The sequence below is a fragment of the Polyodon spathula genome, chromosome 6 (genome assembly GCF_017654505.1).
Source record: "Polyodon spathula isolate WHYD16114869_AA chromosome 6, ASM1765450v1, whole genome shotgun sequence".
NCBI lineage: Eukaryota > Metazoa > Chordata > Actinopteri > Acipenseriformes > Polyodontidae > Polyodon > Polyodon spathula.
The window spans coordinates 40,918,506-41,062,684 of NC_054539.1; the positions used below are offsets into that span (position 1 = coordinate 40,918,506).

Below are 144,179 nucleotides of genomic sequence, written 5' to 3' on the forward strand. Positions count from 1 at the left end.
GTTTTTTGTCAAGTCAGTCACCTCACACACAATTTACAACGAAGAGTAGTGGTTTGTTAAAAAAAAATTGAACAAAAAATGCTGCCAGAGTTGAAATTCAACAGACCTTAACTGTTTTTATTTAAACATAAAAGTAAGGAAGTAGGGGAATGCCAATAAAAAAAACTAACAAGAGTAGAAGACACAGAAAATCGACTGAAAAAACCCTGCCATTGTTGTACCTTCGTTGACATCAAGTGAGCCAAAGCCCAGAGAGGAGTCAAAGGAGACTGCTGAATTGGTGGGTAAGCCTACTATTGAGACTAACTCAACAATACCATGCTGTGTGGTCAAAAATGCAACTTGACAAGTTCAAAAGAAAAAAGAGTTGGCTGTTTGCTTCAGATGGAAAACTTGGGTGTACAATAAGTATGTCATGAACATTTCCGATTTGAAGATGCAGTCTGCAAGAGGTGTGAAGAAGAAATGAAGAAGCAGCATTTGAAACTGCCACTTGTGTATTCCGCACAGTTTACCAAAACAAACTGTCCACTCAGTGACCATGAGAGCCTCATTGACCTACAGCAAATCAATGGGACAGAAATGGGGCGATTAGTTAATGTTTTTGATTCCATTCCAACCTAACAAATCAACCATTCCAACTTTTTAAATCAAACTAAAATGGGCTAATTTTATTTTTTATTGTAGCTTTTAGTATTAATGTGATTCAAATGTGAAGTCATCAGTCCACATAATTTAACAGTCAGTGTTCTATGTTAATAAGGCGGCGACCGTGGGGGGATGGGGGGTTGGGGTCGGTCAGCAGTACCGGTAAGAAATTAAAGTTACTTTCACCACTACCTAGTGCCCTCTCAGGATGGAAGGGAGATTTGCAGCTCAGACTCATCCCTGTCGCAGTCTTGTTATTGGGAAAACGTTTTATTTCTCCTCAAATTTTGACTTTTACATTAACACGAATCCTTGGTGGCATTACATTTTGGTTGACAGAGGTCAATAGTTATTTAAAGCCGTGGGTATACACTTCATGGTGAAGTGAATGCATAGTTATTGAAAAATGTATGTAATTTTACTTTGTAGTTTACATGCCTTTTTATACTTCAGAATGTTCTGAATTATGTAAATAGTTACTGGAAAAAATGTTGTTGTTTTTTTTTATGGAGGTTACTACTGTATCTCTTGTATATTTCACTGTAGTTTATGTATTATGCATTGTTTCTCACTATCTTGTAAAGTGCTTTGTGATGGTGTTCCACTATGAAAGGTGCTATATAAAATAAAGTTTGATTGATTGATTGAAATAGGATAGTAGGAGCATAAAGTGTTATGGAGAAACTTTTTTTTTTAAATATCTGCCAGTTTTGTACTTTTTTTACATTTTACCATCTAAGATTTTAAATGATATATGGTTTTATGGTGATTAGATCAAATCTGTATGACACGACTCTTAAAAACAAGTGTGTACATTCCAGCATAGCACTCGCCCTTGAAGGAGTAAATAGATATGCAGGACACTCCTGTTTTTGACTCAAGACTAATTTACAAAATATGTTGCCTGCACATATGACCAACTATTTAGTTGATGAATCACACAAACCATAGTTACTGCACGCAAATGATTTGTATCGAAATTGATTATGAAATGATAACCCTATAATATGAAGTTGCTTTCAAATTTAAATATATTCTGGTACTGCTGTTTTGAATTCTTTTATTTCTCCTGACAGTGTATTTGGAAATGCAATTTAAAGCAGAAAAGAAACAATCTTTCACTTAACTTAATGTGAAACAGCCGAAGAAGTTTCTTATTTGTAGGTCAAAATAGGTATCTCTGCATTCTTGATATTCTTGAAGTTATAAGTTTAAGATTTATTTAAAAATCATATTGTTAATATCTGGGTGATTAATGCAGTTTGTTTTCACATTTGACCACATACAATATACTTGAAATAAAGAAGATATCTGAAGAAAATAACTATGTTGAGTCAAAAAAAAGATGAGAATAATCAATATTTTTACTAAATCCATTAGCAATTTCAACTTATTCGTAGGTGGTTTATAAATACATTATAATTCACATATGATAAATAAACCAATCACTGGTAATGATTTGTCAAAATTCCAGTACATCTTATCCTAAAGTACAATAAATAAATAAGTAAAATGCTTTATGTTTAATAGTTGTTGATGAGTTAAAATACTTTGGGGCTGAAAAAAAGGAAGTGCAAACAATTGCGTCTGCAAAATCCAAATTGCCTAGCGACCAGGCAATTATTTTGCACTGCGGCCTATGCAAGCTTAAAAGCAATGCAAATTACTCAGCACTCACAAATAATGAGCTGCAGTCATGATAATGAGGTTCTCAATGAGCGCTGCCTGTGCATCTGGCTGTTTAACGACTCTACCTACAGCCCAGAGATGAGGTGACTTAAGAGTACAGAGAGCAGTAGATGCTGTAAGAGGTTTGTGGAGCACGAATATCAAACCAAACAAAACAATATGGCAGAAGAACGGCAGCAAAGTCCTCTTGGCGCATGGAAAAGAAACATTTTCTGAAGAGGAGCTGAGAGTCCTTACAGCTGAGGTCACTCAGCATGAAATTAAGTTATTTGGAAAAGCCTCAGCCAACATCAGCTATGCTACCAAACAGGCCTGGCTTTTGGGGTAGGCGAAGTAGATGAACGCCTAATTTAAGAGGGTGGCAAATTGAAAGACAGCTCTTAGGTCTGTTTTAATCTTTTAAGAGAACCAGCAGATACTAGCTTGATTTATTCCCTATGTTGTCTGTTTTTAATATGCTAGATGTATAATAAAGGTGTTTAATACTAATCAAAACATATGTGTGTGTGTATTTTGTGCAATGTTTCAGTTTTTTGCATATATGCTGTGCATGTAATGACTTCCAGGTAACTTCCTTATTCAAAAGACCTCCATAAAATAAGTTTCATATTTGAAATGTTTTAAAATATTTATACATATGTGTGTCATAACTATACTCTGATTTTTATTTTTTAGGTATTTAAGATGACTGACTTGTTTCAACTGACTTAACGGAAACTAGATTAACTAGATTCATTGGCGGTTCAGCGGTTACAGTATAGGCAATTATAATAACTTCAGTTATATTAGTTGATTATCTCATTACAAACCATGTTTGATGGAAGATGGCGGCTATTAGGAGCTAAATATCAGAACAGAAAACCTGGGGAAAAAAGCTCTTGTATCAAGCCAAAAAGTGTCTCTTAAAATGTTGTGATAAAGAGAGAAAGAATGGAAACTGTAAATCTCCCTTCTGACAAGAAAGGGCACTGGGTAAGGCTGGTAGTACACTTCCCCATAGATGGGTCAACTCAACGGTGGGTATAAACAGGAAGTCGCCATCTTGGAGGAAGCACCTAGCTTTACGTACTCGAAACGATTCCCAGGCAATCAGCTGAGGGCCAGGCAGTGATTGCTTACTCTGTGGCGCTGGGCTGATTGCGGGGAGGAGTTAGTACAAAGGGAAAGCAGCTACGTGAATATGGCCCCTTGCACTGGAAATGTAACTGACGGCCAGAGCTTTGGCTGTTTGTTTTGTGTTTTGTGTTGTGTTGCAGAGGAAGAATACAGAGCCAGGACACACAACTTAGCATGTCCCTCGCCTCACAGCACTAGCACTCGCCACAGTCCTGGATTTTGAAAAGCACACTTTTTTGTACAGGAGGTGGATTGGGGAATATTGTTATAGGTTTTGTTTTGGGTTTGCAAGCCTGCCGTGTACACCTCCGACGCCATCGTTGGTAGAGGGGCGGCCCTTTTTGTTATACTTTTGTAAATAAAGCACGGATATTTTGGGAGAATTATTGTGTGGACATTGCTTCTGTTTCCACACCACACGCACCTGTCGACAAATGTATTAAAATCGACATGCAGGATTCATGTCAGTCAAATGTGGTGGACAGTATCATTGATGATAGGCAAACTGAAGAGAAAATGTACCAGCATAAACATGACCCTACCCAGTCAGACAATGAGATGATCGAACTTTCAACAGTGATTTCATGTTCCTCTTAAATGGATGCAAGTATGAAAATTAAAAATCTTGATGAAGTTAAAGAATGTAATGGTGGCGATGAGATAGGTCCAATACTAGAGCTAGAGTGGGCGGAATGGTGTGGTTACATTATCCCCCATGAGAAGGACAATATGTGCAAATCATGAATGTAGCAGTTTTGAAATAAATGTAAGATTGTCCCAGTAATATTTTAAGTAAGTGGATTGTATTGTGTATGTTTGTATGTTTGTTTTTAAGACAAGCAGCCATTAAATTTCCAGACTTAGCAGCAGGGCCATGTCTGTGGCACCTTAAATTTTGGTTGTGGTTTACCGATTTTCGACAACCACACAACTTCATTTTACTACATATACAAACTGCTTTAAAATACCCTTTTTGTAATCTGTTTTCACGTTATTTTGACAGGCCAGTCTACAAGGATCGCTGGTGCGCGGTGAGCTGAGGACACCCTGGCCGACCTAAACCCTCCCCACCCTGGGCGGTGCTCAGCCAATTGTGTGCTGCCCTCTGGGAAGTCCCGCTTGGACCTGAACCAGCATTCTCCAGGCTATATGGCGCATCCTGCACTCCATGTAGAGTGTCTTTTACTGGACGTGCCAATTGGGAGCCCCCAGATGTGTTTAACTTATTAAATATTGATAATAACCTATTTTGGGTTTTGTTTGTTGAAATTTAAAAATATGTTTGACCACTCTGCTGGAGCAGTACGGCACAGACAGTGCCAACTTCAATGCGTCAGTTTTAAAAGATCCTGCAAAGTTGTGTTTTTGGACCCCCCCCCCCCCCTATAAAATGTTTCAAATTGTACACTTTTTAAGAAACTTTATTCCGTTGTCATCCGAATACTTCATCATATGTAGTAATTTTTAAGTCTGTTATGTTAATATATTAAAATTTTTCATAGGATATTCATACTTAGTACAATTTGTTCAAATTATTCTAAAAGACTAAATTTTCTATCGAATTAAGATCAATTATTTTAGTTAATAATGTCTTATATAATATATATATATAAATATATATATATATATATATATATATATATATATATATATTTTAAAAAATATTTATATAAATTATAGAGAGAGTCAGTGTTTTAAATAATGTACATATTAATCTTCATTAATTGGTAGTTATATATATTTGATATACCAAGTGTCTGTGTCACATACTTACACGGTTCTCACTTCTATGAAGAAATATAATCTTTATTGTCATGTTTTATTTTTATTTTTTTAAATATACTTCACATTTTAACAAATATCTTTACAAAGCATTTTGTTTTTATTCAAGCAGAAGTTTTCAACGTGAACTGCACCCTATGTACCAAAAGCCACATTGTATCTACAATGGAATTAGCAGATTCAATTGACGTAGCAAAACAAATACAAATTCAATTTAAGTAGCTCTATCACAAAACATTAGGGTGCTTTACAATTAACTGGAATGAGTAGATACAATACAGACGGTCTTAAAGATAACCTAACCAACTAAGAAGAGGAGAGTTGAGGGACGATTTACACTTGGAAATGAAAGAAACAAACTAGTTTATGGCAGATAGTGTAATTACAATAATCAAGAGGTAATGACAATGAGAAGGGTAAAATATCATGATATTTACATGTTTAAATACAAAGTCATCAAAGGAATAAAACTGTCTAGCAGGACATAACTAATGGAAACTAAGCAGTCTGAAGATAATAACGACCAAATAAAAAGGGCAGATAAAACTTTCTGTAGATTAAAGTAATAAATCATCAGTAATATAATAGTATAATATATAATATAATATGTGGGGGTTGAATACTTATGCAAGCAAGATATTTCAGTTTTTTATTTTTCTTAAAAATATTTCCCAACATAAAACCAATGTCACCTTACAATAATTGATTCTGAGTTTCAGTGTTTTAAAATAAAATATCAAACAGAACGAAATTTCAATGTACCATTTGTAATTCAGTAATATGAGAGAATACTTTTGCAAGGCACTGTATATATATATTGTAGAGCTGAGCGTGCTGTGGGTTCCAAGTGAGAGGTTGGTTCAGCGGCTGTGAAATAATGAGGCAGACAAAGCTTGTTTATTGCTCTTTTATGAACCCTGAAAAACTCAACTCGAGCAGTGGCACTAATCATCTTATTATAGACCAGTGGTCCTCAAAGTGGTGCCCACGGGCTAATTCTTGCCCGCGGCCGCTGTTCTTAAATTATGGGTTTGAACACATTTCTGGCGTGTTGTAGTTTGAGAAAATAAATAAAGCTTTAAACACATTTTCCAACAAAAGCTTCACAGCAGTCTGCTGACAGTGCCGCTTGCTTATGCTGTTGATATGATTAGCCAATAGAATATCTGAATTGTCTCTGCGGTAACCCAATCATAAGTTAGGTGAGTGGGACAACTGTGTCTGTTTCAGTTGCAGGTACTCACAGTAAGTTTAACCAATAGGACAGTCAAAAATCTGCCAAGTTTTATGCAGCTGTCCAATCATAAGCAAGCAGAGGCCAATGGGAAAGTGAAAGATCTGACAGCTGTCCAATCATTCGTGAGCAGAGGCGGGGTGTTAATATGCTGGGTAAGCACTGAATTACTGTTAAGCACTGTTATTGAGAAAAATAATACATTGCAATATTTTGAATTTATTTTTCTCCATATAGATTTTTTATTTCACCAGACAAGGGAAACATCGTAGTAGATTTAGTTATGAATCCACTTTCTCTGAATAATTGTACTGGAGATGAGAGATCGTTAAAGCAGAATAGTGTTGACAAATTTGCCAAATTGAAACAAAGCGAGTCGCTATCTATCCTCTTTTATTTTAGTTTATTCATGGTTGTCTGAGTAAACATGCTATTTAAAAATATTTGCATTGAATATTTTATATGAATTATTTAAAGAATAAGCACAGCACGCACAATTACTGCAGAGACTTGGCCTTATCAGAGTAAGCCAAGAATAACTCCCACTAAAACTCTTAATATATACATATACTGCACATGTTGCATGAATGCAGTTTTTAAGATAAGAACCTATGCAATTGTCAGTGTGTCTGCAAACAGCCAAGTAAGATCAATTTATGCCCGTGCCCATATTACTTTGCGGACCACTGATATAGACCAACCGATCTCGGTCATTGGCCAACTAAGCATTCGCTCATATAAGCATGCTACTCCCCCAGTCCATATCTAAGTATACCCAGCTGTACACCGTCGTCATCCATGCACCAATCATACCTCATTAATACACTGCACAATACAAGGCATCTATGTGTTTATTCTTCGCTCCCCCCCAGTCCAAATCAGTCTTTGATAGCCATCCCACTGACACAATATATTGTAACAACCCTGGCAATGACATCGTGCTGGGCACTGTGTTTGTCTTATTTATTTGTCAAGTCTTGTTTAGTGTTATGTGGACCTTCCCCCAAGGATATAAATGAGGGAGGGGTGGACAAACCTAGGGGAGAACACATGCAGACTTCGATGGAAGTGGTTGCTGTGAGACTGTGAGGGACAGATAGAGAGGCTGAAAGTGAGGGCCTTAGCTGTGAAACAGTGAGAAGAACCCCAAAGTGTGTCTGCAGAGTGAAGGAGAGAAAGAACATGAGTAACTGGGAGAGAAGAGAGCAGAGTGAAGGAGAGAGAAAGGATGATTGGGATTAAAAGGGGACAGAAGATTATTTTAGCTTGAACCTGGCCCATACAGGGATTCATTGTATCACCAGTCGTTCAATAAAATTAAAATGGTTAAATTTGGAATCCCACCTGGTCTCCCCAATCTTGCTTCACTTAAAGCACGAAGATTGGTACTATATATATATATATATATATATATATATATATATATATATATATATATATATATATATATATATAGTGTGTGTGGAAATATAATGAGTTCTGGTTGGAAATCTCCCTCCTGACCTGTGAGGGCACAAAATAGAGAAAGGGAAAGTCCTGAAACGGGCTGGCCTGACAGTTAGTCAGCCTGGATGAAGGCAAGACTCCGTTGCAGGAACGTATTGACCTGGAGGGTAAATGAGGTAGCAGCTGCAAGCAATAAAAGTAGCTGCAAACGTTTACCAAGGGGTCATGCGTAATAACATAAAGAGGGCAGGAGAATCAGTAATCTTTTCCTTTGCTTTGGTTACGAAACCTAACCTGGAAGGACCCGTGCAGGACGCAAAATAAATAATCGTGAGTGTTTACTTTGTTTGTCTTGTCTATAATTGTCACTTGTGTTTTTTATAGATGGCTAACATGTTCCGGAGCTGTCGCTATAGGCCAGCAATAAACCCGGACAACACTTCACCACTGCAGCATGTATTTATATTGTACTTCATCACAAGCACTGAGAGGACTCACTTTGTGTGTGTCTAATTGTGGGTGTTAGTACTGTGCTTATTATGTGTGGGACTGCAACCCTTTTCACTATTGTGCAATACACATTGTTGTGTATTGCAAGCTCATTATTGTTTACTGACTGGTCATCAGACCATTGGATTATAAAACCATTAAAAGCAAACCATTTCACCCATACTTTGTTGTCTGTTTGTTTCTTGGGGTTACTGCACCAGTACCACACCTGCTATACACCTGCTTGACTAATTAACACTTTGCCACAGAGTGTTAATTCACTTACTTTTGCGTTCCACTATACTTTGTTCTTCGGGGAATTGCACCGTCAGGATGACCAAGGTATCTTGAATGGTCCTCTTTGAGCTATCTTTCCAGACCTAAAAAGCTGTCTAACAAGGATGAGCAATACTTGAAGATAATATAAGGCACAGGTGTTGCTGTCCATCCATCAACAGTCCAAAGCACCTTTGACCATTGTTCCATAGTCCAATTTCTGTTTTCTTGCACATATTTTAGCCTTTTAGTCTTGCTCCCCTTTCTTAACAGAGGTATTCTTACTGCAACACATCATTTGTGACCTTCGTACTGTTGATTTGATGGACAACGGCACTTGTTCCTTCTGCCAGTTCTGTTGTCAATTCAACGCTTCTCTTCTTTCTATTCCTTAATGATCTTATCTTCAAGTATTGCTCATCCTTGTTAGACAGCTTTTTGGATCTTTCAGTGATGGGTTTTGTCAATTACAGATGATGTTTCTCTGTACTTGTTGATTATGCTTTGAATACCACACCTTAGAAATTGAGTGATGCAAGCTTTTTCACTCAGTGTTTTTTGATCTTTATGCAAGTCAAGGTTGTTAGAATATTATAATACACTGCTGGAGGCTTTGAGTAAATTGTTGATTCTCATAATGCATCAGAATAGAAAAATGCAACATGTCTAAGACTTTTGTCAGAGCAGTATATCTATCCATCTATCTATCTATCTATCTATCTATCTATCTATCTATCTATCTATCTATATATCTATATATATATATATATATATATATATATATATATATATATATATATATATATATATATCTATCTCAGTGCCTTTGCAGTCAAAAAACGAGGAAAGTCCAGTTTTACGGAAAGTCCAGTTTACATAAATGCGAATACTGAACAGTTAAACAGAGGATAAACACTGTTTTACCAATAAGTAGCATATTATAGAAACTATAAGTAAATTAATTTAATCAGGAGCATTTGTGAGATTCTCATGTTATTAATGTTAATTCATGGTAATAGTGACAGATTGACAGCTGCAGGGTCTTTTCTGTGTTGCCCTTTTCCTCTGAAGGTAGGGACCACATATGTCTATGGCAGACAACACCACTGAAGATATATCTAAAAGGTTCAAATAAAAAAAGAACAAATAAGAACAGCTGAAGCTACTTGCTAGAATGTTAAAATGTTTACATAAATAAACTATATATTCAGCTTTGGATGTTGAAACCCTATTCAGACTACCTAAATAACGAGCAGTAATTGCTTATTAAAAAATGTGTTGTGAATGAAGTAATTAGCAATCACATAGTTGTGCTGATTGTGCATTATATGGGTAGTGTGGCTATGATATTAGGGTAACTAAGAATGTTAATGCCATATGTATTGCTGATGCAATACAAATTCAAGGTTGTCAAAAGGGAACACACGCACAGAAATGTACATTAGGGAAGCACAGTATTATGTGGAATAGAGAACCATATTGGTCATAGAAACCACATAAGCTCTGAGCTACTTTGGTGTTTGTCTTTCACAAAAGAAGAAGGCACACGCACAGTGAGGAAGTCAGTAAAAAGACACAGGTTGTGAATGATTTTTATATGAATGAGCTTTGGTAAGGTTCTGACCTCTATTCACTTCTTCCAAGAAAAAATAAGTAAAATGAGATTATGAGGTATTCTATGTGACTCAGCCTCTCAGCTGGAGGAAGTTTTTTTTTCAAATTCAAAAGGGGAAGTACATGCGGACTTTTCAGAAGATCGTGTACAAAAGGGGTGATGCATTTGAAAAAAAAAAAAATCTGTTGCTATCACAAAACTGCTATTGCCAGTGTCATAAAGGACTACAGACACTTTGTCATAGCTTAAATACCAGTAAATGTAATAGGTAAATATTATGTATATCTTCAATGGTTTTGATGCTGTACAGTAAAATAACAGACACTTTCTGGCAGTGATTATATTTTATATAACATATACTTTCAGCACGAAGAGCACTGATTTATGTACCAGAAGCTTTTAAATACTGTACTTTTGTTATATGTAAATATCCTTTTTTAAGAATCTCCCAGGGTGATTCTAGACCTCAACTCTTCTATTCCCAATCTGATAAACTGGGATTTTTGCTAGTAATAACCCAAAACACACTGAAAGAAAACCACTTAAATGGATATTGAAAGAAAAAGACACTGTCACATGTAACATATACTTTCACATTCATGACTGATTGATATATTAGGTATTTGGCAGGGGCGGAATGGAACATAAATTCAGCCCTGGCATTTTAGCAACAGCAGCCCACATCACCACGCCCGTGGCCCCCACCGCCCACCCCCCACGGGCTGCATACACATAGATGCGATAATGCTACTGACAAATAACATAGAAGGTACACTACAGTACAATGTTTCCCTGCTTGTACTTTATTTACCAATGAACGGTGAAACATGCTCCTCCTACTCCTACATATTTAAGAGAAATACAACAAGTAAAAAAAAACACTGTAGATACAACTCACCACTATAACTGTGCCTCTCTTGCCTCCATTGTGCTATCTTTGCTGTCACGTCATCTTTGCTGTCACCTCCAAACGATCGTTGGATAGGGTTCTCCTGAGTCAATTTTTTATGAATTTGAGAGTTGAGAAGCTCCTCTCACAGGGTACCTGGGTGACAGACAGGGTGAGTAGGAACTTATACCACAGGCATATAACATGGTAAGCATCTCTCAGTAAGTTTTACCGGCATAGAAGTTGATAACAACATACAGCACAGTTCTTACATGTTGAACAACTTGTATTCATCATCTCCACTTGTTCTTCATCATTTCCATCCACAGGTATCTCACTCACAATCCTGGTTGTGTACTTCTCCATTGCTGATGTTTTCAGTCTCTCCCAGTGACTGGCAAGACTAGTCAACTCACACTGCAAAGTGCCAACAGTTGCTTGGCTGTCAAACTTAAGCAAGACTTTGCGTAGTTCTGCAAGTGATGTCTGGGGCAGTCAATTATTTCTGATCTCTGAGAAGCTTCTGGGGTCCAGATAAGCAAAGTCTGCATACAACGTGCCGTGTGTCAGAAAGCACTGATGGATGCTTTCAATGACCGTATCCATGATGACATGGTGCACCTCAATTTTGTAAGCCCTCTGTGCATCCCTCTTAGTCTCATCCTGGGCCAACTCCCCATGCATGGTTTTCCTTTTCCTTGTCCTTTTCTGAGGCAGCCTGCACTTCCAGTTCGATGTCTTCATCCTGTTCTTGAAGCTTGTCAGTGGCCCACTGCACAAAGCTGTCTGCTGCCCTCTTCACAGCATCAAAGTCCCTCACATTCTTTTGCAGAGCCTCGTGTGTTCCCAATGCCATCCGATGTGCTGTCAGGATTGTCTGTATGTATTTGGAGAGAGGGGATGTTTTCTCAAATATTGACATGAATGTTTGGGCAGTGAGGATTGTCTCATACTTGAGCAGGGCCTCTGTTAAAGCTCTGGCCTTGACACGTACAAAGTATACTCAGCCTCAGACTGTCACCCCCTGTAGCTAAGCCCCTGCTTTCCTATCACCTTTACAACATCCAGAACACGTTCCATCACCTGACGTCTCTTACGAACTTGCTCTCTGTGTGCAGACATTTACCTGCCAAAAAGTAAATATTTCATGTTGGCTTTGCTGGCCTCAAGAAGTATGCTTCTGCACAATCTCTGTGGACAACACTTTTGTGATGCTCTTCAATTCTCTGATGGATATGACTCCAAACTTTCATTCCAACAATAAATGGATTGCCACTATCAGAGGGCTTGGCATATGCGAGACAACTGAACAATATAATGTGTTTGCTTTCTCACAGTATGTCAGCTACTTCAGATTTGTGCCATCGTGACACTGAAAGACTTTCTTCACAACAGCATTTGTGGATGTTTGCTTGGGATGGTAGGTGAAAAACAAGTCGTGATCTGTTAATTTAGGCCATGCAAACCAGTCCAAAGTGAACTTTTCTGGGGCATTTGCCTCTCTTGCTTGCTCTCTTTCCTCAACCAATGGGTTGTTCCCCCCGCCTATAAGATGGAGGGTATAAACCCACTCTGGAAATAATCCGGCCCTTAGCCTGGTGGCCTGGAATGGCCAAGGCCATTTACTGATATTGCACTAATTGCCTGCGTTGCGCGCAGGTTAATACAGGCAAGAAAATCCCGGCTCCACCGTCCCACGCCACCTCGTGGACCCTGGGAGAATGTGCAAATTGATTTTATAGGGCTTCTACCTTCAGCTGAAGGGAAGACCTATTGCTTAGTAATGATCGACACATTTTCCAAATGGATAGAGATCTTCCCCAGCAGAGACTGTAGTGCCCTCACTGTGGTCAAACTTTTGGTCCAGAGAGTACTGCTTCTTTGAGGTACAGGACTGGACTCAGTCCCCGATGGAATGGACCCTACATGGTGCTCATGACCACTCCAACCAGTGTATGCATCCAAAAACAAAACCAAGGGCAATGGGTGCACAAAACCCAGACAAAGCTCTACCAAAGGAGATTGACTCATGAGCCTTCTCCACTAAAAGTGGCATGCATAACAGACAAAGCGAGCGTACTCCAAGTGGTCAAATTGGCCTCTGCGGGGCACTTGCCTACTCTGGGCTCGCCGATGGCCGCTGGCCTCGACTTATACAGCACGTATGACTACCAGGTGCCTCCAGGAAGTCAAAGCCTTGTCTTGACGGATATACAAATAAAAGTACTCCTGGGTGCTATGCCAGGATTGCCCCTCGTTCCGGCTTAGCAGTTAAGCATGGCATATGCATAGGGGCCGGCGTAGTGGACGCCGACTATACCTGAAATGTAGATATCTTGGTCGAAAATACTGGAACCGGACTCTTTGAAATAGACAGAGTAGCGCAGATTGTATGTGAGTTCATTTGCTACCCACAGGTCAAGGAGGTCCCAGGACTCCCCTCAACGGGCAGAGGAACAAAAGGATATGGATCCTCTGGAATGAATGTATAACCATAAAATGTTTTGTCTCGGCTCATTAGATCACTCCCTGGGGACAACACATGTGACCAAAAGGGAACCCAGATCGTTCCCTGTATTTAGGGGCAGAACGCCCTTATCCCCTCGACCAAAACTGTAATGATGCCCCTATCCACCGTAATGAGACCTCTTCCCCCCATACCCTTCCATCCAATCATTCCATACATGTCATATACCGGGAGCCCCAATGTCAGGGAGACGGAGGCAACCACTATATATAGTCTCCCACACGTGTAGACCCCTACTGACCCATACGAAATATGGCAGCTAGGCATATACACCGTGTACAACTCCACTAATCAAACATACCTAGACCAAATCAGCAGAACCCACAGCTGGTGTAACATAAGGACAGCTACAGTCACGGGAAAGGGAACTTGGCATCGGTGGATCCATCGGATACCCCTTTGCCCCCATGTCCCCAGACCTTCGCCCCCTCACCACATGGGCTCATAGAAGTGGGGGAACCATTAGGGCTTATCGAGAATGTGGTCTGGCACTGAGTCACAGTGCATTGTGATTACTTGCTGAAACTGTTCCAGACCAACTGCTCCGGTTTCCCATCTCTAACTAAGATATTCCTAGATCAAATGAAGGATGCCCTCACGCGATACGTGCAATATAGCACCCCCCAATATAATGACGTCCCCAGGAGGCATAGGCGGGAAATCCTGTCTGAGCAGGGTGGTTTGGGGCAGCTCAGTCCACTATGAACAATGTGAATGCTGAATTCCAGAAACAGCAAAATGATGAGACAAACTGGTACAATGCGCAAAGTTCCATCAACTCAGCTACGGGGGTGCATCATAATACGGTAGCCGTCAAACTGGTAGTAAAATCTCTCAAAGATTTAATTACCACCATAATGTCAGATGTGAATATTACTCAGAATGAAGAAAGGTGTTACAGAATGGGAACCCTCATGATGGCACACGTTAATCGCAATATAACTGATCCGTTAAGCAACAGGATCCCTATTTCGCAACAGGGTATCTTTAAAGTAAAAAAGGCCGTCTCGGGATTGAATGAGCGGCGGACGTATGGGATGCTGTACTCACTCACCCAACCCGAGGCCCCAGACATACTTCCAATGTTACTTACCAAATAACGATCCCATCCGGGACACCTGTCCAACGCCAGGCGTTGAGATGGGTACAAGCATTGGGGATGCCAGAGGGGAACCATGTCTATACCCTTAATAATGTGGGATGGGTGGGTAATGAAAGCATGCTTAGTAATGAATGTTGTACTCAGATAAAAGCTATGGTTGTATGTACCTGTAATGCTCGCATGAACTTGACTAACCTATCACTAAGAGCTATAGTGTGCCCACTGTGGGGGTTTGAGCAAATAGTGCAACCACTGTGGGGGTTTGAGAGCTATAGTGTGCCCACTGTGGGGGTTTGAGCAAATAGTGCAACTTAACCAGACCCATTGGTGCGTGACGTCGGACCGGCGTCACCTATCGATGGGAACCCGTCAGTATGCAACTAATACCAGCTACTGTTTATATGTAAACCATACTGTCACTCTAGGCAGCCATGTCATCCATCCCTCACCCCCTTATCTGATCAAATACCAAGACCAACAAGCCCAAGAATTCCTATATACGATAGACCACAGGCCCTTCTACCAAACTATTAAAAAATCACTGCAGCTTCAACTAAAATCCAGCACTAAGCGGTGCTGGCCGAGGTCCACGCCAATATGGCTACAGACTTCGCCAAAATTAGTCTGTCCCGGACATCAGGTAAGGACTGGGAGTTCGGCAAGGGTGGACTCGATTGGTTTGGGTGGTGGAACATCTCAGGTAGAATTGCTTCCCTAGGGTCGTTCGTATGCCTGCTCATCATGCTCCTCTTGTTCTGAAGAATGAGGCAGAATATGCACACCATACGACAAAACACCTGCAAAATCAGTACACCCCCTGAGACCTACAGCACCTGCCTACAACGACGCCCTGAGCATCTAAAGAGCGGCGTCCCTGACAAGTGCTAGTAACCTCTGTCAGGGACTCAAGAGCCAGCTTCTATGGTCTATCTGACCGATGGTCATGGACCATAAAGGGGGACTGAAGGGACTGAAAAGGATATCAAAGCAACAAACACCCCCGCAGTTTGCAGCTTGTAACTTATCAGTGCGCAGCTAGTAAAAAGAGGAGGAAAGCATAGGAAGTTCCAGCACCCAAATAGGTTGGGCCAGATGTCCGGAGGCATAGGGGAGTTAAATAAGAATGTGCAATAAGTATTTATCACAAACCACTCCTTACACAATCATAAACTGGTATTAAACTAGTTTCTGAAATGAACATAACAAGAGCACAGGTAGGGGACATAAAAACCCCTGTCCCCACAGCCATTGGTCCTGATTAAGGAGTAAAGTATAATTTAGGAGGCAGCGCCCTAAAAACATTGTTTGCTGCGTGCTAGTTTCTGATAGGGGTAAGGGATTTTATGTAAAACTATATAACCCATGTACATGTAATACTCCGGCAGAATATACCAGTTACTGGTGCAGTGGCTGTTGTTCTCCAGAGCGCTCTGTTTGATGCCCACTGCAATAAACCTTTGAAGCAACAATCTGAAGTGATTGATTGTCTCTGATTGTCTCCGAGTTTCATCTAGAACCCTACAGTGATGACTCAAAACTTTATTTAGGCACTCCATGATTTGACTGGCGAAAGACAACATTGGTTTATTGGAGTTCACAATGACAACTCTTTTCAGCTTGGTACGGTAACCTTTTCACGTCCTTATTTGTTTACAGTAATTGAGGCTCTTTTTGCTGCATTACAGCCCTTCATTAATTACGTAAAGTTTTCAGGGCATTTTGTTAATGGCACATGTGCAAGACACAAACCTTACGTGTATTTTTATTTGCTGCTGCTCTTGTTCTACATGTAGTAGTACTAGAGGCGCAAAACAATTACATCTAAAGTAGACAAATCTAAATGTAAATCTAAATTGCCAAAATGGTTTAATAGATCAATTAAAAAAAATATTCAGCGGAAAACCACTTTACAGAGCATTAAAAAAGGACCAAAAAGAAAGTACGCAGAAAGAGTACACGGAACTGCAAACGCAAGTCAAAAAGGAAGTTAGAAAGGCCAAGAGAGAAATAGAAATGAACATTGCTAAGGGAGCTAAAACCAATTCCAAAATGTTTTTCCAATATTACAACAGCAAGAGAACATTCAAAGAGGAGATTAAATGTTTAAGAGATACAAATGGCAAAATCGTAGATGAAGAAAAAAAAATAGCAAATATATTAAATGATTACTTTTCACAAGTTTTTACAAAGGAAGATACTGACAACATGCCCCACATGTCATCCAGTTCCTATCCAGTTTGAAATAACTTTAGCATAACTGAGGCAGAAGTGTTAAAGGGACTAGGAGCTCTTAAAATAAACAAATCCCCTGGGCCGGATGAGATCCTCCCAGTAGTACTCAAAGAAATGAAAGAAGTAATTACAAACCGCTAACCAAGATCATGCAGCAGTCACAGGGGTGGTATCGACAGACTGGAAAATTGCAAACGTAATACCGATCCACAAAAAGGGAAACAAAACTGAACCAGGTAACTACAGACCAGTAAGCCTGACTTCTATTATATGCAAACTTATGGAAACTATAATAAGATCCAAAATGGAAAATTACCTATATGGTAATAGGGTCCTGGGAGATAGTCAACATGGTTTTAGGAAAGGGAGATCATGTCTAACTAACTTGCTTGATTTTTTTGAGGATGCAACATCGATAATGGATAATTGCAAAGCATATGACACAGTTTATTTAGATTTCCAGAAAGCTTTTGCCAAAGTCCCGCACAAAAGATTAATTCTCAAACTGAATGCAGTTGGGCTTCAAGGAAACACATGTACTTGGATTAGGGAGTGGTTAACATATAGAAAACAGAAAGTACTGATTAGAGGAAAAACCTCAGAATGGAGTGTGGTAACCAGTGGTGTACCACAGGGATCAATATTAGGTCCTCTGCTATTCCTAATCTACATTAATGATTTAGATTCTGGTATAGTAAGCAAACTTGTTAAATTTGCAGACGACACAAAAGTAGGAGGAGTGGCAAACACTGTTGCAGCAGCAAAGGCCATTCAAAATGATCTAGACAAGATTCAGAACTGGGCAGACACATGGCAAATGACATTTAATAGAGAAAAGTGTAAGGTACTGCACGCTGGAAATAAAATGTACATTAAAAATATCATATGGGAAATACTGAAATTGGAGAAGGAATCTATGAAAAAGACCTAGGAGTTTTTGTTGACTGAGAAATGTCTTCATCTAGACAATGTGGGGAAGCTATAAAAAAGGCTAACAAGATAACTGGATACATTGTGAAAAGTGTTGAATTTAAATCAAGGGAAGTAATGTTAAAACTGTACAATGCCCTAGTAAGACCTCATCTTGAATATTGTGCGCAGTTCTGGTCACCTCGCTACAAAAAAGATATTGCTGCTCTAGAAAGAGTGCAAAGAAGAGCGACCAGAATTATTCCGGTCTTAAAAGGTATGTCATATGCAGACAGGCTAAAAGAATTGAATCTGTTTAGTCTTGAACAAAGAAGACTATGCGGCGACCTAATTCAATCATTCAAAATTCTAAAAGGTATTGACAGTGTCGACCCAAGGGACTTTTTCAGCCTGAAAAATGAAACACGGACCAGGGGTCACAAATGGAGATTAGACAAAGGGGCATTCAGAACAGAAAATAGGAGGCACTTTTTTACACAGAGAATCATGAGGGTCTGGAATCAACTCCCCAGTAATGTTGTTGAAGCTGACACCCTGGGATCCTTCAAGAAGCTGCTTGATAAGATTCTGGGATCAATAAGCTACTAACAACCAAACGAGCAAGATGGGCCGAATGACCTCCTCTCGTTTGTAAACTTTCTTATGTTCTTATATTCTTACATTTCCTAAACAACTGTTCATTTGAATAACTTTTTTTACACAACAGTACCCACATATTTGGTCACCATCACAACTGTTGCAAGAAACTGGGGTTCATGTATTCTGCTGGTGTTAATATACCTGATGAAGACATGTTAGTGTCGAAACACATTTATTTTACAACTATGTCCTTTTAAAATCATATTCAAAATCAATATTCTTTGATGAAGAATATAAACGTGCAGGAGTCAACTATTTAAACCTCTGTGGTTAAGCCATTTAAATATAGTTTGGCAGAAAGAAATTTGAACTCTTGCTGTAGAGACTTTCATTGTTTGTGTGTTTGTATGAGTGTGTAAATATTAGACAAATGTCATCTCGCATCCGTAAATATTGACACTTGCTTTTAAAGAGAGATGCATCATTATTGTGCCTAACCCCTGAAAACGTTGCTTATTTATTACTGTTCTTGTATTTCTAACCATTTTAATCACAGTCTGGAGCTCTGCATTATAATTTCTCATTTCTCTGTGCTTCAGCGGAACAGATTGATATATGATGGTACGATTGACAGAGCATTGTGTTTTGAAGAATCATATCATCATAAAGAATTGTCGGCGCGTACCAGTGGCAAGCCTGTCACATACCAGTAAAGGTACGCGTACCACAGGTTTAAAAAAACCACTGGTTAGCCGGTCAAGTCGAGTGGCTCCACTACAACAGGTCATGTGGAAAACTGAGATGTTCGATTTTAGCAAAAACGCATTAGAAGAGGAATCGAATCCTGAAAATGGATTCGGGTAATATCGAGAACTGGGTAACCCGGATACCCTATGTCATATATATATATATATATATATATATATATATATATATATATATATATATATATATATATATGACTTCTTTTCATTTCTGACTGATAACATACCCCCCAATTTATCTATTTTCATTATTGCTTACTTAGATGGTTAACAAGAGACGTGTTTACGTTGGGTTAAAGGCAGCAGGAAGCGCTTCGCTATTTGTTTTTCTTTATTTGCTTATTCCAATCATCTCTCAATACCAGCAACAGCTACTCAACCAATTATATTTAGTTTTTTCATCCTCATTTGAGTTCTTTTTCATCTCCCTTTTCTCTTTTATGAACTTTTTTCTTATTTCAGAAACCGTTCTGTGCTCCTCCTCTAGAGCATTTACTGCATTTGTGATTATCTGCCAATTTTTTTCTTGTCTTTGTTAGTTAAACTTCCAGACTATTTGATAAATAGAACAAATGTGTTAGCCAACCATTTCTATAATTGTACTAATTTCTTCTTTGGAAAAATTGGTTTTCCTTTGCACTCTGCCATTGTGTATTTAACTAAGTCGGTCACTGAGCTTTTAAGTGGATTACTAAGTGTGACAGAGCGAATGAATCCTAATCAACAATCTCCCTCCCGACCTGTGAGGGCACTGTATAGCAGGAACAGTGTGCCCTGGACTGGATGGTTTGGTAGTTCATTCCAAGGTCAGTCAGAAGTCAGCCACCCAGAAAGGGGGTGGAGTCACAATACCAGATGTCATCGCCTTAATGCAGTAGGCGATGTGTCAGTCATGGGTGTGATTGCACTCGCTACTCACTATCAGGGGATGTGGCCAAGCAATCTGTTCCTTTGTTATGGTTATGGAAAGCCCTATAAAGGACTTACTACAGTAAAAAGAAATTATTAGTTTTTGTGTTTTGTTTCTCTATTAAACTGTCACGTTTGTCATTTATAGAAGGCTAAACTCTGGGAGCTGTAGCTAAAGAGGCAGCAAACCATCCCGAATTACACTTCACTGTGCACACTTAAACTTGTAATTCATCACTTACTTATAGCACTCACTCTGGACTTGTGACCATGTTTGTGTGTCTTGTTCGTGTGATTATTGTTGTTATTTTGGGACTGAACCCCATGGTTTTGGTTGGCTTTACACATCGCTGTGTATAGCCAGTATTATTATTTAAGCAAATAATAAAGCTTTGTTTCTCACCATTAAACTGTTGTTGAATTGTTATTACGGAGCACTGCATCACCTCTACACTTGTGCACTGCAAACCACTTTGCCACACTGAGTTAATGATTTTTTGAGTGAAGATCATCAGAGCAACGGCAAGCTTGTGCAGCAATATATTAAACTGCAAAATTTGTAATTGCAGACTTAATGTGCATTTACAATGTTATACACATGCAATTACAGACACAGAAACAGATCTTTAATTATATATATATATATATATATATATAATATATATAGATATATATATATATATATATATATATATATATACAGAATACAGAATATAAGCCAATGTACTTTTAGATTATTATTAAATTGGTAACATTACTTTAAACATAATTTGTTAGCATTGCAGCATTCTCAAGCATCATGCTCTTATTGTTTTGAAACATGAAGGTTATTTTCATCGAGAAACTGCTGAAAAAGCTGGGTGTTTCTAAGCAATTATGTTCCAAGAAACTACAGAACAGAAAGAGGACAGGAAGACCAAGAAAATTAACCAAGCAAGAATGACAAAAACTGTTAACCACAGAATTATTAGATATAAAGGCATCTAGGGCAGGATTTACTGCGCTTCTGTTGTAACGAAACGCTCAAATGTGTTTAAAGTGAAAGAGCTCTAATTAATAATGTTATAAACTGGTAAGACACTACTCTGAATAATCACTGAATTGCTAATTCTTGCTATAAGGTATTTTTTGCCTGTTTATACCATAAAAATAGTTTTATTCCTCTGAGAAAATTTGCCTTTTCATCTGCTTGAAAAATTGGGCTTCTAAAAGTATGTTTAAAACTAGTAGCAACCAGAATTGTAACACACAAACTGATTTTGTAAACTAATAATATTTTTTTTAAAAAGTTGCATAAGTTGTCTATGGCAATAGTGGTATAATAGTACATACTATCTATGCTCACCCCTCGAGTCAATTTATATCTCCTGGCTGATCTGGGGGCATTTTTTAAATGTACATGTTAAGGTTTACATTATATTTTCTGGAACCTGAGCAGTAATACCATATTTTACCCAACTTTTCAAGTGCTTTTTGGAAAACCCAATGGCACTAAAAAAATATTCAGTTTCATATTATTAGTTATTACATAGGTTGTGTAAAGTTATGAAGTGAAGTCCAACAGCACTAGTGTTATCCCTTACAAAGGTTAACCAAAAACACAGCAAAACATGGTAAACTATGCATAGGCATCTGATCATTGATGTTTAAAATTAGGTACCAGCCTAATAGGTGATTATACAACTACAGCTGTCCCTGTGCTGCTTTTAGTACAGCAAGACTGCATTGTAATGTCACTTCACTGCCTTAAATGTATTGCCTAAAAGGCATACATTTAAAATAAAAATTATGTAATTGCCCATGGACCTCACCATATTAAAAAATATTTTTAATGGAAACTAGCAGATGAACTGACAACCTGAGAAAATGATCCTAGCAAAGCAGTTCCATCTAGTGGTTGCTCATATATATCCACCGGTATTCATTTGTTTTGGTCGGCTGTACATGGTGGCAATGGTTCAACTTCAGGCGTAGGAAGGTTTTTTCATTGCAACTCATATCATCATATTTCAGAGAAACATTTTACTTACAAAATACAGTACATTATTAAAGGTTTTCCCTTTAAGTTCTCACCATGGCTTGCATAGCTCTGTCTTTGTCATATGGTTACCCATTGGCTGAGAGAGAGAGAGAGTACAACACTTCAGGTTTGCTATCTGCAACGGTTTTACCTGGGAAATGAAAATTATCCTAGTTTGAGAATCTGGCCCATTTTTTTTTTTTTTTTGTTAGCATTCATCCAGTATAGAAATTAACAATAACATGTTTAGTAAAGAAATGTATTTTGGAGAACACCCATTCAGGCTTGCAGATGAAAAGTTATATAGTATGTACAAAGTTAAGGGACATTATTTTGTCACTCTTCTCTGCAGATCAATTTCTCAGCACTTGAAGACGCTTCTTTTCACTTGCAACTTACTTTAGAGAACAAGCTGTCGGGTAGGGGGTGAAAAACAAATTCCCCACCACCCAATCTGTTCCACTAGAGGGGAGTGCAAAGGGTACAAAGTTAACTCTGCGTTAGAAACATCAACAGTTTATATTCTTCCTTATAGAAACACTGAGCAGAGGGGTATTGGGAAGCCTGTCCAATACACAGGGTTGAAGAGGAACAGAGAGAGAGGTTTTGTACCCTTCTTGTTTACATTCTTCATGTTGAGCTCTGAATAAATTAGTCTCTGTTGTCTGCAGCACTGCAGTTATCTGGGGAATAAATATAGGTTGAGATTTACACCGTGGATTATTGGCTGAATACAAGAAGGGTATTCAATTATTCATTTCGGGAGGTTGAGGTTGCCACGCAGGCACAGGCATCCAGGTTTTATTTGTTTTACAGAATCAACAGCAAAAATGCACCACCACAGAGCTACCAGCAATAGTATCACTCAGGGTGGTATTGCTCCCTCACAGGGTCGTAGTTCACAAAAGGTTTTACACAAATACAAAATAAACACTGTTAGAACAAAGCTATGTAACAAACCTCTTAGGATATCAGGGGGTGGTTGTCAGCTGGAACAACCTCTGTAGCGTGTTTGTTTGCTGCCACCACCTGTATAAACCCGGTAAGGTCCGGTTAACTGATCAACAGTGTCAATGGAGGCGATAGTTCAAAACAAGAACACCAGAGGTCAGGGACAAGCTTAAAACAGTAACTTTATATAAAAAATGATTAAGAGTATATCAAGCATGTGTTCACTGTGAAATAACAAGTCAGTTACACTATACAAATACAACTGTTGTTTAGTACTTTGAAAGATGCAGGTGTACATCCCACTTCTAACCTTAATTACCATTCCCTATAAATGGCTAAAAGGCCAACTGTAAAAGGCAATTGACTAATAAGAAGTGCCAATTAACTAATAATCAAAATCCACAATTACAAGTAAACAAAACAGAACTAAAAAATCTGGCACTTTCAAATGTCTAAAATTACCAAGATCTTGGAACACTTATTCAAGAATCACATTAAATACTCCCCCTTTAAATAGACAGCCCTAAATAGCCCAGATACTAAATAACATACAATTTAAAACATATTAATGTCCCATGCATCCGAACCGGTAACACCGCTTTTACTTCTGTCCTCCATCTGCTGCATTGTTTACAACAGTTAATGTCCTGGTGTGACGTCACGCACGGTCTTCCGGGTAGAGGTCTCACAGGTTTTTGAAAACGGTCTAACCGCAAATTTGCTTTTTTTTTAAATAACGAATGTGAATGAAACGTTCAAAACATGCATGGAAAGTTTAGCTGCACTCAACAATTACTTTTTTTTTTTTATTTTAATGTCATTGCACCCCACCTTTAAACATTATCTGCCTGTGAACAGCTGGCTTGTGTGGTGACGCCAGGCCAGGAAGGAGTTGCTCACACAGACAGCACTGAGGAAAATGAAAGCGTTGCTTGTGTGATTTTTATATATATATATATATATATATATATATATATATATATATATATATATATATATGCAACATAACACTGCACACAAAAGAAATCGTCATAATGGCCAAAACAGACAGACAAGTATCGCGTTGGTATAAACCCAGCATGAACAACAATTGTAATGATGTATTTTTAGTTTCTCTTTCACACATGTCATTCAGCCTCGGAACACACTAACCTCGATGAACCAGAGCTGCAGGTATATACCTGTGACTGTCTCCAAATTAGTAATAAATCAGTCAATCTGGAAACGGTTACATTCTGCATGAGTTTAGCATGAATGGGGAAGTTTAACCTCATCCATGCTGCAAAACAATCAATACAATAACGAGTTTTTATACACATAAACAACAGGTTTTAAATAATAATATAACAAATAATAATACACAGAGGGGCGGGAAGTACCCCGTCACACTGCCTTACATCCTTTCTTAAAAACATTAGTTTGTTTTCCTGTTGAAATTCCACAAAGATTCATTTGAAATTGATATGCTATCTTAATCAAACTGCAGCTGTGCAATCATTGTCTCCAATTAAAAAATAAAATAAATAAATACGTGCTGTAGTTGTTTGAACAAACCAGTTATGCATTTTTCTAGTAGGAAAACGGACTACTAGATTGTTATTACTTTTAAAAGTGCAAGTTTAGAAGATCCAATAGGCCACCAGGGGGCAGTCAAATCTCACAGAATAGAAATGATTACTATTCCTTATAAAAATGTACCCTGTTAAATTTGCTAAATCATTTAGCAGTTTACTATGCTTTTAACAGGCTTTGTGTGTGTGTGTGATTTACCATGGTTTCAACGTGCTTTCAATACAATTATATACCATATTAAACTCATAATAAATGCAGATGGCTGCTTAGTTCATTTTGACTATTTGAAGTTATATATTTTTTCATATACAATACAACCTTTAACTCATTTATGATTTATATATATTCTACAAACAGTAAGTAGTATTCAGAACTTACGGTGGCTCTCAAAATTATTCACCCCCCCCTTGGAGTTTTCCACATTTTATTGTGTTACCACATGGAATCAAAATGGATTTAATTAGGAGTTTTTGCCACTGATCAACACAAAAAAATCCATGTCAAAGTGAAAAATAAAATCTACAAATTGTTCTAAATTAATTACAAATACAAAACAGAAAATAATTGCTTGGATAAGTATTCACCCCCTTGAGTCAATCTGGACACTACAATTTTTGCCCATTCTTATTTGCAAAATTGCTCAAGCTCCGTCAAGTTCGATGGTGACCTTTGGTGAACAGCAATTCTCAATCTTTCCACATATTCTCAATTGGATTGAGGTCCGGGCTTTGACTGGGCCACTCCAGGACATTGACCTTTTTGTTTTTAAGCCACTCCAGTGTGGCTTTGGCTGTATGTTTGGGGTCATTGTCCTGCTACAAGATGAATCTTCTCCCAAGTCCCAGGTCTCTTGCTGACTTCAGCAGATTTTCCTCCAGGATTTCTCTGTACTTTGCTGCATCCATTTTGCCCTCTATCTTCATAAGCTTTCCAGCCCCTGACGCAGAGAAGCATCCCCATTGCTGCCACTACCATGCTTCATGGTAGGGATGGTGTTCTTAGGATTATGTGAGGTGTTAGACTTGTGCCAAACATAGCTCTTAGCGCTGAGACCAAAAAGCTCTATTTTGGTCTCATCAGACCATAGAATCATCTTCCACATGGTCTCAGAGTCTTCCACATGCCTTCTGGCAAACTCTAGCTGAGAACTGATGTATGTTTTTTCAACAATGGCTTTCTTTTTGCCACTCTCCCATAAAGGCCAGTTTTGTGAAGCACCCGGGCTATTGTTGCCGTATGTGCAGTGGCCTCCCTGACTACTGCCTTTCTCATCTGGTTTTTGAGGATGGCCTGTTCTAGACAGATTCACAGTTGTGCCATGTTCTCTTCATTCTTAATAATGGACTTTACTGTGCTCCAGGGGATATTCAATGCCTTGGAAATGTTCTTATATCCTACCCCTGATTGGTGCTTTTGAAGAACCTTATTCCGGATTGTTCTTGTGTTCCTTCATCTTCATGATGTAGTTTTTGTTAGGAAATGTACTAACCAACTGTGGGACCTCCCAGAGACAGGTGTATTTAACCTGTAATCATGTGAAACACCTTAATTGCACACAGGTGGACTCCAGTCAACTAATTATATGACTTCTAAAGACAATTGGTTGCACCAGAGCTTATTTAGGTGTGTCATAGCAAAGGGGATGAATACTTATGCAATCAATTATTTTCTGTTTTATATTTGTAATTCATTTAGAACAATTTGTAGATTTCATTTTTAACATTATGGACTTTTTTGTGTTGATCAGTGGCAAAAACTCCTAATTAAATCCATTTTGATTCCATGTTTTAACACAATAAAATGTGGAAAACTCCAAGGGGGGGGGTGAATACTTTTGAGAGCCACAGTTGCTAACCATTTAACCACAATTATCAGTGTATATCACTCAGATGGGAAACAAGGGTTCTTTATGGGACTGATTAATCTCTGTCTTGGCTGCCAAAACAACCAGAAACAAACAATACATAATCAAACTCAGAAACACAAATTGTAACATGCTATGTTTTATTTTATTTTTTTGCTAGAGCAACCATTCAATAGTCTGTCTGTTAAATGTTATATAAAAATAAACTTCAGACTTATAACTGATGAAGGCACTCGCCAAAACTTTAGTCCACTTGTACTTTTGTTATTAGTTTTACATTAGAATTTAAACTAATGTTTAATAAGAAATTTGTGAATAACACAACATATATTCACTTCTCCTGAAAAATATATAACTTATGCATCATTTAAAACTCTATTATTTATTCTTATTTATTCTTAAACTATAGACATTTGATGACAAATGCTTCGACTAAAATTGGAAGACATTCAGAAAGAATTATTGACGCAAGGTTTGCCACATAGTTTTATGAGTGTTTTTTAGCATTAGTACACAAGTAAAATGCATCTCTATCAACCTGGTCCTCTGACTGGACATTAGTTTGTACATCACAAAACCATAACACAATTCATGACACTATTGGCAGTGTCTGTTTGAGACAGACTTAGGACTATACGGCTAGGGAATTTTAGGTTAGGTTTGAGATGATCTATGAGGGAGTGCTCTTATGGTCATATTTTATGCTTTAATAAGCACTAAATCATAAACAAACTCCTAATAATCTGTGACAATTAATCTTATTCCCTTTTTGTGATTTATTTCTATCTACAGTCCTTCTCTTTATTTTGCTATTTCAAACAAATTGTAAAATATAGAAAACTGAATTAGTGAAGGGCCTCTAAACAGTACAATATAGTATTTATACAAATTTACAGTCAACATAGCCTAAGCATGAAATAACTAAATATAATTTTCCCTATCTCCCTGTCCATCACATCCCCACCACTGCTCCCTAGTCTCTGCAGAGCTTCCTTTTTAAAATCTGTTCAGTATCACATCTGTGCCCTGAAGCTGCTTTATGCTGTTGTGTTTTGATCATCGCCATGTGTTGGATTTCTGCCACATTAGCAAGTTTATTCACCATCGCCTTCATTTGCATATTAACTAATAAGATATTTTGCAATGACACACAACGTCTGCATGGTCTCTCTCTGCCATACGTATGTCAGTATGTGCAATGACAGTTACAGGGTCATTTTTTTTTTTTTTGCAGTGAACAGAAAATGTTACAGAACTGGAAAGTTGACAGTTGACAGTTTTAAATGACAGTTGTTTTTTTTCCAGTTTTGGTTAACACTTTATAATAAGTGTCTGTGTAGTGTATGAACAAGCATACAATTTATTATTAAATTCTAGTAAACAATAAATTCATGCACCAACATTAATTATTTATGAATAAGCAAACATGTTCAAATATCAGATATGTAAGTATTGTATAAATGCTAAATTGATGCTCAATTCATATGGACACAAAGAGAAATATGTTTATAAATAATTATATTTGCATTTTTCTAAATTTTTAAATATAGCTTTGTAACACTTTAAATATAAAAATGAGGTCATACAAAATATTTTATAAACAATGGGTGTCAGTATCTAACATTTGTTGCCAATTTTTACTCAGACACCTTGATTAAAATATACTTACTATACTTTTTTTTCAACAAAGAGGAGTTTCATACTGTGTCATTTATTGTATAGCTGATTGTGTCAATATACAGTTTAGCCTGTGGTTAATGATATATAACAAAAAGGTTTATAAAGTCATTAATTAGATGCTGAAATCAACGGAAAATGTCACAAGTGCGACAAGTTTGAGTATGTCATTAACACATTTTTAAAAAGTAATTTCCAGTCAGTTTCCAAGAGTGTTGATATTAAATTATCACCTTTCTAATTACCTTTCTTTCACATTTTTTAGCTTTGCTTTTAAATGCTGAATTAGTAATATTGAATCACTGAGGTATGAATTGTTTATTTGTAGCTTTCTTGTATTTCAGCCGAGTGCTGGTAAAGTCCTGCCGCGGCCTGTTGTCCCGCGGGAAGCCTGCGGCTCAAGTATTGTCCTTCCTGGAATCCTTAGCATTCAGTCGGCTGTGCAATCTGTCTACTCCACCGGAGTTTTAGATATATATATATAATATATATATATATAATATATATATCTATATAATTTCTTGTTGAACAAACGTGTTTGCTTGCTTTCCCGGTGTGTGTACATTACTATAACATCTTATATTATTATAATATCCGTAATAAAACTATTATATCTATACTGTTTGTTACGAGAGTGAAAAGCGGCTTACAGAGTAAGGATTGAAACGAAACCAAGCAGCTACTATGGGCTTGCCTACTTTAACAGCTTGATGCTGTATTATTGTAACTATCAGAACACTTTTACAAAGGCTTGATTACAAGCAGGCAGCTTCCAGTCTCGTGTCTGTACTGACTGGAAGGTTAGCAAGTGGTTGTTTTACAGGTGGCCTTCATTGTTAATACACCACTAACAGTACCTGCAACACTGTCCCTCCCGTGCCAAGAATCAATACCAGGACCAAGGTTACCATCCGTGAGTGTCGGTAGCGAGTGCAAAGGCTTGTTTACAAGCAGGCTGCTTCCAGTCTTGTGTCTGTATTGACTGGAAGGTTAGCCAGTCGCTGTTGTTACAGGGCACCCACTAACGGTAACTGTGACACTGTCACTCCTGCTCCTGGTATGTGGTGAGTGGTGTCTCGTTACAAGTGTTGGCACTGAGTGCGTTTCTTGCAAGGCCAAGTTGCCTCCAGAGGACATGTTAGTGCATTGTCTCCTGAGCATGCGCAGGAGGCTCTGATTGATCGCACTTCGTGTGACTTTTATGCGCTCTTCATCAAGCTTACACTGGATTGTCGGCTGGCACATCATTCCAGGTAATGCTCCGTCATGCCCGCTCAGTGCTCAGCATCGCCAGGCTCAGTCAGTGAGAATGAACCCTCTCCCCGTAGCTCTTTGTCAAGGGAGGATAGACAACACAGTCGAAGGAGTCCAGTTAAGAAGCCATGCTCCTCCCCTTCCTCCTCATCTTCCTCCCCCAATTCTCCCCCGCCTTCTCCCACTCCAAAACAGAGGAAGAAAGCTTGCAGTTCACATTCGGCAGATAGGATAAGATCTGGGAGGTCCTGTCACACCACCAGGTTATTCTTATTGATCTGCTACAAGAGCGCTCAACAGCACCAGGACCACAGGTCTCTTCCCCACTTGTCCCACCTGCCCCTGTGCAAGCAAGGGCATGTGATCTAGGGGGTGATGCACTATCTATTGTTGCCTCTGAGAAGGCTCATTAACAGGATATAGCATTCCCATCTGATGATGTGAACTCTAACAGCACCCAGCTTTCCTTAAAGGAGGAGCTTATGCACCTAATACAGCGGGCTACTGCAGTTTTGCAGCCTACAGCACAGAGGCACTCTAAGTCTTAGTTATACCAGAAACCAGTGCAGCAGGTAGCTTCCATTTTTTGTGGACCAGCCTGGAAACAGCCCGCACACATTTTTCATGGAGACAGGCTTGGGCAACAGACGCAGGCTGCACCTCAGGCGAAGCAGCACCACAGAACCCAACTGTCATGAACCCACAAGCCACTGCTCAGGTGGTTCAGGAGGTAGCAGCTCTGCAGCGAAAGTGGACCATTTACATAGTAGACCCCCCCAACAAGAACTGGAGGCTGTCTCCCAGGGGACACGTTCAATTAACTGAGCGCTGAACGGGGGGGGGCAGTGGGCTAGGTTGGCCAGGGTGTCCTTAGCTCGCCGTGCACCAGCGACCCCTGTGGTCTGGCCTGGCGCCTGCGGGCTTGCCTGTAAGCTGCCCAGGGCTGCGTTGTCCTCCGACGCTGTAGCTCTGGGTGGCTGCATGGTGAATTTGCAATTTGTAAAGAAGTGGGTGGCTGATGGCACACGCTTTGGAGGACAACATGTGTTTGTCTTCGCCCCTCCGAAGTTAGCGCAGGGGTGGTAGCGGTGGGCTGAGCCTAAAAATAATTGGACATTACTAAATTTGAGAGAAAACAATAAAAAATAATTGGTGACCACTAAATTAAAAAAAAAGCTAAAAAAAACTGGAGGCTCTATTCCAGGTTTTTTCTGGTGCCAAAAAGGGATGGTGGCCTCAGACTGATCCTCGATCTCAGACAGGTAAACCCTACAAAAGGCCAGAGCAGCCTCTACAGCTATAAGTGGGGCATGTTCCAGGCATGGTGCTTGTCTCGTTTAGGCTCCCCAGGAGCTAATTTCCTAGTGGTGCATTTTTTGAAAGGCAACCGGTGGCTTAGACCACCGGTGAAGGATATAGTTCCTTGCTGGAGGTTGAATGTAGTGCTTAAAGGGTACATGAGGACCTTTTTATTTGATAGAGTTACATGTTCCCGTGTGTTGTTACTACTGTTTACGTAAGGTGTGTGTATTGTTTTAATTTTATTTTTTACATTTTGACCACTTTTTAAAATTATTAAATTGCATTCCCTGCCTCAAGATGGCTTCACATGTACCTGCATGGACCTCTCAGAACTACATTTCCCATCATCCTCCTGGTAAATGAATCTCAGTTACATACTGTATGTGAGCAGGAGCATGATGGGAAATGTTAACCAGTCGGAGGAATTGGAGGCTTTCATTACAGTGGCTTGCAAAAGTATTGACCCCCCTTGGCATTTTTCCTATTTTGTTGCCTTACAACCTGGAATTAAAATTGATTTTTATATGGATTTCATGTAATGGACATACACATAATAGTCCAAATTGGTGAAGTGAAATGAAAAAATAACTTATTTCAAAAAATTCTAAAAAATAAAAAAGTGGTGCGTGCATGTGTATTCACCCCCTTTGCTATTAAGCCTCTAAATAAGATCTGGTGCAACCAATTACCTTCAGAAGTCACATAATTAGTTAAATAAAGTCCACCTGTGTGCAATCTAAGTGTCACATGATCTGTCACATGATCTCAGTATATATACACCTGTTCTGAAAGGCCCCAGAGTCTGCAACACCACTAAGCAAGGGGCACCATGAAGACCAAGGAGCTCTCCAAACAGGTCAGGGACAAAGTTGTGGAGAAGTACAGATCAGGGTTGGGTTATAAAAAAATATCTGAAACTTTGAACATCCCACGGAGCACCATTAAAGCCATTATTAAAAAATGGAAAGAATATGGCACCACAACAAACCTGGCAAGAGAGGGCTGCCCACCAAAACTCACGGACCAGGCAAGGAGGGCATTAATCAGAGAGGCAACAAAGAGACCAAAGATAACCCTGAAGGAGCTGCAAAGCTCCACAGCGGAGATTGGAGTATCTGTCCATAGGACCACTTTAAGCAGTACACTCAACAGAGCTGGGCTTTATGGAAGAGTGGCAGGAAAAAAGCCATTGCTTAAAGAAAAAAATAAGCAAACACATTTGGTGTTCGCCAAAAGGCATGTGGGAGACTCCCCAAACACATGGAAGAAGGTACTCTGGTCAGATAAGACTAAAATTGAGCTTTTTGGCCATCAAGGAAAACACTATGTCTGGCGCAAACCCAACACCTCTCATCACCCCGAGAACACCATCCCCACAGTGAAGCATGGTGGTGGCAGCATCATGCTGTGGGGATGTTTTTCATCGGCAGGGACTGGGAAACTGGTCAGAATTGAAGGAATGATGGATGGCGCTAAATACAGGGAAATTCTTGAGGGAAACCTGTTTCAGTCTTCCAGAGATTTGAGACTGGGACGGAGGTTCACCTTCCAGCAGGACAATGATCCTAAGCATACTGCTAAAGCAACACTCGAGTGGTTTAAGGGGAAACATTTAAACGTCTTGGAATGGCCTAGTCAAAGCCCAGACCTTAATCCAATTGAGAATCTGTGATATGACTTAAAGATTGCTGTACACCAGCGGAACCCATCCAACTTGAAGGAGCTGGAGCAGTTTTGCCTTGAAGAATGGGCAAAAATCCCAGTGGCTAGATGTGCCAAGCTTATAGATACATACCCCAAGAGGCTTGCAGCTGTAATTGCTGCAAAAGGTGGCTCTACAATGTATTGACTTTGGGGGGGGGGGGGGGGGGGGGGGGGGGTGAATACTTATGCACGCTCAAGTTTTCTGTTTTTTTGTCTTATTTCTTGTTTGTTTCACAATAAAAAATATTTTGCATCTTCAAAGTGGTAGGCATGTTATGTAAATCAAATGATACAAACCCCCAAAAAATCCATTATAATTCCAGGTTGTAAGGCAACAAAATAGGAAAAATGCCAAGGGGGGTCAATATTTTCGCAAGCCACTGTATTCCTCGTTTCCAATCTGACAGAGAGCATCAGCTCTATACACTTTGCCCAGTGCGGGCATTAGCGTATTATCTTGACAGGACTAAAAGCTGGAGGCAGTCAGAACAATTCTTTGTCTATTACGCGACTAAGTTCTAGGGATGGGCTCTGTCTAAGCAGTAGGTTCTACTGACTGAATGCCGTAGATCTGCAGAACCCTGGTTTAGGCATTAGAGTGCTGAGGGCGGCTTCCCAGTCCACCCTCACAACAGAGCATTAGGTGAGCTTTCATCCTATATTCTTCCAGCTATTGTTGGATACTGATTAACAAAAACAAGGCGGTTTCAGCTTAGCTTTGTAGCTCAGTGATATACTACCTTGTGACAGCTTGGGTATACAGTATGCACCCATTTTGTAATGGTTACTATTCCCTACTTGAAACAGTAATATTAACCATTAACTTGGGGTCGCGGCGTTCGTGGTCGCAATCCTCGAAAGAAAATTACATTGTTGTCAGTGTGCGCAACTCCTTTATGCTCTAGGGGCGAAGCAGCAGCCACATCACACTGCTCTGACAAGAAGTCTTTGGTATAAAGTTTTCAGGTTCGGGTGTCTTAAGGGGAAACACCCTTTAAGTGCCTTTTTGTGTGAACTTTCGTACAGTATTTTATACACAACACCGCTTTACATTAAAATAAAACTTAACTATACTGCAAATTATACTTTAGTATTAACTATACTCTGGGATGTAGGGTCAGAAATGGTGCTCATATAAATGTAATGGGGGGGGGGGCATTTAAGAGGGGCAACTACACTCAAGCTAAGACACCACCGCTACACTGTGCAGTAATCCGACTACGCCACTTCTATCAAAGAGCAACTGAAATTTTATGTTTCCCAATTTTCCCTAGTTTATCAGTACAGGTTCTTCTACTTGGAAAGAGCAACACACGAACCACAAGAAAAGTAGACGACAAGCATAATGGAGTTTTATTTATAATATAAATTATGCTTTTTGCATTTACAACAAGAGATTACATAAGATTGGTAATTTTCCAGGCCTTCGTAGCGACAGAGGCATAGCAATGATTTCCATTACATGAGAGTAGATGATGAACTTCATGCTAATTTGAATTCAGCTCTCGCCAAGATAAGCATCAACTAAGACATAGCTTTGCAGTAAACTAATGTGATCCATCTGCATCTCCATCCATTTGCGTTGTTTTCCATCTGATGATGTAGATATTCTTCTGTCTGGTGTTGATTGCGGAAGTGTAAGGCTGTCTGCAGGGATCAGCTCATTTTGCCTCCCCAGTGTATCAGCACACACAACGGCTGCAATGCTGGCTCTGGGGATCAACCCAGTGCGGTCTCCCCAGCGCATCAACATGACAAACATCTGGATTGAGCTAAGTAGGGTACATCTCTGTGGTCTTCAAGTGGGCACCTTCCATCCTCAGTGTTTCGTTGACTAGCCCACGACACCTCAAGAGGGCTCAACAGTGATTCTGGCATCCCAGCATCACCCACCTCCATCCCAGACTCAGCTCAGCCCAGCTTACTTAACACTAGCTACACAAATTGCAGACAGCGTCGTTCACAAGTCAGCATCACAGGCGGTAAAGCACTGAAGAGCACCTAAGCAGAATACAACATTCAGACTTAGTTACATTACGAATTGGAGATGTGGCTGTGGACTGTCAGCGGAAAGTATTCAAATCAAAGTAAATCAGAGCTCCAACTAAACAGGGATCAAAACATAGCAAATCCTCAATCTCACCTCCAATGGACTTCAGATATCGTGCATTGGGTATGTATTCTATTGGCTAAAGAATCCCAATCTCACAGTTTAACAAAGAAAGGAACTGGATTTTCAATTTACAGACTAAACAATCACATAGAAGACACTACAGTCAGACCCTTTTTTAACATAGTAATATATTAACCATCTCGACTTACTTTACTATAAAATACCTGTCTATTCCTTTGCCACCAGTTGAAAGGAAGTTACACCAGTGCTTTCACAGAGATGATGTACCAGTTCTGTGGCTGTCATACACAAAAACATGATGACATGTTTTACAAGCAACGAATCCAGTCATATGTTTATTATTTTCATTCTCTATGATTCTAAAATAATTCCACACTTCTGATTTACCTTGCAAACTATTATCCACTACATGATAGAAACCCTGAGCTATCTTTTGTTTCACCTCATTCATAAACATGTTTTTATATCACAAAGCAGACATGATGAAAGCATCTTGCAAAGTGTCAAACAAGCAGCAAAACAAACCGAGAACACCGCTTAGTCAGCTGACTCCTCCCTAATCGCCTCCTGCTTTGGTGCAGGAAATACATTTACCTTCTAATAAGTTATTTAGGAAATTGTTAAAGACGAGTATGCTGAAAGGACGAACAATGTTTTGGATGATTCAATTTCAGACCTGTACATGTCATTATCTGACATGAAATGATACAGGACTGTCACAAAGACGGCTGTAGTGGGTGACGTCAGACTAGAACCAGGAACCAACACAGAATAGACAGAGAGACGTGGATTGGTTGGTGAAGCTGAGTGCTTGCTTGCGCTCAGCATTTAATTATTCAACAAACAGAAAAATAAAAGGTTGTAAGACAAACAAAACACAGGACATGGCACTGGCAGCCAAAACAAAGAGACAAACACAGTGAGCTGCTGTTATTTTAATTACTGTTACCTACGTCTCCAATCCCGTTCTCCACTCACCGAACACACAACCCTGAGTGAGTGAAACCATGCTGCTTTTATGCAGCTGTACCGAGACTCAATTGCTAATCAATCATTCAATTGGAGTCTTGGTACAACTGCACATACATTAATAAAAGTGCAATTCTCCGTGCTCACATATTACATTTCATCTGCACATGAAGTGTTGTGCAATCCTCGTGCCTAAATACAAATATACATTTTAAACACTTGTGCTCGTAACCCATATTACATCCTGTGTACCAATGACTGTACACCGACATTAACACACAGCACGCAACATACAACACAAAAATACACACAGGGGCGGGGCAACATTGCTACAAAGACTCTAACAGATATATTGCTTCACAGGTGGAAAATATAATGATAACACCTCAGACTTCATTTTTCATCAATATTTTTGAGGCAAAATTCAGGCCTTATTGAAGGAATTCTGAGGGGGTCCTTGAAGAGGCATGGCTTGATTTCTCATTAAGTGCCTCTTGTGCCCCTGTTATACCCATAAACTCACAGTACAAAGATGTTTCCACCCTCATAAAATGGACATGATATTTCAGTGGTTTAAAAACGGTTTTAAAAAAGTTCGTTAGTGTGTGTACAAGCTCATAACAAGTGCAATAATGAAAAAAAACAACAACAAAAAAAAAAAACAATTCAAAATATTCAAGTGGTTTTCTGAAAACTTTCAAAATTGTAAACAGAAATTTAGGAAAATGTATTGTGAAATTACCTTGCAAGAAAAATATAAATTGTGGATACTTACATATACCTCAAGATAACTTCTTGAACCCCTGTCCAAGGCTGTCCTACATCCTATGTACAGTGTCATTTATAAAAGTTCACAGTAGTAAAAGTATAGCAAAGTGAAATAAAACATAGTTGTAAAGTATAGGTAGGGATAATAAAGCCCACAGAGGTATGGTAAAGCAAATTTAAAAACATGGTAAACTATGGTAAAACTTTAAAATCCCTGTGCACATTTACCCGGGTAAACTTTAATAAGAGGAATGGCAGATGTCCAGCCAGTGTATATTGGAGACCACCATAGTATACATTTCTCTGACAGTTACTAAGTGGCAGGGCTGGTACAGCTTTAACAAAAGACAAAGCAGTGCTCTTTGTGAAAGCGTAGGAAGTCAATAAAATCAGCATCTGATCTCCTTACCACTAAAACATTTTTATAATCAGACTTTATTGTTCATTCCCTTCTTGTATGAGATACTCACATATTCATTTTTTAAAAGGGCAAATCAACCATAATTCAGTTTATAAAACTGTGGAGCTGGTTGAGAATGCCTGGATGAATATTCATTAGGATCTCTTAATCTGCCATCCACCATGATTCATTAGGCATATGTAAATATCACTCACTTTAATTGCCCCTAAACTGACTCAACATAATGTTGTCATTAGCAAATTATTACTTATTTGTGTAACTAATGGTACATTATGGCATGCATGTTAAATCACCACATATATGATTACAATTATGATCCTTTTTTCCCCAATTGTTGTTTTATGCTCAGTGTTTATAATCCGTTGATGGATTATGGAGAAAACGGCTATGTAGACGAGCGAATAGCTGAAAACTGTTACCTTCATTGCCTCAATGCTAATATTTGGACAATTAAACAACCCAACAGACTGTCTTGGGTTAATTTTCTTCTAATCCCAAAGAGTAACTTTCAAACAACAATTTGTCCCATGACTTTTACTTCACCTAATTATGTGAATTGTAGTTAATTATTGGCGAAAGTAGCTTGGGTATGGAGGCTGACCTCTAACCAAGTAGACTAAGGGAATGCTCCCCTTGGAAGATCTAAAGAGAATGTGATAGTGTTTGGACGGGCAAGCAAAGTGATATTATTCCCATTCAGTGATAGTTTTGCCACCCTTGGAGTTGAGCAGTTTTACAGCTCCTCAAAACTCCCCAGGACAAAACCCTGTCAGCAGCTTGACTGAAGATGTAACAGCGCCTTAGCCAGACTTGACAAGCCATTGAAAAGGTTTTCTTTTAACAAGTGCCATTTTTCACCTTCTTGAAACGATTTAGCAACCTGTTCTAATATGATTTAGAAATAGTCAGGAACCCTTTTTACCAGCTCTTTCTTGACCAATAGAACATCACATTGATGTCACCACATAAACACATTTGCAGTTGCAAATTTAGCAAACCAGTTTACAGTAAACCAGAAAATCATACAATATATAGTACCACAAATATAAATCAACTAGCCATAGTTGAATAAAGTAGCAAACAAACATATGTAATATATAAAAGTAATATAATTCAACGTATAGTAAGCACTCTAACGTTGTTTGTGTTTCATTTTTTTTACATTACTGTTAAATTTTCATCCTTCAAAATGTAGTTAATTAATTGTCACACTATTATTCCTTTTTTTTTTTTTTTTTTTTTTTAACTACGTAAGTTAATATGTGCTTTGTTTTTTGGTTACTCAGCATTGCGACTATCAGAATCACTACACTGGAACATGAACTTCATAAAAAATACGTCTGGTAAAAGATGTAAGACTCTTAACTTAAATCAATAAATTTTTCAAAGAAAAGGTATAGCTACTATAATTATAAGAAAAGTATTTTGTATTAAAATATTTTTTAACAGCAGGATTTGATGCTCTTAAGGACCATAATCTACGGGTTTATTGATTGACCTAAACTGAGAACTAACCCCATTGCTGAGATTTTGATGATTTATCAGTCACAGTCTGGAGGCATGCAAATCAACTTGTATATTGAATTTATAATTTATATGTATAAAACATGAATAGTGTAAACAGATTCACATTCCTGAGAATGTACTTTTGATAATCGTGGGTAAGCTTTGTGCCCTGTGTCTGGTTGGCATTTTTAAAAAAAAAATTAATACAGAGTTACATTGACCCTTGCGTTATGTGTTTTGATGTTTTGCATACGGTGTGTACGCATTTCTTAACATGAGATTTACAACAGGATAACAGGAGATTAACTGTCTTAACTGTAGATTTTCCTGAAAGAAGTAGAGGGGATTATCATTTTGAAACTGCCAATAACCTCTCTGGGATTCTTTAGGAACCTTGTAGACTCCAGTATATGCTGTTTAGCGGTTCAAGATGGCACTAAACCATTGGGACCATGTTATGGCAGCTGTTGCTAACTTTCATACCTGTATACTGTATCAGGTTTTAAATGATTGCCCTTGGTGTAAAAACAAATAAACAAACACCAATTTGACCATAGAGCTTTCTGAATGCAGCTAGTGATAAAAGTAACAAACCAGGCAGCACAGAGCTGTACAGAGTGTGACTGTGTCTGTGCAATAACAAAAAAGTTTAACAGTCCAGGCATGCACCAAAAGGTCATTGCGACCAGGGCTTGAGGCCAATGGCACAATAGATTTTCCAACCCTCCATAATTGCAGAGGATTCAGCAGAATTTCAGCTGGGAATTCACATGCAGGGCGGATAGCTGACCTTTCCGTGGTTTATCTGGGCCCTGTATTATTGTTAGGGCCTTGTAACCACTGCCTCCCCAGTCGCCTAATGAAGCACCCACTCCCCTTCTCCACTCCAAGTGGCACAAATATGCAAATGTTTACAGCACAGCAATTAAACCTTTTGGAATTTTATGATGGTGGTTTGCGCTTTGCCCAAGAACCATGACAACAACAGGACAAAAAAAAAAAAAAGGGAGGGAGAGGTAAGAAGAAGGGAGCTAATAAAATAAAGTGATGGATGAGCCTTTTTTCCCCAAAGGGGACTAGGCCATGTAAATGGGCCCAGACAATGCATTATGGATAAGCTGGTTGAGATTATTGCTTGTTAATGTGTCCTTTGCGGGCCAAGTCGCCTCCTCCCACCTCCTGGTTCTGTGATGAGAATGACATGGTCACCTCATTGTTGGGACACAGGGGTCTTTAGGTACAGATGGGAAAGAGGGGGCTGGTGCAATCTGCTGTGTGTGTGAGAGTCCGTGCGGTGTGTGTGTGTGTGTGTGTGTGTGTGAGGAGCAAGCTGAAAGGGGGCTTGCAGTGAGACTGCCTGTCAGCAGGGGACAGAACCGCGGGCCATATGCCTCTCTTTTTCTTCCTTCTGTCACCGGCCAGGAACAGTCTTAACCCTTCTGTCAGGGGAGAGTTTAGGGATAGCAGGAGGCTTCTATTCACTTTTAAGGGACGGGTTGCGGGTTTCCACTTGTACAGTATACTTAGCAAACCAATTTGTGCCTCTTTACATTTCTTTACTTTACTTTGCAACTTAAACTCTTTATAATGAGCTGTAAAAGTTTCAGATGTACAGAATTGCCAGAAAAGGAAATATATAATTACCGGTAATGCTTTATGTTAACCAGGCAATGTTTCTTGTTTTGGAAATAACAAGATTATAAAAACTGTCTTTAATTCTTTCTATATCTAAAGTCAAATTTATTGCAGTTGTTTGTTTTGTTATAAAGACACTGTAAGGATAGTGGAACTGTAATTAAAATTGAATGAAAGGTTATGTCACTTTCAATCATTTCTGAATTTTTTTTTTAAAAAATGCATATACAGTATTTTTATAGGCATATACAAAATGAGTTAACTTTCCTGCCTTAGCGGTCTGCAATTTTGAGTAGCAATTCTGCACTGTTGTAGATGTTAATGAACATAAACTACGGCTAACTTTCCCGTTTAGAAACATATGCATCGTCTCCGAAAATACCAGCTGTCCAAAACCTGTATAACAACCGAGAGCCATTAGGTCTCATTTTCTCTGGATGCTGTGTTGTCAAGATGGCACAAGCAGTAATTCTAAGATGTGGCTTATGTTATCACATGTTGTTACTATGGACAACTGATGTAAAAAACCCAACCCAAGCAAATTCATCAACTTTTATGAGGGATACTCCTGCCAAAATCTGTATAAGCTTAAGTTTAAGATGTTTACTTTTTAAAAGTGTTTTAACCACATTTTGGGGGAGTAACATGAAGAATACATCTCCAACCTTAAAAATATATTAAATGGATAAAACTTCGGGTACTACTGTGCTGGTATGACAGACGGCTCATTGGAGGGTAGTCTGTATATACAGCATCTTATATTTAAATTTTGAATTCATGTGTTAATTAAGTGTACTGCATTGTACAGTAGGCTACAGTTGCATCATTTCATCATGTATCATATTTACTGCTTTAAATGTACTTGTTGGCTTTGTTTTCAAAAACGATATCTTTTTGCTAACCGGAATGTTATTTCATGTGCAATTTTATTGTAAAATCTATGTGATTAGATGGCAATTTGTTGACACTTCTTTTCCGTGTACACCGTCATAAAAGGATGAATTTGTGTTGGTGTTGTTTCTGTGGTTGCTATTGTAAAAGTGTGTGAAGTTATAGCAGTTACACCCCCCCCCCCCCCCCCCCCCCCAACAAATTTCACAACATAGACAAAAGACTATTCAAAAGGTACTCTTTGGCAATTGTACCCAAGATTTTGTTCCTCTTTAAATGCAGAATTTGAGAGAGCAAAATTATTTGATTAAAATGTCCAATTCTATTCCCTCACTACAGAAACTCCCCACAACAGCTCAGGAGAGCTGAGTGTCCTCTACCCCACTGCCAAGCCAATCATCTGTTAATACTCAAGTGCTTGACAGCTGTTGGTGAGCTACGGGCCCCTGGAAGACAAAACTCAGCCCTGCAGGTGTTCACTTGAGCTCACTGGGCGTCTGGCCAGTAAGGACCACTGTAGCTTCTCTAACCCACTGGAGTCTCAGAGCCAATGCATCACTTCCTGTGGATTCTGCAGTGACGATCATCCAGGATAAATGACCAAGGAAGGACTGCACCCCACAATGTCATTCCTTAAACTGGGGAGCCACTTGGAGACCCATAAGATGTATAAAATATATTTTTAAGATAAATCATCTTTCAATGTTTACCACTGATTCACATAAAATTTGACTTGAACAGGAATCACCATCTCACAAAGATGAATCTGCAAATAAATTCTACCGGATCACTTTAAAAAAGTATAGTGCTGCATATTGACTCTTGTTCCCAAATAAATCTGAGGACAGAAGGGGTTTTCATATTCCTTACCTATTACATAGCATAAGCATGAATAAATTAAACAGTTGTGGTCTGCATTTCCACCATCAAAATTAGGACAATTATTAGCAAATAATTAGAGAATTAATTTAGCCATAGTATTTTGCATAATAAAAAGTGTATTTAGTTTAAATATCGTTTAAACTAGCTCCTGACACTGCAGGATTGAAATGGGATCTTGCTAAATTAAAGGATTTCATGCACCATATGTTACCAAAGCTAGATTGCTTCAATTACCCATACAAGTTATTGATGTGTGTTTTAATGGCAACATTATTTTAACTTGTTTATCTAATGTGACTGTAAATATAATTTATAGCACAAATAAAAAATGCACCCTGTTCCACCACTGGATTAAACAAGCAGGATGATAGATATGCTAATGACAAGGCCTGCCCATCTTTTCAGCAATAAAACAATCTGCATTTGCTAGAACACAAAAACAAATGGTTTATTAGCACTTTAAATATGCTTGTAAAATGGAAGCGTTGGCATGTATTTTATCTGACTGTCATAGGAAATTTAGACCTGATAAAAGGACTTGTGTAGTCCGAAAAGCTTGTGTTATAATATTTTATTGCTGTCATTTCAATGAATCTATCATGTTTATTTGGAACTGCATTAGTTAACAAAAGAACCTGCAATTATATTTCTGTCCTTGGAAAGAATTACAGTTCATTTTCAATTCGAAGACAACAATACTTTTGAGATGTGCCTGCCACTGGCCAGGTGTTCACTGAGCATTTCTGGAGTTCACATGCAATACTTTATATTGGAATCAGAAATTCTGCTTCTGTGAACTGAGCTATAAACACTGCGCAACTATGCTTTGTTAAATCTTTCTTTCTTTCACCAGTCTGCACATTGCACTGTGTTGCACATTGCTTTCTAACCCTGCAAAATCTGCTGGTGTGTGTTTTTTTTCTCCTGCTATTGCAGCTAAAAAAATTAATTAAAAAAAAAAGAGGCATGATATGTTAATTGTTATTGCCAGTTGGCAAGTATTAAAAATTAGAGCCAACTGGCAGGTATAAATAGTCTGTAGCCAGTCTACTCAGGGCTGCTGAGTAGAAGTTTACTAATTGTGTACTATTGTGTACTAATTGTGTGTGTAAAACTTGTGTGTGTGTGTTTTAATCGGGAAAGGCTTAGTCATCGTATAGTATAGGAAAACTGTGTTCAATTTTAGTTTAATGCTCTAAAACGGAGCTAGGTTTTTGTTTGGTTTTTATTGTATTTTGTGTAAATAAAAACCACAACCACACATTCAAACCCAGTCCTGTGTGTGACAGTCAGCTTATGTGCTGCAAAAGAACTCGGAGACGCTCAGCTCCATTACTATATATATATATATATTATATATATATCTATATATATATATATATATATACACAGTGCCTTGCAAAAGTATTCAGACCCCTGACCAATTCTCTCATATTACTGAATTACAAATGGTACACTGAAATTTTGTTCTGTTCGATATTTTATTTTAAACCACTTAAACTCAAAATCAATTACTGTAAAGTGACATTGGTTTTATGGTGGGAAATATTTTTAAGAAAAATAAAAAACTGAAATATCTTGCTTGCATAAGTATTCAACCCCCACACATTAATATTTGCTAGAGCCACCTTTCAGTGCAATAACAGCTTTAAGTCTTTTGGGGTAAGTACGTACCAGCTTTGCACACAGTGTCGGAGTGATTTTGGCCCATTCTTCTTGGCAGATTTGCTTCAGGTTGTTCAGGTTGGTTGGATGACGCTTGTGGACCACAATTTTCAAATAGTGCCACAGATTCTCAATGGGATTGAGATAAAGACTTTGACTGGGGCACTGTAGGACATTCACCTTTTTGTTCTTGAGCCACTCCAATGTTGCTTTGACCTTGTGCTTGGATAATTGTCCTGCTGAAAGGTGAATTTCCTCCCAAGCTTCAGTTTTTTAGCAGACTGAAGCAGATTTTCTTGCAGCATTTTCCTGTATTTTGCTCCATCCATTCTTCCTTCAGTTGTAACAAGATGCCCAGTCCCTGCTGATGAGAAGCATCCCCACAACATGATGCTGCCACCACCATACTTCACTGTAGGGATGGTGTGTCTTGAGGCATGGGCAGTGTTAGGTTTGTGCCACACATAGCGCTTTGAGTTTTGGCCAAAAAGCTCTATCTTGGTCTTATCTGACCACAAAACCTTTTCCCACATCGCAGCTGGGTCACTCTCATGCTTTCTGGCAAACTCCAGACGTGCTTTCAGATGGTACTTTTTGAGTAACGGCTTCTTTCTTGCCACCCTCCCATACAGGCCAGTGTTATGCAGAGCTCCTGATATGGTTGACTGGTGCACCATTACTCCACTCCCAGCCACTGAACTCTGTAGCTCCTTCAAAGTGATTGTTGGCCTCTCTGTGGCTTCTCTCACAAGTCTCCTTCTTGTTTGAGCGTTGAGTTTTGAGGGACGGCCTTTTCTTGGCAGTGCCTGGGTGGTGTGATGCAGCTTCCACTTCCTGATTATTGATCCAACTGTGCTCACTGGGATATCCAAACACTTGGATATTATTTTGTACCCTTTCCCTAATCTATGCATTTGTATTACTTTATCTCTAACTTCTGTAGAATGCTCTTTGGTCTTCATTTTCCTTCAGATTCACAGCCTTACCAATGATCCTTCAACAGTGGGGTTTTTATCCAGAAAATGTGACAGCAACTTTAATGGTTCACAGGTGGAGGCCAATGGTAAGGTAATTGTGTCCTCGTTAGGGCAATTTCTTTCATCAGTGCAAACTGGGTGCTTCCACAGCACAGGGGTTGAATACTTATGCAAGCAAGATATTTCAGTTTTTTCTTTTTCTTAAAAACATTTCCCAACATAAAACCAATGTCACCTTACAATAACTGATTCTGAGTTTCAGTGTTTAAAAATAAAATATCAAACAGAACGAAATTTTAGTGTACCATTTGTAATTCGGTAATATAAGAGAATTGGTCAGGGGTTTGAATACTTTTGCGAGGCACTGTATCTATATATATATATATAAAATTAGACAGTGTGAGCTTCTTCCACGGGGGCCTGATGTACCTTACCCCACTGTTGAGTCTACTCTGCCGGCTGTCTCTGCCCACCCAACTATAGAATCAAACACCCTCGTTGCTCACCACCCTTGTGCTTTGCGCCCTGGGGCCTCAGAGCTTCGGTGCATGCAGTGTCCCCGGTGCTTCATTGCCCTCATGCCTCGCCGCTCCAGAATGAGACACCCTTAGTGCTAATCGCCCTTCGGTGCTTCGGCACCCTCAGGGCCTCAGAGCCTTGGTGCACACAGTGCCCTTTGTGCTTTGGTGCATCAGTGCTTCAATGGCAGACATTCCTCAGTGCTTTGGTGCCTTTGAAGCCTCAGCCTCAGTGCACTTGATGTCCTCCTTCCCTCAGAGCTTCTGCGCCTTGGTGCCTTAGAGCCTGCCTGCACTCAGTGACCTTGTTGCTTCTGCACCCTTTGTACCTGTGTGCTCCAGTGTTTACTCACCCTCGGTGCTTCTGTGCCTTGGTGCCTCAGAGCTCAGTAACCTTGTTGCTTCGGCGACATGATACCCCCAGTGTTCCACTGGTTAACGCTCTCCCTCGGGGCCTTAGAGACAGCAAGCATGTCTAAGTTCCTTGCTTGCATGTCCTGCAAAGCGAAGCTTCCTTCAGAGGACAAGCACCTCCTCTGCATCCGGTACCTGGGAATGCAGCACACCTCCTCTGCCTTAGGAGAAAAGACATTCTGCAAGATTTGTACAGCGTTCCAACCACGAGTTCTATACAGGAGACCCACCAAGTTTTCAGGTGCATCGTCCCCACCTAGCTCGGCTGAGCCATCCACGGTGCTGAGACCCCCCACCTCCCACCTCCTCAATCAGTCTCTGAGCCCCTCATGCCGTTCTCTGCACTCAGGCTCCGAGGCCTCAGTCTCGCACTCTCTCTCTGAGTCTCCTGCACGGTTGAGAGTATTTGGCCAGGCAGCAAGCTCAGCTGGGGGTGATCCACAGCTGTTAGGTGGTGATGACTGATGCATACAACTTAGGTTGGGATGCAGTCAGGGCCAGCAGTGGAGTCTGCAGGTCCTGGTTGGGCTGTTGGACATTCCTGCATATAAATGCGCTGGAATTGCGAGCGATCCACCTTGCTCTCCAGCATTTTCTCCCAGTGCTCCAAGGGAAACATGTCCTTGTCCAGATGGATAACATGTCGGTAGTGGTGTATGTCAACCGCCAGCAATGACTTCATATTACTGACTTGGGCACAACAGAACCTGTTATCCCTCCGGGCAGTTCATCTTCCCAGAGTGGCGAATCGGGTGGCGGACCTCCTCTCGAGGGAGGGTCCTCACCTGTCAGAATGGCGACCCCACCCTCAGGTTGGAGAGTGCATTTGGGACTGTTTCGGGAAGGCCCAAGTCAATCTCTTTGCCATGGCAGAGACGACTCACTGCCCCCTATGGTTCTCCCTCCACCTTTGTGGCGGCCCACTAGGCGTCGACTTCCTAGCCCACGAGTGGCCCAGGATGCTCTTATACGCATTCCCGCCAATACCGTTGCTCCTGGCCTTCTCAGAGAATGTCCAGAGAGAGAAGGTGACCCAGGAGAATCTGGTTTTTGACCTTTTGCCAGCTACTGCTAGGCTATGCCTGGATTTCCTCAGTCAGACGAGAGGCAATCTCTGGCACTCAGAACAGGGCAGACTCCAGCTATGGGTCTGTTCCCTGAGCGGAACCATCTGTCCTCCTTAGAACTCTCAGACGCGGTCGTTAGTATAGAACACTGAAGAACACTAGGGTCTCCTCCACAAGGTTGTTGTACGCCTATAAATTGAGTTATTTTCAATATTGGTGCATGTCCAGAAGTCATGACCCTATCTCTTGCCTTATAGCAATTATTTTACAATTCTTGCAAGAACTACAGGAGGTGGGTAAATCCCCCTCTACGCTGAAAGTGTAACTGCATGTCATGCCCCCATTGACTCAGAGTCCACAGGCGCTCATTTCCTGACTAACCATTTTCTGAAGGGCGCTTTGCGGTTACGTCCTCCTAGAAAGGACGTCCTCCCCGAGTGGAGTCTGGATGTGTTATTGGAGACTCTCACTAAGGCCCTGTATGTGTCGAAATTGAAATACCTCTCTATGAAGATAGGCTTTTTGTTAGCCATCACCTCCATTAAATGTACTTATTTGTTAAATGTCACACAGGTGGATGTAATGTTATGGTAATTAAGGAAAAACCATGGTAATATTTCATACAGCATGCATTATAAGGACCATTAATTAAACGCGCATTGCATTAAAAAAGGTGTTTACAACGACTTTGTAAGATTTTAGAATGATACTAAAGAAGCAGTCCAGTTTAACTTACCTAATCATGGCCATACAACAGATGTAACTGGAGCGTTCTACTGGCCAGCAGTATTTATTTATTTATTTTCCTTTAATGTCTCTCCAAGGATGGTTAAATGTAATGATTTGTTAAATGTTTCTGTTAAGATTCCCTCATCAAGATTTTTTTTTTTTTTTTTTATAATCCAGAAGTGTTCCAATTTTACCTACCTAATTGCAGCTATCCGGGTTTACAACAGATGTAACTAAAGTGTTCAAATAGTCATCTCTGCTTTTTTTTATACCTCAAGTGATGGTTAAATGTCATTGTTTGTTAAATATTTTTATTAAGATTCCCTCATAGCACAAAATGGATGCGCTATGCTAAATTTGTGCCAACATACTACCGCTACTACTAATTAAAGGACGTTTATTTTTCAAACTACTTAAGTTCATATGTGTTTTTTTTTTTTTTGCTTACTCAGCCTTGCAACCATCAGAATCGTTACACTGCCACATGAACGTCATTAAAAATGGGTCTGGTAAAAGATTTACTATCCTTAAACTTCAATTAATTTTCAAAGAATGGCTATAAGTAATATTAACTACTATAATTACACTTTAAGCTAAAACATCAGATTATTTTTTTTTTTAAATGTCAAGGCAATTCAAAAGACATTGGAAAAGACTACAATCTGAGTATAATTTTGTAACTATTTTTTTTTTTCTTTTTAACAAGTGCCAAAAATACTATTAATAAATCACTTTTAGAGGAACATGCTCTGGTACTTCACTGAAACATCATGAAACCTGATAATGTGATAACTTTCAGTGTATTATTTGTTCAGTGCAGTAAACACTGACTGTCTGAGTGGGCTTAGGGATGTCAATCCTATGTTACGATAGAAACACAATTCTCCAATAATGACTGGCTTGTTGCGAATCAGATAAGCCTCTATGTTTTATTGCTTCAGTATGAAGTCTATTGGAGAACTGTGCCGATGAGGTGTGACGTAACATATAATTGACATCCATCTTGCACACACTCAGCACTGTTACCTTGGCCCACTCACTAAGTGAATGCAGCTATACCTTAATGAGGAATATATTGAAAGTTATCACATGAAGTGACAAAGCCACTGAAACTTCACAGTGAACAGGTTATGAATGCTAGACTAAAGAAAGGGCATATCAATTAGATGCACAAAGTGGCAAAAAGGAGTAGGGCCATATTGGGCAGCCAGGACAAAACAGATTCGACATGATGAGTCTGCAAAGTGTTTAAATTGTTCAGGAGGGATCCATGGCCATTCATTTTAATGCTCCTGGAGTCAACACTTATGGGACTGTTCCCATGATGTGAAGATAATAAAAGGATATAAGGTAAGAAATGGATTTTAAAGCTTAGCACTCTTTGAAAGATGTTACAATATTCACCCATGACCCTTTTAATATGCTCTATTGGGACATGTGACTTGTCTTTGTTTAGATACATACATACAGTTAGACATTCAAATATAATTAAACCTAGAAAGCTCTCAAAAGCCTTCTCAACAATAAGCATAATGACAAGCATGTTACATCCTCTCATTGAACATTCCCTTATTCAGTCCATGTAAAAAAACAAAAAACAAACAACCTGAGCTGTGGTCCGCTTAACCAGCCACGACTGTGTCTTCCCCACTCCTTTACTCCTAAGCCTGTGTGTGGACTGAGGCAAACAGTGTTACAGTGGAAGCGTGCTTTGCCTGCCACTCTGGTCCTATTAGTATGGAAATAAGGCATGTGTGTGACAGGTGGCCTTACAACCAACACAATTAACTTTCTCTATTAGCTGATGCACTGACAAAACAGATGCAGTACTGAGAAGCACAAAAAACAAAAACATTGAATAGCAACAGCACACCCCCATGATTAATAAGGTGGAGCAGAGTAATTTCTTCAATATCCCAAAAATTAACTGTGTGGTAAATAAATTGAAATAAAGGATCTTTTTCCCCCCTTTATCATCTAGTCATCAATTTAAAGACGACATTTAGTAAAATGCCAGGGTCTTTCTGTTTTTTTTTTTTTTCTTTCTTAAAAAACAGCTTCTCTCCAAGGAATTGTTTTATTTATGCAAATTATTCCTTTTCTTTGAAACCTTTGCTTCACAAAATGGGACTGTTTTTCTTTGACAAGGATAGGGACGAATGATCATGCTAATGCTCTCAGATTGCTGTAGACCCTATTAGAGGCCTCTTGTTTGTTCATTTATGTATAAAATTTAAATGAGGCTCAGTGCTGCCATCACTGAAAATGTGTAACATAAGTTTAAACATCCAGAAACTTATTTTACATTTTTGTTTTCCAAACTGACACAACATTTTACATCTAAGTGTGGCTTGTACACTTGCCCTTGATTCGCTGCTCTAACAAAGCCAAATGTATCTAAAGGATTTTGGTCAGTTTTACCTTTTTAGTGTCAGTAAACAAAATAGTTTATTTCTCTTTGTTTTATAAAAAATGTTCGATTACTCAAACACAGTGATCCCCATATTTACAGTATAAATCCCTTCATTTATATAGACCACAATATTTTTTAAATAAACCACAACAGAAATGGCAACAATATTAATCCATGCAATAAATCTTAATTTGATTAGAGTTTTGACATGCAAATACCATATCTGGGATATGATGGGAATACATGAAAAAAAGTGATTCAATATTGTTTTATTAAAACCAAAACACTTCAACTACTACATGTCTACATCAGCATTCACAGTGTTTGAAACATACTAATTGAATCCTGGGTGTTCTTTAAAGTAAAAAATAAAAACTCTTTAAATATCTTTAAACAATAAACAAGACTGTTGGTAACCTTTATCCAGCTGGCAACTTGCCTTCCACGTTTGTTTGGTGACACCCATTGATATCAGTAGAACCTAAATGTATTCAATTATTGCCCTTCACACAAGTATAGTAGCCGCAGGGGTAAGCCATTAAAGTGTGATTTTTATAAGAGGTGGTCCTCGGCTTTAGTGTCAAACAGCTTTATTTCACTTCACATAAAACACTAACAAGGGGAGTTACACTTTACCCTTGGTTTACTTTGCTTTATTGTCCTAATGTAAAATCCTTGAAAATATATATATATATATAAGCATGCTGACAAAGAAAGGGGAAAAATGTAGGTCTGTGACTTTCTCTTTCTGCAGGCGCAGAATGTAGATTAGATTTACATTCTGATATTTTTTTGACTAGTCAATGTGGTAGGAAACAGCATACATTAGAAATACAGATACAACCATAAATGAAATGTATGACTTAATTCCTGATGTAGAAACGAGAGTAAAAAGCTTTAGACTAGCGCATAGTGTCTTGAGGGCAGACCTGCAAACCAGTTGTATTTTGAAGCTAGTGCAAAGGCATTTTTTTTTCTTTAAGAACTGCTCAGAATAATACATACAATGTTTCTACCTGCAACCAAGTTGCTTGCATTTTACAGTTGAAGCTATTTAATTCATTGGAGAAAATGTGCCTTTGTACTTTGCTTTAGAATAGGGCCCCCTGCCTCAATACCATCCTCATTAATATACAATGTGTTTGAAAATAAGTAACATTGCACTGCACCAGCTAGTTTAAATTCTGGTTTGCAATTAACGAGGCTCTAGTACATTTGTTGATGTATGTAGGTCTGTAAGCCTACCCCATTCTGACAGGCTCTCATTCTGACTGCAATTACTAGGGTATTAGCTTAACTGGCCATGCCTTCCCCTCTTGTGACATGGTTATTCTACCTGACAAGCTAATGGCCCTCAACAAGTAGGTGTTAATGAGGTGCAGTGGCATAGAGAGAAGCAGTAGAGCAGCCTCCAGGGAATGCGAGAATGGAAAAGGGCAAGGGAAAGGTGGATTCCTTCTAATGTGAGAGTTCATTAGTTATAATCACAACATGATCCAGCTAATAGCCTTGTGGTGTTAACTGGCAAGATTAAAGTGATTGACAGCAAAAGCAAGGGTCACATCCTTTTTCTGGGTGCTTGACAGAGCGCCTGCTCGTCTTTAAAAACAGCTAAGTGATAGGACAGCCCATTACAGTTATTGATTCTGAAAAAACACATTAGCTGAACATAACGAACATAAGCAAAAGAGGTAAATAATTGACGGTTTGTAGTATAGTAAGCAGTAAAAAAGAAAGAAAAAGTGTCAAAAGATGTTTTAAATATTTTTAATAGCATATTTATTTATTTGGAGATGTGTTGGCTACATTGCCTGCAGCTTTGTAATGATTCTTTCTTTTTCTTTTGAATCTTCAGCCTGTATAAGTTATATACAACCACCATAAAAACCTCAGAACTGAATGAGAAAGGGGAGGAACGGCCACCAACATACAGAGTTTGTACAATATGACCTCTGGGCCCAATATCTACCAGAAGTTGAGCAGCAAAAGACCAGACACTGGAGAAGAAAAGGGCTTACATCACTATAAAATAATTCTTTCTTGGAGATGCAGATTTCTAATTAGTTACTGTGGAAACTGTAGAAGACTGGAAGTAAGCCTTTTCAGAAAAGGACCTAAGAAGTGTTTTCAGGGGAGAGGAGGGGAACTTGTCTTTGTAGTTAATAGTTTGTTTTTTCATTAGTTATGGTCCATATCAAGGGGCAGAGAGAGTCGTTGAGAAACCCCATTCTCTATCCACAAGTAGGTGTTAGCTCTCTTGTTTAAATAAGATAGCTGAACTCGGAGAACAGAAAATAACAAAAGTAAATGTTCTAAAATGATCTAAATGTGTTTGATCCAGTTATTGCTCAAAAACAAATGTTGGCATTGTGAGTGAGTTACAACAAACTGAACATTAGGTTTTATTTATTTACTTATTTAAGAAGAAAACAATGCTATTTACATTTTGATCAAGTTAATAAATTATTAAATGAATTTGTTACTTACATACATTTCTCCATAAAGTAACCTGTTGATAAAAAAAAAAAATGTTCTGTGTTTGTAGACCTGTAGCTGTTAATCCAATATCAATCTGGTATTACGTACATAACTATTTATTTTTCGAAAACAACTGAAATTCTTGTCAGCAAATACACTAATAATGAAGCACCCAGATTCCAAGAAATTCATTCATTCATTCATTCATTCATTAATCGTAACTCAAGTTAATTTTAATTAATTAAAATATACTACACCATGGTATTTATATACAGTTCCTTTTAGGTAAAGGGCTTTTACACTTTCCAAATAATAATTCACATTTCCCACTATAATTATGGTGACAACAATATAACAGCACAGCATGTGTCATCAGAAATTTTTTATTGCGTCAGTCAAAGGAAACTATTACATCTTGACCCTCTCATAAACTTTAAAGTGCTTCAAGTTCACATACTTTGAGTTTCTATTTTATTTTAAAAACAGATTACAGAGTGATTTCCATTGCCACTGCTGCCACCTTTGTATCATATCTGTTACTACGGTCACTTGAAAACTATATACATGGTTGCAGGTGCCCAGTTTGTAGAGCAACGGACAGACTGTCAGAGTGTTTTCTTGCAGTTTTATGATTTTTTTTACGGCTGTGCCTGAGTGTGTCATTTGGTGAATTGAGCAACATTATTCTTAAAGAGGCTAACCTCAAAAGACTCACATGCACTTCTAAAGATGTTGGTTTACCTTAGCACAAAAAGGGTCCACTATTATAATAAGAAAATGGCAGTAGTCCGAATGTCAATGCAATGCCATTTTGATCATTGAAATGCAGCCCAGAATTTCAAAAAGACTGGCCATCTTTGATCAATTAACCCTTTGTCAGCAACAGTAATTGAGCTCACACTCTTGATGGAAAATGCCACAACAATGTATATTAAGTAAACTTAACATGTAAAAAGTCTAGGAAAAAAAAGCTTGTGTATTAAACACACATAGACACTTTCCTGCATCTCTAGCAGCTCTCCTGCAACTCTCATCACAGGACTCTGTTGTTAGGTACACAGGAGCTGTGTGAGATAGCCTATACCGTACATGAAAGACAGGCCTTTTTTGTTCCCTAAAGACAGAACAAATAACTAACTCCTGTTTTCTCAATACTGCATTGTATTAGTTAATAAGCGGGCAACCATAAATAATGCAGTTGCTGGAAGCTTATGTATTTTACACACATAGACGCAGTTTCATGAAAATGACGATTAGCTGAACAAATAAATATGTAGGGATAAATCAATCATTTTAGAAGCAATGTACCATTTCTACATCTACTCTGCCCGTAAGCAGGCGCTTTGACTGTGGTATGTGAAAACTTTATTTTTCGCATAAACCTCAGAAGGCAGAAAGGGGTGCAAACATACTCCAGAAATCTATCTTGTGTTCTATAAAAAAGGATTACTTCTGTTTCAGACAAGGTTGTGCTTGGTATCATCATCAAGGTAAGTAACTAAAGTTTCATGGCGTGTAGGGATATTCGTCAGTCTTCAAAGATTTATGAATTATGTTAATTTTAAACGCTGGGGTGCATTTGTACCCCTTGCCACTGATAGCATTGGTTTGCCTTGCATTGATATACTGTTTTGTGTGGATCCTGTATATCACAGTTATTGTAATCAGAGGACTAAAAATGTCATCATCCCCTAGGTCAGAGTTACCCAATCAGAGCTCACTTTGCAATCAGAGCTCACTTTGCAATCAGAGCTCACTTTGTAATCAGAGCTCACGTGCAATCAGAGCTGACTTCTCTCTGAGTGTAAATTGAACATTATTATGTGTGTAAACTGTATGGCACACAAAATACAAATACAACACTGTTATGCAGTGATGCTTTAAGGAATAGGCTGAAACCTAAAATGTATTTGTTTGTGACTCTTCTGGTAACTAGGGGTCAATAGGACCCTTTGTCCCTCATGTCACCATATCCTTCAGAGGAAGACCACCTTGTCTAGTCTCGGAAAACAATAATGTAATTGGGCAAGAAAGCTCCTCAAAGAAAGGCAACATTTTGATCAAATCTAGTTAGAGTGTTATGATAATAAGTATTAAAAGGTGCATCATCTGTTCCCTTCCAAAACAAAGACACCATCTTAAAAGATATTATTACCCTCAGGTGTACAAGGTAAAAAAAATGATATATATATATATATATATATATATATATATATATATATATATATATATATATATATATATATATATAAATCTCATGTACGTAATTATAAGTGATTGTACACAGAATAGTTGTCTGGCTTTATAAGTAACCATCAGTACTTGTGGCTTTCAGACCTGGAAAAACCAACACTGAAAGCGATCAGAAATTAAATGACATTTTATTAGATTCTCCTTAAGGAAGCCCTAGTGTATCCTACAGTGGAGGTTTGTGTGGGAAAGAAAAAAAGGGAGGGAATCCTTCAAGCAATAAAGTAGTAATATTTATGAATGCTGGTGGTCATCTGGACAATGCTACCTCTACTAAACTAACCTGGGTCGACCCTTTGCTTTGCTTTGTAATGCACAGCCTGCTTTTCTTTTCCCCTCGTATTCTTTCTTTCACTTTTGCATTCCAACACATTCACTTGATGTGTACTGTTCTGGTGCCCTTCGTAAAGCACTCACCATTCAGTCTGGGTGATAACTCCATTGGAGTGGTTATGACAATGGATGGTCATTTTACTGCTAATAAAGGGGTTTAATGATAAAAAGGCTCAACCGAGGCACTTGGCCCACAAAAAAAAAAAAAAAAGGAAACCCCGTCCCTTTTAACACCCATGAAGATGCTTTGATTGAAAATGTTCTTTTGACAGGACCAAGAGTGTTTTCAGCCTGTTTTGATGCAGAAACATCTGCATTCTATCCCCTTACCTCCCACTTAGCAGATATGGTTAATGTGTAATTAATGAAACAACCCCTCTTGGATTGACTCACACAATCACAGACGGGCATCCCACCAGCCTCGTTGCTACTAAAATAAAAGCAGACCTGCTTTCCATACATGTAACCCCATTCAGCCATAATAAACCCCACCTCAGCCCAGCTTATCTGGCCAGCTTACATCTTAATCTTTCCTCCTGCTGCCTCCTTAGGGAGTTGGGATGAAAACCTTCATTTTCTGGTCATCTGAGCACATTGGAAGGGGGCGAACCAGACATGAAGTGACATACAAAGCAGAATAGAAGCTGCAAGACTGAAAGGGAGCTTGAAAAGAGCCAAAAAGAGATGGACAATTGGCCGGACTGAAAGGGACAGTTAAACAAGGTGGGGAGACTCTGGGGAAGTTTTTAGGAAAAAAAAAGTTGTCAGTCCATGGTTAGCGAGCCAAGACCATGAACCAGACAATCATACTTGCCAAAAGCTTCAGCTACACTCAACCCAGACTACATAACAGTTTAAATTATAAACTTCAGTGATACTGCTTCTCAAAACTGTAAGAATAAATATGGTAAAAATTGCATTATGAATAAAAACCTTGGGCAGGACTTTCCACTTTAATGAAACAAATGCAATTTATTTAAGTTTACAAAAACAAGTTTTAGGGAGATGCAATATGAAGTTAAATGTCATTTAGGAGTAAAAGGCACAATAAAACAGAAAGTGGAATTACAACATAATTTACTAAATGCAATAAATCATGCCTTTTCATTACAGCACTATGGAGAACAGGGCCCCTTGTCCTGAAATTCTTTTATTCATCTCCCTGAGAACTTCATGTATGGTACAATACAGTTAAGCATTGATTTAGTTTTCAGGTAGAATACAAATAATTACCAGATACTGCCGTTTGAACTGTTTCATAAAAATAAAACTTTAATAAATTAATTAAAAGTAGTCATTAAATAAATCTCGAGTTAAAGCTTTGCAAATAGGGCCTACTTAAATACAGTAATACCAGCATAAATGACTGACAGTGGGAGATTAAGCTTTGAACGGAGACTGCATTTATCACCTTAGATCATATGGTGCTCCAGAGTCCTGGGTGAGGAACCACTGGTTCATCAGTATTTAAAGAATGCGTTTAATTCAATGTGTTTGTTATGAGATATTCAACTCAACCTCTACTTTAGCAGCACAGACAGATAACTCATAAAACATTTGGACGAAAAACATACGCCAAGTCACTTCATAGGCGAGATTTAGTCAACTAACAACAGGGCAGCAGTATCTCTAATGTGGAGCATGCACTCAATACTATAGCTGCAAATTCCTCCCTCATTATGTCATGACTCAATCATTCACGCATTCGGTAAATTCATGGTTTGGCCTTGTTCACAGTAAATTGTACTATGCTGCAGTATAGATGCCCTTCACTAAATAATCATTTTCAATACTTCATGATTTTGTGATGTAAAAGTCAGATGAACTTTAACATTTTTAATACACCCCCACCCACCCCAAATTTCTCCACATACTTTAGACACAATTTAGAACCCCAGTTCAAAGTTACAGTCTCAAACAAAGTCACAATCTCACACTAACTCATTTTTAAAAATCAGATATTATAACTCTAGTTATGAAGCAATACACAAGAAGTATGAATATAAAAATAAATAACGTCAGACATCTGTGTTTTCCAAATCTTAATGCCGAGGACAGCATAACAGTAGATGTGGAATAATTAACTAAATAATTGGCAACAGTGTCACTTGATGACTTTGTAGGCCCAATTAACCTCTTCCCTGCAATCACCATAGCATGTGCAGGGTTCTACCATGATATCAAAGTGCTATATATGACAATTCTAGGTGGCTTGTCAGAGATCACATTGTCATCAAATCCTGGTAATTCTATTATGCTGGATTCATACGTATACTAAAAGAGACCTAACCCCAAACATTTTATCAAGCCCTATTTTTCCAGATTAAATGATGCCTGTGGTTGAAAGTTCAGGATTCAATTCCCAAAAATGATCATTTTTTCCTTAGCACTGAATATCTTTGGTTAGAAGATGTCCCTCTAGACATTCCTTGGGCGTTCAGTTGGTGAAAGCACTCCTCCACCCCCTTTGAAGTGAAAAGCACTGCTTCATAGTGGTCAAACAAGCCATTTCTCATCTGAATGGAAAGTTAAGTCTGAAGTACTTAGTTAGAGGAGACACGAACACAAAGGTTTAACGTGAGAACCCAGGAATGGTACTGCTCAAACAGCTAATGTTTTTATTTGATTACAGACGCACTTAAAAGTCAATAGCCACCTCAATAACTGTTACAGGTATAAGTTTGATTACTAAGTACTGTACAAGTCTTTGACAATTAAAATGTTGTTCATGCTACAGAGGGCTTAAGAAAGTGATGCTTAATTGTTCTGAGCTTATTAAAAAAACATGAAGGCAACTATTTAGCACTAAAATGTTCATTTCTGTTGCTTTGTCTAATTAATGTAAATATCTTCTTAGTGCAAGAATCCTTTAAAAGTATTCATTATAGCCTAAATATTCATGTTAGTTTTTTCTTCCTCTCATGAATCGAGTAATTACTGAGCTGTTTCCATTTGATCATGAAGTTAATTAAAACGTTTTTCATTTGAAGGTTTGTTTTTCAGTAGTGAGAATGAATTTTATTAATATGGATTTTTTTTGTGTTTTCTTTCATTCAAGTTCAGTTAGAAGGAGATTGTAAGGAATACGATTTGTTTGCTTCTGTAGTTACATTTTTTCAAACTTCAATTTGGAATATTAATCAAATAACAATCTTGACATATTGAATTTCAATGTAGCATATCAAGCAATGCACTGTGATCCACCACAATATATGTATTTGTATTTCAAAATAGTACAATATAAAAGGCAGATTACTGTTATTATTTGTTTATTTAGCAGACGCCTTTATCCAAGACGACTTACAGAGACTGTTAAAACCAATATGAGGTATAACATATTTGCATTGGTGTATTGCATTTATAAAGACCTTGGGCAAAATGTTGAGGTATTCCTACAGTGTAATAGTACATTTGTTGCTATCGTATTGTCTAGAGTAAAAGAAAATCTTCTTACAGCATCCTAAAAAAGGATTAATAATGTACTGTACACAAGTCAATTAAATAATAATGATGAGAAATGATAATGAGTAATGTCACACTTCATAATTATGAATGCTCACCAATATATATATATCATATATATCTATATATATATATAATATATATTATATATATATATATATATATACATATTTTCAAAATAATTGTCACTGTGCAATACACATTTAAATGTTTTCTGGTGTTTTGACAGATGGTGAGAGCGGTAATTGTCTTGTCCTGAAAAAAAAGTTTTGGTAGCATCAGTCAGAGGGAAGACCAGGCTGCCAATCATGGCTGTCACTGCATTACAGAATCAGTCTTTAGATAGCTCCCCAGAGGCTTGCATTTATATATCAGGGCAGGAGAAATCAGATCTTTACCATGGACACACAAGCTGGATTTTACATGCAGTACTTTCAGTTGGGATTTCTGGTTGAGGATTAGTATTAGGATTGAATTAATAGTAATACACTGAAAGCTGTTCATTGTTAGCAGATAATTAAATCGGTACTGAACACTGTGCAGCTGATTTTCAAAGTGTTTTACTAAAAAGGGTAAAAAAATATATAAAAACAGTTTCACGTTACAAAATGTGAATTAAACAACTCAACTTTACTTAAACTCTCCTTTTGAGTAATGTACTCTTTGAAGTAAAAGGTTTTCAAAATAAACCTGTATTTTTCAAATAAACAAACTTCTTTGTTACAGTTATTAACAGCCATGGGTCATTGGCCAAACTGTGGAATGAAACTAAACAGACCAAACAGATGCCCCTGCATAAGTTTGAAGAATCTCAGCTCAAACTGAAGACTTACTCAAATGCCATATCCTTGAAGCGTCATAAAATAATTATAATTTTCCCCAAGCCAAGACCAGCAACAGAGATCTGGAATTTAAACTTGCTTCTTGGCTCACCCTGCATCCACTAGGGACCACAAAACCAAACATGCTGCAGTTAATTTGTAAGAGGAGCTTTAATTTAATAAACCACAAGGATAGGAAGTTCAGGTCTTGCAGCTCTTTCTGTTAACATCTTTTCACTTTCATCCTGTTGCTGTTTATAACTAGTTATAGTTCATTAATTATAAACTAATCAAACGATGTTGTTGATTTGTATGTTTCAATATCATCCTACTGTTTAGGTAATTCTAAGTGCTATTTATTCATTAGTATTGCTATAATAGAGTGGCAAATAAGCTTTCTTCTAATCGCGGAAATGTTCCTTAATAGTATTTCATAATAACAGGATATTCTTAGGAATAACCAGCTTGAAATTAGGGACATCAACTGTGTGATTTCCTGGTTGCTGCATCATAGGATAATCATATTATCACGTGACTCATAGGAGACACAGAGATTGGGTTCTTTCAAACAACAAGCAACTAATGGTGTTTCTGATTCTGCCAGAAAAAACATGAAGGCAAACAGTTAAGCCTGTTTGTACCCACTGAGAACCTGGTGGATAAGTTTATTTTTAAATGGGTAGTGGGGATTGAGCCAGGCCAGGCTTTTATGGAATGTTACTGGGATTAATCCATGACAGCAGGCTTAGCACCCATGCTCTTCTTTGAAAGATGTTCATGGGATCTTTAATTTCCACAGAGAGACGACACCTCCTGCAGCACAGTGCCCCTCAGCTCATATCAGTGCATTGGTTTGGGCTCTGGCTCAGAAGGAAGAGAGCACTTACTGACAAAACCCTTTCTGCTGATTTCTCATGAAGATCCCAGCAATACCAGGCCTTCTTCTAATAACTGATTCTTTTAAATGATTCCAAACAGGTCGTGTGTCTCCTATTGTATTTATTAACACGTTGAGGTACTGGATTAGCGTTTATACAAATTGCTCAAAATCTGTTTTGACTATTCAAAACAGCCAATGGGTAGGTGACAGGCCCTTCTTAAGAACAAGGCACTGCTGTTAGACAGTGAAAGGAAAGCTTTTGTATTTTTGTCTGGACAACATTGTCACAAATATAGTTTAAAGAAATCTGCTTACAAAAATGGGCTGTTTGGTGTAAATTACCATGTGCCAGACACAATGTGTTTTTTTTTTTCAAATAGTGCATTGTTTAAGGATCACCCTGTAGAAAACTTAAGTAATTCAATAAGGTTATGCTTGCTCTGGTAAAAGGTGGCCAGGATACCAATTCCAGGAGCTGTCTCCCAACAGCAACTTTAACCTAACTAGCATCATCTAATCATCCTAAGTACAATGTTTGCAAACTGCAGTGTTTCCCGAACACAATCGTAACTCCAGTCGCTCGTGAAGGACTACTTGAATTCACGAGTGACCTAGAGTAATCTTGTCAAGTTCGTGGCGGTTGTAATGAACTGTTGTTACGTAAAGTCAGGGCCGCTATTCAGAGGATAGTTGCTATGAATCATCAGAAACACCACAGACACCCTTGTAGTCGGCTCATTGCAATAAACGCTCACTTCAGCAAAATCCTGCCATTTCTTGCAAACTTCCTTACCCCAAGGAGGGCCAGTGTTTGAAGCTTTTACTTTCATTGCAATTTCTTCCCACTTCTTTTTTTCTTTGATTCATTACATTATTTTTTAGTTTACAGATAATATATTATTGTGTATTTCTACTTCATGAATTAACATTTCTACCTCATTTTGGGTCAATATATTTAGTCTTTTCACTTGTTTTGACTGTATTTTGATTTAGTCATTTCACTTGTTTGATGTTCAGAGAATATTATATTTACAAGATATATATATATATATATATATTATATATATATATATATATATATATATATATATATATATATATATATATATATATATATAAATTAAAAATAAATGTGTAGCCCTGAAGAAGCTCTTTAAAACCTAAAGATGCATGTGAACTTCACAAACAAGCTGCCCTTTCACGTGGGGTTTTGGGAAACACACATCAAGAGATACTGGAAGCAGCCACACGTTCATTGTGACAATGAGTACGAACTCCAAGTACTTCTGTTATCAGGAAACCCTGTCCCCATCTCTCACACTGAGACATTTTTCCACATTGCCTGGATTAGGAACGCTTTCACTTAGATCTATGTGTGTTGCCCCCGCATACAAAGAAGCACTTGGGTACAGAATTAGTAGGATTAAAAGGGATTCACATATGTCCAGTTCAAGCAATTGGTATTCAAAGCTTTACACTTTAAAATGCCACCAAGAGAGAGCAAAGGAGCCAAAAGCCTTTCTTTGCATTGCAGCACCTTTAACAAGGAACAGTGCTTTTTTCGTTACAAAGACATTCTGGACACACAGATTTACATAAAGATTTCTTCTTCTTCTTCTTCTTCTTCTTCTTCTTCTTCTTCTTCTTCTTCTTCTTCTTATTCTGTGTGTGTGTGTGTGTGTGCATATATATAGTATATTTTGTACATAATATATAAGATATATGTCAGTTTGCTGGTAATAAGATTTCACATCACTGCTAAATAACTACTTTTAGACAGTTCACTTAGCTGCCATCTGCTTTTTTATTTTAACATTATGAAGTGATTGTGGCCATCCAGCTGTCACACTTGGTAAACAGCAATAAATACCTTGAATTTTCTCCAAACTTTTATCATAAACTTTTTTCAACAACAAGAACAAAAGCATTTCACTTGTATAAGACTTTTCTCTACCAAGGCAAATATTTGCCTTATTAGTTTTATTTAAAAGCTATACTAAACAAAATGAATCTAAAGGCAAGATTAATCCCCTAATAAATTCCCTAATAAACTGTAGCAGAGTATTAGGTAGCCCAGGGACATAACAGCTAAAAGCCGGATGTAACAGCTGAAAGCCTTGTCATCATGTCTTCTGAAACTAGGCCTTGACATGTCTAATCATTTGATAACTGAAATCCAGGGCATTAAAGACAGCCTACCAAAGCATAAGTCATTTTGAATCTGTTGTTATGTATAATAATGACAAAAATTACCATTATTATTATTATTATTATTATTATTATTATTATTATTATTATTATTATTATTATATTATTATTATTATTATTATTAATTTTTTTTTTTTATTATTTTATTTTGTTTTTTTTTTTTGTTATTATTATTTTCCAAAATTCATAAAAATACTATGAATCTTCTAGTCTGAGTTTACATACACTTTACATTGCAGGTTACACTTTACATAGAGACCAATTCACAAAATCAGCTACGTTTCCAAACACTGATGGAGGCATTTGCTAAATGGCAAACCAAATTATCATTTAGAGATATCTTGAAATATTTAGAGATATCTGTACATCAATTGCAGATATATTTAAATAAATGTGAGATATTTGGAAATAAACCATTTAGAAGATATCTAAAAATAAATTAGAGATATCTCAAATTGATTCACAAATACCAATAAATAATGTTCTGCTACCAAGTTATGCTAAACTGTCATTTAGGGATATCTCTAAATAACTTCTTGTTCATATAGAGATATCTCTAAATCATTTAAAGATATCTCTAAATGAACAGGAAGTCACTTCGAGATATTTTCACTTGAAAATCAGAAATCTGAAAAGTATTTAAATATATCCCAAAACATTTTGAGATAATGATTTAAAGGTATGTGAAAAAATGCATTTGAGATATCTCAATTAAAATTCCAATGAAAGATACCTGAACATAATTTTTATATCTCTAAATGTATTTTAGAAATCTTTACAAATATTTAGAGATGTCTTTTAAATATTAATATATCTTCAAATATTTAGAGATATCTGGAAATAATCATTTAGCCTGCCATATTTGCTAAAACATCTTCTTGACTTGACTACTTAAATTGTAATTGTAAAGAAATGTACAAATGATTTGACTACATAATGTATTTATTTTTATTTATTTATTTATTTATGTGTTTGTTTATTCTCCCCTAAAAACCTGATATGGGGGTACCCCCATTGGGGTCCCCAGGCCCCAGTCCCCAGCCCCCAGCCACTGTCACACAACACCCACACACCAACACACATGTGAAGAAGTTTTCCGTGACACTTCACAGAAAACATATGCATGTTTTATTTTTATTTAAAAAAACATGTTTTATATAATAGAAAATATATAAATGCATCAGTATTTTCATTACTGGATGCCTACCTCTTGGGGGAGACATTCAGTTTTCTTTTTTGTGCCACACCATACTCCTGTCCCCATTAATTACTGTTATCAACAGCAAAGACTACTGTTATAATTGATGTTTAGGCAACATATTCTTTGCAACTTTCAAACCTTTTAGTATAGTCTTTTATAAACAAATTTAAAATAAAAAAAAAAAACATGTTTTATATAATAGAAAATATATAAATGCATCAGTATTTTCATTACTGGATGCCTACCTCTTGGGGGAGACATTCAGTTTTCTTTTTTGTGCCACACCATACTCCTGTCCCCATTAATTACTGTTATCAACAGCAAAGACTACTGTTATAATTGATGTTTAGGCAACATATTCTTTGCAACTTTCAAACCTTTTAGTATAGTCTTTTATAAACAAATTTAAAATAAAAAAGAAAAACACCTTTGTAGTTTTACATAACTAGAACCAAACACGTGTAATATATTTCAAGTTGTTTATTCTGAGTTGTGCAACACTAGAATTGAAATCCTTCAAGAAAAAGAGTTCATTAAATCCTGGGATACTATTCAGATCACAAAAAGTGCCTTCTATTGCATAATGTTAACATACAACAACAGCAAAACCAATGCACCTGTCAGTAATACACTAATAGGTCACCAAGGTGATGAAAAACAACCTCTTGAACTGTGAATATGAGTCTCTCTGTTTTTGTTTGTCTAAAGGTATGTAAAACCCCAGGGGCCCTATTTAAATTGAGGCAGTATTTCCAAGTTTAAAAGAAGGGCCTGCTGAGTTAAGGTAGAGAAGAATAACACAATTTTCCTGAAAAGGCTTTTTGAGTGAGGTAAGCAAATTGTCAGGTGTGTTGTAAACATCTGGTTACACCAATATGAAACATTTGTGTAATCAAGTTGTTGTTAATGGCTTTTGTTTTGGTTGTATTTCTTTTTTTTCCCAGAACATTCCTCAATTGTTCCTCAAACCTGTTACAAAAAGCTTGGTAATTATGGAAATAAATGCACACGTCTAAAACATGCTAAGTTGCATTCTGCAATGTATTGTATGCCATACTCTTGTTAACTTGAAGCTGTTTCCCATGAAAATGTAAATAGTGGCACCAAAGAATATTCTCACTGTTATAATGAACTTCTATATATTACAATAAGGTTACATGTTATTTCTACTTTAATTCATCAACAAATCATAATTAAATCATATTGCCACAGTTTACAGGGCATACCTGAACAGATGTTTCAGACACATTGTGATCAATAAACTTCATTAATGTCAAATGTATGCTAATTTTAGGAGTGTATTAGCAATGGATATTAAAATATTATTATTATTATTATTATTATTATTATATATTATTATTATTATTATTATTATTATTATTATGTGTTGTTGTTTACTCTGCATACCCTGCCATACCAGATAGCATCATATTAAGATTACAAAACAATAGCAAATATGAATCCCAAACGTTTTAGGGAACGTGTGGGTTAGGTTTCGGTGCTGAAGATATTATAATTCTCTAATTATAGTTTTTTTTTTTTTTTTTTTTTTTTTTTTTTAAGTGCATGCAATATACATATTGTTTGAAAAAAAGAAAAAAAATACTTTTCAAAGAAATACAATCGATTAAAATGCAATGGTAAAAAGAATAGTTAGAACATTCCAAACACAAGCGGTGATGAACGTATTACATTTTCCCCATGGATAACGGCAATGTTGCAGATGTGCTTCCTTCTAATCACATTGTAGCATCTGCCACTTAATCTAAAAAAAAAAAAAAAAAAAAAAAGATTAATATTCATATAGATTTATGTACAAGCAAGAAACAACATGTTTTTTTTTTGTGTGTGTGTTTTTAAAACACAACAAATCGACTTTGTCATTAACGTAAAAGGTTCATTTAAAAAAAAAATATGCATACAGGGTAATTTTTGTATTTATTTAATTGATAATACTTTTCAAAGTTATATCAGTTGAATACAACATGTGTTGAATGACTGGGTAACGGTTATGAATCTTTTAAAAAGTTACTTTTAAGGATAGTTTAATAGTCGATTTCATAGTTAGAAAAAGCATTGACAATTCTGCGCAAACAGACTTAACAATTTGAATCTTCCGAGTATCTGTTTAAGAATTAAACATACATCCATTGCAACAGATTATACATCATTTGCAACAGATATATTTTAGTATTTAAAAATCTTACACTATAGCCTATTGTTTATTTATACCACTTGTTTTCTGGGTCTAAAAGTCATATGCAGTCAATATGCACAATAATATTTATATGATGTATGCCTATTTTAAACATTCGGTTTGACTAACAGTTCATAATTTCGAGGTTGTGACCTCAGGCCATATAAAGTTGAATAAGAAGTAACCACAGATGCATCACAATGTTTAGGCTTTACTTTATTTCCATATGATTTTTCTTTCTTTTTTTTTGTATTATAATACTCACAAACATGTTAATAAATAACCAGAACAACCTTATTTCCACAATAATATGATTATTGTAATTTAAAAAGTGACCTACCATTTACAAAAAAAAAAAAAAAAAAAAAAAAAAAAAAAAAAAAAAAAAAAGCAAACAATATGTTATTTTTCTCTGCAATTCGCAATAACTGATTATTCGGGCTGAATAGTCCGTTTTGAATAATCCTTATGAAAAAAGCCGGATTAAACACGTATATATTAATATATTATATATATATACTATAATATATATATATATATATATATATAATATAATATATATATATATATAGATAGAATATATTCTATTAGTATATAATAACCAGTAAAAAATTATTCTGACTAATATAAAGGTATCTATCTCCATTCTATCTATAGACCGTAATAGGGAATTCCCTTGTTTGTCAGTGTCCCGGAACTTATGAGTGGTCAACACTTCTTGAATAACTTGTGACAGGAATAATAATTTTATTATATTGTTTTAATATATTTTTTTAATGAAATGCGAAACATTATTTCATCAAAGGCCCGGAGCTAGAATCCATTCGCTTCCATGTTTCCATGCAGCATTCAGATTTATCTTATTTTGCATAAAAGAATGTTCAGATTTACCAGTAGGTAAATTTACCGCCATGGATTTCTTTTTAAATGAAAGGGTTATGTAAAACTACAGTACATATTAGAAGACATGTATGTATAGGTATTACTTCACATAATCAAATTAGGCCTATTACAAATCACCTAAGTATTTTTTCTCTTGTTTCCATTTTATCAAAAAGAAATAGCTTTTACCAGCATAGATCAAATCGGCCACAAACGACTCGATATATCAATCCACAAATCCGGTTTTTGATTCCTCCGAAAGTTGACACAAATATCCATTAAAAAACTACTTTTTAAAGGATTTGGTAACTAAATATACAATTAGTTAAAAATGAAACAGGACCGTTTGGCTAGGTATAGAACTATTTTGTAGTTGCCTTGGTTTTGTAGTTGCCTTGGCTGAGGAGTGATTGTTTCCACGGTGAGGTTGCCCCCCCCCCCCCCCCCCCCCCCCCCCCCCCCCCCCCCCCCCCCCCCTGGTGGTATGGTGGTAACACAATGAATATGAATAGGGGCTCCTCGCTAAATGGGACAGTCAAAGCGCACCGCCCTGAATAATGGGCACGTCATCCAAACAAGACAATTCTGAATAGGAGAGCTCCTTTTGTCTCATGTCTTTCAAGCAGCTCTATAAATACCCTGCTCCGGTGTTACCTCAACCAGACCAAGAGGTGCTTCTTCACGACTAAAGCAAACAACCCAATGAATAAAGAGGGAAGCAGCTCCTTATAAATACAACTCTGGAAGGAAACTTCCAACGGCAGCATCAGGTGACCAAGTGACTTAAAAAAAGAGAGAAAAACCGAGAAGGAAGCGACCTAATACCCACCAGAAGCAATGAATTCTGATTCCAGCTCTGTTTCCAGCAGAGCGTCATCACCAGACATGGAAGAAATGTATCTCAGAGACCATCAGCTCCGCGACACGAGATTTAACTCAGTGTCTTCCTCTCAGAACGAACTGCTCCAGAAGATGACAAGCGAGCACCTCGCCAATATAGAGGAACAGATGACAGGGGGAGGCAAGTACAAACTTAAGAAGCAGGGCTCAGAGCAAGACGTTCAGCAACTCCGTCTGAAAATCAACGGGCGGGAGCGCAAGAGGATGCACGACTTAAACCTGGCAATGGACGGCCTGCGAGAGGTTATGCCCTATGCACACGGACCTTCGGTAAGAAAGCTCTCCAAAATAGCCACCCTGTTGCTCGCCAGAAACTACATCTTGATGCTCAACAGTTCCCTCGATGAGATGAAAAGACTGGTCGGCGAGATTTACGGTGGACATCACTCCGCTTTTCATTGCGGGACAATAGGTCAAACTGGTTGTCACCCAGGACACTCGAACCCCCCTCACCAAGTCCACCCGTTGCTGAGCAGTGCCCTGTCATCTACAACCCCGTCTACTCTCTCCGCAGCGTTACCAGGACTTACCTCAATCCGAGCACCTCATTCACTGCTGAAGACAGCACCCACACCTCCACTCCAACTGGGCAACGGTTTCCAACACTGGGCAGGTTTACCTTGTCCCTGTACCATTTGCCAGGTACCACCACCTCCATTCTCTGCTCTTACTGGCATGACAAGACTCTCATCACAAACAAAAGACTTAGTAAAGTAAGATGTGATGTATAAATATAAAAAAGACTGCACATAAGTATACAATTGTATATGTTGTGCATCAAGCGAATTTTGGAAAAGCACACTGCAACAAGAAATTTTATTTACATGCATGCTTCTTTTGAAAAATACAGGCCATGTTTTATCACTTTAAACCAACATGATGTTTTTTTCTTGTAATAAGGGGTTAGACTAATAATTATAAGCTTCAAAGATAAATGTCTTGATGGTTATTAATGTATCAGCCTTTAATGTTCTTATCATAACACATTATTTTATAGTCATCATACTCTAAGTATGTATATATTGTCTCTATACTACACAGAATCAAATACACGTTTGGTTTTGTTAGGATATTTTAGTTTTGAAACTGAAAGGCAAACTTTATCTTCATTACAGTTTTGTCAAAAAAAAGTTAATAACATTGAAATCTCTGAAAAAAAAAAAGATTGCATGCATGTTTAATCCCGAGTCTTGTTTTAGAATGAATTGACACAATTTGCTAGAATTAAGAATGTATTGTGTTCCTTGTAACAAGGATTTAGAGATTGCATTCTTCTCAAAGTTTTATTTCCGTGGTTGTATATGATTTGAAATAATGGAAAACTGTATGTCTTTTATGTTATTGTAAAATGCTGAGAATGTAAATTGGTTTTTAATTAGGTTTATTATTATTATTTTGGTCCACCTTTACTTAATTCAGTATGGCTTATGTGATTATACCATGTTATAAATATTTGCTTTTCCGGGAAATACTTTGTCATGCCTCAAAGACAACATTGTGTCTTTATTTTTGTACATTATTGATGATTATTGATATATTTATTATAACCCAGTGTTTCTGGATGAGATTTCAATAAAACCGTTTAAAACTGCTTTTGGACTCATGTGTTCAATTATCTTCAGTCCACTGTCTTTTGCACCTGCTATTTTCAATTAATAATATACAGTATACAAAGTCGCACACAACTTGAGAAATAAAATCAAGTTAATTTAAAACGGCTCTTAAAATTACGACAGCAATCAGAATAATGTTTGTTGTGTGTGTGTGTGTGTGTGTGTGTGTGTGTGTGTGTGTGGTGTGTGTGTTTGGATATTATTATGGGTCTCTATTGTAATGCTCGTTTCTTTCTACCACCCATCACCTCTAAAAGGATTAAAGTAAAAAAATGTACATTTCTATCTATCAGTTTAGAGAAACCTTGGACTTAAACAACCTAGACAAAAACAGAATACATATTCCAAATTAGACAAGCAGGTTGAAAACTATTTCTGCGTATATTGAAACTAATTCGCCGGAAGAACATAGTTTCGCAGGCTAAATAAATTATTGAGATATATGCAGTAAAATTACATTCAACTACTAAACGCTTACATCTGTTAATGTGTTTTAATTGTGTTACAGACTACATTCAAAGGGGTAACGTGTTTTAAACACCACGATTTACAATTAAATTAATATAACAAAATGCCGGACATGAAAATGTGCCAAACAAATTTGAAGTACCTGTTTTCGTTTTAGAGATATATGAAATATCACCGTTATGCAAACCTTTTAAATCCAACCACTATATTTATTTTAATTTTGGGTCATATTTCCTTGATCTATTATTTCCATTCACAACCAGCCACATTCTTTCCTCCACATTACATACATAGATATGATTTTAAAGTGTTTTTTTGTTTTGTTTTTGTTTTTTACGTTAAGTAATAAAAACAATACATTAACCTTCTAAAGTTATCAGCAAAATATTGGTTGAACTACATATACGTTAGATAGCTCGATGTGTCCGGCATCCGCATAATATATATATATATATATATATATATATATATATATATATATATATATATATATATATATATATATATATATATATATATTGTATATATATATTGCGGTTATATCCCTATTGCAGCCTTTCAGCTACCTTTTTTTTTTTTTTTTTTTTTAATATCTCTCTGGCTAAATTGACTGCGATTTACTTTACCTCCAAGTCACTAAGTTGTTAATTTATTTCTTTCTTTATTATATATGTATTGCTAATTTTAGTCAAATCAGTTTACAAATGTGTATTAAATTTATTGAAGTTCGTTAATTAACAGAAGATGTTTCTACATATATATATATAAAAAATGTTTGGAGTGTTCACAGTGTGGAGGAATCCTTAATAAAGGAATCTTTGAGTATCATAGTTAATTTGGGGTTTATTATATATATATATATATATATATATATATATATATATATATATATATATATATATATATATATATATATATATATATATATAATCCTTTTAAAGAAATCTGTGTTTACTTGGAAATAACATGCACGTTTCCTCTGGAGTGCTTTTCCCAGAAAGACCTTTTTTTAACTTAAATACAATAGTATTTATTTCACTTTATAACTATAGGGCTCATTTACGTCATTTTACATGTAAACTATACACGATGTAATGGGAATATCCTATTTGTAATCACATGTCCATTTAAAAACGGCCTCAATTTGAACCTCAGCTCCCCGAAAATCCAACACGTGTATCGGTTAAGCATGTTATTATTTTAGTTTTCTTCCACAAAGAAAGGGGATATTATTGTTTTACTAGGGATTATTTATTTATTTATTTATTTATTTATTCTTTAACCGGGAATAAACCCATTGCGACCGGGGCTTCATTTACAAGTGTGCTGGCAAGACGACCAGAAACAGGACAGCAGTAAATTCATGTCACTAAAAACAACATCACTCTAAAAAACCTTTACGCTTTAAATAGTAGGTTTAATAACATAATATAACGTTAAATGAGCTTCGATAAGCAGTTTGTAGCCTACAATATGCACCTGCAAATAATCAAATACACAAATAAATAAACACCAGCCTGTACATTTTAAACAATGAACAGACTTTAATATTCAACAAATACAAATCACCATTAGCTATTCTCGATTTGCAATAAGAGCATTTGAATATAGACTAACGCTCTTAAGATTTGGATAATGACAAGCAATAAAGATTTAAGTGCAGCAGAATATATTTATCAAGGAAGTGAGTGACAGAACAGCATCAGACGAGAGAAACTTGGAACGGGTATAGCTGCTACAAATTCCTTTCATTTCGCTAACAGATCAGATGGAGGGTAGCAGAATGTATGTTTGTGGAGATTACAAGTTAATTGTTCATGTGGGAACAAGGAGAGGAACACATCAGAGAGAACGCGAGGATTACAGGACCCTAAATGCAAAGATTATGCAGTCTGTCCTTATTCTTAAAACATGTAAATGAGACTGGATTAAAAGCCTTTTGTAACTTTATAGTTGTGAAGCTCAAGTTCTCCCTCAAAGTAACTATTTAGATTGGGCGAATGAAAAGAGGGGTTGCGGATACCACTTTCTTTTTACGACACAAACGGTTACACAGACTGCACAGGGACCGAGAAAGGAGGTGCCAGATGGGCTGCGAGAAAAATGTTTTCAAATAGGAGCTTGTACTTTATTTATTACAGCATGAATTATGCTAACAGGATAGGACACTGTCATTTAAAAGTTGTCGCCTTTCGTTGCTTTATAATGATGAATTTTATTCAAATTCTTGCTGATTTTTTTTTTATAAATACGGTACCTATAAAAACGGATGATACGCAAAGTTATAATCAAGCTGCATTTATTTTATCAATTTGATGGCTGAAATTACTCAACGATTAAAGGTCACTTTTGGTAAAACGGGGAAATAAACCCAATGAAAAACAAAAATTGCAACAAATTATCTGGAACTAAAAGTTAAAATACAGCAAACCAATCCTCCTTCAGTACAGTCAAAGATAGCCTATGGCATGATGGCGTGTTATTGGGGTACTCATACGAATATATGATGATGATGATGTTTTTTTTTTTTTTTAACTTGTGATTATAAGCAAAGCATAATCTTTAAAATTCTCCCAATTTAAATTAAACCTGCAGGCTGTTATTTGTTACACTTATCTCATTTTGAGAAACCAAACTGCAGTGATGTAACTAAAGAATTATGGATCAAAACGAATAGCTGTAACATTTCAAGCCATTGAAGTGTACAGTAGGCCACCAAAACTTTGTTTAGCCTATTATAGGCCTATGTAATTATGGATTTGTGAGTTTAGTTTTTTTTTTTTTAAATGTAATTTGCAGTTGTACTTGATGTATTTCGCATTTCCTTGTAACAAAAAACAAACATATTGATTTACACTTCTTCATTGTTGAATATACCGGTAGTCTCCACCAAAAACAATAATCATTAAAAAAAATAAATAAAATTAAAAAAAAAAATCAGTTTACCTTATTTTAATGAAACAAATGTTTCTACAGCAGAACCCAAAGGTTATACCTCCATCCAGTGTCTGAATTAGTCTATATGTTTTTAGAAGTACAAAAGACTATATATCAGCTGGGCATAGATGTTTGTAAAACTACATGGCCTCTTCTGGTTCTAGTACTATAGGACCTTGTTCTGGTTCAAAGCCTACTTTGAACCAGATGTAACGTATGTAACGTTTTGTAAAAAAAACAAAATCTTTGGAAAAAATACTTTAAAATAAGTGACTTGTTGAAAATGTGTTTGAATTAATGAACCAAAATATATTATATATATATATATATATATATATATATAATATATATAGATATTTTTTATTGTTTTACTGTTAATGCTACTGTTATTATTTAAGGATGGAAATGCTTAGCAATTAATGTACTCCTAATTATAAAACCAATCCTTTCAATTTTAGCTACAGTGAAAAGTAAATGAGAAGATAATTGGTGTTTTTCTTATCATGTCCTTCCTTTTATGTTTCTCTTAATTGCAGTTTGTAGTTAATGAAACCCTTCCCTGTAGGAGATTCATTAGAAAGGCTCACTGTCATCATTACACTTCTGTGAACAGAAGATTTTTTTGTTTGTTTTATTACAGCCCCATATTCAATAATAATATTGACTTTCATGCATTTTTAAATTAAATATTTGTATCTCAATTTCCTTAAAGAATGGTGGAGAGTTCAGTTGAGTGTAGATAGTGGAGAATTAAAAGTCAGGCAGTAGGAGAAATGTTTTTTCACGGGACATGTGATTTTATGTATAGGTATCAATCCATGTTGTTGCTGAATCACTGAGGTCATTTAAGAACATGGTATACCAGTGGTGGATAAAGTTGGCCTTACAGGCAAAGTCTTTGTTCTAACCATGGAAACAGTGTTTAACTGAATCAATTAAACCTCCATCCAGGCCCAAAGTAGTGAATTCTTTTGATTTTTTTCAATTAAACATAACCATAGGTGGACACACCTGGACTAGGCAAAGTTCCGGAACTGGTCAAGCATTGATGGCTGAATAGCTCGCTCTTGTTCTTTCTTATGTTCTATTAAAATAATTAACAGAAAAATGTGTGGTATCTCCACACAAATAAACACTGCATCACACCCTCAATATACTTTCCAGCTGCTTCTTTAATGTACTTTCTCCCCATCCCTCTATGATTTACTAGTACAGTGGCTTGGGAAAGTATTGACCCCCCTTGACATTTTTCCTATTTGGTTGCCTTACAACCTGGAATTAAAATGGATTTTTGGGGGGTTTGTATCATTTGATTTACACAACATGCCTACCACTTTGAAGATGCAAAATATTTTTTATTGTGAAACAAACAAGAAATAAGACAAAAAAACAGAAAACTTGAGCGTGAATAAGTATTCACCCCCCCCCCCCCCCCCAAAGTCAATACATTGTAGAGCCACCTTTTGCAGCAATTACAGCTGCAAGTCTCTTGGGGTATGTATCTATAAGCTTGGCACATCTAGCCACTGGGATTTTTGCCCATTCTTCAAGGCAAAACTGCTCCAGCTCCTTCAAGTTGGATGGGTTCCGCTGGTGTACAGCAATCTTTAAGTCATACCACAGATTGTCAATTGGATTGAGGTCTGGGCTTTGACTAGGCCATTCCAGGACATTTAAATGTTTCCCCTTAAACCACTCGAGTGTTGCTTTAGCAGTATGCTTAGGGTCATTGTCCTGCTGGAAGGTGAACCTCCGTCCCAGTCTCAAATCTCTGGAAGACTGAAACAGGTTTCCCTCAAGAATTTCCCTGTATTTAGCGCCATCCATCATTCCTTCAATTCTGACCAGTTTCCCAGTCCCTGCTGATGAAAAGCATCCCCACAGCATGATGCTGCCACCACCATGCTTCACTGTGGGGATGGTGTTCTCGGGGTGATGAGAGGTGTTGGGTTTGCGCCAGACATAGCGTTTTCCTTGATTCCTTTAGTCTCATCTGACCAGAGTACCTTCTTCCATATGTTTGGGGAGTCTCCCACATGCCTTTTGGCGAACACCAAACGTGTTTGCTTATTTTTTTTCTTTAAGCAATGGCTTTTTTCTGGCCACTCGCCCGTAAAGCCCAGCTCTGTGGAGTGTACGGCTTAAAGTGGTCCTATGGACAGATACTCCAATCTCCACTGTGGAGCTTTGCAGCTCCTTCAGGGTTATCATTGGTCTCTTTGTTGCCTCTCTGATTAATGCACTCCTTGCCTGGTCCGTGAGTTTTGGTGGGCGGCCCTCTCTTGCCAGGTTTGTTGTGGTGCCATATTCTTTCCATTTTTTAATAATGGCTTTAATGGTGCTCCGTTGGATGTTCAAAGTTTTGGATATTTTTTTATAACCCAACCCTGATCTGTACTTATCCACAACTTTGTCCCTGACCTGTTTGGAGAGCTCCTTGGTCTTCATGGTGCCCCTTGCTTAGTGGTGTTGCAGACTCTGGGGCCTTTCAGAACAGGTGTATATATACTGAGATCATGTGACAGATCATGTGACACTTAGATTGCACACAGGTGGACTTTATTTAACTGATTATGTGACTTCTGAAGGTAATTGGTTGCACCAGATCTTATTTAGAGGCTTAATAGCAAAGTTATTTTTTTCATTTCACTTCACCAATTTGGACTATTTTGTCTATGTCCATTACATGAAATCCAAATAAAAATCAATTTTAATTCCAGATTGTAAGGCAACAAAATAGGAAAAATGCCAAGGGGGTCAATACTTTCGCAAGCCACTGTACTTACTGTACTGGAAGGGGCAGTACTGTATGTGACACTTATGTTCCAGTATATTCAGAAGCACTCATCCACTCAATTGTGATGAAACTTGGATCATATATGGCCTCTCATTGGTAGGGTTTATATCTTCTGAGTGGTTCCCTTGAACTTGATGAATCTTTGCATGGCATTTATTTTGCTTATAGCATTATAAATGCTCTGAATGTACTTCTTGGTAACGCCTGGCCCTTGCATGTACAATTATCACAATCCACACAATATAGGGAAATAAAATATTATTTTGATAAATAATAATTTAAAATGTTCTTAGTATTTCTTATTTGTTTAATGTCCTAATACATGTGTTTTGTATATTTCACTATTGCTGTTTCTGCTCAGTTCATTATCTGCCATGCTTAGTAACTATTCCAGCAAACATTTCCTTCTGAAAAGTGAAAGCTGATTTTTCAAAGTGAGGTGGGGAAGCATATTACTGTTGCACTGAATTACACATTTCTAATTATGAAGTTAGGTAACACTTTACATTAAATACCTTTAACTACACTCTAATTGCATGTATGGGTACATAAAAATGACATTATAAATACATATGTGTGAATTACAAAGGATGCCTATATTTTCTGAATATGGTCCATTGATAAGTCTAATTTTCAACTACACTGTACAGCAGGAAAATCAGCCCTGCCTTTTCGAATATGTACCATACTATATAACCAAAAATCATTTAATGACCTTGATCAAACAATATCTGTTGACTAATATATTATTAGATAGCAGAGAGAAATAATGTTGGCATCCAGGGGTTGGATGCCAACATTGGCAACATTGAATCCAACTTTCCTTTTTAAACCAGTGATTAAAGAAACAGGCTTGTAACCAGGAGGTCATGGGTTCAAATCCCAGCTCAGCCACTGACTCACTGTGTGACCGAGCAAGTCCCTTAACCTCCTTGTGCTCCGTCTTTTGGGTGAGACGTTGTAAGTAACTCTGCAGCTGATGCATAGTTCACACACACTAGTCTCTGTAAGTTGTCTTGGGTAAAGGCGTCTGTTATATAAACTAATAATAATAATAATAATAATAATAAACCTGTAAAACAACCTTTAATAAATCCAGACACAAAATAAAACACATTTTATTCAGCTGTATTTAAATATCTGTAAAACTAAATAGCATGCAGACATGGGTTCATCTCATGCTAAGTATATATTTTACTTAGACATACCAGAGGGCATTAAAGAGGGGATTACACGTCTTTAGGTTAACCTTGAATGTTTTCCAGATTCCCTTTGTTAACATATACAGCTCATTAGAAGCAATAAAATGAAGTTCTGTGTAATTTCAGGACAAGAGCTTCAATGAATAACTCAGCAATGATCATATACATTGACTTCGCTAAGTAGGCTTGTCTTTTTCTCCATCTGAAAAATGGCCGGAGATCCTCAAAGGACACACCTGTTATTTGAAACACTTTCGATTTTTTCTTTAAGCAGCTTGTTAAGCTGCTCTGACAGATCAAAGACTCCAGACAATAGACATGAACTTCAACAATAGTTTAGCCCTGAGCAAAAGGCTTCTGTCAAAGCAAGGCTTGTGCCAGTCAGCGTTAGGTCCCGCAATTCAAAATACATTTTAGTTGAATAAGTACTTCGGCCTGATCTGAGGCGCTGCTGCCCAGTGAAACAAAGGCAGTTGGGAGATAAGTTATTGACTCCACTGACAGAATGAATACACTTCATTATGCCTGCCAGTTCTCACTATATGCGTCAGGTTTTTAAACTAAATTAGGTGGCAGGTGCACAAGCCATTTTGCCATCCCCCAGAGAATGCAAAGGGACGATCATCAGCTGATTTCAAACACAAATGTTTGTATCTTACAGCCAAAACAGAAAGCATATTTTGATCATAAGGGCATTTTGCTACAGCCATTAATTGCTAAAGTTAATTTGCATGTTAATTGTTTAGTTAAAGAGACCCTGTTCCTTTTAGAGACCCAGTTGTGATACTTGATTGGACATTGTCATTAGAACAACATTTTTAATGATTTATTGATTTTATTATTATTATTATTTAAAGATACAGTGCCCCATACGGATTTAACAAAATCTTTTACATATTTTAAGAAAGTACCCAGATTTGTTGGTATTTCCAGTAACCTTTATTCATGAAACTAAAACGATACAATTTTTGTGTGTTTTATTTCTCTGGGGCACAATAGAACTTGAAAATGTTCACAACTATTTACAGCTGTTGGGTGTAGCTTGCATGTTTAGTTCAATGACAGAGTGGAAATAATATTTTAAGAATGTGCTTGCTGAAACTACTGACACTACCATTGGAGAATCTACACAGCAAATAAACGTCTGCTTTTGGAGGACATAAAGAGTACAGATGGCTAAACCTTGTATGTAGTATATAGTGACATGTAGCTATTGTGACACAAATAACATTACAAAATATTGTTTATGGCTTACATTTTAATGTTATTATTTAATTTGAGAGATTTCAAGCGTTTCTGCAGTATGAAATAGCTTAAGGAAATATTCACAAGTGTTTATGACCTTGCTAAAAATAATCTGTTTTTTATTGTAAAAAAGAAAACAAAATGTTGATATTAAAAAGCTGTTTAGTGTAAGAGCTCCAAAATGCATATTAGTTGGTTCCTGCTGGTTCTGTAAACGGTCTGATATTCATTTTATAAAAATAATGTTTAGCACTTTATACATTGTTCGCCCAATGAAAGTCAAAAACAACATAAATACAACATAGGTAAATAAAACAGAGACCTGATTACCAGCTCTCGTTATGAAATATTTCTACTGACAAATTTTTCCAGTGAGTGGATTCTGTGTTGAAAAGGAGACTCCTATTTTGGGAATGTAATACCAAGGTGTCTCCATTTGTAAACATTTACTTCTGACACGAGGCAGGTTATTAAATAACTGAGTGCCTGCATATTTGTGCTTGTGCCGGACCAGTTTTCAAATCAGGATAATACTTGCTAAAATTGACTGTAAACTGGAATAAATCTCTTTATGGAGATTTAGGCCTCTCACCTCTTTTCTTTGAGAACAAAACAGTGTCATTGAAATTACATTTAATGAGATATTCCATTTTTTATGGCAGAACAAAACATGTTTGTATTAAATCTAAGCAAAATAAGTACATAAATAAACAAATAATAAATAAGTTATCATTGGCTGGAGATTTGTATCTCCCCCAAACTCTGACAGATGGCTTTCAGTAGTTGGCCATAAATGGCTGTCACTGAGTGTTTGTCTCCCTGCCAGTAGCCTGTGGCTTGGGGACTCCCTCAGAGAATGTTATGGTGCCGACTGCTGATGGTAGCATCAGTGAAAATCAACTGTCCTTTCTTGTCAACCACAAAATTAGCCTTTTCAATTTCAAAATGTTGACAGTGGTGGATGTGGGGGTGGGGGGAGGAGTAAAGAAAATAATATGTCTATGCCAACCCATCTGACATTCACTGTAAGACATGAGTTTTACACATCTGATTAAAATATATTACCTGGTTTTTATTAGAAATCATAATTGATATCTATTAACCAGATATGTTATTCTTAACACTTGTGTGTACCACTGTTGCACTGGAGAATCATCACACAACTGTAATGTAAATTTGAAATGGGAGCTGTCTTGAAGATAAAGATAGTGGATCCCCTCTGGGATAAAAGGGAGGGAAAAAGGGGTAATTATCACAGATCTTTTGTGCCAAGCATGCAACTGGCTGCTGATCATGAGAGGGCAGTGCAGCCTTCTCTCTCCCAGCAGGGGTCACAGTTGAACAAAGCTGCTACAGGAGAGAAACAACACAACTACAAGAGGCTCCACAATTATTATAATATTCAGAAATGAGAGTAGAGAGAAAAGCAAAAAGTGATGTACTGCTACCTTTTTCTCAAGCAGACTAAGATTTCAACAAGAATGATCTATACGTTTAATGGGATCTTAACATGACATTAAATATTGATGTTTAGACAAGTAAAACAGTGCACAGGTTATGAGAGTCAGCAGTGAATGCGAGGCTCTTTATTATCTTTCAGAAAATATGTTGAACGTTGAAAATTAGAAAACAATGGAGGTATTTTGATCTGACTCTGTCTTTTAAACCAAAATAAGACAGTTGTGTCTTTACTCAGTCCACATGTTTCTTATCCCATCGCATGAATGTTTTATACTGTTAATATTGCCAATCTGGAGGAATCATAGCACAGACTTTCATTCGTGACAAGGCTTACATTTCTGCATAGAGGTTCACATCACTGTACAAAACCCTATAGATTCTCTGGCTTTTAGAGTCCTGAAATTAATCTCAAAATGTCACAACAGCATCAATATAACTAAAAAATGGGCAGATCCAGCAAATTCGGATAGGGACACAACATTTAATTATTTTTTTCTGAAAATTGGAACAACATTAATGTAATTTGTAGTTGACTTAAAAAAAAAAGATATACATTCAATTGTTGTAAGTTTATACTATCATGCGGTGTTTGGGTCTGTATAGGTTGCTCACTATCTAGATTCATTATTTGATGTTTTCAGACATTAAATCTTCTTCATCTACATACTACCTATTAGTTGATATTTCTTGAAGAGATATGGCATTGTGCTCCATGAATTCCTGGATACACTTAAAATCAGAATACAGGTATGTACTGTCCTTCTTAAATACTAGCAGTTAATTGATGACAAAAAGAAACCAGTATGCTCTCACAAACGATACACATCAACATTAACCTTTCAAATAGCAGAAGTGCATCATGGATATACATCATCCACTGCAACCATGTCAGCTATCCAAAGCAGAGCAGACACTTGGATCATCAATATAATCATTCAGTTTCATTTAAACACTTTGAAGTACCTCTGAAACAGTATTAACTATTGCTACAGAGCACAGTATTAACTACACTACTGAGCACAGTTATACGCACAGTCTGTGTAATGGATATATATGCTATACTAATATGACAAGCAAGCATGCCCTGGGCTGAAGAGCTTAGCGAACATACTGTATGTGGGTATCGTTTTTTAAAATGAGAGATGATACCAGAGATTAGTTAACCGTATGGGTCTGGTCCCGGGAGAGACGTGCGAAATGAATCAGATTAAACAAAATTGATACAGTGAATACTTAATCAAACAGACAAAGGTAGTCTGCACAGCTAATTAGGGGCAAATAGAGCGTCCCTCTTGTACCTCATTTAACTGACAAATTGTGCAGACAGTTTTAATGGGGAATCTGTTTAGCAAAGGGATGGCTGATCTACTGACAGCTTGGCAAAATGTGGTTTCTGAAACACCACATGATACTTATGGAAATGAGTCTGGTGCAGCTGAGGGCTGGTTAGGCCAAGCCTATACAATGGTGTCTTGGTTGGGGCCAGAAAAAAGATTAATTTCTATGTGAATGCTTAAAAGTATCATTGTCATTGTCTATTTTTGAGTTTTTAACCATTTTGGACTATTCTATATGAATACCGCTACTGTGTATGTAATTAAAATAGGACCATTTTTGTAACAATGTTATGAAAATAACATTTTTGGTGCATATGAGTTGTCTCTTTAGTGAATTTATGTCTGTAAAAATATACAAATGTCAGTATTTAGTTTCATAATCATTCACATTTTTGTCTAATAAATGTCTAATATTTTTCAACATGTCTCCTTTGAAATTATTTCATTGAAGGATTTTTTAAAACTTTTTTTTACTAAAGTGCAGCTTTCTTCTTTCAGTGTGTTTTAAAGAAAGAATGCTAGGAACTTGAAAAACGCTAAAAATAAACAAGTGAGTGCATAAAACATGGTTAAATTAAGGTGGAAATAAAATCTAAAAGAACAGTTTAATTGTCAAACTAAGAAAAAAGAAACATTACATAGGTGAAATGGAAAAATCAATTTCCAGATTGACACTGTGAAATATATATTTGTGAGAACTTTACTTTTTGACTAGCACCACTTGTGATTTTACTTAGCTTGACTGCAGTTTTTAGACAGCAGATCATTGTTTCAGGGGTTGATGTACGAAGTGTTGCGCCTGTCACAATAGTCGGAAACGAGTTCCAAATGAGTCGGAAGTCTAGGGTGACATGTACTAAACAAGCACAATGCTATTAGCGACTTTTTGAGGAATGCTTTGACGTAGCAGTTTTTCTTTGCGTTTCAACCTTAGATGAATATGTAATTATGGGCGTTCCTGCATAAATTCGCAAAAATGGGATGGAGATAGTGTTCTCAAATATTATAATGAGATGTACTAAAGTTGCTGGCAATTGAGACACTTACAATTGCATTAATTTGTTAAGAACTTTTGAAAGCAGGTTTGTGAACGTGTGGCTTGCAGAACTCAGGTGTACAGGTGATACAGGTACTCCAACCACGACGGACACAAGGTTACGGTTCAAAACAGTTCTTTATTTTATCTTCGTTCTCTGTTTGAGACTGTTGAATAATAATGTTGGCTCTACCCAACAATTTAAAATGTAAATAGCATTGAGCACTATATGGATGTGTGTGCAATTTTATTGTATTGTTTTTAAACCAACACCTCCTTTTGTTGGAACAACATGTCCAGTTTAACGAGGGACAGAATGCATTGTACAGATGATGTTTACATTTAACAAAAACAATGTTATTTTGATTCTTGCACCCTTGCTTGTATAGACATTATCCTTCAGGCTCCCTCTGCTGCAGCTAACCACAACTCAACTCCCGTTATTTATTTGAACAATGTCGCATGACTCTCGTAACTTTTAATGCCCTCTGCACATTACTGGATGCTTCCATTTTTGGCCAAGCATTAGAGAATGACCATGACCTCTGAAACCTAAAAATGGATGAAGTATGAACATTTGGCACAAATCTAACTCTTGTACGCTGCATACACTAAATTGTGATGGCCATTTTTAACCCTAACCCTGAATACAAAATCCATAAAATTTCGGTGCATGCACCACTAAATTTCAACTGCATCCTAAACTCTGACGGGTTTGACCTATGTTTAAGTTAAAAAGAAGCTGGACATACGTAGCAATGCACAGCAATGTACTGAATTGTGACACATAACAGAAAATTATATGGCACCAGTACCATTTTTATATTTTTAGTTTGTATTTCTAATTATTATTTTTTTTAATGTTGTATCATCTCTAACACTATAGCATGGCCTCTCTCTTCCATGTTGTTCTGCAGATATTAAAGTCTCTCAGTGCTCTCTGGTCTAGACAGTATCCCTTTTCTGAGATCTGATGCCATTTAGCTGTGTCAAATGGTGCTGCAAGAGGAGTTTTAGGTATAACGATACAGTTGTGGCCTAACAAAGAGGACAGAGCTACTGTAGAGTGTTTTACAACCAGACATATTGTAAAGTGGAGAAAAAAATATAGACTAAATTAAAAAACACACAAATTAACAACCAAATAGATAGATACCTTATATTTGCATTTCCTCAAGATACAGACATTTCTTACCTGTATAAAACACTGACATGACTTTAACATTTTCTGTTGCTGCTTCTGCTAGATCGTCAAGTAGTCCAGCTTTCCAAGCACTGGGTCTGCTGCTAAAAGCTGGACATATTCAAACAATTCAGTTTGGATTTGTATAGTGCCTTCATACCAAAGTGTAGAACATAGGGCGGCTAAGTTCATGTAGTTGTATATATATTTATTAAAGTTATTACAATTTTGTTTTATTATTTGGTAAATGGATCTTAAGTAATGTGCTCTTATAGTTTAAAAGCATTTTGTATAAAGTCAAAGTGAATCTAAACAAGATAAATATGTCATACCAAGTTGCTGTTTAAAGATGCAGTGTTTATCTTTATGAAGCCATTTATTTTAATGGTTGCTTAAAAAAAATGTTCTTCTTCAGGAGGGCATTTTAAAGATTCCATCTATTTATTTTACTTTGTCACAATTTTTTATAATAATATAAAATGTATACAGCATATTGACATATTTGGCCATTATCTGACCTGAATTAGAACACTGTTGTATATTATATATTTAAATCACTTTTGGAGAACATTTCTTACACCTGAGGTCACCTTATTTCAGCAGTATAAAACCAGACAGTTGACCATAGAATCCTACTGATTGAATTCTGGGCAGTGATGTTTACCCATTGGAGAATTCTAGCAGATATGACTAATTACAGTGGCAAATTAGCACTGGCTACAAAACAGAAGTGTCAGCACTGGTGGCCTGATGGAAACACTATAGTAAGCACTTACAAATTGCAGTTGGCCAGTTGGACTAATCACAGCTGATCTGGGGATGTAATGGGCGCCAGATGTTTGTGCTTTGTACAGAGTGGCTCCACTGGGAGTTTGTGAAATCTAGGAAGGCACAGGGACTAAGGGGAGTGGGTCTTCAGGACATGAATGAGACAAATAAGGTTACTTTTAAATGAATAGTTGTAGCCTATTAAAAAAAGCCCTTCCAGGAAAAATACTGGTGTTTAACTGAAGAAACCCTAGAAGAACCATTAGATGACCATATCATTATAAGCACAACCCTATTGAGGTTGTTCAGTGGTCCTGCTATGGTACCAAAGTACTACAATGGATTACCAGGGTATATTGGCTCATACCTATGTGAATTGGCTCATATATTTATAAATATAAAAGCAGACAGGCTAAAATAGATTTTAAGTCCCTTTTCTTGGGTGGTTTGACCACCCTATTGAGTATACCTTAGATCCAAAATATGCAATTAATTAAATTTAAAAAAATCATTAAATTAAAACTACAGTAATCCGTTGCGTATCCACCCGTCACATATCCGCTCTAGCCGTTTATCCTCCATGATCAACCTCTTCAGCAACGTTAGTTTCTTCTTGAACAAAGAAGATTAGTTCAGAGATTGCAGATCCTATCAAAGTTTTTGTACACTGTATGTACTCTGTACGCTGCCATTGCTGGTAGTGTCTCATGGGCTGTTCAGTGTGTTGATATGTAAATAAATCCTGTTTGCCTGCGGGGTGTATCAACGTCAACCTCCGTCTCGATTTCCTGCCTGTCACTCAGCAGCGAATGCATGCACCCACACGGCAGACGGCTACTCTGTCACAAGCATTAATAGACTGTATCTTTCTAAACAAGGGATTTAGGGGAGCGCGCTAATAAGCTGACTCTCAAAACAATAATTGTATGAATGTAGTAATTATTATAGCTGTGTACAATGGTATTTAAAACAGGATTCATTCAGTCGACTTTTTACACATCCATCCTTACTCTGGTTCCACCACAGTTAGATATGCAACAGATCACTGTATTAATATGTAAAAAAAAAAAAAAAAAAAAAACTTGCTGCATTGTTATTTTACAGACACTAATATGTGTGCCTGATTGGTTGCTATTTGTTCTTAATATCTTCACCTCCACTTACATTTCAACCTGAAATGAGCTGCCCTCTTGCTGCATGGTGTGGGCCTTCAAACTGGAAGTGTTTCTTCTTTTTTTAAAGGAAGTGTTAAGTGAGCTTCTGTCACTTTCTGTCAGGGAAGACCTCAAACTTCCTGAAGGCACCTCATCACTCATTGGGAAAATGCCCTTATTAATTCTAAGAGCCTCTCTTCATCTGTCTTTATCCTTGCTGGTCTAAGGGACAGAAAAGACAACTATTTTCACATTAGCAACTCATTAAAAGGCAATATATTTGCATCCTGGTCTCTGCTGGATCCACATGCATTGCTTTCACACATTTAAATACCTGTTTGGGGTATTCTTCCACAGGCTGGCCCAGGCCTTCAGATCCTTTTGTCTTACAGTTAACTTGAAACAAAAACTTCAGATGGCACACTTTTCTACTCTTTTCTGTCAAGATCAGTAACTAAGGATTAGTGATCTCCTACAATACCTGACACAGTATGTTTGATCCACTGTAGATTAAAAAAATGACATACTATGAGGAATACATGAGAAATGGGTTATATTGGAAAAAACTACTTTTTGAATAAAAAAGAAGTGAGGAGGAGGAGGGAGGAGGAGGGAAAAATCAAAATGCAAAAGAAAGAGCTGAGCTGTGACTGGGTTTAAATAGGGAGTCAATGATGATAGACAAGTGAAATTAATTAATAATGATAGACAGGTGAAATTAGGAAGGGGCAAAACCCTGGCTCATGACCCCCTGAACTTCACCAAAGTTAACATTGAAAGCAAAGGTGCTAACTATGGTGTCAGGAATAAATCCCAAATCAAGCCCAGCAATGGCCAGGCTAAATTCCCTGACAAATATATCATTCCTCTCCCTATTTTCAAAGGCTCCACTGTAAATGTCAGGCTGTTTTCAATAGGTTCTAACTGGTTAAACGTAATATTTAAAATTTCAGAAGGTCCTTGTATATGCCATTACATGTGTAACAATGGACATGTGCTGGTGTGCTACTAGCAGTAGCTGTGGTGTGGACATGTTAAATGTGTGAACATAGCAGCATGGATGAAGAATACTGTCCATTGCCCCAGTAACAGCAATACTGACAAATCTCTTCAGGAGGCATACACTTTACAAAAATGTGAAAAATTTACCAGATTCAGGAAAATATTATTTTACCTCCCCTTGAAAATAAGCCATAGCGTTTAGTTAGCTACAGAAAGTAACAAACAAGACAGCCTATTTGAACGTGTGTTATACCCTTAACACAGTAAAATCCCAGCAGTGTCACCCTGTATTCTGTAATTAGATTATATAATCAATCACTGCCTGGGCTGATAATTGATTGCTTTTTCTCCCTAATCCCTTCACCTCCCCTTACAGACTTGCATTTCAACTTGGAAATTAGCTGCTGTCTTGTTGCTTGGTGTGGCACCTCAACCTGGAAGCCTTTCTTTTTTAAAACAAGGAAAAGTGTCAAGTGAGCTTCTGTCACTTTCTGTCAGGGAAGACCTCAAACTTCCTGAAGGCACTTCATCACTCATTGGGAAAATGCCCTTATTAATTCTAAGAGCCTCTCTCCATCTGTCTTTATCCTTGCTGGTCTAAGGGACAGAAAAGACAACTATTTTCACATTAGCAACTCATTAAAAGGCAATACATTTGCATCATGGTCTCTGCTGGATCCAAATGCATTGCTTTTACACATTTAAATATCTGTTTGGGGTATTCTTCCACAGGCTGGCCCAGGCCTTCAGATCCTTTTGTCTTACAGTTAACTTGAAACAAAAACTTCAAATGGCACACTTTTCTACTCTTTTCTGTCAAGATCAGTAACTAAGGATTAGTGATCTCCTACAATATTTGACACAGCTATTTTGCTGTCATGCTACATACTATACACAAGACTACTTATGTTTGAACCCCTGTGGATATAAGAAACCCTATCTGCCATGATTAATATAGTTGGTAACTTGACATGATTAAGCAGCTTTCAACAATCTTACAGTCACAGTTTAATTAACACCTCTGTTTAAATCATTAAAACAATTCCCAATTGTTTTGTTGATAGATCAACCATAACTTCAAAAGCTTCATAATAAAATAAGTCAAGTAGACAAGCATTACAAATGCCTTCTATAGTATTGTCAATAATTTTGATAACGGCATGAGCCGAGATGTTTGTCTACAAAACCTTTTAAACATCAGCTACTGACCCGCATCCCTGCCTGACCGCTCAACATGACTTTTCTAGGAATGGCCATGTTCAGTGATCTAGCATTCCAGCAGACAAAGTCCTACAATTTTTTATGTGAAGCATTTCATAGATAATGTTTCTACATACAAAGTTTCATTTCGTGCAATAATATAAATAATATATTGCATGTATTGTTAAATATGTAGGTCTTTATACAAATTACATTTGTTCTGTTTTGTTGACGTATTGTTTTATTTAATTTATATAGAAATATTTTTGTATCGGTTTATCTAAATATAGATTATTCATTTTTTGACTTTGTCCAGGATGCTCGGAATACCAACTGAAAAAAAAAAAAGTTACTTTCACAACATATAGTTCCGTTTAAATCCATAAAAAAATAAAAAATAAAAATGGTGCCACGATGCAACTCTGGATTAAATAACTGGAGTGGGAACCATGAATTAGTAAATAAATTGCAGTGTTGCTTTATTTTTTTTATTTCACTGTAAGGCCACATTAAGTGTGTTTACACTTACATCTCGGACCTTAGCTGGCTCAAAGTCAATCAGATTAAAATATTATTATCAATTGAGCCATCCATTTACAGTTGATCACAGACCTGAGCTAGGTTTGGCCCTATATGCGCGTTCATAGCCTATGAATTGAAATGCATGCCCAGTGAAATCATATCAACCACCCGTTGAATGAACACCCCCCCCCCCCCCCACAAATACAGAAGCAGAAGTGTTTAAATCAACAATAAGTGTCATTTGTGTCACTTGTGTGTTTCTACTTCAAGGTTGTCATTTCGATTTAATTTTGCCATGAAAAATAAAGCAAAGCATTGGAAACTTGCATATCGAACATTTAAAGAACAGGTGTTCAACCTGTGAGGGCGCTAAGTAATGGGAACACAATACTCTGACTAGTTGGCCTGACACTTCGTTCCGAGGGTTAAAAGGAAGTCGGTCATGTAGAAAAGAAACGGAGCTTCGGTACACTAACTCATTGACATGGAGGGCAAATGATGTGGCAGCTGCAGATCATAAAAAGCAGCTGCAATTGTTTACCAAGGGGTCATGAGTGACGGTATAAATAGGGAGCAAAGCAATGTTATCTGTTCCTTCGTTTTGGTTGTGTTATTGACCTGGAAGGACCTGTACTGGCAATGAAATAAATAGTAAGTGTTTGTTTATACTGTCTACTGTTGAGTGTATTCACTAGACAGCTAACATGTTCTGAAGCTGTCACTAGAGACCAGCAAAAATCTGGAACAACACTTCACTTGTACCACTGTAAAATCACTAATTCACGCACTAACCGATCTTGTGTATGTGTTTTTTGTTTAATGTGGCGATACAAGAATGGGACTATTATTTCGGAACCAACTTGGGGGATTATAAATGTAAGTAATACATGCCGCTGTATTACTTACCATCATTATTATTTACTGTTTGATTTCTGTCAGGCACAGGACTTAAAAATAAATAAAACAAACCTTTTCACCTGGATTAGAATTGTCTGTCTGTATGTGACAGAAAGACAATGATTCTTGGTGGTAAATCTCCCTCTCGACCTGTGAGGGTGCTAAGGGAACAGAATACTCTGACTACTTGGCCTTACACTTCGTTCTGAGGGTTAAAAGGAAGTCGGTCATGAAGAAAAGAGATGGAGCTTCTGTACACTAACTCATTGACCTGGAGGGCAAATGATGTGGCAGCTGAATCGTTACCAAGGGATCATGAGTGACAGTATAAATAGGGGTCGAAGCAATGTTATCTGTTCCTTTGTTTTTGGTTGTGGTATTGACATGGAAGGACCTGTACTGTTGGTGAAATAAATAGTAAGTGTTTGTTTGTGCTGCCTATTGTTGAGTGTATTCACTAGATGGCTAACATGTTCTGGAGCTGTCGCTGTATTGCACCACAATCACAAATTTATGCATTAACCTGACTTGTGTATGTGTTTTGTGTTTATTGTGGGGATACAAAAACGGGACTATTATTTCGGGAATACACGACGCTGTATTACTTACCATCATTATTATTTACTGTTTGTTTTGCTGTCAGGCACTGGACTTAAAAATAAAAACAAACCTTTTCACATGGATTACAATTGTCTGTCTGTTCTTTAATCACCTGCACCTGCACACTATCAACCACTTTGCCACAAGGTGTTATTGCATATTGTAACGTTTCAGCAGGAGGCAGAAAACAGGAGAGGCACGTTTTGTTCCTGGTTCCAAAAACTCTTTATTTATTTTCTTCTCTGGATGCACTCAGCACCCATGCCACTACAGAGTCTCTACTCTGCCACTTCACAGCGATCAACTGTCGGAAACTATTTTAGCACATGCCAGAGTCCACTGCTCTGTCCGCTTCGCAGCATACGCACTTCACACAGGAACACAGGAAACATGACAACCAGAACAGCAACAACAGAAAATGTCAACACAGCACCTTTTTATAACCTTAGATCTGCCCCTTTGCGCTAATAGGGTATTGGAGCTTCCACGCATCCCATTGGTCCTCAACCGCATACTAGGGCCAATGGGCACAGACAAACAACAGCCAACATGGGAGACACAAAAGGCACCACACGCAGGCTAGGACCACACAGACACAGACAGAGGCAAATACCAGCAGTAGGAAACAGAATGGGAAGGGAACACAATTACAGTGGGAATTCTAGTATACAAACACAGTGGAAATACCGTACAAAAACACAAGCTCCCCCACCTTAGTCTCTTTTTGTCCCTAAAAATTGTGCAGAGCACAATGCAGCCATGGCCGTAATAGGCCTCCTCCCCTCCATGAAACACAACTCCCCTGATGTCTGGTTTTTCCCCTCTAAATTCTGACAAAAATGTGGCGAATAGCGAGTGGTTCCTGCAAGCAGGGGTTTCTCATAGGCGAAGGTTGGACGCGCACCCAGGACCTCCAGCTTGGAAGCATAATGCCAATTCCGCTGTATAAAAAAGACGAGTTCGGAGCTATGCTTTAAAGCAGGAGATCCCGGATTGGTGTCCCACCTCCGCCTGTGAGAAACCCCTGCCTGCGGGAACAGCGATTTGTCACAATATATTTACACATCTGTCTGACAACTCTTCTTATATGTAAATCTACAAAATAACTGTTACCACTGAAAAATACTTATTTTTGTATTTAAAAAAAAAAGTGAAACACATTAGTTTAATAGCTAAAAAGAAACAGCTGCAACTTTCAATTGTGCACGTTCTGCTCCAGAACTCAAGTTTATTTACCATATAGGCTACTAAAAATGCATCATGGTACTACCGATGATACAATTAAAAAAAAAAAAATCAAAAGATTTCCTTCTAGGGGGTGAATACAGTCTTTTGTTTAAAAGTAAAATTCTTTTGGACCTGAAGCTAGTGCTTATACATTGTGGCAGGGCGGACTTAACCCCATTGCTGCCAAACTTGCATTCACATATACCTATTTACACCAGCAGGATTGCCACATACATATGTTCACATGTAGCATTACCAGATTTCCAGAGTGAAAATCTGGGACTTTGTTTAATTCAATTCACTGATGCTGTAGCAAGTCTGAAGCCTGCTGTTAATTAGACAGACTACTGTAAATATCCTGCCTTGACTGCCATTCTGAATCAAATCTTCCATGAACGATCTACCATCATCATGATCCATCTCTTGTGATATGTCAGATATTGACCTGTGTGTGCAGGTCAATGGGTTGTCTGGGTGGGATGGGGTAGGTTACAACATGCTTACCAAAACACACGTCAAATTAGATAAAATAATTAGATATGAGTCACACTCGTTTAACCGTCACTGAAGTCCAAATTTTATATGGTCAGATTAAATGACATTTTCGACATGCAGGGGGAACCTGATATGAAAATAGAGAGAGCACATCGCTCACTAACATCGAGACCACAAGCAGGACAAAAACCACAACCACTGACTGCAAGATTTCTGAGATTTCCAGATAAAAAAAAAATAATGCGGTTGTCCAGGGAGAAGGGGAAAATACAGTCGCGAGGACACAAACTTCATGATCTTTCAGGGTCTATTGTGGGAGCTTGCAGAAAAAAGGAGAAAGTTTAATGAAGCACAGAGGCTTTGCAGAGAAAGTAACTTTTAAACATGCTACTCTGTACCCAGGAATATTAAAGATCACAACAGAAAAAGAGACATTCACAGGTGCAGAGGAAGTCAAAGAATATGTAAATAACAGTGCAACTCTAGAACAGGCTGGAGATGGCACTGCAACTGTACTCTGCAGAAACACATGAGTGCTTCCTTTGGAGCGTTCAAAAAGAACAAATAAGAGAAATGTCAAATAAGATAAGAGTGAGACTGTTTAAAAGAGAAGTGAAATTGATTGTCTGTTTTTCTGTGGAAAAAATGGCTTAAATAACTATTTTGAAAGTTCAATGCACAAAAACTCTAGTTATGGGTGTCAGTAAATGTGATATAGGAGTTGTTGCAATATCTGACCATGCAAAAGTGGATCTTAAATTGGACGTGAGGAGGAAGCCAGAAAAACCACGGAAATGGCAATTAAATACTAGTATATTACAGGACTTAGCTCAAACAGCCATTCTTCAGAAGGTGATTGAATTATGTTTTAATATTAACAAAGGGTAAACACAATGCAGCTCAGTAGTATGGGAAGCTAAGCATACATGATTAAAACAACATCTATAAATAAAATAAAAGATTTAGAAAAGGTACACAAACTTGAAAGAGAAATTAAGGAATTAGAGACAACATATGGAAGTAATCCTTCTGCAGAAAAACTTCATAAAATGAGAAAAAGCATAATATGCACTATACAGATTGAAACAAACCGATTACTAATCAGGGGATAAAGCAAGCAAAATACAAGCACACCAACTTAAAAATATAAAAATGAACTCCAGTATTCCAGCAATTAGAGATGAGACTGGACAGCTACATTCAGACACAAACAGGTAGATATACTAAAGTGCTGCATCTGTCACAATAGTTGCAAACCAGTTCCAAACAAGTCAGAAGTCTAGGGTGAAATGTACTAAACAAGCACTTTGAGGGACTTTTTAGAGAATGCTTTGCGGCAGCAGTTTTTCTTTGCGGTTCAACCTTAGGTTGAATATGTAATTATGGGCGTTCCTGCTTAAATTTGCAAAAATTGGGTGGAGATCAAGGTTCTCAGATATTATAATAAAATGTACTAAAGCTGCCGGCAATTGTGACGCTTACAATGGCATCAAAAGAACTTTTGTAAGCATGTTTTAAACAGTCGCAATTATCAGACCTTTAAAAGGAGTATGAAAAACACTATCCCCTAACCATGACCACTGTGACTGCAACAAGAAGGAGACATTATCTTCAGCAAAAATGAGTGCTTTGTAGGATTAGAAGAGAGGGTATTTCGTACCCGCATTACCCTCTTCGATTTAAATGAAGACTAAATTAAGCACAAGTACAACTCTGGCAGTCACATAATTCTCAAGCTGCTGTCTGATTAAAATTTCCCAGTCCGCTTTTTCTCGTGCGTTGCCAGTGTTGCTCACTGCATTTTTGCAAAATACCTATTTTTCCCTAAAAGCAGCGTGCACTTACAAGCCTTGAAAACAAATTTCTATGACATTTCAGGTTTCCTCAGCGTGCTGGGGACAATAGACTGCACACATGTGCCACTAACCCCTCCAGCTCATTCTGTGCATCTGTATAAGAATAGGAAATACACCCTTTCTATTAATGTGCAGGTGGTTTGTAATTGTGTACAATTTAGCACTGCACCCCTGACTAACTTAAATAAAAACTGACAGTATACATTTGGTTTAAAGGCTACTCATGATAATACGAATTAGTTGCATTATGCAAAATTTGTTGCTGGTCCCTTGAAATCCGTATTAACGAGAATTGACTGTCCTCCTGTAAGCATCATAACTTGTCAATGCGGCACTATGTTCTATTCTGTGTTAATTGTCTAGGCTGAAAATAATAATATTTTAAAAAATAATTTAATTTCAATTTAAAATAATGTGTACCATGCAGCAGCATGGTTTATTTTGTGTTACTGGTAGCCTACAGCAGGCTAAAAAGAAAGTGTGCTAGGTATTCATTTGATTTTACCATATACTATTTAGGCCTACTGTACAGATTTATATTTTTTACATAATATAAGGTGTCTCCTACCTAAAACACATTAGTGTCCTATCAGCGTAATAATTTATACATTTAAAATACATTGAGCACTATAAATGTATGTGCCTGCAATTCTATTGTATTATTTTTAAACCTGATACCTCCTTTTGTCGAACACAGATGATAGAAACTTTTTGATAGAAACACATTTTTTATTTGGGGGTGAAGGTGTGGCCCCCCACTATAGAATCTGATGGGAATAAACCGACTTTTATTACTAAAATTTGCTAGAGATCTCGCTAACATGACAAAACAAAAATTTTAATTTGCATATTCTGGCTCTCTTCATTAACATATTTTCTCTTAGTACATATGACAAAATGTGTACTTTGCAAATTGTCACAACGAAAATGCAAATTGCGATATGGTTGAGCTGCGACTGGCCCATCTTAGTACATCTACCCACAAGTCTATTAATAGCACTGTTAAAGAATACTACCATTCATTACTGTATATCAATCAGAATCAAAAGCAGGAATTCTTAATTTAATGCCCCCTATAAGCTAAAATCTAAACTATGCCAACCCTTAGTTTAACCAAGATCAAAGAGGAGCTCTGAATACCCAATTTATTTTTTGTTTTCCAGACAGGGAAAACAAAAAAGGTCAAGAACTTATTCAAGTGAATGAATAAACTCAATATCAAAATAGTGCAAACAATAACAAAACACACAAAATATATGAAATGTATCCTACCAGTATAATTGCCTGGAACAGGAGGTTAGACTGGGGTAACTATAACATTTTAATTTGCAAGCAACTTTGGTCACACCAAACGTTAAATCAGTTTTACGTTTCTGCACTTAAAATAATTGTTTGAGCAACCCTTTGGGAAACAGTTACTGTTTTGTGACAAAAATAAAACGTAAGAAGAAAAACAGTGGTTGGCATCTGCTCCTTAGACCGAGTCATATTGGTAGTGCCCACAAAGCCTGTTACGGCTCGTCCTACAATCTTGAAGTTCAGATGGACAGCCAAATGCGTCTCCACAGCTCTGCCAACCGGAATCAGGTGTCTGTTGTTTACCTGGGCAGATCAGCTTTTATCTGCATATGGCTATGCGACAAATTAAAGGCAATTGGCTGAAGCAATAGATCCCACCTGCTACAATAATAACTTTGTTTCCCAGATTGAATTACCAAAACTTATTGTAGAACAAGGAGATTTGTTTTAACAAAAATAACTGAAGGGGAGATTACAGAGGCAATAAAGTCAATGTCAACAGGGACGGTGACAGGGGAAGACGGTCTGCCTAGTGAATTTTACAAGCGGCTCCGTGAAGCGGATCCTGTGTAAGATTTACAATGAAGCATGGGATAGAGGAATATTACCCACTAGCATGAACAGTGCAATAATAACACTTATACCAAAACCCAGAAGAGACATTACGGAATGTAGAAGCTGCAGTCCAATTTCTCTACTGAATGTAGATTATACAATTTTAACCAAGGTTATTGCAGTAAGACTAAACCTGACCAAGTAGGCTTTGTCACAGGGAGAAATGCCTCAGACAATCTGCAAAGGTTAGCACATTTGATATGGGAGGTCAGGGATCTATATGACCCATTAGCAGTAATGTCCTTGGACACAAAAAAGGGGTTCACAGGATTGAAAGGGGGTATCTCCATCATACTCTGGATACCTTTGGATTTGTCCCTGTCTTTCAAACTTTGATAAAGGGGCTTTATGGTAAGTCTGTGGTAGTTTTAACAAATTGACTGCGCACCCCCGCTTTCTCACTGGGGAGGGGCACAATGTAAGGCTTCCCTTTATCCCCCTCTTTTTTATACTGGCCTTAGAGCCTTTAGCGGAAGCCATAAGATCTTGTAAAACCATAAAGAGCATTTCTGTGGGGGCCCAGAAACACAAAATAATGCTAAACTGGGATGATGTATTGGTGTTTGTCTCTAACCCCCAGATGTCAGTTCCATCATTGCTTAGCTTAGTGGAATCGTTTTCTGTGAGATCTGGATACAAGATAAATTGGTCTGTCAGCAGTCCTACCATTATCAAAATTCTGCCCCTGTTCCCTATTTCCTGTTTAGTAAATGGAAATTCAAATAATTGAAAGATAAACTAAAATACTTGGAAATTATGATAAACTCTAGGCTGGAAAAAATGGTGGACCCTTCCTTCAAAAAAAAAAAAGCTGGTTCAGTTAATGGCAGCATTGAAAGCGATGCTTGGTATTGCATCGAAAGGAGTTGTAATATATATTAATTTATAAACACACCCGTAATAAAATAACACAAATGGGAAAAATACAGACTTCATACATATCTTATAATTATATATAAAGTGGTTTTTTGTACTGCTTAGTAATATGTATTGTAGTAGCACAATATGTGAGATTTTTTTGCAAGAATTGCGTAACCAAATTTTGGAATTGTTTGCGGACCACCAGTTGGGTACCACTGGTTAGAACGATTGTGGTGGATATCTTTTTAATGTTGTTTAGCATTTTTCACTGTGAGAATTTTGAAGGTAATTTTTCACAGATTTTGTTTATAATGTCTTGTTTTGCTAGTGCTTCTGACATAGTATTAAAATCTACTCAATCATATTTTGTCATATATCATACGTTTCTTGTTCAGCAAAAAAATCACCTCAACATTTTATTAGACAATCATGGCAGACACTTAATTATTTATTCAAAATTAGCATGGCATGTAATTACAGTGGGCTCTGTCCAATGGGTGAAGACAGAGGCTTCCAAACCTAGGCCTTGTCTGCAGGGTTCAGTTGCTAGGGTCCAGCGGGTGAGAAGAGACGCTTGGCTTGACAACATTAACTGTCTTCAATCCTTCTAATAGGTTGGTTGCAGCAGAAAATGAAGGTCAAATCAATAGTCACTATAGTAGGGACAGTGCTCTACATAACATTTTCTTAACTAGGAAACCAAAAACTTCAGTAGTAGTAACCGTAGAAGTGTTATATTAGATTAAATAATCAATCACTGTCAGAGCTGGTAACTGATTGCCATTTCTCCTTAATCTTTATCACCTCCCCTTACAAACCTGCATTTCAACTTGAAATGAGCTGCCTTCTTGTTGCTTGGTGTGGGGCCTCCAGCTGGAAGTGTTTCCGTTAAAAAAAAAGGAAATACGTGAAGTGGGCTTCTGTCACTGAAACAGAACCCAAATGTTCCTAAAATACTCATCACTTACAGGGAAAATGCAATTATTAGTTCTAAGGGCTCCCCTCCATCTGTCTTCATCCTTGCAGGTCTAAGGGACAGAAAAGAAAATTATTTTCACATTAGCAACTCATTAAAGGTCATACATTTGTATCTTGGTCTCCACTGGATTCAATTCATTGTTTTAACACATTTAAATACCTGTTTGGAGTATTGTCCCTCTGGCCGGCCCAGACCTATTGAGTCCTCTGTCATGCACATGCCTAAGTGGGCTGGGTGGGGCCATTCTGAGGTCATCCATCACCCTACGTCAATGTCACTGCCTCCTGGGGAGACACCACCAGCAGGCAGTCACTCAGGCTGTCAGGAGGACAGGGAGAATGTTAAGCCCATTTACTGTATTTCATTTCTGATACATTTTATGGGTTTTTAATGTCTTTGAGGTAGCACAATAATTGCTTTTAGGTTGTATAATGTTTTAGATACCATCAGTTTGAAGTGTAACCAGCACTCCAGATAAGATTTTGGGTCATTGAGTAATTTGTAAGTAAAATGTATTCTGGCTGAGTAAAATGCAATATTACCTTAATGAGAACTTTCAATAAATACCTTACATATTTTAATGCTAATTTATGGGGTATGCATTAACTAAAGCCTTACATTTGAACTGTAATTGTACTTTGAACTACTGTACAAAAAATTACAAAAACAATAATTAATGTTAACTTTAGTGGAGTTCGGGGGGCATGAACCAGGACTTCACCTCTTCCTAATTTCACCTGCCTATCATCATAAACCACCTAATTAAACCCAGTCACATCCCTGCTCTTTCTCTTGCATTTGCTTTTTCCTCCTCATTTTTTTTCATGTGCCTCATGTTTCTGTGTCAGTCCCCCCTGGGGAGGATAGTGAGTTTCACTTCCCAGACCTAGAGTTCCAGTAACTTCATAGGTTCTTCGTGTGGTCAGAGGGGACCACCAGCCTCACTATTCTTTCGCAGCTCATGCGCTATATCTTGCCTCAAGAAAGAAGGATCTGTCTTAATTCCTCCTTTATCCTCCTGGGATGTGTAACTTGTACTCTTAGTGCTTGAGTCCCATAACTAACAATTATATGTATTCTTTCAGATTCTCTTCTCTTCCTTAGGTCAAGGCTTTGTATTAACAGTTCCGTCCTCTGAAGGTCAGACCCGGTCAGTAACTGGGCCCCGTCGGTACCTGGGACAAAGTCGCAAGGCTTCGCCTATATTACTATAATGACTCTACGAGAAGTCAGAGCACTCTGTATTTTCAGGGGCCCAGAAGCTGATAGGGTTAGCCTCAACTCCACAGGGAAGGCTCTCTCAGTTGGAGCCTATCCTTTTCTCTCTCCTGTTCTAGAGGCCAAGCCTCCAATCCTTGCAAAAAGATTCCAAAAGTTGCAAAAACATTCCGTTCCTCTTGCAGCGCTGGCTCCCGTCATGTGAATTCTTATTTGCTTTATTGACCACAAGCAATATAGCTGTGAAGCAATTAAACACAGAAACAATATACAACATCCCAACTCTCTCCAAACACATACTGTATTTATTATATAGATTTACCTTCCAAAACTGGAAAAATTGGTAGGTTAGGTTAGGTGGAGGTTAGGTGGAGGAGGATTAAGAGGGTGCAGAAAAATCCTAACGATCGGCAGCGACTGGCAGCCTACAGCCGTACGGATACGAACTGTGACGGAGACGTGGACCTATCCGCAGCAAGCAGACCCTCCACGTCCAAATAAGGGACTGCTTTCTCAAGCATATGTTCTGGCTCGTAGAGATTGGGGATCAATGCATCCTGTGTAAGGAGTGCCAGGAGACATTCGACCATGTGGGTTCATCTGTATATGCAAATCAACATTGTCCAATTTTAGTTCGTTCTTGAATCATGTTGTTCCTTTTTGGTCCATTTTCAGTCCCGTGACACGTTATATAACCAGAATGCTCAGCAAGGTTGGTTATTCGCTTGAGTTTATTGTGTTCCTGTTACTTAGCGCCCTCACAGGTCGAGAGGGAGCTTTACCACCAAGAATCATTATCTTGCTGTCACAGAAACCTGTGACAGAAACCTTTTTCACTGACCGTTCTCCTGTTACCACACTTTGTACTAAAGAGGTAAACATGCGGAAACCACCAGCTCATTTCTTTATCACATATTATTCAATTTTCCAAGCATTTCACTCAAAAGAGTAAATTACTCTTTTTTTCAAAAACTAGAAGTTATCTCAACAGGTATTATATTTAGGCAATTTTTTGTTACCTGAACAGTTGTGGGTTTTTTTTTACCTTTTGAGTAATTTACATTTTGGAGTTTTTACAATCAGCCACCATATCTTTGGAAACTTTAGCAATTTCAATAGCAATAAAACACTGTTTGTGAAGCTATTTTTAAAGCTTTCTACTCCCTAAGTGTAAATTACTAATTTTTTTCAAAAGGGAAAAAACAACCTTTCATGTTACAAAATTAGTAATAAACAACCTAACTATTTAACCTGCTGTGTTTATTTCTTGTTCTGTAACTTTAACAGGTGTTTTCTCCTTTTGAAATTAGTTATTTATTTTTATTATAACATCTTTAATCTAGGATGGTAGTTTACTCTTTACATACAGTTTACAATTGTGAAAATCACTAAAAGCATTTCACAATTTTAAAGTCTTCCCCCAAAAATAAGTCTCAATTTACTGTTTCAGAGATAAGGACCTGCAACAGAAATAAAAAATGTACTTGCGGGCCCTCGAGCCACTACCTCTAGAAAAATAAGAACTTGTCAATAAGAATCAATCCAAACCTGCATGCCTGCTTCCCCAGGGGTCTCCATGGAAATGCCTTTTGTTTTTATTTTAGCTAACTTCTGGACCATGGAGCAGTTTAAGCAGATGCAGCTGGTAAAGATTCACGGTTATGAATTCATTTTTCACAACCATTGAGAAGAAAAGTGCTCCCAGTGGTAGCTTAAACAAATGCTTTCGTATGGGAAAGTAACCCCAAGGAGGCAGCTGGAGAGAACAAGACTGCACTAACACCATGAAAAGTTGTACTGCGAGCTGGTGTCAATTTTTTATATGAGAGAGGGTAAAAGCACTGCAAAGACACCTGCCTTGTTGAGGTTACAGCAATTCTAACATTGGCAAAATTATGAACTGAAATCTTTTACACTGACCTCTTACCGAATCAATTAAACAGAGCAAGCAGGACTATGTGGTGAAATTTAGAGAGTGCATGTTAAAACATTGATATGTATGCCAAAGCAATTCCCTACTAAATCACGATATTGTTGATTATATTGATACTGCCATGGTTACTGGAAATACCAGAATAAATACCAGAATCTGATATATTAAGATTTATCTTATCAAAGTGCTCATTTATTTATAGGATTTTCTAATCACAGGATTGGTTCACAATATGTCACATGTTGATCCACTAACTTGCCTTAGTGATCCCTATTATTGACTACATTAGACCTGACCTGTCACACACACACAAAAGTAATCTAATATAATCTAACACTGCAAGTGCAAACATGCACTTCAATAGGGAGACTGTTAAAACCCATACACCAAATTAATTGCTGAAAACCCAAACCTCTAGGAATATATAACAATATACATGCTTACTTGGTCAATGTGGACAGCTATGATTATTAAACTCAGGACACCATATATTACCTGTACACCAAATATGGCTAATTCATTTCTCACACCAAACCAAACCAAATCAAACAATGGTGTGGATTTAGGGTATGGAATATACATTATAAATTTGCATTCTATGGTGATGCGATACAAAATGCTTCTATATGTATTATTACAGAAAACAAATGTAGGCAAAGTATGGCTAACAAATGTAGCCAAACACAGAAACATCAATCAGTCACCAGTACTAATTTTAAGAAAGGAAATACAAGAAACAATGTGTGTGTGTGTGTGTGTGTGTGTGTGTGTGTGTGTGTGTGTGTGTGTGTGTGTGTGTGTGTGTGTGTGTGTGTGTGTGTGTGTGTGTGTGTGTGTGTGTGTGTGTGTGTGTGTGTGTGTGTGTGTGTGTGTGTGTGTGTGTCTCTGTGTGTGTGTGTGTGTGTGTGTGTGTGTGTGTGTGTGTGTGTGTGTGTGTGTGTGTGTGTGTGTCTGTGTGTGTGTGTTAGAACCCTTTATTGGGCATTTCGATTCTTAAATTTTCCATTTGGATGAACTGTTGTTTCCTAATAAGTATAAAATGTTCACTGTTTACCAGGATAAAAGTGTAGTAAAGCAGGGTAAAGCACAGACAAGCAGTGGAAACCACAGTAAAGAGTAAACGCATAACCATAGAAATGTATTTTAATCCAAGTCAGTACTAGACAAACTTACTGAGGACTAAAGAAGTTACTTACTGTATTTATGCCTCTTAAGTTTTATCTCGTCTGGCCCATTATTAAAATGCAAAACAAAAAGAAGAAAAAAAAAGATGTGAAATTGCATCTGTCTATAAACTTGTTATGAATAGCAATTTTAAGAAGCAGAACCACAGAAGCTCGTGAGCCGGCTGGAATCCAGCAGCTGTAGGGACAGCAGGAGCAAGTACGACAGACAGCCTGATGGGGGCTTTCCTTGTATTTAAAGACAAGTGGATAAAATCGCAGGCCCTTGTTTAGGCTGCAGCCATAAGGCTGGCCTGCACACTGACAGCTGGCTGAATCAATCAGCCTCTTCCAGTAGGTAGACCAGTTACTTCCTTTGAACTTAGACTAGGGTAAATCCGGACCACACTACAGACCTTTAAGATGAGAGCTTTCTTTTTCATCTGAAATACATGACAGTCCATTCATGTCCAGTCTATGTTGTGCATTATTAAAATGTTAATTAAGAAAAAGGAGAGGCAATCACAGCGTTCTCACTTTACATCATAATGGGTGAAATTCCCAAAAGCTCCAGAGCACATGTCTCGCGCATGGCTTTTGCAAAGTGGCTTGAGCTCCCCTAACCTGTAAACAATGGTATTGTCCAGGTACATTTACTCATTCTGTCAAAACTTTAGACAGGCTTCTAAAATATTAATAGAAATTGTCCATTTGACTGTTCAAATACACAATATGTTCAAGTGTACAGATGACACTAGTTTGTACATTGTTTGTAAAAAGAAAAACAGGGGCATGGAATCAAAACTTCTGCTGTTTTTTAGGAACTAATAATGGTAAACAGGGGCATGGAATCAAAATTTCTGCTGTTTTTTAGGACCTAATAATGGTACTAATTGTAATGCTTAAAACTAAACTTGGTCTACTGTTTATATATTCCACTCACAAAATGTCTTTTTTACCTTTGTAATTTCTACTTCATTACTAGTTCTACAATTCACCCCTGCCTTTTTTATTAGACCATCATGTTTTAGAACATGTAACAGTAACATTTAGAACATGTAAGTGCCATATATGAAAATGTATCATTTCTTCTCAGGGTTATGGCTTCTCTCTTGTGATTTGCCATTATTGCTAGAACCCTTGAATGGAATTATATAGCTTGGTGTTAGCACTGGTCTTCCTCCTCAAAGCTGAAAGCTGATTTATTTTCAAAAGGTAATTTGAGTTGAAGGACTGATTCAAGAAAAAAACAAACAAACAAAAAAACCCACTCCATATGAATTCCTTCTACAATTCTAAACAAAACATAAAGACACTGATACATTTTCTACTTTGTACATTTATGTTCATTTCTAGTGAAGTGATTGTGGCCAGAATGCCTATATGAATCTAGCTGCTGTAAACTTGATTTGAATTTTCTATACCTGCTGAGTAACCAGTAAATATGTATTCCAGTTCTCAACTATGTGTCCATCAGAAGGGATTAATAATAATAATAATAATAATAATAATAATAATAATAATAATAATAATAATAATAATAATAATAATAATAAATAAAAGATGGTTCCTTAATTTATTTGAATAGAATAAAGGTGTCAGAGAAGTTTTACTCATAACAAGTTATGGAAAAGTTTCACAAACAATGGGGATTGGCGTAACAATGATAACAAAGTGAAAAAAAAGAGAACACCTTCTTTATAAGACCCATGGTGTCCCATAAACTCAACTGTGTGCCGTTCACGTGCTGTCATAAGACAATCATCAAAGACCTCACACTCATCATAATTTTCATAGCAGGAACAGCTCAAGGCGCCAGGGATGGACTCTGGTAGAAAGCGCGCTGCGTAAAACTGAAGGGTGTGAAATCGGCATGATTAATAATTACAATTATTTGCAAATGTGCCAGCTGCTCATGTGCTGTGGGCTGTTTTGATTTATGGTATCTTAAGTAGCCGTATCTGTTTTTTTTGGGACGCTCCACCAGGAATGTGTCCGACGCACCTAATCCCTGGTGTCATTTGTTTAAGTTGCACAACAAAAGAGAAAAACTCTTCCTGGATGGGCACTGACCACCTTGGGGGTAATGGGAAGCAGCTTCATTGTTCATTGGACCTGCTGGCAGCTTGAACCTGGCTGCCTGCTATTGTGAAGGACCTTTAAAGGCCCGTAGCTGTGGTGCGATAGCAACCTACTGCTTCCCTTCCTCTTCAGCGCAGTGGAACACACCGTTGCCAGGCTGCAGTGAAAGAACTTGTTTAGGAGACGAGACACAAGACACATCAAAGCAACAATTCAGGGCCAAGAGGCAGATTTATTTTAAGCAAACCTACATCCACAATTAAAAACACTCATTTATAATATGTCCAGTATCCGAAAAGACTTTCTTTTTCAGTACCATAATGAAAAAGATACTTTGTTTCCAATTTTGCTGACACCTTCTACAATTAGGTACTGTTTTGGTTTTTGCATACCCCAGGGTGACACTTTCCTTATACTTAAAGGATTTACTTGGCATGCATTTCTGCAAACAGGAGTACAGATTACGGGAAGACATCTATTGGTTGAGCACAAGAGTGGTGGTCCAGTGGTTAGAGGAACAGGCTTGTTACCAGGAGGATCCCACTTCAATCCCAGCTCAGCCACTGACTCACTACGTGTGACCACTGAGCAAGTCAGTTAACCTCCTTGTACTCCGTCCTTTGGATGAGACATAAAACCAAGGTCCTATTGTAAGTGACTCTGTGGCAGCAATTGTTGATTTGGATAAAAACATTTGCTAAATGACTAATTAAATATTAATAACAAGGCGATTTGCTAACCACTTAGTGACTTTTTTATAACCTTGTTTTCTATATACACTATTTAAGTCAAGGGACTGATGAATAAATGCAGAACGACTGAGGGTAGGGATTTTTTTCTGGCTTTAATTTGGACCCCTCTCCCTAAATATCTTTGTGTCCTAGAACAGAATTTATATCAACATTTAGGGCCATATTCACAAAAGTAAAAATAAAAGTCTTTATTAATCTGCCCCACTACTTGTATTAGGGCAGTATTTTTACATGAAATGTTTGCAGCGCCAAGGGGGAGAGTTCTTTAGTCATGATGACATAGAGTAAGTGTCCAAAACAGGAAAATGTTCCAGAACACATGGACATTTTTAGATGCTGTACACTCTATGGAGATAGAGGGAGGCTGGATATTATTGAAACATATTGTGAGTGCTAAACTAAATGAAAGATCAGACTTGGGGAATGGGGAAACTTTAGAATACCTGAATGGGAAGGAAGGGAGATTTACACTACAAAGGAGGAGGAGAATGAACATTTAGGAATCAAACTGAGTTTGTAGCTCAGAGGATTTTTAATATACAGAGAGAAAAGCTGTTGAGGACAAACTGAGTTTGTAGCTCAGAGGATTTTTAATATACAGAGAGAAAAGCTGTTGAGGACAATAGCGGAAACCTAGGGTGACTAAGAATGAAGGGCAGGAGAGATGTGAAAGAGGTTAGAGTAACTTGGTTATTATGTAACTCCTGAAATACGTGATGAAAAATGTGCATAAATTGGGTTGATATTAGATACGAGATGGATTGTTTAGAATAGGGACATAAAACAAGCACTCTAGGCTTGTAGGTACTTGTTGTGTTTTTTCAGTTTTATTAATAACTGTTTTATAAACATTTGCTAGTCTTAACATTTGGTATTCAGAAGATACTTTCTAAATGATATTCTAATAGTCCAAAAACTAGGAAGGTTCTTAGTGTGTGTACGTAAAATGTAGTAAAAATCTAATATTTAGTTTGAAGTAGTTATTCAAATTTGTACATTATGATTAATTGTCATTATATATTGACAACCATCTGCCTTGTTGGGATAAAAACTCATATTGCATCTGTTTGATGGACACTGCAGTTATTGCTTAAATATAATGTACAATATATTGCAATGTATTATACAATATTGAGTGAAATCTCTCTGCCATTCCAAATCATAGCATGACACAGTACAGTTTGGATAAACAAATGTCTCAATGAGTCTATAGCAACAGCAGCCTGACTCTATGATTTTGCTCAGTGTGAAGCAGCACATAACTGCTTAGTCTCTACTGACAAAAAACAGTCCAAAATGTCCTAATCATTGGATCACCTTTGTATAAGAATCTAAGTTTCACTCCATTCTCCTGACAAAAATCCATCCTGTAGACAGCACAGCTGTTACATTTTACATGCTCACAATAAAGATAATCAACTAACCAATCAGTGTTTCTAAGAATACTATTAAACCTTGCTTTGATTTTTAATGATTCTGAAAATGGGTGGTGCTTATCTCAACATGTATTTAAACAGTGTTGTCGGATTCACATTATTTGTTTTCAAAGATCCTACACTATTATCCTTTTTAATTACTATGAGGTACACTCAAGGGAGGGAGGTTGTTTGAGGCAAGCTTCAATGCTGCCACTAGAGGGTGCTCTAATAAGACTGATATTAAAGAGTAAGTAGCAAGGTTCTGAAAAATAAAGCATTACATATGTTAACATACATTTAAATAACATACGTGTATTTTTTTTTCATTGGTAACATCCCAACAACGTTTTACACTTAGAACTTTAAAGTCTGTTTCAAAGCTCTGTTTAAAATGTCCGCTCTAGTGCACTGATAGTGTAAGGATTATTGGACACATTGTCAAACAAGTAACACAGCAATAACAATCCACGATGTGGTACAGAACAGAAAAACCAGAGGACTTGTTATGGGATCTTTTAAAAAAAATGTTTATTGCTCTTCCTGCAGTGATTTAGAGGACAGATCTCAAACTCCAGTGCACTAGTGCGGCCATTTTGAAAAGAGCTATGAAACACACTGTAAAGTTATAAGTGTAAAAAGTTGTCAGAATGTTAACAATGAAAAGAAAAAACTACAGGTATGGTATTTAAGCAGTGGGGGTGTATAGAGCTATATACACTGCTACTTACTCTTTAAGATTTATTATAAAGCATGGTAATAAAAAATACTCAGTGATACAATTACAGAGCTACTGTACCTAGGTTAATATGTCTACCCATCTTGTACTGTTTGGAAAATATAATAAAGGCTTGGCCAGCTGAGATAGCCAGCGCGATATGTCGATCACACCAATAATGAAACAGTAGATTAATGGAGCCATTAATCACCATCAAAACTGTATTAGTTGTGATGATAGCCAACTAGAGTTGAGCTGACAGCAAGTGGCCATAAACCTGTCCAAAATCTAATTTGATTATTTTCATACCAGCATCTGTGCCATTTACAGGGGTTCGGTTTTGATGAAATTAAACAGACAAGTCACTCATGCGTATAATAGACATCTAAATCACATCCAACCTATTACTGCCAGCAGCAGGTACTTCAGAACGTCAATACTGGCAATCTACAGCATTTTGTTTTTTTTCTATCGTTGTTTCTTATAAAGTGCTTAACATTTAAGACATTTTTGGGAAATAAATGAGCTTAACTTCAATACACATACATAGGATAAAAATACAGTACTAAATACTGTACAGTAATATTCAGATTACATTTTCTAGACTGTAGAAACATGGACATTTAATTATTTGGCTGCCTAGTGGGTTGCGATAAGTAAAATAACATTCAAATAAATATAAATAATATGTATTTTTTTATTTCTAGTTTGTTATATATACACCTATAAATAACAACCCTTAACATGTGTAATAAATGACTTCCACAGTCCTTACTGTGATTAGAAAATAACCCTACTGTGGCAGGGCTGAGGCCTGCCCCTGTAAATTATATCTTTTGATTTCATTATAAATATGGTTTGGTGGATTTGTAATAAAAAAAAATGGTATGATGTAAACGTTTTTGTACAAAGAGTGTGCTAGATATGGCAGGGCTGAAAAGTTATACTTCCAGGTGTGAATTGACTAATTAATGATCAATTAACCCTGCCTTTAAAAATGGGCTGGAAAGCCAGTCCTTTGTTCTCCAAGTGTTCTGTGTTTTGTTACAAGCGGAAGGCCTCACGATGGCGCGTTTATCCAGGGTGAGTAACCAAAAGAACCTGGGTTCTGGTGGATGGAGATCCCGCACAACTGCATGCCCAACGAGGGTGAGCTACCTCCCTGTGTAGCAGGAGTAGCACAAGGCCCGAGCTTGGCCACCTTTTATTTCCTAACTGTTTATGAACTGTGTTTTGTTTTTACTTTGATGTACATGTTCTACTATTGCTAGTACCTTAGCGGCGGCCACCAACCACTGCAACTGCCCGTTTGACCAATAAAACCTGGGCACCTGAGCGGCGTTTCAACGTCAAACCCTCTGTGCATCTCGTTTCTCAGAGGTTATCCACACAGTAACATAACGCCCCTACTTTTTACTATAAAATTGAAACTTACTATAGGCCTACAATGTAATCTAGTTATTATAAAGAAGCATTGGTACATTTCTCAAAATTATCCGCAATCAAAGAGTAGGGAGAACAATACATTGAGTAATAATATCTTCTTATCCTATGGGTGGACTTATCCATATTTTATTGTTGTTTATTATGTTTTATAATGTAATTGCCTCAGATACTATAGGCAATGAATTGCCAGAACTTTTCACAAAAGGCACAATAACATCAGAAATGTTTAAACCTCCTTATTATTATTTAGCAGACACCTTTATCTAAGGTGACTTAAATAGACTAGGGTGTGTGAACGATGCATCAGATGTGAAACTAATAAATTGTTAAAGAGATCAGTATCAGTACTAAGAAATGCCATTACAATTTGAAAAAGACAAGACAGCTTCTCCATCACGAAGCCTGGCACCTTTGATTAATGCACGCCTGGCAGGTGGTGGTTTGAACATTGAACACATTGGGGCCTATTGGCAGGAGGTGACTCAAGAGAAGCAAGAAACTGGTTGCTGCTTAAGTGAGTGACACTTCACCTCTCAGCACCACATCCACAGCTGTATACCTGAACACAACAAGTACAACTGGAAACAAGAGGTGCCGTTTCGAGTAAAGCAGTATGTACATAGACCTGTACTCAATTACTAGGGCCAAGCAGCAGAAGCCCTTGGGCTTCAGGACACATACTGTAGTCAATCCGCAGCCTATATCTATGCTTAAATGAGGTTGAGAAATTTTACAAGCTGTGTCCTTTAAATAGTCTCGTATCTTCAAAAATGGTTACATAATTTTAAGTTATATTACATTGTAACTACTAGCAGTTAGTAAGTACAACTGAATTGCTATGAAGTAAACATTAATAAAATATTCATATTAAATATCCAAACCTAACATGACATTAAAATAAGAAAGCTGAACTACAACTCTGCCAGCAATGGCAACACAGTGGATTTTGAACAAATATCTCTCAATGGTTTTAAAAAGATTACCAACAGTCCCAGAGTAGCTTACCTAGAAAAGGTATGCCAGTGTGGTGCACAGGGTGAGTCACGCAGCCATTACTCCTTACAGAACCATAACATTACCTCAGCAGCACAACTTTGCTATTGAAGATTCTTATGTAAGGATTGGATCACACTAAAGCCTTTATATGTATACAATATACAAGAAGGCTTCCTGAATTTCTATAAATGGATAATTCCTTTCGTTCTTTAAAAATGGGTGTTTATTGTTGAGCATAAGCTGATAAATGAGACCTTGCCCTGGATACAATTCAAGAGCTGTGACAAGCTGTCAGGCTACAACCTGCAGCCCAGGCAATGCTTAAGACCTTGGCTTTGCTGCAGAGAGATGCCGGAGGCTGAAGGAAGCTGTCATTCAAAGACTGATGCCTGCAAGCATTTCTGTTTTACCTGACATGAGTTTGCAGATGGGCCAGTCCCCAGGTAGACCTGGCTAAACACTTCACATTAATCATTGCTTTAACCAAGCGCAGAGGGAGGACCTTAGGTTAGCCATCATTTGGAAGTAAATTGGGTGAAAAATAGCTCTGGAAATAGGCAGGCTGTGTAGTATTCCCCTGTGAGGGCCAGCTAAGTATGAAAACAGACTCACCCAACTAGCTAAGTAATCTGTCAGTTAGTTAAAGACCTCATAATTCATTTAGTGTAATAAAGCTAGCGCAGTTGATTACAGTATCTTTGACTTGTTTTCCTCTCTGATGTATTTCTTTCACACTTTGGATAAACAGTTGCAGATTGAAGAGATTCTGAAAATGTGATTTCTGGAAATGGAAAGGTCACTTGATCCAGCCCTTTTGAACGTGCGTGTCGCTTTGCATGACACCAGTCACTTTATCACAAGGCATAGTGGTACAGTTTTAATACACCAAATTTGTTGTACTGCAAACTTGTTATATTTTCTAATGGAATTTGTTTTATTATATATTTGTTTTGGTTCTTCAAACACATGTATTGATTTGGAATAGTTTTGTGTTTATTTACTGTCCACTGGGACCAAAACTGGCTACTAAAACCATTGGATAAATAGGAGTAGAATATGGGTTATAATTCCTCCCTTAGAAAATGTTCTTCCAATTTCACATTGCCACGTATGCATTTTGATACATAATACCCTTTTATCTGCATTGTAATTTGGCAGTGTTGGGCACGTTAATGAAAAAAGTAACATATTACTTGTTACTCATTTCCTCAGAAAACAAAAAAGTTATATAATGTCCTTTTTACTTAATAAAACAATAGCAGGTTATATTACTCAATACATGTTACTTGTTACTTTTCTTTTCTTGTTTTGTCCTGTGAAACAGTTGCTGTGACTAGTCTTTACTGTTTAAACTATATGTCTGGTAATTCGTTTACCAGATGTAAATATAAGGAGGCTTTTAAGAGACTAATGAGCGTTAGCTGGAAAAAATAAAATCGTGTTAGATAAATTATTACTACTTACAGAACCATAATAGAGACACACATGTATTTTGTAGATACGTATTATATATCTATGCATCAATTATACTGTAGTATTTTTGTATGCATGCAATTTGACTTTTTCAAAGGGTACATTCAGTGAAACAATTGTAAATGTTTTGTTTATAAATCTAAATAGTCCTTGTTGTATCGTATCAAAAGCAGCTTAGGTTACTGAAGAAGAAGCTGTTTATGTACCTGTCAGGAATCAGGATCTCTGTTATGCCTTTATTAAGCTCTGTACTCAAGCCAGTTAACCTGATTGTGCGCACACACACAATTAAGGGCTGTCGTGATAATTAGGCACTACTGTTTCTGGTTTAATTGCTTGTGGGGCTGACTGAGAACACAGATTAGAAACAGCAACTGAGGGTGCATCTTTAAAAAATATTTTTGATTACAAATAAACTGACATGTACTTTGGCTTCAAAAAAGAAAAGACCACTAATGTAGGCGTACAACAGAGAAAAGGTAACAAGACAAACTAGTTTATATTTTGTGGAAAGTAACTGTAATATTATTACTCCCATTAAAAATCTAACACATTATATTACTTCATAATGACAAAAGTAACATTATTACAGTAACATGCAGTTTGGTATTCGATTCTCCACTAATGAGCAATTGCTCCATGTTCCTCCTTAAAAAAGGGTTGACCCTTGACAGGCCAAACATCAGTATATCTTCTGCAGTATTCCCTTCAATTATTTTACCTTGTTTTTCTCCCAAATTTAGAATGAAGTGCCCTCACTGCTGCAATTCAGAATGATAACTCTGGAGAGCTGAAGGCCAGTGGATGTTCTCTAATCCCATTGCCAAGCCAATCGCCTATTTACACCCTGCTGGCCTATAGAGGACAAAACCCAGCCTTCCTGGTGTCTCCTAGAACTACAAGCTGCTACTAGGGTAGCAGATGGTTTTCCGTGTTTTCTTAATTTTGCATGGGCTTGCTGTATATACATTAACCGCATACATTTTACGTCATCCTATATAGATGGGGAATATCTAAGATGGAAAGCAAGCTCACATTTAAAAAAATAGCATCTGACTGCAAATATATATATATATATATCTATATATATATATAGATATATATATTACTGTCTTATATATATATATATATATAATAGTGGCAGAGATGATGGAGGATGTCTGGGGGAGTAGAAAATTGGTAGTCCAGGAGGTGTGAAATACTTTATTCTTAGAATGCCACGACGACTGCAGGTCAAACTTGAAGCAGCTGAGGCTGATTAAGCCCGTGCATAAAGGCAAGGGAAAAGTACCGACAGTCATGGCTGCTGTGAGACCCCCCCCCCCTCCAGTAGACGTCGGTCGAGGTCATCTTCTCCAGGCCAGTTGAAGAGGTACTGTGTGTATATGTGAAACAAAATGTTTTTGTTTTACGGTTAAACAGTCTTAGCCGTCCAGTTTTAGATAAGACAACAAGTTTCAAGTCAAGTTAGTGCAAAACAGTGAAACAATGACATTTGTTTTGTTTCTTTGTCCTGTCTCATAATTGAAAGTGCAGGAAAGAGTGTAAACTTAATCAATTCTGTCCACGTGTTGAATTATCTTATGTAAGGTGCAACGAACATTGGCGGTAAGGCCAGTGTCACTATATATATATATAAATCACTTCCTAACCAATGGTTAGGAAAGTGTAACAATGTTTCTCTCTTGTATTTGATTGACCTCTTAATTGTTTCTTTAATTTATTATATTACACGAAACTCCAATTTTGATTTATATCTATTAACTAATTGATGGGTTAACTACCAAATGATAATGGAGTGATAAACGAGTTAAAATAATTTAATCTGGTTTAAAGTAAATTGGTCTTATTTAGTAGAGACCATACATTGGGGGAGGGGCATTAGGACCCAGAGGTTACTGGAGTCAGGACCAACTCCAGGTTTAGTCAATAGAGTAATTAGTGGACCAATTAATTATGTTTAAAAGGATGTGAGTGTGGATGATAGTAGGAGTTGGACTGTGAATTATTATTATGGTGAAACTGGACATTGAATTATTGGAAAAGGTATTTGGATTACGATTTGGGATTGTGAATTGGTTTTGGTGATGAGGGAACAGGCTTAGCCTGCCTCGTTATTAGTTAGAGAAAGAACTGTGTAGGTAGGGCCTGAAATCGGGTTAGGTTTTGTTTTAGTTTCTTTTTATTGTAAATAATAAACACACGCTACAGCGTTTCCTGGCATCCTTTGTCTAAAAGTGTTTATTTGAAAAAGGAAAATGTGTGACTGGAGGGCAATCCGTCACATTGTGGGAAGTGGGGCTTTGTCTGACAAGAAATGCAGACTCGTACCCTGGGTTTCTACTGTGAAAACTGGATAATGGAAGCAGCAATACAGACCCTGTTAAAGGATAATGCTGTACAGAAGGAGGCCAACTGCCTGCAACGAGAGTACCTCCGTGTACAGCAAGAGAGATGGGCACTGCTGTGTGGTGCAAACCAAGAGCTGTCAGCACCAAAGTTGGAGTTGCCCGTGCTGGAACTGGAGTGGCCTGCATTGGAAATGTTGCCGCCTCCACTGCTGTGGGAGGACTGTTTACCCCTCCCACCTCCACCAGCAGAGGGAGTACCTGCTGGTTCTGCCTCCATAGGAGGACTGTTTACCGCTCCCACCTCTCCCAGCAGAGGGAGAATGCCTGTTGGATTTCCCACCAGTGCCTGAGGGAGAAGCCCTGCTGTCTCCTGTGCTTGAGGGAGAAGCAACAAAAAGAGGAGAGAAAAGGAAAAGTTTAAAGGACGGATAAGGAGTCTGAGAGAAAGAAAAGATGAGGTGAAGAAGATGCCCCTACCACCCCTGGCAACCAGTTTGGTGCCAGATGGTGCGGTCCCTTGCCCCAACGTCGTGGTTCCCCTACCGGAATGCCCAGACCTCCCTTCGCTGGTCCTAACTCCAAGGTCAAAGCATTGCCAGGCACAGTTGCTGCATTACTCCGTTTCACCTGGACTTGCAGACATCACGTGAGGATCAGACATTGCGTGCGCTCCATGTTCCTCGCTTTGTTCCCACTAAAGCTCCAGATGTCGCTGCGCGGTTCCGCAGTCGCAAACCTCTGCCTGCCACTGCTTGCTCCCAGTCACCGGCCTGCGCTCCAGTAGCCCTGGTCAAGCAGTCTGGTTCCCCCTTGTTGGTTTGCGGCCCCTTCCAGAGGACGCCGGAGGGACTGACCCATCCCCAAGCCAGAGGGAAGTCCATCACAATCTCTCTCTCTCTCTCTCTCTCTCTCTCTCTCTCTCATATATATATATATATATATATATATATATATATATATATATATATATATATATATATATATATATATATATATATAATCTCCTGTATTCAATTTGGCACCACAGCGCTTATTTAAATTGATCAAAATGACTGCCGCGCTTAAGAGGGTGCCCTTTATACGAGGACGCCTTTTATTAATAATACTACGATTTTCAAATACTGCAATATTTTACGACATGATTTATGACATTTTAGAAGTACAGCGGTTGCTTATTGTCAATAATACGCAAGCCTACCTGTATGTAGCAGCGTGTGTAGCTAACCTACTTTGACTACGGTACATTAATCGGTGACAGTTACAGAGAGCCTATTACGTGGGAGTTGGAAGGTCAGGGGAGCACTGTACCAGCGAATCAGCAGTGTGTATTGGTTGTTATGGGGCGGGACAATACTGGTGTGGCAGTTAAATCAGAGAGTGTGACGTAGATGTTTTTCCTACACCAAACATTACCTCCAGAGTATCAGGTTGATTTCAGTAAAAACTACAATATATCGTACTCGGTTATTTTGCTTGCTTGTTTGTAATTTCTCTGCAAGAGAAACCGAAGCTAAATCTAGACAGTAAGCACATTGTTTATATTTGTACGGGATTGAGTACGGGAATTACAATTGAACTAAAAACAAAACCACCTCTGAGAACTTCAGAAGAATTGCTGTTCTGTACGTAGTTTATCTTGGATTTTCTTTCAGAACTGCACTGCAGTGAAATGTGCTTACACTGTGTGTGTGCTCATTTGTAATGTACGTGCTAGATTGAGGCTCAAGTTACTTCTGGAGCGTTACATGTATATAGTCAGTGTTGCGCTTTTTTTTTTGTTTGTTTTTTTTTAGTAGGGGGAGAAAAAACTACCTTACTGTTTCTTTATTGATAGCGGCGTTTACTGTAAAGCTGACTGCGACGGTGGTTGATGAGGGTGTCTAATTCGAGAGCGGAGCCAAATTGAAGTAATATTATATATATATATATATATATATATATATATATATATATATATATATATAAGTGTGTGTGTGTGTGTGTCAGTTTGCTGTGGTTAGATCTATTCAACAATTTGAATGACTAAAGATACTGTCTTTTCTAATTCCACCACGAGATACCAGTTCATCAAGGATTATCATCATTTGCAAATCTGTGAAAGAAAACAAAGTTGTTAATGTAGCTTTGTTGTAACAAGCAACTGGGAAGGTTCAGTTAATTTTACAGCAATAACAATTTGATTTACCTTTTACAAAAAAGGGTTACTTAGGGTCCTATTTAAGATACATTAAAAAAAAAAAAAAATGTTATTTACTAGGATTTGAAGCTCCGACATTGTTAAAGACACTAGCAAGAGGCTCCATACGATATGAAAAGCAAACCTCCCCTTTGTTAGTGTTCCCAATATGTTTTGTCACCACAGTCAAGGGCACAACATGGGTTCTCATCTGTCACATGGGGATCCGCTATACCTGCCTTGCTTTGTAGAAGTGGCCTGAAAATCCTGCTGAGATCCTGCATCTCGTCTATCTCTTCTGGCACCTCTTGACCCAAATGGGGTTTAATGGATCAAACTTCTTTAAGCAGGATGTGAAATGTATTTATTTTTTTACATTATTAATCCTCTTTGATTGTCCGATACCTATTGTTTGGTTAGCAGGGGTCAAGATGACCCCTGTTATGCAAGCAAAGGTCATATGTGGGGAACGCTGAGGGGATATAGGAATTATATGTAAAGGCCATTTCTATGACTACGTAATCAGCAACTGTATCACTACTCGTTTACTTGCAGTTTTGTTTTCTAATCCTTTACATATAAATATACTAGTTCTGGCATTAGTTTTTATAGTTTGACTAACAGGTGCCAATGGCATAATTACAGAACTAAATTAAAAGCCATGAGAAATATATAATTTTCAGAAATCTTATATAGACCTACAGTGTTAGATTATGTGTCAGACAGTTTTGTTTCTCTGGCAGTTCAGAAAACCCATGCCTGTATTAATTTGTTAAGTAAGCAGGTCCTGTTCTTTTTTGATACTAATGTTGAGTAACACTAATTAATGAATTACACTGTGTAACACTTTTTTTTTTTGGTTCCTGGGTAGTAAGTGTTATTTCCTAATTGCTTATTTCCAATGAGAAAACAGCGAATTTGTGTCTTTTCGTTCACATAAAGTCAGAAAAAAAAACATATGAATCCAAATTAACGTATTTATACTAAAGTAATACAAAAATGACTACAAAAGATTTAGAAGTGAGTAGTTTTTTGAGATTTACGATTAATACTGTAAATCACTTTCACGAATCAGCCCCCAAATATAGTCTCCCATCATGTTCTCGTTATACCATCCTTGGTAGCGGCGTTCAAAGTCCAGTATATCCTCGTGGAAGCGCTCGCCTTGCTCCTCCGAGTACACTCCCATGTTCTCCTTGAATTTATCAAGATGAGCATCAAGGATATGGACTTTGAGGGACATCCTACAGCCCATTGTGCCGTAGTTCTTCACCAGAGTCTCAACCAGCTCCACATAGTTTTCGGCCTTGTGATTGCCCAGGAAGCCCCGAACCACTGCGACAAAGCTGTTCCAAGCCGCTTTCTCCTTACTAGTGAGCTTCTTGGGGAATTCATTGCACTCCAGGATCTTCTTTATCTGTGGTCCGACGAAGACACCGGCTTTGACCTTTGCCTCAGACAGCTTAGGGAAGAAGTCTTGAAGGTACTTGAAGGCTGCCGACTCCTTATCTAGAGCTCTGACAAATTGTTTCATAAGGCCCAATTTGATGTGCAGTGGTGGCATCAGCACCTTCCGGGGGTCCACCAGTGGCTCCCACTTGACGTTGTTTCTCCCCACAGAGAACTCTGTCTGCTGTGGCCAGTCCCGCCTGTGGTAGTGCGCCTTGGTGTCCCTGCTGTCCCAAAGGCAAAGATAGCAGGGAAACTTGGTAAAACCGCCTTGGAGACCCACCAGGAATGCCACCATTTTGAAGTCTCCTATGACCTCCCAGTCGTACTCTGCTAGGCTGCTGGAACTAAACTGAACTGGTGGGCTTAAGGTCCCTGTATTTATATTACTGGAAAGTTCTAGAAGTTACTTCAAGTTTACTCATCACTGAATCTATCTGGAATGTTCTGGAAAATAGGTAAATTTCAAAATATCACTGCCCTGGTCACAAAAGCAAAGTTTGTGGGGAATAATAGACATTTTCCCTACTTTTGAGGCATAAGCAATTAGGAAATAACACTTACTACCCAGGAACCAAAAAAAAAAAAATTGTTACACGGTGTAATAATAATAATGCCTTTTCTCATTGAGCTATCTGTTTTGTTTTTAACTTTGCACAGCACTTGGGCTGCCCATTGAGGTCGCTGATCAGGGAGTCTAAGTCCTCCGCCAGTCAGATCACAGCTTCCAGGGTGGCTGGATTGTGGCGCCGTATCCAGGTTTGGGTCTCGGTGCCGACCACATGGTAAAAGGTAAAAGGAGTGAAATTTGGCCTCCTGACAGGTGAAGGCACTAAAGGGAGCTACTTGTGCGACCTTACCAAGTTGGAACATGTCTTAAGCATAGGGTCTGGTTGTGGTGGCCATCTTTGGAAGATCAGAAGAACAGATGTTTCAGGTTGCGCTAATATCAAAACCGGGTTAGGTCAAAGGCACAATCGAATAGCAGTTGGCTGGGATGGATTGATAGCGGCGGGGCCTGGGGTACATAAGGGGAACTGTGCAGAGTAGCAGTGGTTCCCTGGCAGAAGGCAGTGTTTGGACGGGTGCTGGACTCACATAGGAAACCAAAGGTGTTGTTTACTTTCTCTGGCTGCACTGGAACTTACAAGCTCGAGAAGAGGAGCTAGAGAGATGGAGACACATTGACCAGAGCGAATAAACAAGGCACCAGTGGTGAGCGATCGTGAGGCAAGGCACAGGCAAAGCCAAGAAAGATGGCCATTGTCTACCCAGATGATATTTATTGTAAATAACTCTAAATAATGTGTGTGTTTGTATCACAAGCACCCGTGTGAGTTTTTGAAAATACACCGTGTGATTCACTGAAAATTACTGAGACTGTGCATGTTTATTTCATCACTTCCCCTTCTCGCAGTGTGCAAAAAAAAAAAAAGGCTGACAGTCAACGGGATTACTAGACCTTAATGAGATACTTTCTACATTGTATAGTAATGATAACACCACTCAAAACTTCAGACTGTGCAGGAACTGATGTCCACATATACTCATGCACATTTGTATTGCTTTTTAAGCCTAAGACCCTGAAATGAGTTAATACGCCAGGATGGCACATATCCTGGTGTGAATTACAGTAAATCCTACCCATTTTTTTTTTTTTTTAAACTTCTCACCCCGTTTTCTATTAAACCAAGACCTCTTTATTCTTTTATTCCCAGATCACTTCAAAGACCCAAAACAGATTGATTCACATGTGAACATAACCGAAGGGGGGGACTCTTGTGTCATATCTCTTTGAACCTCCAGTAGTCTGTTTACTGGTATTTGCTTTGCATGGCCTGAGGATGAACCATGGAAATTAGAAAACAAACTCCCATTCACTACGCCATGTCAAAGGTGAGTGCCAAGACTTTGTGTTGTCTGTGGAACAAACACACACCCTCAGATCTGAAGGACCCCCTCCTAACAGTCCTACTGTCTCCATGGTTACATACCTGGTTGAAGTGGCCTGTAGTTTGTCTTGTCAGTGTGGGAAGTGCTAGACGATGCTTTATCACCGTAATCAATGAAAAAGATGCTCTTGTTGATGGTTAAACAATTGAGGCCTAGCACCAGAAGGAAAGTCGGCTGAGCTGTAGATCATGTTGCCTGGATTTTACAAAACCCACATCAGGCTTGTACAATTTTCCATGTTAGAGCTTCGTTCTTAAAGCTCCATTATATTAGCATAGTAGATATCAGTAAGGACACTGTAATCTTGAAGTCTGTTTTGATCGATTAAATAAAGTTTATATACGTAATTGTAAGTTGCCCTGGATAAGAGTGTCTGCAAAGAAATAAATGATAAAATAAATTATAATGAAACTGTTCTAGGCTGTTGTTAATATTTTTAACACCACAACGGCAGTCATTTTGACGGTTTTCACTTTTAAATTTTAAATTACTCTGCGTGTGTGGAAGATACATGGTTGTCTGTTCTTGACTTATTTCGATCAGAAAACTGCAAAGCGTCAGGCTGCAGCAACTCAATCTGGATTCTGTGCTGCACAGTGACACACACGCAACAGAAAACATGTTACTTTCGTTTTAAATTAAAAACAACTTTCATTTTTACAGTTTTGTATGTACATATACCTGTTTACACACTAGTTTGTTTTGAAATGTTTATTTTATTATAGTTTTTCATTTTTTGAAGTAGTGCTTTATAAGTGGTAAGTTAGAAAATAAACAGTTTTATGTCTAATTGTTCATTTAAATATGGCATTTCGGTTGTGCTGATGTTTGATATGATGTGCTTGAATAAAACTGTATTTGATAGTTTGTCTTTCATTTTAAAATGTAACCGTCATAATGACTGCTAGCGGTGGTTTTAGGTATGAGTACAACCACGGAGGTCTTAGTGTTAACAAGTCTTCATACAACATATATTTAAGTTAATCCATGAAAAACTATAATATATCCTCACTGTCAGAACTTCATTATATACTGACTGAGAGCATGAATAACTACTGGTCACCTAAAAACTGAACATTTATGACTGATTTCTTGGGTTTAGGAGCTGGTAAGACCATGTGACCGCTGGGTACGCTGATTTGTTAAGTCCGATTTTACTGTAAATAACAATAATAAAAATGTATTTGATGATCTATGTACCTGCTCTGTTAAACTTATTTCACACTGTAGAGAGACAAGTTTATCCATACTCCATATTTAACTTAATAGTACAGTAGCTGTGCCGCAGCAGACAACTGTCTCCAGTCACTACTGTGGTAAAATGGAAGCAGTGTGTTTTTGGAAGAATAGGCCCTTTGCATGGCAAGCAGTTTAATTGAAAGGGTGCTGGGCTACCATAATAGAAACAAGGGCACCTGATGATGATAATGGAATTAATTGACACGCATTCTTGAAAATGAAACACTCTGTTTACACATGCCCTTGTATGCAGAAATATAACAATACAGCTGAAGAAAACCTCCGTCTCTCTCTCTGTATGTATCTGTTACCCTGCTGTAGACTGGCACCAGAGCTCAGCAGAATGTCACTGTTTCCAGGGTGTTTTATGGCTTCTGATGGCTCTGTCAGCTCTGGGGTACAACAACTAACCCTGGTCCCCATGGAGGTTTTAGGTAGCTACTGAAGTAGCATATATCCTGTCTTCTACAGTACATGTAAGAACCCTGCATTTACAAACTGGCTATTTGACAATGGAAACAGGGCTCCTGGCTACAAAGGAGATGAAGATAAGATACTTTTACCAGATAAGCAGTAATTTTTTTTCATTCTTTTTGTTCGTTAAGTTAAAGGTGGTTATTCCTTGCAAACATAGTATAGTTGAACTTGTTTAAATTGTGCCTAATTAATGAGTTTTTGGGGTGTTCAGTTTGTGCTAACACTTGATAATTAGCTATTCAAATCTAATTTAGTAAAATACAGCTTTAGCTTGATTTCATGTCCAAGCCACACAAGTTATTTTACAATCAAGTTTGACATTGCTGGACAGGAAATAAGGCATTGTGAAATAATTCATTACTGTGAATTTAATAATGATGAAAACAGGCTCTGTACCACAACTGTGTCTAGGCAAAGCATATACTATGGATGGCATTGCATGAATATATTTATTGGTACGTGTATTGATATTGGTAAAAAACAAAGACAACAGCAGAACAACACAACACGCAGGCCTTACGCCAGAAAACAGTTTGAAGTAAAATAATAGATGATCTTGCTTTAAATGAGCCCTCTTAAATTTGTTGTCAGGCACTTAAATTCTCTGTGAAAGGAATGCTGTTACATTTGTGTTCTCCCCTTAAGAAACAGTGATTTCTGACACGACAGAGCATGAGCTTTGTGAAAGGGGGAGAGTGTTTTTTTCTTTTTATTTCCACGCAAACATGCTCAGACATAGCTTTGCTTTCAGCTAATTAAGCCATTTTAAAGAAAGCTGGTCTAACAGTGACATCTTGGTGGGGAGTCTGAGAATCAATGGCCTGATATAGAGGAAAGGACATTTAAGGGGTGACTTCTGCCATTGTTTGTGTTGGATGGATCTTTTCTACTTCGATGGAGCTGCCAGAGTGACCCCATACAATGGAGAATGCAGTGGCATAACCTCTTGAGATGCCATAAAGAGGACAATCACAGAATACAATTTCATGGTGTGGTGTTTAAGCTTGGCTCTTTTTCTGAAGCCAAGATACCTCAGATATTTTTTAGATGTAAGCTTGCATTCAGAAGAATGTTAATGGAGGAGAGCAGGTACAGTAAATGAGATCTGGAATGCAGTTAGGGTAGAAGATATGGGTTATATGATATGATACGACTGGGTTTGGTAACTGGCTTTACTAGGATTTAGGCCAGTTTAGAGTAGTTTTACTTTTCTAATTTTAAAATATGTTGTACCGTATGTTAAATTCTACATACATGCTATGTTTAGTGTGGCTCAGTAAAGCTTTGTTGATTAAGTACATGTATTCAAAACATTAACGTGTATACAGAATTTATTCAGGAAGAGAAACACCAATGTCTTATTAGTTGAGGCCAATAGCATTTGTTTTGACTGGCTAGTTATTTTTAAATGCCTCTTTTTGCATATAGAACATACCTATAATCAAAGACCAGACACAGCAAAAGCAGCAGCAACAAGGCAGAACTACTATTTTAGCCTCTCTCAAATGCACACCCAAGCACACTGAAGTATCAAACTTTGGGCTTGGTGTACTGATTTGCTTTTTTTATCCTGTTCCCTGTCTGCCAAATTAGAAGCCTGAAGATACATCTGATATAAATCTCTGCCTCCCTTTAAATGTTAATTAGTTATTGTTAAGATGTCCCTTCATCCTAATAAATAACTACTAATTAAATACTTTTAAGAATTTGTTTTCTTTGCTACAAATCAGTGAGATTTTAAATAATGGACTTGCTATCAGTGTACACTCTGTACTGGGTATTTTATGCTGAAAAGAAAATCTGTCAAGACAACTGTTAAACGAGTGAAAATTTAACAGAAGCACGATAAACTAGGCGACTGCAAGAATAAAATGCAATTAGGATCAATGATGAGCAATTAATGAAATTCGTCACATATGTTTTAAATTAAGATAAAGCAAAACAGAATCAGGCTGAGTCAAGATATGAAGGTAGAAACATGTGACATTGTTTTGTAATTAACAGCTTTTTCTGGGTTTAATTGGGAAACAAGCAGCTCAAAAAAAGTTTAAAGGGATGTCATGTGATCAAAAATAAAACCAGAAAACTTCAAGCCCCACTTTCAATGCCGATTTAACAAATCCATATCAGCATGTCAGCATTAGAACATATAAATTGTTTGTCAGTTCAGTAAACTGTGATATAATCTATGAATTAGGCTACATTTTTATTTTCTACTAAAGAACATGTGCCCGATTCTGAGAGCAGGGTAAATGTTTGCTATACTTTTATCCTTACAAAGCTGGTTACACAAGATATGAGATAATGTTAACAACTACTTAAAATTAAATGTAGTTTTATTTCCACATTATGCAGAAATACTTACTTAAGAAAGATTGAATTGGTCAGTGATTTGATGGACTTATTACCCTAAAGACATTAAACCCCTGCATATACAAGTCTTATCTAATTGTACATAACCATGATGTTTAAAGTGAAGGGTTTTAATTGTAATTTATTTGCATCAGCACTGCTTTGAGCCAAAGCATTGCTGATACAAAGTCAAGAAGAAACCTTTGTTGTCTAGACATGTGCATTAAAGTAAACATGTTGCAGTCTGTTACAAAAAATATATATATATTCCAGAACCAAGCCATTGATATCAAAGTCATGGCTGTCAGCCTGTGTAACTAAAACTGTGAATTTTGGAGGCTAACATTTTTGACAATAAGCTGTTCCATTAACTTTTCTTAATGGAAGACTTGTTATTTTAAAAAGAACAGAAATCTATTTGTGGCCACCTGGTACTTTTCAAGGCTTTTCTTATTCTGTAGGAGCCATGTGTTGTCATAATGTAGCACCATTAAACAAAGTGTTTAGCACAGTTTCAACACAGCCAAAACATGAACAACAAAGCATACCAATTATAGAGCCATTTATATGTTTGTGAAGATTTCTAACGTGCCAAGGTTTCTTTGCTAGGCCATATTGAGCAGGTCACAGTGAACATCTGAGATGTCATCTTATTATGGTACGTGTAATGCCTCTATCCTTTTAATATATAAGAAAAAAAGAGTTCCTTATAATAATTTGGCTCCAAGTGTCTACACACATTGCTCCGGCGTCTGTGGCAGCATGTGTTTCTAGGATTGTTCTGGAAGAGAAAATGACGAAACAGCAGGGAGCAGAAGATAAACAGGCAATTCGCGACTCATTAAAAAAGGCCATGGTGGCCAACATTGTGGAGAGTGTGAGGACCCCCGATCCAAGTCGGCTATAAACTTTTTTCCTACCAGCTGGACCCAGCATCTGTCAGGCTTAGGCAGGAGAGATAATCTGGTACAAATGATTTCAGAGTGTCGCATTTAAAAACCTGATGACTTACATAACAGCACTGATTGGGAACCCAGGGAACTGTTTGAGCAATGGCACAGCTTATTGTTGCAAAGTTATTACTATCGTATTAAAAGTACAGCTTCCCTGTCGGACATAGTTCAGGGCTTAGCTGGCTACAAAGGTAGGTTGCTAAATCTTAACTGAAAGCAGTGCTATGTGTGTGTGTGTGGTACGAAAATCCATTTCATAAGAAGAATCGGCTTTTCTATTCATAATAATATTATGGATAAGCTTAGGAATCAGCTTTTCTATAAGACTTTTATGTGCTGAGCCTGCCATATTTGCTTGAAATATAAACCTGTTAACATCAGCCTACAATTAAAAGGAACTCAGTCAGCAGATTAATGGACAGCTTCACAATAGAAATCACTCTCAATCTAATACCTCCTCTTAAAAGAAATTAAGAAAACATTGATTCTGCCCTGTCCAATGTATGTTGGTTTCATCTAATTAGTTACAGATAAAAGAGCTTACCAGCAGCATCAGGGTGCAACAGAAAGAGTCCCCCTTCTTAATTTTTTGTTTCCTAGCCAACCTCTGCATACAATAAGGTTACAAATTAAGGAAGGGACCCTTTTCAAGTGCTGCACCACAACATTACTGGTAGGTTCTAATGTATACTGTAAAAATAAGTTGCTTTATTATTTGATTAAAAATAGTTGCACGATTCAGACATTTTTATATTGGACTTCATATGGGGCATAATTCATTTTCACCTTAATGTTGAACAAATCTTACTTTTTTAACTTTACACATCAGCTGAAATTTTAAGCTTATTAAGGCTGCAACACACAACATTGAAGTGGCCTTCTCACACTTACAGAAACACTTAAACAAGTACTGTTAGGATACTTTTTATTACCTGGTTGCTACACTAAAGAAATCTTAGCAGAACCATCAGACACAGCCACTCTTGAGCATGAAATAGGTGTCTGTCTCAGTGGATTTGTATCAAATTGGATGATGCCTGAAATCCCAAACTGTCTAATCCTAGCATTGGATAGTAAACTTAAATTTCAATATCAGCTTTACATAGTTAAATATCCATTGCTGTCTTTGGATGAAAAATGTAAGTATAGTATTTGTTATGATCTATCTAGTGTCCAGCATGGGATGGGCTACCGTCTAAAACTGTAATTCAATTTTTTATGGACTTTGGACACCACTCTGTTCGATGTAAACATGACAAGTGACAATATCCAGTGTTGCACTGGATGATTAAATATTCATGCTGTATTTATACAGATTTTTCAATCCAAAAGATAAAAATTATCAAATTCAATCCATTATTAGACTCAATGACGCCCGGGGTGTAACATTGATATATGTAATGTATATGTAATGTATTACCTTGTAACAGTAATGCCACTATCTCTATACAACACAGTGGTAATCTTCAGCAGTACCTCAACATCAATGCTTGCATGCTGTCATGTCAGGACCACTTGGCTATTTGTTCCAAATCCATGTTGGTATTTTCAGTAAGGATAATCATTCTGAGGATTAGAAGAGCCTATAGGGTTTAGCCTTAAAAGAAGCGAGAAGAAAAATATGTGCTTATCTAGCCCCTGCATAATGCAAAAAAAGCTTTTCCAGAATTAATGGGCATGTTTACCACCTAGTTAAAGAATGTGCACATATTAACGCATGAAATATAAATAAGACTGGGTAATGCAGTGTTTAGTTCCATGCCAGAACAGAAACGACTCTCGCTTAAAGTTTTAACACTGCGACAGAAGGGATGCCTTTCATTCCAGAATAGCAGGATATTATTTGTAGTTTTGAAAACTTTATTAGTCCCTGGTCTAATCTTTTCAGAATATAAAAACATTAGCATATGGTTTAAGGCAGCACAGGGCTGAAAAGTCCAGATCCCAAATGCAGCATTGCAAGCAGGGTGACATTCACACTAAATACGATCCCCCGAGGGGTTCATTTTACCTGGGATTGGAGAGCCACAAAGTTGCTCAGAAGCCCCAGACAAATGCTGAACAGAGTGATGAAATATAGCAACCATGTTCTCCGCTGCCAAAGGTTGAGACCCTAATGTCTCTCAGAGTAACATTAAAAATCTGCTGTTTCATGCCCATGAATTTCAATATTTATAGCATTCGTTAAAATGTTCCATTCTCCAGGAGAGATGTACCACGGTGCACTGTCTGAGCAGATGGGATGCAATATGGCACATTTTATGCAGACAGATGTGGAGTACTGCAGCAAATGGTGGTCAGGAGCAAGGCAAAGGCAACACATCTGGAAGGCTGACTGGCTGGCTGAACTTTGTTCTCTGCAGAGTGAGGGACACAGTGGGCAGTGAAGAATGCCTAGCTCCAAGGAAATTAACATTAGAAAAAGGCTGTTGTTTTAAGGGGTATAAAGGATATCTCTATAGGGCATCAGTTAGCATGTGGGCCCAGGGATGTCAACACAGGACTGGAGTAAACATGTCTGGTCAAAGCCAGCCGATTTCCTGATGTGCCCAACATAACTTCTATCATGTGTGACAGATGCAGGGATTCACATCACAAGTCATTAAGGTAGAGGATGTCAATCAGAAAAGCATTCTGGCAGTTCGACGTAGTCTGGCTCAACATGTGCCTGTCATGGACGGCTGGACAAGTGGATTTTCCCACCTTGTAGGGGGTACTTACTACGGCTCTTGATACCTCCAAAATGTATGTCAAGAAATATGAGCCAGCATGTTATTATTCATGTAGAAAAGTGATTTATATGATATGTTTGAGCTGCAGCTCAAGCATTTACGGTTTATTGTAAATGTGAAAGAAGTCGGTGCTCGTTCCAAATGTGTGAACTTACAACCCTGAAAAAATACTCCAACAATGGATTTTATTTGCTTTTGACAGTTTTGTGTTCATGCTGTATGGTTCCATCAAGAGTTTGACATTTGTACCTTCAGTGTCTACCATCACATGAAATCAGAATATGAAAATTCTAGTTAGCTCAAGTATGAGCATAGAAGAAGTTCTAAAGATTTCAAAAGCAAAGTTAGGAGGGCTGCATCATGTTTTACTACCAATAGCCAGTCTACAGAGACTCAATCTTGAAACTACAAAGAAACATCCTACCCTTTTCACAGGAGCTTTTTGTAAAATATGCAGGAATGTAGTCTAGTGCTGCTGACTCCAGACTGATCACATGTATTATGTTCACACTTTATCTTTAAATCACATTAATGGTACATTAGTGATCATGAAATGCAAATTAAATTGACCAGCTGATGAGGCTTTCCAGTTTACTATGTTTGGGGCTCAAAAGTATGTTTAGTAAAAACTTTTTTGAAGACAAGTGCTGAAAATTGGACCCTACAAAATTCAATACCAAAAATAACATCACAGAAGTAATTTTCAAATACATTTTTTTCAATTATTATGGGCTTAAGTGATGTACAAGTATACACTGTGATTCACTTGATTTGACAGTCTTACATATATGCCAGAGAACCAGTATGCACTGTAGAAAAGAAAACTTTCCAGGTAACAACATTAGACCACAAAGGAGAAGATGGTATGGTTTGCTGATCTGCCAATTTCCTTTGCTCTACTTTTCATACTGTTTCATACATATCCACGTGAACTGCTCAAGTCAAACGACTTTTGAACAACTCTGAAAGCAAACCTCCATCCTGATACAGAATTTGTGACAGTGACAATCTCACACTAAAAGAATGATGATAAATAGATTTGTATGTGGTGAATGAAATCTCAAAATGTTTCACATTAAACAAACATAATCACAGTTAAGACACAATTGCCCAATTAAAAAATCATGCAACAATTTCACAGTAGGGCAATCACAGGATAATTATTTAACTTACTGATGCAATAAAACAAATTTAAGGGTGCATCTCACTTTTTTATGACATTTTATTAGATCAAACCATGGTATATATATATATATATATATATATATATAGATATATATATTATATATATATATATATAAATTTAAGAAGGAAATGTAAGTTGTATTCATTGGTTTTAATGACAAAACTCAGGTACACTTTAATGTGCCTTGGTCCATTCTATTCTGTTTCATAATCAACATTTAATACCAACTCAAACACGATTGTGTGTCTGCTTATACAGATTATGCTATTCAGATGTAAAATAGATGCCTATCAGTAATCAATGTATCAAATCAATCTTGCATTGTAGCACTCACTACACCATTACACTGCTCAGCAGCTGGACTTGACTATACAATGATAAAACAGGCTTTGGTTGTTCTGTAATAATATATTTGTACCCCTTCCATTTGTAGTCATTCCGAATGGGTCATTTTCTTGCTCTGATATTCCGATTTCTATCATTGTTCTCTGTAATTTCAACATGCTGCTGTTTTGTCGTTATCTGTTGTTCCTGTTCTTGAGAAACCATGTTATACTGAGACATTTCAACTGTTTACTCCACTGATTCATGGTAAAGTTTAAGAGCAGACATAATATTAACACTGAATTGTTTCAAACTCCGAGTGTGAACTATTCAGAATTATTGCAAACATCATAAAGGGTAGTGGTAAAAAAAAAACAACTATTTCTCGACTGCAGCTTCCAGCTTTAGTTTTATGGTAAAATGTCTTTGAAAGATATGGTTTGTGGTTTGTCTCTACCCTTGTCTTTCCATTCGATGTGATGGGCTGATATTCCAGTATATTGCAGTGTGTCATTGGGATCTGTTGTTTCATTGCCCAAACCCCAAAACATTTTTTTTTCCAGACTGCAAAACTGTATTTCACTTATTCATGTTTTATCAACTACTTTGACCATAGAGATAAAAGATCACATGCAAAATTCACCACACAGAAAATATATTGCAAGTCTCTCTAAAAGATTCTATTATGATCCCTTTCACATCTGTCTCAGATCCAGTTATTATAAAATGTCAGTACCCCTTCAAAATTACATTTATATATGAGAAATAATTAGGCACAGTTCGTTCTATTGCCATCTATTACACCACCAGACCCAAGTACCACTAACCGATAAGAAGATTATAATTCTTGTTATACTGCCACACCTGTTTATCGCCACCTCAGATGGGAAATGGCACATATAAACCCTCTCGTTTTACCACCATATTATAATAAACACTAATGCTTTTTTCAAGAACAGCAATGAACTTAAAACAAAATAAAGCAAGATACTGTTGAATAAGGTCATAAGCACAAAAAGGGAGATCAACATATACTGTATATTAATATATACTGTGAAGAGGAAAGCTTTAGCCATAATGTTTTCAAATTATATTTAGACATAAAACTTGTTTAGTAAATTTTAAATTACAAGGTTCAGTTTGTTTTCTTTTAACCCTATTTGTGCTCTTTTAAAATACTTGTTTAAGCCTGTGATATTTGCTATTAACATGTTTATACCAGAGCACCCCCTAGACGTAGAAAATAACATAACCACACTCAAATGTCTATCAATGCCCATAAGTCTAATCATTCAGCCTGCTTTACTCCATAGGGACAGAAGCTTGGAAAAGCTGGGCAGTGATAGATAAACATGAAATGTCTGCTTGGCTCCATGGAGGCCCACTGCTAATCCTGTTGGCCCCATGTGGTGTGTAATAGAGATTGTGAAGCTTCCTACATCTCTATTTGAAATTCAGTCCTGGCAGTGAGAAATCAAAAAATGATCAATGCATGGCAACATTACAACTTTGCTTTCTGTACTGTAGGTGTCATTGGAAAGTCTAGTTCAGACCAGGTGGAGGTAGGCCTGCCCAGAGCTTCCATTGAAGCAGAAAAGCCAGACCATAACATGTCCAGTTCAATGTCCAGCACAGGGAGTAACTCTTCCTACTATGGAAGAATGTGTTTCAACACCTCCTGGAACAATGGATGCCAAAAGCATCAAATGCCCATGTCAGCATGTTTGGGTATCATTGAAGGCTGGTATGTAAAACTCCACAAATACCTAAATAATCAATACACACTTGAATGTGTAAAAGAGTTCCAGCAAGTTAACCCTTGAGAACCTAAAATGTTTGTGGTGATGATGTGCCCGTTAACACATTATGACCATGAAGAAAAAATTATACGGGTCTGACAGACATTTTAGGAATCTTTAAGATCCAAAGGCAATCTACATTTTATGAAAGGAAGTTTTAACATAGTTTAACAAAGCATACAAAGCACAATTAGACTTTTTCAAACAACTTTGTATTGAATATAACCCATTGGGGCTGGCAAGGGTTAGCTACCCTTGTCGGCAGTATCCAGCTCTGTGTTTTCAAAGGCAAGCAGGATGCTGGAGACACCTGCCCAGACTTCTAAGAAATTATAGAGAAAACTTCCCCTAAAGTCTGGGAGAGCGGGGGTGGAAGATGACTCAATGTTGAACAACACGGTTAACGACTTAGGAATGGAAATGGATCTAAGGATGGAGAGTACTTCACAAAAGATTAGTTCAAGATCTGCAGTTAGTAAGATATGGAACTCCAGGTTTGTGACTGCAGAAGGAGCAAGGCAACAATGGTCAGGGGTTTGAAGATTCATCAAGGGAGATTGAAATGGTTGAGGGAGAAGGGACAAGGAAATTGCATTGATCAGTACTTCTTAAAAAGACAGTCAAGTCAGATGAATGACATCCAGCGACAGGAAGCAAACCGTAGTTCGCAGGGTATCAGCACCCCGTCATAGATGTGAGGAGGACTTGCATGGATACAACTAGAGGTGAACCTAATGATCCTTGCAAACCCAGTCAAACAAACCAACATAAGAGAAAAAAGAACCTTAATGGGCACAAGCCTGGAGTTAAATGGCCAGGAGCTTGTGAGAAAACTTTGTGGGACACAGTAAACACTGATCTCTGTTTTGCATTGGAAAGGTTAAGTGGAACAGTTGAAAAGAAGCTTGATAAATTTGGGGACATCATCTACGAATATGGAAGAGAGAGGTTTGGAGTTGAAAAAAAAGGAAGGAAAAAGTACAAACTATTCCTGGAAAGTCTAGAGAGCAGCAGGAGATCGAATGCTTAGTTAGAGAAAGAAGGCAGCGGAGGAAGTAATGGAGAAGAGCAGAACAAAGTCAGAAGAAGGGACTCAATCTGTTACAAAGGGTCATAAAAAATAAGCTTGCAACATTGCACAGACCTACGGAAACGCTAGAACTAACTTTTATAAAGATCCATTCAAATTTGTAAAGAAGTTATTGACCAGTGAGAAAAATGGCATACTAAAATCGTCTACGCTTGAGCTGGAGAGATATTTGGAGGAAACACATATAGATTCAAAAAGGCAGGAGCCTATGTCAATTCCTTCAAGCATCCAACCTGTCAATCCACCCAAATACCAAATGAAGGACTGTGCACCTAAGTGGGTTTCTTTGACAAAAGTAGAGAAGCTGGAAGCTTTAATCAGTTCATACATCAGGAAATGGTTGGGAGTTCCACGCTGCCTCAGCAGAGTGGGACTTTATGGTAAGGGAATACTGCAGTTACAGGTTCCGCTCTAACTGAGGACTTTAAGTGTGCCAAGGTCCAACTGGAAATGAAATTAGTAGAGTCACACAACAAATGTGTAAGGGAGGAAGCACCTTTGTTGAAAGACTCAAAGGCTGCCCTTCGAATCAGTGATATCATGGGGCAAGAAGAGGGGGTCTTGGTCTCAGTTCAGCTCCTCCTGCATGGAACAAAGCAGCCCCAGCTCAACAGAGGAAGCTGATCGTCAACAAGATGCAAAAGCAGGAGTAGAAGATCAGGTGTGTAAAGGCCATTTTCCAGGCCAAGCAGGGAGAATTGATGAGATGGGAGAGCGTGGAATAACGCAAGGTCAGCTGGCAAGACCTATGGACAATGGAACAGAGCAAGATCAGTTTCCTCATCATGTCAACATATAATGTTCTCCCATCACCACAGAACCTAAACCTCTGGGTGGGTGAGGATCCCTCATGTCCTTTGTGTTCATCACCAGCAACATTAAGGCACATTTTGACAGGATGTAAAGTTGGTCTTAGCCAAGGATGGTTTATTTGGTGCTTATGACCAGGTGTTGTGATGTTTGGCCTTAACATTGGAAGACAATCGTAACATGACCAATAAGTTGCCACTAGTTCCATCAAAGCATTACACACAAAAGACTACATTCCTCTGTCCAGGAGAGCAACCACCAAGAAAAGGTGTTAAAACCAAGCTTCGCCCAGGACAACTGGAAGCTGCTAGAGACTGGAAAATGCTACCAGATGTTGGTCAACGGCATATTTTTCCACCTCAGATTTCCACCACTAACCTTCGACCAGACATTGTCTTGTGGTTTGGATCAGCATGCCTTATTCACCAGGTAGAGTTAACAGTGCCATGGGAGGATGCTGTGGATGAGGCGTATGAGAGGAAAAAACTGCGAGGATGTAGAGTCCGGGTTTCCCCAGTGGAGTTGGGTTGTTGAGGATTTGTGGCACACTCTACAACCCGGTTTCTCAGAGACGTCGGGTTTAGTGGCCAAGAGTTGCGTCACACAATGAAGAACTTACCTGAAGCAGCAGAAAGGAGCAGCATCGCAGCCATTGTGCTGGGGAGGCAAAATAAGCTGATCCCTAGAGCCAGCATTACACTTCAGCAATCAACACCAGGCAGAAGGGTGATTAGATGGAAACAAACAAATGGATGGAGATGCAGATGGATCACATTAGTTTACTGTAAATCTATGTCTTAGTTGGTTCTTATCTTGGCGAGAGCCAAGTTCAAATCAGCATGAAGTTTTAACATCATCTCTCATGTAATGGAAATCAGAGAACAAAGATGAGATACAGTCACAGATAAAAGTAATTAGCAGTTAAAAAAATGTGAAAAACCACAAAGAAAGTGATTTCTATAATTTCTTATTGTTTTGATGAGATATAAATTAAAGTAGCGCTTCAGCTTTATAATAAAACAACAAATTATTACATAATATGCATAAAATGAAAAATAATATGCAAAAAACTAATTCCATACTTTGACAAAAGTATTTGGGCACCCTTACATTAGTATTTTGTGTGCCCACCCTTTGCTTTCTTTACAGCTTGCAATCTTTTTTTATATTTTTAAAGTGGGTCCTAGCCTCTTTCCGGAGATATTCTTGCACATATATAGCTTTGAGTTCTGCAACTTTGGTTTCCTTTTTGCAACAGTAGCCTTCAAGTCAATCCATACATCTTGATGGGGTTTAAGTCTGGGGACTGAGATGGCAAATTCATAACTATAATCTTCCCTTTTTCAGAAATTCCTTTGCAGACTTTGCAGAATGCTTAGGGTCATTATCCTGCTGGAATACAAAGTTCCATCCAATAAACATTCTAACACTGGGTAACAAATGAGCGTGCAAAATTGCTTGATATTTTGCAGCATTCATTGATCCTTTTACAATACAAAGGTCACCAGTTCCTAACTAGGAAAAACAAGACCATACCATCACACAACCTCCACCATGTTAAACACTGGGCATGATATTCTCTCTTCCTCCAAACATACTGTTACTTTTCTGGTGAAATAAAGTAAGTTTAGATTTGTCTGACCATAAAATTTGGTTGAAGATATCATCAGGCTTCTTCAAGTATTCAATGGGAAACTCCAATCGCTTTCTGTGGTGTATTATTTTTAACAAAGGTTTGCATCGTGGTTTTCGCCCATGGACATTCATCTTGTTAAGGTATTGTTGAATTGTTCGCTCGTGAATTTCTTGACCATCTTCTCTCAATTCTTGTGCAAATCTCCTACAGTAATCCCAGGATTTTGCCTGGCTGCTCAAACTATTCTTCTTCCAGATTTTGCAGAAATTTTTCTGAGTGTTCCACACCTGGAGCCTAGTTGCAATAGTTCATGATCTCTTGTGTTTGCCCACACTGTGCTTTTTGGTAAACCGAGTCTTTCTGCAATTTTTCTGGTAGTTTCTCCTTTTTCGTTCAGTTGTATCACTGCATTTTGAGGTCGTTGCTGTACTCTTTAGTTTTAACCATTTTTGTTACTTTTCTGAATCACAAATTTATTTTTCAGCACTTGAGAATTATGTATTTATCTATTCTATAATTTCATCAGATTTTGGTTTTTAATCATGATAATTGTCAATAATTAGCAAAGAATGGATTTCATACCAAATATGTTGATTGCCAAAAACTTTTGTCAAAGTATGATAATAGTTTTTGTATGTTATTTTTCTTATGCAATAATGTGTTGTTTTATTATAAAGCTGAATCTTTACTTTATTATATCTTTCAATAGAAACTATAGAGATCACTTTCTTTGTGGTTTTTCTAAAAAAATTAACTGCCCAAATACTTTTGTCTGTGACTGTATTTTTAGTCTAGATTTAGGATTTGTATAATATAATCAGCAGAAACTTTTGCCCAATTTTCTTGCCTTTTAAAGCCTTCACGCAATGGAAAAAGCCAATGATCATAAGCAGACAGGAGGCCATTCAAGCCTCTAAGAGACGAGCATCAATGTGGAGCAGGGAAGAGGGTTAATTGCTGTATGTTGAAACTATACGTCTGCAGTAAAAATTACTGTAATTGGTTTCAATTCTTCATTAAAATGTACAACTTCTTGGGCCTCACCAATGAGCTCTGGGTTGATTCCTTTAAAAAATGCCCAGTTACATTTATTTACCTTAGTTAAAAATAAAAACTGTATTCTTCTAAGTGACAAGAAAGCTGAAGCAAGTGGGAATTTTGGATTCTTATATGTGGGAAGTGTTTGTTATGTGAAATGTTGTAAACCTCTTTCTCCATGAACCTTGAGAAAAATGTACGAAACCAGCCTTCCTTTCGAACATTGGAGAAAATCTCAAGGTTTTTTTTCCCCCCATTATTTGCCTTCCATGTTGATTTAAACACCTAATTTATCTCACGGAAAAACTGGATGTGAATCTCTGTCTTGCACTTAAAATAGTTTGTCAACTGTAACTGGTAGTAACTGGTAGGTTTAATGTGTGTATGTCTGTATTACTGGTACTTTTTATTTAAATCTTTTGATTAAAGTTTTTTTTTTTTTTTTACTTTCTAACATGTACATTATCCCTGTAATTGTTATCAATTTGTATTGTACTTATTTTGTTATTTTCCATGTATGTTTCAATGCAAGTTAAGTTTGTTGTACAAAATACAAATTTGTTAGGTATACAAAAGTCTTGTCCTTCTACATGTATGTAACGCTGTGAGCTAAATATCGTGTCACTGCTTATAGAAATAGGAAGTTACAAATTACCAGCTCAGTAAGCTGAATTAGAAAAAAAGGATTGCTTTTTCCAAACTGTGCATTTGTTATACGGATCACATTTTATATAAAAACCTTTACGGCTAATATCTCAACATATATCTACAGTATAAGGTACAAGACCACTGTCTTATATATTATCCTGTTATATGGAGAATATTGCTACAGCTGTCATATTGACTCAGAACAGTCCCATGAAATACTAACATGGCAGGATTATGATTTTCTGTGTGTACAGGCCATCACACCAAGTCAGAAGTTATAAAATGGTAGTGGGGACCTTTTTAAAAATATTTGTAAAGGTTTTTATTTATTTATTTATTTATTTTTTAAACATACAGACAACCTTGAAACCAAACAAATCTCAAACAAAGAACAGGAAAAACAACACAGCAAATAAGAACACACAGGAGATTTGCACTAATATCCCTTATCTTGTGTAAGTATCTCTCTAGTTTTACAAGCATAGGAATCGTTAATAATAATATTAAAGAGAACAGAAGAATCCCCATAATACTAGACCTTAAAACTAACAGGAATATTAAACAACTAAAAAAATATTTTCAAGTTGTTAAAACAAATAGCCAACCTTGAAACCCTGAGACAAATCTAAAAGAAACATTCCAAAAAATACAAATAAGGCAATATTTTAAATATGAAATTATTACTTTAATGTATTGCTGTGGCAGAAATTAAATTCATGGCTGGCTCTTTTTTATGAATTGAAAAAAATAGGATATGGAAATATGTTACAAAGCAAGGATAACATATTCATTTTTCCTTATGAATAATTAGTAGTGTGTGTCAATATTGCCCTCTATAGTAACCATATGGTTTGCCTACACAGACAGGCAATTGTTTAGTGCTGTGAAATATTGTGTTACCCTGTGAGTTGTGGAGCCAGTGGACTCAGGAACCGTTGTTAAGACTGACAGTTACATTGTGTGAATGAATAGTAAAAACTTCTGAAGAAAACTCTAGTGGATCCAGACAGAATGTCCTGACCTCTGGCAAAAGAAGCTGATTTGACATGGTATAGGGTCTCCCTTCATCTCTCTTCATTATCCATTACACCTTGCGAAACTAAGTCTCTCGTATAGATAGTTTTCCCACATATATTTCTGAAATAAGTATTTTCTCTTTACTCTCAGATTCCTGTTGTCTGAGCACTGAACAACAACAAGCAGCATGTCAGGTCGAGGGTTTGTTTAGTACTTACCTGGCTTACTAATATATTATTATTATTATTATTATTATTATTATTATTATTAATAATAATAATAATAATAATAATAATAATAATAATAATAATAATAATAATAATAATAATTAATTCCTCTAGTTTTGCTGGATTCTTGCGTTAATACATTAGCATGTGCGTTTTTTCATTCTTGAATCTACATAAACGTTTTCTTCCTCCTAATAAATCATTCTGCTGATTTTATCGGGTGGTTTGTAAAGCTGTGAAGTAGGTGAAAACATTTGTGTTTATTAACTACAGGTGGCACAGCAGTCTTAGTATTATTAATAACTATAATACATACCATACATGTAATTAAAAAAATATCATTTTAAAATGCATTTTCTTTCCTTAATTATCTTCAGCACTCTTCTACAGCCCCGTTATCATTGTTTAGGTAAACATTTCATTTCTAAAACTCTGTCTTACCTTTGCAACGTTTCAAAGTGATCCATGTACTGGACAGAGAGGCAGTTTCAGAGGAACTATTAAACTCTTTGTTGTTAACATGCCCCAATGGAACTTCTAACTGTACATAGCATCAGTGGGAGAATACATTGTGTTGTAGAAGTGAAAACTTTAACTGCAGTGACAATGGTATTGAAGTTAATGAGGGTATGGGAATGGATTTTAAAATCCACAATATAGGTCAGGGAAAGATACTTAAATAAGCATGCAATAAAACTGACAATTTTAAAAAAGGGCAACAGTTTATTCATTTTCTATATAATTGTCAAAGGATAATTAATATATATATATTATATATATATATATCTTATAATATATATATATATTATATATATATATATAAATGAGAATACAATATTTTCGAATGACTCCAAATCTTTTTTTTTTTTGCCAAGTCGTCGGTGAAGCCATCATGTTAATGTTTATTAAAAATGTATTAAATATACATTATTTAAAAAGTAAATAATTTACAAATGATGTGGAGGTAAAAAAAATGTACAGTGGGTTTTGGACCCCGTAAGCTCACACCAACAAATGCCCAGTTTTTCATGCCTTATTCATTGTGTTAAATTGATTATGAACCAAACTGAATACATTGCAGAAAAACAAACCATTATGACGAACTGCGAATTGTGAATTTAATACGTAAAATGTGGTCATTTGTAAGATCAATAAACCAAAATATGTACATTCAGCTCAGTGATGTTCATGTGAGGGTGCATTTATTAAAGCAGCTGCAAAGGCAAATCTTCAAAGAGGAATAAAGTCATTTGTATAAAACTAGTAACTACATTAACTGTTTTCTTGCTACTGTAATAACATAATGCTTTATTCCTCTCAGTAAATGTGCTTTTACCTTTCCTGTACAAATAATATCAATACAAAGTGTGGAATCAGTTCCGGTATCTCAATTTGCAATATTACACAGTATTAGCATTATAAGATTAACTTCTTTTGCATATATTCTGATCAACATGCACATAATCGTAATATTGTGTACACTTAATTTTGAACTTTGGTTTCTAAGTCTGAATCCAGCGCTGACAACATTTCCCAATTAGCATTCTGTTAGCACATTTTGTTCTTTATTACATACCAGCTAAATTGATGCACTGCATGCCTTTATCTTAAAAATAAAGCTGAACAATTAAAGCCCATGTCTCTTTGCTCAGCTTTTGATCCCTCACAAAGCTTTCCCACTTGCTGCTTCTGGATGTAATGTTAAGAAATTCAGTGAACATTAAGCACGGCGGTAACAAGCATGGTGGAGTTCCTTGTTTTTGCTCAATCAGGGCATTCACTCTCAGTGTTTATATGATCAGTTTGATTTATTTGTCCGCATTGACCCATATTCATTTCTTAATTATCCCAGAATAATGTTTCAAGCACCTCCTGACACCCAAAGAAAAGACATTCGGCTATGGTCTGTGAAGCAACTGTTGACCTGATGGCCAAAGTGAAGACTGCGGGTCAAAGGGCATCAGCCTTTTCAGCAGCCCACTCCATTCTCTGGACCCGGCTGGAGCCACTCATCCTCAATTCCACTAGCACCCGATTCACTCTGCCTAACAAGAGGTTAACATGTGACTCCAATCAGAACAATTGTACAATGAGTGATGATAGGTAAGCAGTTCACTACCATGTTTAATTATTTACCAAATGTATTAAGCCCACGTGAAGGGTTTTTTTTGTCTTTCATGGGGTAAATAAATGTCTTTATTTATTTTGGATTACTATTATTTATCTTCACATTATGAATTCTGTATGCATACAGAACTTATGTTAATACAAAAAAAGAGTGGCTTTGAACTTTTTGGATATTGCAATTCATTAGTACCCAACAAAAACTAATCCTTGAATATATTTTCTTTTAGATGTAAATTACCTTTTAAGATAGTGTATCTTGCCACTGTATTTTGCTAAGTACATTTTTGTTTTGTTTTTTTAATTAGAGTGCTGCTTGTTGTGAGAAAACACAGCTAATTACAAGGATCTGGGTTATAGAAAATGAAGATAAAATACACACAGCATGATAACTAGTGAAACATTTACCATTTGTTTTACTTTGTTTATTCAATTGTACATATTTCTAAAATGGTCGGAGTGGGTTTTACAAATCGTGTTGATGCAATACATTAAAAAGAGGGGTTGTAGACTTATTTTGAATAAACACAATGAGGATATAAGACATATTTAAGCTTTTTGAAAGGGAAACCTACATTGTATAACTGGTTTTAACAGAAATATGTATTAAAAAGATACAAAAACAAAGGGTCATTCTTTTAATCATTAATATCCACTGGAACATTTTCTAGAAAGCTCCTTTACAGAAAAAATACTTTCACTGAAAGCACTGAATTTAATTTTGTATATTATTTTTCAATCAAAGAACACTGTCTAAACATATATTATATGTGCATAGTTGTATGCTTAAAAAAGAAAGAAGCCGCAATTATGAATTAGTTACAAAAAAAAAAAAAATCACGTACAAACAAAAGAATACAAAATAAAGAAAAATCTGTATTTTAAAAAATGAAAAGATTCTGTATCGGTACTAAATATTTTAACAGTCATTGTCCGCAAAGTAATTTATAGGACCGTTCATGATGGGGTATTCGATAAGTCAAATTTGGTTGATAGTGTTTCCCCATAAAACCATCCCCTACTACTGAATTATGTCAGTGAAAGTGAGATGAAAGTAAGGTAGAGCCGTTTCTTCCCATGCAAACAAAACAAATGATGAACAGCATACTTGATATCAAGCTGAGTTTCCTGCTGGCCCCAGTTACCTGGGAGTCTGGAGCCTGTAGTTTGAATAATGTTCTTGTTACAAAGGCAGTGACAGCAGAAGTGTGGAGAGACTGATGGGGCTTCCAGCAGTCCAGGGCTTTGTGCTTCACCCCGGCCTTTATTCCAGGGGTGGAAATAATAAATGCAAGAGTAAACACTTAACACACTTGAAGTAACTGTTTTCTTTCTCATGGTGCCAACAATTTCACATTTGTTACAGAAGTCAAACTCCAGCAAAGGGCCTTGTGTACAATTATTTTGTAATGCCACCCAGGTAAAAACTGGATGCTTTTCAAGATTTGTAGTGTGCGTGTTTTTTTTTAGCCCGTATAAATGTTTGTAGGTGGGTACACTAAGAAATATTTTAAGACAGATATTTTTTCAAGAACATGTAAACCTACAGCATTGAATGGACGTTTATTATTATTATTATTTATTATTATTATATTATTATTATTATTATTATTATTATTATTATTAAATCCAGTAAGAAAAATGATTCAATTACTGTTAAGAGTGAAAGTTCCAATACATCTTATTCTGTTTACATATATATTTCTGTGTTTAGACATACAGCTGAACACTTTTTTAATGTTTAATAGTAGTTTCAGTTGTTGTGATTTATAAGTTAATAGTCCTGTTTAGGGTGTTTCTTATTATAAGTGACACCATTTTGCACATTTTGACCAGAATAAACTGCACAAGATGATATCTCTTATACAACGAGACCCCTGACACACAACATATTAACTTATGTTACATAGGAATAATTATGAAATATGCAAACAGATTGTTATCTTTCTTGATGCTTTTTAAAAATGTATAAAAAGTAGAGTCATCTTCAAAGCTGATATCACAATATACTTACCATAAGATGTCTTACTGTATAAATAGAGATAACCTTCCAGGACTAATTTGACTGTGATTTATAGTAAAACATTAGCTTAATTTGCAGTCAGTTTCATTGCAGACAGAATATTATATTTGCACTCTGAGCGACACGTGTCACTCAATTGTGAATTACAAAACATTTTTAATTAACATTAACATTTTGTCAATAGCTTTTTAGTCTGCAGCCTATTGCCAAATGATAAATGTTAATGTAGATGTGCTTAAAATATATTCTAATAATGTCAATCTGAAAAATGAGTTTCAAAAGAATGTAGTCATTTTCATACATGCGAAAATAGGATAGAGCAGTTTCAATTTGAATATGCTGCAAAACTTGTCTTCATCAGCTCAATTAAATCAAGTTTTCTCCTGAGTGGGATGCAAGTTAATTTGCTCTGTTAGTTTGTTTTATTCATTAAGTAAACTGCTGTATCCATAATTTAATGTTGCTGTTGTCCATGTGCCAGCTGTGATTAATGCATGCTGCCTACACTCCCCGTTTGAGGCTCAGAGAACTTGTATTCAGAGAGAACTTGTATGGCAGATGGTGATATGTAAAGTGGGATTCACTCAGGGGGGACTATTATTGTAAGTTTCTGGTTTCGCACTTTTAGTTTAGAACTGCCTGAACTCCCTCTGGCTCCCACTAGATGGCAGCATCAAACATCATGATTCCCTCAAGTCGTGCAAGATGAGTTTAGCAGCAAAATATAAGAGTCACCATGGGAAGTAATTTGTGTTTCAATAAATTCACCACTGTCCAGAGAAACAAAGGTGAAAGAAATCAATGATAAGTACACTAAGACCCAGGAGACATTTAAAGTTAATTATACATAAATGACCTTGTTAACTGCGCAATGGAATCTATAAAACAAGTGCTGAGAGATCGAGTCTTGTATAATTTTGTATTCAACATATTCATGAATGACTAGGCGAAGCACACTGTTCAAAATTATAGTGCATGCTAGCTGGAATGGAATTCTCTAAGTTCAGCTGTTAAATTTAGTTTAAACACATGTTCTTTTCCATACATTGTAATGGGTTGCAAACTATATATTTTTTTTTAAATACATTATGGGTACCTACCTAGTGGTTGTAGATGAATATGTTATATTACGTACACAACCAAAAGGGGGGTGGGGGGGGGCGGTCCCCGAATCCCCGAATGGATTTCCTTTTTTTTTTTTTTGGTTTTAGCAACTTGAAGTTTCTTTTTCAAGTCTGGGTGATGTGCCAAAACTATCAATTTCTGCCAAAACTATCCTGCCTTTAGTTTGTCAATTTGTTTGTCAATGTGTTTGTTAATGCGTGAATTTGTCAATTTGTTTGTCAGTTTGTCCAGCAATTTGTCCATAAATATGTCAATTCATACAATAATTCATAAACGTATTTGTTAATTCATCTAATACAGGGGTGTCTAATCCTGGTCCTGGAGGGCCAGTGCCCTCTTGGTTTTTGTTCAGACTGTACACTGAATTGATTAATTGGACCAATTAAGCTTCTAATAAGCCCTTGATTGGTCCATTAAAGTAATTTACAGCACAGTTGCAACAAAAGCCAGGAGGGACAAACTTCCAACTGTCAATCTCGCACTGTGCCGAAAACACTGCAACCTTTCTAGCCAATGGGAGCACACACTAATATGTTAATCAATGAAAATCCAGCCTCACTTAAAACTGCTTCAGCCAATGATATTTAGAAGTGCATTCAAAAGATATTCATTTAACAAGATACTCGATTCCACTGATTTTCAATGAAGACTTCCGTCTCACTGCACGCAAAGCATTATATAGAGTCATTAGAGACTTAGGCGAAAAAAAATTCTATGGAGAGTCAATACAGGCGTACGAAATGCTGCTGGTTTTCACCATGTTAAAAAAATGAATACAACTTTTGAAGTAGATATCACATTTGCCCAAGGCCTTTTGAAGAAAACAGCAACATTAGTAAATTATGACAACAAGTAGTTCTTATGAAAAATTCTATTTTCTGAGCACTGTCCCGTTCGTTGGCGCATGCGCAGAAACATCGCCCTATAGAAGCGTATTGATTAAATCATTTAACAGTCCAGTAACACCGGTTACTTTGGAAATACATAACATTACAACATTAAATAATATCAAGACACAGCAATATAGTACAGTAAACAAACTACCGGCATTTTTTTTTTGTAACATGGGGAAAACCAACAACATTTCATACACCTGCATTGACTCTTTATATAGCACAATGCTTTGCGCGCAGTAAGACAGAAATCTCCATTGAAAATCAACCGAGTCGAGTGATCTTGTTAAATAGAATATCTACTTTTGAAACACCCTGCTAAATATTATTGGCTGAAGCAGTTTCAAGTGAGGCTGGATTTTCATTGATTAAAATATTAGTGTGTGCTCCCATTGGCTAGAAAGGTTGCAGTGTTTTCGGCTCAGTGCGAGATTGACAGTTGAAAGTTTGTCTGGTTGATTGGAAATTTGCAGGTCCGTACAGCCTTTTGTATTAATCAATTGAGAAATTAATTTATTAATTAGTAGATGAATTAACCAATACATTTATGAATTACTGTATGAATTGACAGATTTATGGACGAATTGCTGGACAAACTGACCAATTCACAAACTGACAAACAAATGGACAAATTCACGAATTGACAAACAAATTGACACACTAACGCCCGGATAGTTTTGGCACAAATGGCGCTCCATATGTCTGTGATGAGACAAAGGCAGGATTTCCACTTAAATCCTAGTAGAGATCTTGTGAGTAAATTAGCCTGTATAGGCTTAAACAGATCACTGGGTCAAAAAGCAAGTACTCTTTCTCTGTTACAAACTGCATGAGGGTATGCATTCCCAGATGAGAAAAAGAAGTTTACAGAAAAGAGTGAAGGGCTCCATTGAAGTCCAAGTGAAATCAGATGTTATCAAAAGAATGATACTGCACTTGATTTTTCTTACAGGCTAATTTTGATGGCGATTCAAATACCAGGTCCAGGGTGGAATCAAGCTGGCAGCATGGAGCAGGAACTTATAGCTGACCATACAGAACTTTTCAATTAAACTGTTTTTATTGAAAATCACATCAAGAAGACTAGAGTTATTATTTTTAGAAATAAACTGACTTTACGCCGTACAATGAAAATTACATTGTATCCAAGGGAGTTGACAATATAACTTACATTTTAATTACCAATGGCATTTGGCTCAAGAGAAATCGATCCACCTTTTTACAGTGATGAGTCACTCTTAATGGCACAGGTAGAGTTAGCCAAAGCACAGAGAGGCATGTTCTTTTTCTTTTAGAAAAACAAATATAGCGGGATGAGTCAGAACAATGGCTATTCAAAAACCTCTTAGATTGATTAGTAGATAAAAAAAAAAACTTCCGATCCTCCCGACAGGAGCTTCAGGGTTCATTCCTGACCTTGATCACGAATCGCTGCATGTTATCATCAAGGCCTTCTTAAAATGTGTGTAATGATAACTATGAGGGTGGTGCTATTTTAAACAATTGATTAATGGACCAGAAATTCATGTTCTCTTTTATACAGGAGTAACATGAAAAAAACACCTTTTACCACTTCAAAGGCCTATTTTTTACCTGCAAACCAACCTGCAATATCCATGAAGCCTGTATTTTTTTTAACAATAAACTATAAATGACCTGCCTAGAAGCTGTGCAGGACAGGTCAATATTTTTATGTAGAGTGTAATCCTAGCTAAACTTGTGTGGCTTTTTTCTTAATGTACCTGAATTAAGCTAAAATATAGTTCACATAGGTCCACAGAGTTAAAAAGTGGGCTCCCTATATATGCCAGTCTTTATCCAATATAACCTCCACTTCTACAGCTGGTAACAAACCACAACATGTTGTTCCACAAACACTAATTCAGCAGCACACTCTCATTCTCCCAGAGCTTAAGAAAGCTTTAGAAAGTTTTACATAGTTATTTTGGCTGCTCCCAGTTGAAGCCCACATTCTGTACTCCTTGTTGCCACAGCAATAAGGTCTGGTAAACATCATGTGGAATCAGTCCCAGTGTCTTGAAGAAGAATAGCCTGTGCCTTGAATGTTCATGTTGGATATTGTCTGAAATGTTGCCCATCATGTTGCAGCTTGGAAACCCCGGCAATCAGGGATGACACGCTCCGGCTTCCCGATCAGATCCCCTGCCTGGTGGGGACAATGAGAGCTGTAGGCTCCTAGCCAAGCACATACACTTGCAAACTGCCGCCAGTCAGTTCCCTAGGCCAGGGGCTGGAGGCCGCTTGACAAAAGAGCTGTGAACCAGGGGCTTAGCCCGGGCTCATTCACCCCGACGAGAGAGTGGTGCTTCTTCTCAGGGGAATCTGTGGGGGCCTCCCCTCCCGGTCATCACAAGGCAAGCAGGGAAGTCTCTCTCTTTAAGGCTCTGATATTCTAATCAAATACTGTATATACAATTAGCTCTTCATGTGCACCTACTGCAGTGTAGCTAAGCCTGCTTCCACGGCATATGTTTTTTTTCAGCTTGTTTTTTGGCTGTTTAGGTTTATTTACTCCCTTTTGCTGAACAAGAAGAGTGCATTGGCAGGTTTTACTAGAACAAGAGGAACAGTGTAACTGGAGTTCTGCCAAATCATCCAATCTTTGCTGTTGAAAATATGGAACTTAGTTACTCAGGTTAATAGCGGCTTTCTCAAAAAATACCAAATACCAAAACTACTGTGATAATTGATAATTGACGGTTTGGGCCATTTTTGGTCATAAAAGAATTACATTCCGTTATCATAGATTTTGTTATTTGGTACTTTTTAACTGTATTGCAGCATCATAATTAAAAATGAATCCCAGGTTTAGTTACAAATCAATGTTCCAAAGTTATGCATTTCCACTTTCTGTGCGTTGGGATTTGAGTGCTTTGTTCAGTCCGCTTTGATTGTGTGAAATATACAATACAAAAAGCTTCCAGGTTTGTTTGGTAGCATCTGTCACTTGCATCAATCTACAGATAATCCTTAGGGCTTATGTCACTGTCAATAACATAAGCAGACAGGATAAAAAGATGGCAACGACAGCCATGAAATTCACTCAAATTGACATTTGAAAAAATGTTAACTTGAAAGCTGGAAAGAGGGATGGGATGTAATTAAGACTCTGGATAGACAATCTGTGACACAAACTAAACTTGGAGGATATCACTCCAAATCCCTGCTGTATTGATCATATGAACTGTCAGTAGAGTCTTTACTAGTAGATAGAGGGATAGAAGGGTGCCACAATACCTTTCCCTAGTCAGTCTGGCTACATTTAGTCCAGCAAGTTAGCAATTAATGTATTTATTTATTCAAATATCAGGCACTGTCTAGCTAAACTATAAGCAATTCTGACAAGTAAAACGTTATTTGTTTGATAAAGTTATTCAGAGTTTTTTTCTCTCACTATGTATATGATAATTTATG

At 37.3% G+C, this 144,179-nt stretch overlaps 1 protein-coding gene across 1 annotated transcript; it reads left to right on the top strand.

Moving 5' to 3' along the window:
• Positions 1–66,865: 66,865 nt before the first annotated feature.
• Positions 66,866–68,726, top strand: LOC121316555 (oligodendrocyte transcription factor 3-like). Its single transcript, XM_041251600.1, has one exon. It carries the CDS (start codon positions 67,110–67,112, stop codon positions 67,887–67,889), a length of 780 nt encoding a protein of 259 aa, XP_041107534.1. The 5' UTR covers positions 66,866–67,109; the 3' UTR covers positions 67,890–68,726.
• The last annotated feature ends 75,453 nt before the right edge of the window (positions 68,727–144,179 follow it).

Bases quoted from the DNA above. Each gene is read 5' to 3' on its own strand.
- LOC121316555 (XM_041251600.1), top strand. From the start codon at position 67,110: ATGAATTCTGATTCCAGCTCTGTTTCCAGCAGAGCGTCATCACCAGAC.